Here is a 143,629-nt window from a genome sequence, read left to right on the forward strand (position 1 = left end):
TGCGATAATTAATGATATTGTGTTAATGTCCGGCCCTTTGAAGCACTCAATGAATAAATCATCTTCTTCAATTTCATCCCCTTTCTTTCCTCGTTCTCTTTGCTCTCTTTCTAAGCGTGTTTCATCCTCTTAGAAATGTCCCACTATCCACGGCCCGCACTGGCAAAATGGATTATGTGCTACAGTGGGTATGAGGCCCATCTAAGTCTGTTAAGAGACGGCAAATGCCTCTTTCTTTACAACACTCATGAGCTTACTCTCTCCCAGGGGTGGGAGAGTCGGTGAGGTCATCGTGCGAGAATCCAACCCCGCCACCACAGCCACAACAACATTATCCCATCAAGACCTTCACATCTTCCTGCCTTCCCCCTACATGCACCACTGGTTTCCTAGCCTGGGCTACTCCGGTGTTTGAAATCTGAAGTCACGTTCAGCTCCCTGGAGTCCAGTTTGAATTAGTTACAGAGCATTCAACTTGAAGACAGCATCAAATAGCAACAAATGTAGAAGCTTGCCAAATTACCTTTCTTCATGTGGGAAAGAATCTGCCCAGATGTGACAGACAGATCTAAAACCAGTTTCACCTCAGTAGTTCAATGTTTGTTTTTATCTTAACAGAACAAGATTGAAGGTTTACTACAAAATGTTGCGGGAACAAGATTCCCATTTCTGCGAGAGCTAGTCATTATCGAGACGGGACCCGATCAATATGCTCTGCTCAAGGTCTTATCTACTGGGAATGAGATCTACTCATTCAGTAAGTTGATAGAGATCTTGTTGGCACAACACATGGACTTTGATTCTTGTGGATCATTTGTTTGCACAACAGATGTGGATGCTTTTCCCATGCAATCACTATTTCAAAAAGTTAAGATGCTCAAATGACAAAACATATCGTCTCCTTCCCTCTCTCTGCCTCTCTTTTCTACGTTTGTATTTTTATCCCCTGTCATCTCTGATTGAAGCAGTAATCTCCCCTCTCTTCTCCCTCCTCTCAGCCACACATTCCCCCTTTTTCATCTGCACAACTCTGACCTGCCTAAAACCCCTACAAGCCAGTAACATATAAGACAGACATTTTTTCTTTCCGTCCTATAGCCAGCGTGACAGCCTGTATGGGAGAAAAGATTAAATCTGAGCAAGAAATAGAAAATAAAGAGAGAGAGAGAGAGAGACGGGAGACTGGGGAAGAAAAATGGAGAAAACAGAGAGGGAGCATAGATAATGAGACAGAAAGACAGGTACAATAATCATTGTTTTTTTTTCTAAATGCAAAATAAACACACGGTTGCATTAGAGCCAAAGATTTAATTGAATCGGAAAACAAGACGTCGCAGTGGAATAGTTCAGAGGATTAACAAGACTCCCTCATTATAAAGGGCTAAATATGGATAAGACATTTTCTCTGAACTTCGGGCTTCATGCAGACGCTCAATAACAGCATCAATTATAATATTTTAGAAAGGTAAATCAAAAAACAAGCTTTTGTTTCTGTTGCAGATCAGCAGCGGTACAGACATTCACCAACAAAGGCTATCTCTGAAAGTCATGAATGTCATGAGTCGAGGGACTGGAGAAGAGGCTGCACAGACGGGAAGGAATCATTATTTTTATGTAGTTTAATCTGCCTTACATCTACTGCCCTCATCTGACAGCTCAAGTGTACTGCATGTCTCCTCTAGAAATATAACTTCATAGTTTGTGGGGAAATTAGTGTCAGCATCCATTTATGGTAATAGATGGGTTTATGTCTGTGCCAAAGTAAATTATCAGTTTAATTAAGTGTAAAAACTCATTAGCACCTTCAATTATAGAATCATGTATATACTTATTAGCTGTATTAGTTAAATTTGTCCTCCTCATTACTTTCTTTTAACTTTTCAGGTGTCACTCACCTCCCATAGTGGTGGGAAGAGAAATAGTATACCTTTAAGGCAGGCATTGGTTATCAAAGTTGAATCAGTGATGATACATTAGTGAGAGAAAGAGACAAAGAAACACCAACAACAGTAAACTAGTAGTAGATTCAAGATTCAAAATTTGTATTGTCATATGCACAGAGATAACATGAAGCAGTCACTATCAATGAAATACTTGGGTCACAGGCTCTCTTTAAGCAATGCTCAGTAATTTCAACCCCCAAAAAAATATCAATAAAATAACTGAGGGTCTTATTCAGGGAGCATAAACAAGTCTGTCATGCATTGAAGAGATTTAGCAAATATCTTAAGTTTAATCTTCCATCCGCTGACATGGGGCTTGACTTCTAAATATTTACATCTGTGAATTAAGTGCTTCCATAACACAATCAGGTTATTCATGAAAAATAAATTTAAAAAAAGTTTCTATCTTCCATATGTACTCCAGCTTTAATTAGCATCAGGTTCATTGGTGGTATAGGTATAAATTTACGTTTAAAAAATATAAAAAAGAAAAGGAACCACTCACCTCTCATTTGCTTTGAAAGTGACAACTTCCGGGTTCAGGACCTCCAGCCTCATGATTGGTTAACTCCAGTTTTACGTTTAGGTGATTGGCCCAAAAAGTCCAAACTAAAGAGAGGAACCTGTCCTCGCCCCGCCTCCGTGTGATGAGCTAAAGAGGAGCCACTGAAATGGAGAACATCAACACAGTGACTCAGTGTAATTGATGGAACAGTGTTTTACATTGTGTTTAATATGAACACATGTAACTTTCCAGGAAGTCTGCACGCAACACATATGTTGACCCTCGCTGCCAATCAAACGCTGATCCGGCGTATTTGCGCATCGCCGATTGGCTGATTCGCGACGGAGGCGGGCTTATCGGTGCTGCGTCCAGGCAGCAGTGACTCCAGTGTTTCCACTGAGCAGCAGCTGATGGGACAGAGGAGGAGGAACTCACCTGGAGCAGGACCGACCCCCACAGGTAGGCTGCATGCTGCTACTGCTCATACACTACATCACATAGCAAGTTCAAAAAATGAGTGACACCTACATGTTGATTGGAGTAAATATAAAACCACCTGAGACACATTGGATAAGATGTAACTTTCAATAACATACTTATCTAATAGTTATTAGTAGTGTGTGTAATTTGTCTTATTTATTTCAGTGTATATGTGGAACCAAGTGGGGAAATACAAAAACCCACCGAGATTGATTGGATAAGCTGTTACTTCCAATAGCATACATCTATAATGACTACTTTTGTTTATTTCAGTGTTCATGTTGACACAGTGCCTATCGAGTGATTATGAAGAGTCTGAAGGCAAAGTTTAAGAAGAATGAGGTAAGAGACATCTGTTGAACATGTACTATACCTGTTTTCTTACTGTACGTCCACAGGCTGTGTAGAGAAATAACCCTTTCAAGGGGTGTTTTTACCTAAAAAGGTTATTGTAAAGATATCACTCGTGTGTGTGTGTGTGTGTGTGTGTGTGTGTGTGTGTGTGTGTGTGTGTGTGTGTGTGTTTATGGGGGGCGCTGGGATTCAGTGTCACCGAGCAACAGCAGGAGAGCAGGTCTGTCTCCAGACTGCTGCTATAACCAGAGATCTCAGGTAGCCTTTAATTATTCACACACACACACACACACACACACACACACACACACACACACACACACACACACACACACACACACACACACACACACACTAGGAATCAAGGAACTCCTACTTCCCTGCTGTTGCCGCTACATTACCTTGAAGAGCTTTACAATGTGGGGGTCAACCTAGTTCTCTAATGTGCTGCATTTTTTAAATTTGAAGATTCTTTTCCTGCTCCGTGTAGCAGACTGGCTAACTGGTGTCACAGACCTTGCTCCCCTGCAGCGCCGGTGCACAGGTCCACGCAGATAAACCTGCAGCTGCTGGCTCCACAGTGTGGTCTGAGCATTTAGATCCCGACGATGCTCTTAACACCATTATACTCTGTTACTATCAGGTCGATCTAAAGGGAAATTCTACCTCCCTGTTACCTCGGACTGCACACTAAGTGATCCGCACAACAATGGTGACAAAGCTGTTCGTCTTGGATGATGCTGATAAATAGTTTCACTTAACAGCCAGACCGATATATATATAGATAGATAGACAGACTAATTGATAGATAGAATGATTGATTGATTGATAGATAGATATATGAGATACTATAAATAACCGTCCTAACCAGCAGAACAGAGTGCAGCTTGTCCAGCCCGTTTCTCCTCTGTGCTGAGTCCTCACATCACACAGGCCCGGCTCGCTCTGTAACTGCAGAGGAACAGATCTGTGACGCTGCCAGCAGGGGAACCGTGCAGGACCCGAAAACAACTTATAGAGAGACAGAAAACAGAGGCTGCTGCTACACAGAGGAAGATAAATGATATGAGATTATAGATCGGGGAGGACAGGGATGAAAAGAAGGAGGTGGCAATGTGCATGTGTTTGTGTGTTTGTGTGTTTGTGTGTGAGGTGCAATGGTAAGTCTGTCCGTGTCCCTGCTAGCAGCAGGATCAGGAGGACAGGATGCTGTTTTGGATGCGGACAGGGAGTTGCTGCAAAGGCAGACGAGAGCACAGAGAGCAGCAGTGTTACTGTATGGATGTGTGTCTGAGTTTATGTGTGGCCAGCTTTTCTATTTCAGTGTAGAATAAATCGTCTGTTATGTATATCACCGATGTGATGCTGTGACCTCTAAGGGATTTCAATTTAATGTTCAACTGAGTTCTCTGCAGTATCTGGTGTTATACCGGACTTGTTCTGCAGCCGGGCATCAGTGTGGGTTGTCAGCCAGGACACAGGGCGCTGGGTTTGTACACTGTGGCTGTATTTAGTTGAGTGTGTGACGTCCTGTTAGCAGTATGGATCCTCAGCAGCCTGTTTTTAGCCTGATGAGGAGTTTTTTTCCTTGTCTCAGCCTGCTGCCGCTGCCCGTAGGTATCTTCTCTATCGAGCCAGTAAACAAATTAATGAATAGGCAAGAATACTGATAAGTTTTCACATTCTACTCATGAGATTTCTTTCTTAAAAGTATGTAACTCGCAAAACTACCCTCTCAATGATCTCAGGCAAAAACAACGTATTTCATCATAATGGGTTGTCGCACATTCTAATTTCCTCATATTTCTTTTAGCAGCCCCTCCCCTCTGTGGTATGTTGTGAGATATGCAGTGTGGTATCAGTTTCCTTTGGGGCAGTGCAGGGTGATGACCTTTTCTCCCCCCTCAGAGTCAGGACTGGAGTAAGAGTGATGAGAGGCTGCTGCAGGCCGTGGAGCAGAATGAACCCGACAAGGTCTCTGCTCTCATCGTCAAAAAGGGTCTCTGTCCCACCAAGCTGGACGCTGAGGGCAAGTCGGCGTAAGTTGATCATTAAAGATTTTTTATTTACTATGGAAATTTCACACTGACCTTTAATAGTAAAATAAAGGGTAAAATATAATTAACAGTAACAAACAAATCATTTCTCATGTAACATAAGTAATTTTTCATGGAAGGACCTACCAAACACTGATGACATTTTTTAGTTTTATCACCTTCTCTCTTTTGCTGTAAATGGAGCCCGACCAATATGGAATTTTGAGGCCGATACCAATGTTTGGTACTCAATACATCAGCCAATTTTGATATTTTAAAAAATGGCAACAATTCCTGAGAGATTGTTTGTAATTGAGTTTAGATGTTTTACAGTTTAACCATTAACATTGTGTAGCATTACTTGAACCATAGTTTTTGAAAAATTCCACAGAATAAGACATTTTAAATGGAGAAAACAATTCTCATTTCTCATCTCTAATCACAAGTATTGTCCTTCCTCTGTGTCACAGTTTCCACCTCAGTGCATCCCGAGGCCGACTGGACTGTCTGGAGGTTATCATCTCTCATGGAGCCGATGTGAACGTCCCTGACGGTGCTGGTACGGTATTTCATTACCCAATAAGACTTTTATCTCTAAAGCCAAGGTTGCTGAATCTCATGGCTCTTGTTTATAAATGTCTCTTTATTTCTGACTGTCTGACTCCAGGCTTCAGCGCCCTCCACCTCGCAGCCAAAAACGGCCAATCAGAGTGTTTAAAGAGACTCCTACAGGTAAAATACTTAGTTGCTTGGTAAATAGATTAAAAGCTTGGCAAACTAATTTGAAGGGATTTCTAATTTTCACGTTTTGTCTGACAGGAGAGACTGGCAGTTGATTGCATCGACAGCATTGGCAGGACACCACTTCATCATGCAGGTAACACTTACACAACCACAGCACTTTGGTTACTGTGGCCAAACAGTTACATACTCACATAGTGTGAGACACAAACACGCTCCCACCCTAATATTGATCCAACTCAAATAGCATATTGAAAGCAAATAGGTGTTTATGAACATTTAACCCCGACACTGAATCTTGTATCCATCATTTCAATATGTAAGTGTATGTTTATATCTGGATGTCAACCATAGTTCTGAATATTGTCTGCAGCGGTCAGTGGCTGCTTGTCCTGCACTGAGACCCTGTGGGACTTTAAAGCCGATCTGGATGTCCAGGACAGTGTAAGTTATTATTACAAAGATTGTGTATGGCTTTTGATTTACTATTGGTTTGATTACAACCAACGTTGCTGTTGCCGCATGATGTTTGTATAATCTTATTTGTCTGTGTTAGGACGAGGCCACCCCTCTGATCTTAGCAGCTCAGATGAGCAGAGTGGAGCTCTGTGTGTTCCTGTTGGGACGAGGTGCCAATGCTAACATTCAGGACAACCAGGGAAGGTAAGTTCTGGATGCAGCTGGATTCTCCTCTGTCCATCTCAATGCTGAAAGGTTGTCTTGAGGCAGACTGGGACACGATGCAGAAACCTCTTCCAGATTATTGTCAGCAGTAGGGTTGTCTGGGTCAGGGTGCAGGGTGGATTCCTCCAGTCATTGAGGGTGTTTGGGGGGGATTATAAGGGATGAAGGTCAGGACCTCCAGCAGGGAGTAACAGCTTTTAATTTGGGTTTAGATGACGTCTAGGCGGAGATTAATTATCCTGTAGTTAACAGTCGCAAGGTGGAAAGACAACATTTATAGGTAGAGATAAGAACAATTTACTGATCTGTTGTGTACATTTACTCATAATTGATTCTGATACAATACTAAATGCAACACCGATACTAAATCATACAAGTCTAAATTGAATATGCCATGTGATTCTACAGTACTTCACAGATGTGTTATGGTAGATTCTGTATTTTCTCGCTATGTCATGATCCTGTATGTGAATCGCAGGTCTGCGTTAATGTTGGCTTGTGAGAGTGACAGTATTGAAACTGTAGAGGCTCTGCTGAGAGGCGGGGCCAACACGCAGCTGGTTGACGCCCTTGGACACCAAGCCACCGACTACAGCGTAACCACGGGCAACCAGCGTGTCTCACAGATGTTGCAAGATGGAGTTCCTCCAGGTACAGTATGAGGCCCGCTTGAACTTTTTTTTGATTTGGAGAGATAGAAGGGATGGGATAACTTTAAAAAAGTTAGCTAAATGAAACAGCTCACAACATGTGACAGAAACAAATAGCATACCATCAGTGTATCCTGGATAGATACAGGTTGTTATACTGTAATAAGACTGTAATAAGAGGAAGGGGATCAGGACGCCAGCTGGATGTGATTGTAAAGTTGGGTTTGTAGACGAAAGGAGTTGAAAGGCTCGTTCCACTTTTCTCTCCTAACAAAGACTCGGCTGTTCTATGAGAAACAGATGTGTGACTGGTTGAGAAAGGAGATGAAAGAGAGAATTAGGTGAATGATGCATGACCACATTAGTTCTTATTCTGCATTTTGGTGGATTTACGACAAGATACATGAAAGCCACTATGATATACTTATTACTTTATTTTAAAAAGTGGATGAAAGTGAAAGTGTGTATAGTTGTGTGTGTTTGTGTCTGTGTGGATATATTCTCATGTGCCTGAACCTCAGTGCTGTCGAGGTTACATTGTTTTCTGTGTGTGTCTTTCTCCTCTGCACACGTAGCTTCTGAGGGCGCAGGCGAGGAGGTAAGGTTGCAAGGCTTTGTGTTGCATCACTCCCTCCATCAATGAGCTCATGCCCCATTCCGGCCGATCATATTGTGCATGTTTTCCAATATGAGGTCATTGTTTTTGTGTGCAGCTCTCTTTTTTTTTGAGGGGGCTTATTGCTGACCCTTTGTCTTTACCTCAGTTAACTCTGCTTTTCCATTTTAAGTTGAGCTTGACCTCTGCTTGTCTGTGACCCCCCCCTCCTAACTCCCACACAGCCCCCGCAGGTCCCCTCAGGCGCCTCCTCAGTGCAGGGGGGGACTACCCCCCGCAAACGGAAAGCTCCTCCACCCCCCCGCTCTCCTCTCCAGGTACTGAAAGAAGCGTCTCAGTGGATGGAAAACACATTATTTAACCGCACTTAAAGGCCAGCCTTACAGTATCACCAGAATCACCAGTGCATATAACATATAAGATTAAACCTGTTTGTTTTCTTCATCAGATTCTGTCATTTTCAAAGTGACACACCCAAGAAAAGCAAAGATTTATTTTAAGACTCCAAGATTTGAATGTCTTTTTCACTACATTAGGCCAAGCATGCTACTTTCCATGGGAAAATCCAAATTTTGTGGATAATTTATACTAACTGTATTTACCTTGTCATATACAGACATAAATATAAACATTTTGTTTTGTTATAGGCTGATTTGAGCCCTGAGGAAACTTTGGGCACTTGACTATATGCTTCTGCAGCGTTGTGTCATTCTTAACATAGGTCTTTGCACAGTATTTGCAAATGTACACAGCCTTTCCTTCTACATTGGCTGGGGTGAAATGTCTCCACACATGAGATAGTGCACGTGGCATTGTTCTGTAGAATAAGATGAGAAAAATTGTTTGTAAAAAAACACTAATGCAATGCCAGAGATATAAATAGTTAGCCAAACAATTGGAATCGTCTGTGAAAATATTTTACAATTGATGGATAATTAATGGAAGTGGGCTAGATGAACAGATGAACAATCCTCAAGCAGCATGCTAATATGTTTTCCCCAGTAATATCATTGAAACTTACCTGACTAGGTAAGACTACCTGCACACTAAAGCAGGCCTCAATCAGCCCTGCTGTAGAGTGAAGGATGCTGGGAATTATCTGTGCATGTGATGGAAGAATGTACAGTGGAGGGTTGAAATCCAACGTGCAGCGTGTGCTGCATTCCATACATCTTTAAAATAGAGTTTTGAATGATGTTTTTATTGCTCAGCGTTTAATTTGCGTAGTTTTTTTTTTTTTTTTAATTCCCGAGCTTAACTTCCCATGGAAAGTTTCCGGAAATTTACTGGAAACTTTCCGCCCCTTTGCAACCCTAGTAATGACTAATAAAGTTAAATTTGATTGTTTTCTTTCTCAACGGTGCAGGTTTTGCCTCCCTCTCCTCAGCCCCGGAGTCCTGCTCGCCCCGGCCAGACCCCTTCTCCACAGCCTCCAGAAACACAGCAACCAGCCCAGGTCGGCTCTCTATTCTTGAGTATTGTGTAGTCATTTGTGATGTTCTCCCTTTGTAGTACATGCAAACTTGTGAGGTTGGTCATATTTGTTGTGGTTGTCTGTGTAAGGCGGAGGACGAGGAGGTGTTTGAGGAGATTCGACGGCTCCGTCTGGAGAGAGGCCGCCTGCTTCAGAAGATCAAGGCCTTGGAGCAGCAGCAGCAGAGCGCCATCTCCGCCTTGGAAGAGGTACTGCAGACTCAACATGAAAAATATTTAAACAATTTCTTGTAAACTTTCTCAGTACATCGCTGCGTGTTTGCATCTACATCAGAGAACATATTGTCCCTGTGTGTGTGTTTTTTTGTGCACGATAGTTGTCCCAACTAAAGCAGCGATTAGAGGAGGCCGAGGCAGAGAGAGACAAGCTGCTGGAGGAGCTGAAGGGAGATCATGGTATTGAGGGCAGTGACTCTGAGGACCTGGATGAAATGTTTGACTTCCCAGGTAGGTGATCTGTGTGTGCATGTTCTCCCCAGGGCCCTGGCACAGAGCATGCATGTACCTCCAGGCATGTATCCCTGCTTTACCATGTGGGCTTTCCTGCGTGTATTAATGACTACTGACTAATTATTCCTGTTGGTGGGTTTCTTTTGAACATTCCCATTAGAGAAGCTGCTCTCCAAGCGCTCCAGAGCCTCCCCTGCTCAGGAGGAGGACAGTGACTCAGCCAGTCCCTCCCCTGGACCTACAGACCCAGGAACTGATGCCGAGCTGCGTAAACAAATAGAGGAACTAACCTCGCAGAACTCCGAGCTTGTTCTCAAAGTACAGGTAACGTCAGGGAGAACACAAATACATAAATGCACGTAGCTAATGAACATAACACACTCACACCTACTGAGACACATGAGTGTGTGTGAATACAAATGTCTGAGTCAGTTGCATTTCTTTTTTAAAAATGTCCGTGTAAGCCAATGTGAGAATACAGAAGGAAAGTTCATGGAGAGCGAGTGGGCCTGTTGATGATGTTTCTAAGCCGCAGTGGACAAATAAAGAATACAAATACCTCAGGATGAAAAAGAGGATCCATACACGTGGAAAACATAGACAAGGATGTCATCCGCAAAAGATGAGGCTCAAGAGTTTTAGAGATAAGGCGCCACGCTGGTGATGATGTGCTGCAAACGAAAAAAATGTGATTTCCACAGTGGAATTCATACATCATGTCCTGCCTCTTGCATGCTCCTCCCTGACCCCACCCACAGAGTTCATGTCTGAAAACGACTTTACAAACCCAAACAGTCTCTTTAAATCGACAGCGATATTGAAGTGATTATTAAATGTTTTCCTGGCAGAAGATGAAGATGCTGTTCGGTGGGGGGGCTGAGTGTCCCCGGCTGGAGCATGAGTCATGACCACTTAAAGTTTATGGCGCTGCACTCCGGTGCACTAATGCACTGAGCCACTTGTGTTCACGCAGGTATAAATAGAACAACACAACATTTTGTAGTCATCCCTCACTAACTGGGTCCCGCTGGATGAACGGTTAAAGTTTTCTTTTAACACTATTCTCTCGTGTTGTGGGTTGCACCGCTGTATTAGCAGCTGTGATGTAGCTCTGTCCTGCTGTGTTTAAGAAGAACCAGACAGGAAAGTGGGGAAAGATACAATTTAAGAGAGGATGTGAGTAAAGAAGGTCAGAACCACATCTCCTGCTGTGATTTACTGTAAATGATGCAGAACAGAATAAGATTTAGAATGACTCAGGTTAATTAAAGGGAGGTCTGGGGATTTTAGTCATAAAGGTCAGTTTATTATTCTCCGGGAGTTTTATTGAGCCTGTGGAAACAGTGGCACAGTCTTCTGTCGATCTGGAGGAACTCTGTCTGAAAAAAACCTAGAATGATATCACCACGGCTATATGTGCTTAGGCTTTCATGTATAAATAAGTTATGTTTATAACAGAATCTCTGTTTCAAACTGGGAGTGTGGTGTTAAAAAGATGTGGAGATTTAACAGGCTATTGTTTTAGTCTTAAGCTATTGTTTTATAAATAAAGATTATATTAAATTAGGTGTTATTATTATTATTATTATTAAATGATTTTCTCTGTGTCGTATACAGATGCTGGAGATGTTTGAGAAGGACGACACAGACATGCAGACCTCCAGCCCGGACTCCGTCCCCTTAGCTCAGTATGAGACCCTGAGGAAGGAGTTTGAATCCCTGAAGGAACGCCTCTCTCAGGCCCAGGCTTCAGACGGGTAAGACTGATTCATGTATTTTTTCCATTCGAATGAGTTTCTCCCCTGGATTAAATTTATTCTGAGATGTGCACACCTTTGCTAATATCAGCCTCAGCAGTATCTGGTTGCTGCCTTGAACAGGGCCATTTTAAAAGTGCTGAGCGCTTACATTTCTCCTGCAGCATGAAGGCTTAGATGCTAAATGTTTGTCATCTAGTCTGTGATTTGTTGGTTTCTTGGTTTATTTTTGTTGTTATTTATCTTCTTTACTGAAGACTGATGAAATATATATGTATCAAAATATATGTACATTATGAAACTTCAATAATCAAGATTGTATGATGTATGGCTGCAATGATTTGTAGAATAACTAATTAGTAGAAATAATAGAATAGAGTGACGTGAAATATCTCACCTAGAAAATGATTCAATAATAAGTAATTTTTTTAGCAAAATGTTCAATGTTTTACTTTTCTAGTAAAACATTTGGTTGTTTATTTTTTATAATTGTAAATTGAATATATGTGAGTTGTTGCACTGTTCATGAGCATGGTCTTTTCGAACATTTGGCACATCAGGATAAAAGCAACACTATGTAACTTTTACTGAGCCACAGCGCCCTCTGCAGCCACACGTGGTCATTAATTCTGCTGTATTATAACAACACATCGATGAATGGGTAGAATTTCTGTCACTCTCCATGTAGGTGTTCGCATCCTATTGGATAGTTAAGCCTAAAGAATGCATCACGTTGTGTCCTTACGTCTTCCCACAGATAAAATACGCAAAGGAATTAGTTGGAGCCCCTTTGTCTAGACTAGAGCATCTGAGCTAACTCCGAACGTCCCTCAACATAGACACAACAATGTATTGGCCCGTTATCTATAAACTGACCTATGGTTATGCTTAGAGAGAAGGGAGTATCTGTGGAATTAGACAGGCACTATACTCATGTACAGATATGATGTGTAATATACATGGTATATAGTGGCATATACAGGTATGTGTGAGGATGGTCAAAAAATCCTCAAAACTCATGATTCCCCGGCTTCATAAACCAGAAGACTGTCGCTGCAACAAGTACACCAACTCTGTTAAGATTTTTTTATATTTCAACATTCCTCACTGAATATCGAATATAAACGCTAGATTTAAATGACCTCTTAGTGTTTTTAACTGATCTACTGTTCAGCATTACTGTCACGCTTCTCACAGGAGATCTTACCTGCTCACTTTACTTTCATAGAGCAAGAACAAATGTTTAGGGTGAGGAGTGGGAATGGAAGTGGCACCATTCTCCAAGTCATTTTGAAGCTGCTTTTTCACAGTAAAAGGTTGCATAGTGTTGCTTTAAACTGATTGATCAAAACAATGTTGACTTGTATGATGCTAGAACTGTTCCTTAATTAGTCATTTTATCACTAACTTTTGCGTTACTTGAGATTAATAATACTTACTTTCTTCTGCAGTGGTAAATCTCAGGAAGGAGGTGCAACCGCAGAGAGTACAGAGGCTTTGAAGGAGAAGCTGAGTGTGTTGGAGGAGCAGTTGGCCTCCTCCCAGTCTGAGCTGGAAGAGCTGAAGGAGCAGATGCTTCTCGGGGTGCTCTCTGTGGACTGTGGTGAGGGGGATACTGCCATGGCAGGTGCTGGCACTGAAGGCGGGTCTGGGGCTGCAGGGGAGGGTCCGAGGAAAGAGGCGCAGCAGCTGAGAGCGAGGGTGACGGAGCTGGAGGAGGAGCTTGCCAAGACACGGGGCGTGGAGGCGGGTCAGATCGGCCAGGACAGCAACACAATCAAACAGCTGAGGGAGAAAGTAGAAAAACTTCAGGCTGCTCTGGCCAAGAAAGAGTCTATGAGAGAAGAAGTGGCAAAAGACGGAGAAAGGAAAGAAACGGTGAAGGGCTTTCGTGACAAAGTGGCTGAGTTGGAGGCAGCCCTGGCAGAGAGCAGCGTCTCGGGCAAAGAGGGAGGAGCAGGGAGAGATGGAGATAAGGTCCGTCGTCTGCAGGAGCGTTTGGGAGAGCTAGAGGGGGAGCTGCGGAAGTGTGTCCCACGCTCTGAGCTGGAGGAGGTGCAAGTGAATCTGGGGCTCCAGTGTGAGCAGCTGGCCAGGGAGAGGGCAGCAGTGGCCAGACGGCTCAACGATGCCCTGCTGGATCTGGAGAGACTCAGGCCTCCTCCACGTGGTGGTCATGATGAGGAGGAGGACGATGAGGAGGAACACTCGGAGAGCTCGGAGCGCTCAGTCATATTAGGTGTGTAGTGCCATTTCAAAAAAACTATATGTATAATATTTAGATGTACGTTTGGGACTTCTTTGTCTATTTTCATGACTCTCTCCAATCAGATCCCTCAAGACGAACCTTGGCAGCAGTGACAGAGGAGCTGGATGTGGCCCGGCAGGAAGCAGCCCAGGCTCTGGATTGCCTGTGCGCGGAGCGAGAGGGCAGGGCACTGGACGCCCTGCAGCAGCAAGATGCGGTGCCTCTCTCAAAGCACAAGGAGGCGCTCTCCGCAGTGTCCGAACAGCTGGCCGACACGCTGCAGGAGCTCCAGGTGGAGAAGAACCTCCGTTGCAAAGCTGAGGAGCAGGCGGCCGCACTGGAGGCCAAGCTGCAGCCCATGCAGGACGCCATACCAAGAGAGGAGCATGAGAAAATCAAGGTCAGCAAGGACAGGAGAGGACAAGAATAATTAAATGAAGCAACTCGGGCAGAATGTTTAAATGAGAGGGGCAGGGGCACAGACAGAGATTAGAGAGGCTGGATAGAGTCTTGCCTCTACTTGATTTGAGCCATTTCTCACTGGACTACGCTTCTGGATCTGGTAAGAGTGGTCCCCAGAACAGTTAAGATCAAAGATGGATTGTGATTTCTATTTTAAGTAGTTCTTCTCACAGCGGTGTATGTTCAGGTGTTTGTGTCTGTTTGTAATTTGTTTTTTGATGCAATTTAAATGGAGAGAAACATCATGATTGAAAGCTTAGACTGACTTGTAATTTGTTGAGCTTGTGTGTTGGGGCTTGACTCGAAATGTGCAAGATGGTGTGGCATTCGTATCCAGGATATTTTAGATTCACTTCTGGATCCATCGTAAAGCACACTCTTGATTCTAGAGGGGCTAAACTCCAACCCGAGTTAAAGTTTATTTATCAAACCTAAGTTTTCTACCATTTGGAAATTGCAAGATAAAAGTATACACATTACAAATATTCACGAAAGGTTCCATTTTAAATGATTGTTTTAAAATTAATTAGGGATTAGAAAACTGCAAAAATGGGGTAAAAAGTCAAAGTAAGTGATATACCCATATTGTGGTACACAGTATATACAGAAATCTGAATAGGCTTGCAAATAGCTAAATGGAAAAGCCTTTTGATCACAAACTTTCAAATTGTCACTAGACAGAAACATGTGCTTCAGTCAGTCAATCGCTTCCTCTTGCCTCACAGGCAGAGCTCCAGCGCTCCCTGCAGGCCAGCGAGAGCAGTGCAGCAGCAGCACGGGACACCCTGACTGAGAAAGAGATGGAGCTGAGAGAACTGAAGTCCCAGAAGGCCACGGAGCAGGGCCTCATCTCCAAGGAGGACCACGAGGGCCTGCGGCTCTCCCTGCAGGTTGATATCAACGCCATCACGGCTCGTTTCAACGACCTCACCCGCAAACATGAGAAGACGTGCACCGAGGTGTGTGTGTGTGTGTGTGTGTGTGTGTGTGTGTGTGTGTGTGTGTGCTTACATGCGTGTTATTGTTTCTGGCTTCTCTCAAATCCTTTCTGATGCCGTCTCAAGCCACATTAGATGTGTTTGTGTCTGCCACAAAGTGAGCCATGTTCCGTGAAGGCCTCTTTCCTGCCTCTACATTATTCATAAGTGTATTACTTTCTCTATTCAGTGCCATCGTCTGTCTCACTGATCTCTCTATATGTGCTTGGTGATGCACTGAAGTATGTGCGCTATAGGATCCTAATGACCAGGTCACATGTGAGGGGGCATTTATAAATACTCTCTCTTTGCAAACTGAGTAACTGCTTTTCCAGCTCAGGTTTGCAAACACACTGAGGCTGATCAGGGGCCACATGAGCAGGATTTCTTTTATGTAGCTCATGAGTCCTGCTAAAAATAGAGGTCACTTTATTACAAAAACAGGCTGTTTGGCAACCTACACACACACACACACAAACACACACACACACAAACACACACAAACACACACACACACACACACACACACACACACACCTTAGCATGTAAAATCAAACTTGCCTCAAACAGAAACCCATTTATGGTTGGTGTGTAGATTTACTGGTTTACTCCTTAGTGGTTGTAGGAAGATGAAAGAGACGACTGTAACTCATGGGAAATACCCCTGAGCAAAACATTTAGAAAAAGGAAGTTTGCAGGAATAGATTTGACTGAGAAAGTATAGACGTTTTTTTTCTGCAAGTGCGTATTTTTTGCCAATGTGAATGTGTCTGTCAGTCCTCAGTTCAATTCAAGAACGATCATTTGTAGTGATGCACAGACGAAAGTGATATAAATGAAAGGCCATTGGTGCTCAAACCCCCTGTGATGTCATCAAGGTTGAAAAGGGGTGTGGTTGCATAGTATAGGGAACCTCCCACTGTGAATGGAGCGTGAGCGATAATTGTGAATGAATGGGAACATTGTATATCAGCAGAAAAGCATCTGAACTGGACATTTAACCAATCAGCGTTTTTAAAGTGACGTGATGACGTTGGTGGTTTTACTGGTTTAGGTGTTCCAGGTGCAGAGAGAGGCTCTCTTCAACAAGAGTGAGCGGCAGGTGGCCGAGTCCCAGCTGGCCACGGTGCAGCAGCGGCTCGCCGAGCTACAGGCGCAGTCCAACCACATCCAGGTGCTCCACAACAACGTCCAGGAATCCCAGGGCCTGGTGAAGGAGAAGGACCGCAAGGTGAGAGGGAGGGTGGCTGTTCAAATCTCTGCTGTTGAGGAAACTATCAGCTGACTGCTGTGTCTGTCCCTGTGCAGATAACAGAGCTGTCCAAGGAGGTGTTCCGGCTAAAGGAGGCCTTGGGAGCTCTTTCACTTCCTCTGGGCATCACGTCCTCCTCTTCATCCACCCATGTCGGTAACCCCGGGCAACAAGTGGCACTGCAGAACCGAATCTCTACACTCACCCAGCAGCTCCAGGTGAGGAGAGACCTGACACGAGACTGCATAATGAATTTTTTCTACATAACCAATAATAGACCTAGAAATATGAAAAATGGCAGTAACATTTGCTGTGACCTTTTTCTGCAGGACTGGGAGAGAAAGCACAAACAGGTGGTGACTGTGTACCGCTCACATTTACTGGCAGCTGCACAGGTCAGTTGAATGCACACATACATGCCAGAGCTCAAATTCAGCCTTTTGCTGAGTTTTATGGAGGGGAGGGGGGGGGGGGTTTCTGTGTAACATTGGATCTATTACATTCTTTTATGTGCGACTGGCTGGACAACCACTTATAGTCTGGACTGTGAACAGCACTGACGGCTGAATTCACTCCAGTTTTCAATGCAAACAATAAAAAGTGGGCAGCTACAGTTCAACATCTCTGTTTACCAGACAGAGAGGATGAAATTACAGAGGAGGTGCAGGGCTCAGACAGTTTCAGCATACAGTTCCACCACAGAGGTGTACACATTCATTATTACCTCCACCGAGGAGGGTGTGTTTTCACCCGTCTGTGTGTGCGTTTGTAAGCAAGATTACACAAAATCACTGAATGGATTTCCATATAACTTGGTGGAAGGATGTTGTTTGGGTCAGGGAAGAACCCATTCAATGTTAGTGCAGATCCAGGATTTCTATTCGCAGTTTTCTCAGGGATTAATTCATGGATGAGAAAAAAATCTGCAGCATTTGAAGAACTTTAAACTATGAGTGTGTGTAATTTGGTGCAGCTTGATTGAATTTAAGATTGTGTGAGGTATGCAGTAAAATTAGAGCTATTCTAGTTTGTTGGTTTGTTTTTAAGCAAGATTTCACAAAACTAGGGGACAGATTACCACAAAACTTTGGAAGTTTTGGTATCAGTAAGGGAAGAATTCATAAAATGATTAGTGCAGATCCAGTCATTTTTTCCCACTCTCATTAACATTATGAAATAGGGCGTTGTCTTGTTTAAGGGACTGATATTTATGAGTGGGAAATTTGGTGCAGATCCAGATGGTTGGGCTTCGGCAAAGGTACAGTATCTATTAAGTGCCATTCAAATTACCTTTTATGTTCACGGTGATGAATTCACAGTTTCATTCAGACCCGTTCATGGTTTGTGCTTTAACTTTTCAAGCATATCTTGTAAAGATATGGGGCAGCGCTGTTGTTATAGGCAGCACTCTGTGTGTGATGTCTGTACCTGGTGCGTCTGGCGTTGGATCAGAGGTTTTGTTTGTGTAGGTAACAACCTGGGTGCTGCTGGCGGGTCTGTCCTATAGAGGGCACTCTGCCTGTGCATATGCAACAAGGATTAATCTGCAGCAATTTTGCATCATTCTCTACTGCCCAACAGGGTCGAATGGATGAAGAAGTGCAGGGCATGCTACGCCAAATCCTGAGGATGACGCAACAGGGAAACTGATCCTTGAACCAATGTCTCTCTACACAATCCAGTTGCTCCACAGCTCAGGATAACGGACAGCAATCTGTGGGACTATTATAATAGAGATCTCCTCTAGAAAGCCAAATACAACTGATCCGTGATCAGACAGCTGCATGCGTACAATACAGTTACCTAATCAACAGAGACCTGACTGAAAACCAAGCAGGGACAAACAGACCTGTGAAGTTTATAACATGTCAGGGGTTTGCAGCAGCAGCAGGTGACCGTGGATGCAGCAGAATGGTGATTTAGTAGAATCATGTTTACTGATTGTAAGGCAAGATGACTGATTTTATATGGCATTGTTATAATAAAACAGAAAAACAAATGGCTCGCTTGTTGATCCTGTTCTTCGTGCACACACACACACACACACACACACACACACTGTTGAAGCAGCAGCTTAGACATAGTCTCACATCTATTTCTGGGTGATGGAGATATTTGATTTGGCTGTAGTATGAGTGCACGACTGCTGAAGTCACTGTGCAGCTGTCAGCAGATGTGCAGACTCACATATGAAAGGATGCCATTGTGATTTCTTTGATTCATCTTTAATCAACTCTGATTAATTTTATCGACAAAAAGCCAATAAAATGAATCAAAGGAGGGGAAAAACAATCCATGAAATTCCTGAGAACACAAAAAGGGAAACATCTGACAAAGTTACACTGATCATTCGGACGTCACCAGAAGGCGTTGCAGCTCACCTCATCTCACTGCATACATGAGGCCGTGAGTAAGAAGAGCAGAGATACAGTATGTTGCATTAGACACAGAGAGGAATGCAAGAAAAAAAGATATATGACATGTGAAGTATTAGATTGGTAGAAAGAGATAAGGAATAAAGTGATTATTTCCCTCAGCCGGGACAAATAAAGGATTTCATTTCAAGTCCAAACCCCTCAAGTCTCTAATGTGGGTCACTTTAGAGGAGTTCTATCTGTGTCGAAGAAAATAAAAAGATTGAACCAGGCGACACAATTAAAAAACGACAAACATGAGCAGAATTAGACAACAGTATTAAACATTATTCATCCAAAAACAAGAGCAGCTTAGATTACTGTTCACACGTATAAGAGCTTAATCATCCTGATGTTTGTTCAGTCATTCACTGGCATGGCAAGAAAACTAGTCCTCTGCATTAGGAGCATACAGGAAGTGCACATTATGTTCACTCAAGACACAAATGCCTGTCTCAGTAGTTATTAAGGCACTGACGTGGGAGGGGTGAGAGGAAATACAGGCGTGGTTATACTGAGGTTTGTATGCACAGACTGTGTTTCCAGCCCAGGACGGAGAACTGAACAAGAGTTTCCACAGGACTTTACAATACATACAATATGTCTTTAACAAATTATGAGCAGCCCTTACACACACAACACAAACCACTCATATCCATGGTGAATGTGTTTTATGTCCACCTCTGTCTGCCAGATATACTATGACTGCAGGATTGACAAACTAAATTAAGGAAATGGCGTTTGGATTATGAGGAGACAAAAACAACAGGAAGACATGTGGCTCTTTCATACATCCAACAATAACAGTATTTCCATTGTGCCATCTCAGCGTCACGTCCTGCACACATAACAAAAAACTCTCTTCACAGTCCAATGAAACAGTCTTTTCTTAAATTGTCTCTTAAAATACTGAAAACACACTGGATACACAACCTGACACCCTCATAACCAGTGACAGTTTTGTTCTGGCGATTAAATCTTTGACGTGACAGTTTTGTTCTGTGGCTGAATGGTTGGACAAACCATGATGGGCTGGAAGCTCCTCACTAATTCAGGCATTGTAGGACATTTCTTCACTGTGCAGCAAATCCTATTGTGATTTCCTGAAGGTCCACTCTGAACAGCATCACATTGGTCGACAGTTATTGAGCTGCAGGTCAAGTCAAACTGTGGACTGTGATGGGTTTAATAGCTTAATAGCTGCATGCTGAGGAGTCTACAACAGGCGAGGGATTGGTTGGTTGATCCTGGTCGGCAAACATGTGCAGGAAGTACGAGGAGACGCCTCTCTCTCCTTGTTGTTCATGGAAAGACAGAAAGTGATAGCCTCCAGATGAATATCCATCAGGGATAAAAGGTTTCCATTTTAGAGTTTATTTCCTGTAATTGTTTTGCATGGGCTCACGACCATCCAACTCTGGAATAAGAATGAGAAAGAGGCACAGATTTAAAGTCAATACAATTATAGTTACGTGATGGAGATATAATCGTCACATAACATGTTTATAACATGTCAGTTACAATATATAAGGAGATTCATGCAGGATTGTATGCTCCCATTCAATAAAAAATAATTAATGAGCAAACTTTAAAATTTGTATTGATAATCATGACTACAAAACCAAAAATTTTAATTTAATACACACAGCTCTCCTTGCAATATAGAATGGCAATATAAAATCGCATGAATTTATATCAGATATTCAAATTCTTTATTAATATGTTTAAGTTGCTAAATAAATATATCTAATATTGAAAAAAGTTTACTGTTTCCTGGATCCCTGATTATATTGAAATGTACTGTGTTGTTTTGTTTTACTGTGTTAAAGGTTCATTTTCAATAACTTTAAAAGATATGATATTGCTGTGACTGAGTTGTACAGGTTGTGAATGAACATGTCAGAAGCCCATCAGTTATACATCAGCTTGATATGACAGTGACCTAAGTGAGTAGGTGATCGGCAGAGAGCCGACAGGGGGGGGTGTTGTTATACTTCCTGTCTACAGAGGGAGTTGGATGAAATACTAACTAAGAGCACATGAAAGGTGCAAACTTAGTTTGGCTTCTGTGATTTTTGTGGCCTTTAATAAAAAGCTCAACATAAGCAGCTGATGCCTCGTGGCTTCGTTACTGATGGACACTAAAAAGTGCATTTCCAGTCACAACCATCATAAATGTTCTTACCGTCCCATGAGAGGCAGGTGGCTCACTGTTTCCTCCTGACCACCTGTTTAAGGTGGAGCTCACTTTCTGCAGCAACAATAGGCACCTCGTTCTTCAGATGGTACGAGATGAGGTGACTTATGCTCTCAAATAACATGTCTTTGGTTCGGACCTGTGCAACGGAAGCGAGAGATAGCAGGGGTGTAAATAATCATGACGACCATAAACTGCATCAAACATTTTATAATGCACTTTTGTTTTAAATATATATTTTTGGGCACTTTGGCGTTTATTCATGGGACAGAGTTCCAATGTGATGGGTGAGAGAGCGGGGAAGACATGCAGCAAAGGGGCTGGGTCGGAATCGAACCTGCTTCTGCAGAGAACTAAAGAATCACTTATTATTTGGGGGGGGGGGCAAATAGCTCACCTAGTTGAAACAGCATGCCCCTACTCTGAGCACCCCTGATTATACAAGACAAAACAGAAAATGTCCCTATGATCAATGGTCAGTCATTGATTGAATAACTTGATTTTGGTCTATTATTCCCCTTGGCTCCATATGAATTATTTTTGACATAGTTTTGACAGCTGCATGACTAGCTATCAGACTCACCACTCCCTCAGGGTCCACTAGCAGTAGGTGTTTGGGCAGGCCACAGTGCATGCCTGTAAGCACATACTGTCCCGGGTTGGTCGTGCTCTCCCGGATGAGGAAATCTCCATCTCTGACCAGGATTTTCTCCGCGTCCCGTCGGCTCATCCGGCTGTGGTACCAGGTCTCCCTGCGGAGCTGATCCTCATTTGGGGCCACAGGCGCTCGGCGGCGTGGAGGGCTGGGCCACTGGTCCTCCAGGATCCGTACACCCCCTCCGACTGTGGTGGACATAGTGGAGCCAGCAGCTCCGCCGCTGGCCTCATGGAGCTTCAGGGCGTCCTCAAAGGGCCCTACAGCAACAGCAGTTCACAAATAAAAAATATTTTTAATACAAATGTATTCTTCTTATAACAAAGTGAGACTTTCCTCACTATATGTGTCGGAATATGTCACACGAAATTTCAGGACTTACTCATGTCAAAGAGATCTTTCTTGGGACTTTCGGGCACCCTCCCCCCTCTCTGTCCCTGTGCCAGTGACTCCAGGTTTTCAAGAGTCTGGGTGTTTACATACTGATGCTCCTCATAGTCTCTGCTGCCAGGTGGTTGGCCGTCAGCACACAGGTAACCATCTGATGTCAGGCCTGAAATAGACAAAGAGTTTTTTGACTCTAGTGTGTGTGTGTGTGTGTGTCTGCGTGTGTGTGTGTGTAGGCTTATGTATCTGAATGTGGGAGTGTAAAAAGGTTAAACTTCTTGTTCACATCTAATAGTTGAAATCACAATTTGAAATATTTCCACAGTCAAGCTGATGAAGATGATGAAGATGAAAGCAGCTTGATGTTTATAATGTTTTGATTATCATTATGCTACAAAAAAGTTGTTTCAGTTTCAAAATATAAAACAGATTTCCAAAAGTGGTCTAAACCATATTTATCATATTGATGTGTTGTCGGGAACTGTCTGTGTCATAACTTCCCTTCTCTGGTTACTGGACTATTGATTTGTACATTTATTATTAAGATCTTTGAACCCGCTAACCTGAGTAAAAAATACAGATCAAATTGTTCGAAATGAAATTTGTCTTCATTCAAGGTGGTTATTTGATTCTCGTTCACAGGATGTGAATGTGTGGGGGTGTCTGGTTCTACAAATGGTTTCCTTCATATGTTTTCAACAGACTATCTCTCTCAGTGTCTCTCTTAGCAAATCATCTCCTTCCTCAGACCCCAACTTATGTGGTTTACCCCAAAGTTCCATACTTGGTCCAATCCTCTTTATTTGATTTAGTTTCCTCAAGGCCTCATTATTGAGTATTTCTTTTCACTGTTATGCTGATGACACACCTCTATCTCTACCTAGAATCTAACAACTACAACGACTGTGCCGTGTTTTGTATGAGTGGTTCTTGAGAGGAAACAAACAAATATATATAAATAAATAAAAAAAGACAAATAATTCATATAAACCCTATAAAATTATCCAACTGACATACATGACATCACCATTGTGTCATGGATGGTCTCACATGCACTGAATTCCTCCACAAAGATAATATAAATGATTTCTCAGGATCAACTACTGTAATTATCCAAATGGAATTCAGAGAATCTTGAGGACGCTCTAAGCTCCTCTCCTGACAAACAACAAGAACCACAAGCTCCAGCCTTTACATTACATTACAGCCTCTAATCTGAAAGGTCGTTCTGATTAAAAATCCTAAAGATTCAATCAAGTGATTCTGTAAAGAGACCAAACACTGTTCTTCTGTCTGTACCGGAGTGTAATCAAATGTTAAAAATTATAAAATCTGCAGCATGAGAGCTGAGGGGGACGGCAACTCAATACCAATAACATCCGACAAGCCAATGGAAAAATACCCCAACTCAAAGATTAGGGGCTTAAGTGAAGATAGAGCATTGGAACCAAAATATTTAAATTCAAAACAACTTTATCTGTCCCAGAGGGCAATTCAAAATATAAAGCAGTTTACTGGCATTTTAAACAAACAATCCCTCTCTATAATAAAACAAATGATTAAGTGCTTCCCTGCTATAGCTGCTTACTGCCACAGGGGGTCTCACCTGAGCTGCTGCTGGACTCAGTGTCCCAGTGAAGCTCATAACAGAGCTGACCAGGAGGGTAAGACGTCTGCTCCCTCCTCGCTGGGGAACCCATCTGCAAACACACATCATACACCAAAGGAACACATGATAAACACATTACTGTCTCTGTAACTGAATGGACAACTCGCCTCTCTCGTCCCCAGATAATAATGTATTGAGGCACTCTGTTTGTAACATTAGCTACAGTGGGTCACCGTGTTTTGAAGGAGGGACAGAGAGAGCAGTGTTTCCTCTCACCTGGTAAACAACAGAGGAGCTGAGGCTCTTCTCCTAATCAAATCTGTCTTTAGCAATTATGTTGCAGGCACATCAGGACCCGATGGAGAATATTTTCATGCTCCCGTTGTTTGTTTAATTCCTTAACAATGAGGATTAAATACATTGGTCACCAGTTTATAAGGGAGATATGGGAGTTGAGCTTGCGTCTGGCTTCATTCTCTGTTAAAGGAGAGTTATTCAGTACGTGATAAAGTACAGATGTTGACATGTTGTGATGTTACAACCTTACATTTAAATACAGTTTACTGCAGTGGTGGAACAACTATTCAAATGCCTATGTGACCTATGTACATAAGGGGTCAAATGGGGGCTGGAGCCAATCCCTGCTGATATTAATTTAAGAGGTGGGGGGTAGACCCAGGTCGACAACTTTTTGCAGGGCTGACATACAGAGACACTCTTGCTCCTACAGACAATTTAAAAAGTCTCGACTGTGGGAGGAAGCTGGAGAATCTGGAGAAAACCCACACAAATACACATCCAGGATTCAACCCCAAGAGCCTCCTGCTGTGAGATGACTGTGCTTTTTACTTTTTGACTCTAGTCCAAGTTCAGCAATATATATGTATATATGTTTTTTTCAAATGAACATACTTTAATAAGGCTTTATTAAAATATTTAGATTTTGAAGTTAATTGATATTCACCTGATTGACATATTCCTAAACAAAAAACTTGTGATTACTACTGAGCTGCTAATGTTGGCATTTTTGTATGGTTTTTACAGAAGCACGTTTGCCAGTTTTCCAGAATCCAGAATAACATTGTTTCCAGAGGCACTCACCTGTGCGTTCTTGCTCTGGGGCTGTGTGTGGATGTGACCCAGCAGAGACCCACTGGGCCGGAGCCTGGAATCCACCACACCCCCAACAGGAGGCTCCTTCCCCGGGATGCTGTTGTAGTAATCATGCTCAGAGAAGTCCTCGTCCTCTCCCCACATTGGCTCCTCTGGCCTGACAGATCTGAGGAACAACATAGATGTAGTATGAGTGACAGAAGCTACATTTCTTGATTAAAGAAAATATGATGAATAATTCACACAACTACTCCTATGATTGAACAAAATAATTGTGCTTTATATCCAGTTATATCCATCATAAAAATAACAATCAGGAGAACTGGGTTCTCGGATGGATCGTGTCAGATCAGATGTCATCTCTGTATCAGAAAGTGATACCTATATTTCTGCCAGATATTTATATAGATCATTGGAAACCAGAACAGAGGAGAACAACGGCCTGGAGCTGTCACAAGCATGAATAAGGTCCTTTGTTCTGTCTGTATTTACAAAGGTGAGTCGCGTGTTGCTGCTGCAAGGTATTGTGGGACAGCATTACCTCTGTTCCTTTTCATAGAGAATGGACTCATGTATCATATTCTAAAGGAGATCAAAAATTTGCAGAATTCAACAAGCTATTATCGTGGCTGCAACTTCCAAGTCATTTCACTCAGTTATGCAGCCACAGTCAAGTCTCTCTGTAATGAAACAACAAGAAACCTGAGATTTGTACGGTACATCGGGTTCTTAAAGGGGGAAACTGCAACTAAGCTCTTTAGGAAACATTTCATATTGCTACCGTCAAATTATGTATGACTGATTATGTCATGAAGCAAACGTCCAGAATCTTAACTCCTCCTGTGTCGATCTTTTCTAAAATAACATGTAGCTCCACCAAGAGGTCGTGTTTAGTCTGGTTGGATTATGCAAAACAAAGTCAACTGAGTATCTATCTGAGCTTGATAGACGGGTGGGGTACGAACCAAGGAAGAATCTTTCAACCTTTGGAGCGGATTGGATTGAGGGTGTGGATTCAGGAATTTGTTATTTCACCCTTTTTAACATTAGGACAAAATACGGCACATAGAACTAACATCTACAAACATGTGAAATATGTTGTGGATGTGGACAATAATCCAGATTTTGTGAAGCATTCTTAGCCATATGATCTTTATTCAGTTACATGCCAGGTAACAAATTAAGATTTTAAAATATCTGCATTAAGCTTTTCACTGGTTCATACTGATTCTCATAATTGATTTCTAAGTTAGTTGCTAGTTGTTGAACTATAATTTCAACTTTATCAGAGAAAATTTCATTTCTAAGCCATATCAAGTGATAAAGTGGCCAATCAGGCGGTGGAAGTATGTTCTCTCTGATCCCTTCTTGTCTATAATGATATTACTCTATTGAAGTCTGTATGGCTGTTTGTAATATAAACTACTTAAAACTAGACTAGAAAAGCTCTTGTTAAATACGAACCATTTAACTTTAATGTCTCTTTCTGATTGATATTTTCTATATAATTTGTATACTATATTTGTATTCTAGCATAATTTTGATGTGTAAGGAATGCATACCCAGTGACCTCTTAGCACCTGGATTCTTGTTGTTCCTGCAGATGTACAGAATAACTTAATATTGTGACACCGCTCCAGAGATGTCACGGGTTTGTTTTTTATCTGGGCATAGACGTCATGATTTTGGCAGGAGTGTGTGTTACCTCTCTATGGACGCCATGGTTTTGGGAGGACTGTGAAGGTATTGTTTGAACTGCAGCTCGAAGGCCTGGCCGATGGTGCTGATGACACCCTGGGCTAAACCATCGGAGCACTCCAGGATATGACACGCTGAGGGAGACAGAAAAAAAAGTGGTTTTAGAGAGTATGAGCTATTATTAATCCTATTATGTACATTATTTCCCCAAACCTTTTATGCTAATGGGTGATATGAAGCAAGAAATGTAATAAGTGTCATGGTGAGGTCGACCCTTTCATCCAGCGAAACTTTGTAGGGGAATGGTTTAGTTTCCTAATGAAAAGGACGGCATACCTCTCTGATTCACTGGGTCTTTGGCCACGTACGCTACATAATCAGGCGTATCCTGCAACAGACAGGAGGAAAAATTCAATTTGACCACATAAATTAGATGTATGTAACTACATTAAGGCCGCCATTGACTCCCGGGTCATGAGATAGGAAACTAGTAAATGCTGTCAAGTCAGATGTCTGCCAAAAATGTCCATTCCAGCAGCAACAACACCAGGGAAAGAGAGAGCTGAGAGAGAAATAGTGCACTCACTGTGTCTCCCCCTGAGGCAAAGGAGATGGACTGCATGGGATGATGTGCTATCACCTGGAAGAGACAGAGGAGGAGGTTTGTATTTTCTAACAGTGATAAACAGCAACATGAAACCACAAACAGACATGAGGGGCCAAAATCTATCTAGGGTTAGGGTTTGACCAATACACAATTTGAAAACTAAAGCATAAACAAACAAAAACATCACATACACAACTGACAAACATATTCCTAATGATCCGATGATGACAGCTATTGATTAATATATAATTGATTATTATAATTGTTATTTATATAGAAAGGGCATTTAATGTAAGACTTTTTCGTCTTTCTCCTTTCATGGAGTGTGTAACAGTGTATTCTGCTTTTGGAGGACACTGTTATGAACAAACTAAGCTAAATTTAACATTTTCCATGTGAAGAAGAATTCAGTGACCTCCACTGGATTTTTTTCTTTTATACAAAGAAAATCTTAAATAAAAACTAAAATTCTGCTATTAAGCATTGCATTTACTAAAATGACACATATCCTTATTTTAATTGAAGAACTGAAGGAATCAATTAAATGTTAAAATAATATGTTCACACATTTGTAGGATTTTAATGTAATTATTGTGGCAGAGGATTTGTAATCATATGAGCTGTTGTTTTAACATTTAATAAAAGTATATTTGGATAATTGTATCCCTCTAATCCATCCATTCATCATCTCTACCAGTTCCCTTGAGGGTCGTGGGGAGGCTGGAGCCAATCCCAGCGGACAATGGGCGAAAGACGGGTTACACTCTGGATTGGTCACCTGGTATCACAGGGTCAATAGAGACAAACAACCATTCACACTCACATTCAAACCTACAGACCATTTAGAGTCTCCAATTAACCTAAACCCATATCTGCATGGCTCTGGACCACGGGAGGAAGCTGGAGTAGCTGAAGGAGATGGATGTATCATAATGTAGCGTCGTCTAACCTGTCGTGTGGTAGGGATGAGCAGACCGAGGCCGTCTGTGGAAATATTGACTGCGATGGTCATGCCAGCAAATCGCAGGTTACTCTTTCCCATAACGGACTGCAGAGCTTTGTTCACGGCCTGCATGAGAGACAAAACATATATTAAACTGTGGTCTTTTCAGAAAACGTCATCTTGTATTTATTGTTTCTATATTAGAGTAGAAAGCCTGTACAATAAAAGGTGGGTATCGTCAATCATATTCAATGATTCAGGAAGCGTCACACTAGTAGCATGTGAACCAAACCATAGTGATTATACTCTGTGTGGTAAATTCTACACATATACTTCTCTGACAAGGTTAAAGCCATTTCAGTGTGTGAGAGAATTATTTGCAAACATGCACATTAGAGTTACAAGTTTCCCATTCACCTTCCTCCTCCACTGCGTCTTTCCTCCTGGCACAGCCTCACAGAGCCTGTTGATGGCTTCCCTGATTAGGGAAATGAAAACAGGTCAAAGGTGAGAATAAAGTGGGGAGATACTGGGTGCAAAGACATATTTATGATCTCCAAATCATGTGGATTTATGGCGACTGTGCAGCCACATGACGGCCTGGCAGAGGAGATGTTGTATCGAAATTAGACCTTCCTGGTTTAATTAAGGGCAAATTAATAAAACGGTCGCTGGGTTGATTGCGAGATGAAAACTGCTTAGCTCGGGGGCTACAGACAATTCTGCTGCATCATAATGATGGACACATTTTAAGGTTAAACATGAACAGAAGCTTAGTGTTTTCAGGCCTCGGGCTAAAGTCAGAGGCCACAGACCCGTCACAGTTCACAGCTCAAGAGGTCCCAGCGCTCCAAAGCATAGACCTTACAAAACACAACATTTATTATGGGTGATTGTTTATCTATCTCGTGTTTAAATTCCAGTTAGATTAGAGACATAATTTGATAAAAAAACAATTTTCTACTGCTTCTTTAGGGCATCAATATTCACGTTTACTTTCCACAGAGCAATTATCTCTGCAGATTTGTCACAATTTTGTGTCGAAGCTGCTGTAACTCCTGGGAGCGTCTGCTTAATGGGCGTTTAAAGCTCCTCTTCCCTGTGAGGACGATAGGGGTGAGTGAGGCTTAATGTGGATTTGAGGCTGGAGAGCTAGATACTCTCTCTCTCTCTCTCTCTCTCTCTCTCTCTCTCTCTCTCTCTCTCTCTCTCTCTCTCTCTCTCTCTCTCTCTCTCTCTCTCTCTCTCTCTCTCTCTCTCTCTCTCTCTCTCTCTCTGCCAGGGGACGGCAGGGACAGCGTTTCGAAGAACCCAGCTGCCCCTATCAAGTGGCTCGTAAATATTTAAAAAGCAGCATCACGGGCCCCCATCTCGGGTAAAAGGTCTTCTCAGGGATTTTGGACAAACAGCACGATGTTCGAATGACTCATGCCGATGAGAGGGCAGAGGGAGGAGGAGGAGGAGGAGGAGGAGGAGCAGGAGGAGGAGGAGGAGGAGGAGGAGGAGGAGGAGGAGGAGGAGGAGGAGGAGGAGGAGGAGGAAGAGATGGGTTGTTGTTTTTTGTTTGTTTGCAGCCTCAATAAGTTCCCTGCAATAAACTGTTGGGCTTCATTATTACTGGTGCTGCTGTTTAACACCGTGAGTACTGATTGTAAAATGCACTCTTTTAGAATCCAGGAGCTGAGGTGCGTCCACTGAATGAATAGTTGCAGTTTTCTCGGACTCTGTTAAATTGTATAGTCATGAAACTGAAAAAAGGCCCTTTTCTATAGAAATACAGGCTCTGACTTTTGAATCAAATGCAGCCACATTTTATAAAGTACACAGAATCAACCATTTTTTGGGAATAATTCTTGAATTTGGGCCTTGTATGACAGATGAGCAGCAGCATGGTCAGAGCAGGGGCGGATCTCGGCCCCCTCTGAATAAACTGTAACACTGTTGTGGCCCCTGATTTCTGCCACTGATTCAGAAACAAATGTCTCTTTTACAACAAAATTAGCAGGTATAAGCAATTTATTTTAAGGTGGTTAAACTTGCTAAATAAAAGGCGATTGCCTCCTTCCTGTTTGCCAATAGAGGAGTTTGCCTTTCTGTTTTTCCCGGTGTGTCTCTTTCGACGTCACTAATTCACCGACAACTGAGGCGCTCTCTCACCCCGCCTGTCCTAACCAAAGTAGTGGTTTCACCTCTGTATCACAATTGAATCACTGTCGATCAAACCTGTGTATACAGCAGAATCAATTTGAGCCAGGAGTGAATGCCGATTGTGTCCATTCCCATTGCGGACAAAAGCCAGACGTTAGTGGGTTTTTGTGACTTGTGGAAATCAGGGTAAGGGCTCCATCAAAACTGATTCATCATCATTGCACAAAAACACTCCTGATTAAAATGTCATTATGCAACAACCAAACCTGATATACACATCTTAGGCTCAGTTCGATTCCTCCCTTTGCTAATGTTGTGTTTTGAACGCATCCCTCCTCTTCCTCAAGAAGCTACAGCCACAGACATTATCCAGCAGGGTGCGTTCAGGGGGACCACTGCAGCTTTCCACTGTCATTAGCGAGCATCATAAATAATGGATCTCTCTCCCCTCTCTCCCTCTTTTCATCACTCCATCTCTGCTGTTCAACCCCCTCCCTCCTCTCCTCTTGCACTTAAGCTGTGGGCTCCGGTTACTACCGATCGATCGCGGAGGAGAGAGAGAGGAGGGTAAGAGACGGAGAGGGAGAGCGGGAGTGTGCACTTCTCCCATGTGGGTGAGCATTGAGATGAACCCTGGTTTGATAACAATAACACACCAAGAACCTGAGGTGTAGGTTTGTACGTAGACATATAACCTTGGGCAACACTAAACTCACACTATGAACAATACGAACGTCTGAGATACCATGTTGCTGCCATCATGCAGAAACTAGTCACCTTAGATTTGAGAACATTTTTTTAATACTTGCATTAGCATCACATTTCTACTGCAACTAGTCGATCATGGTTTGGTGAAAGAAACTATAAAAAACTCAGATTTGTGCGGCAGTCAGTTAATAAAGGGTTAGAGGATTTACATCAAAGCTTGGGGATTAGTATTCACCTGTTACAGTATCTAGGATCTTTCCTTTAGTTATACTGACACGTCAAGGATCACAAAATGAAAATAAGTCATATATCAGCCCGGCACTGACACACCACTGAATGGCTAGCAGCAGACACAGTTACCAGCAGCTTACCTCGTCACCTGAGTTCTCGTGTTGAAATCCAGGGAGCGCATTGACTTCAACACTTCCATACAGCCCATGTACTGCAAACAGAAACAGACAACAAAACAAGTTTAAATATCGCCGACACATTTTTGTAGAAGTTAAATATCCATTTGAACAGCATGTGAAATACTGTGAGTCTACTTCAATGTTTACACAACTAAAATGAAGAGTTTTATAAAAAAATAAACGCATGACTATCTCCAAGATGGAGGTTAAATTGAAAACTGAACAACAATCCACAGCAAGAACTGTGGTGACCCTCTATGTTAAATTATATAATAATGTTTGTGAAAATCTTCTGTTGCAAACAAAGCTATTTCCAACTAAACACTATAATTGGCTCAAATCCACATGTCGGACATAAACGTGTATTATTGTAGTGAGCAGCCTCCAAATGGTCGTCAGGTGGAGGTGCTAATGGAACCTTAACTAGATTTTCAACACTAAGAGGTTCAAATCCTGGACAAACTGCAGCTTCTTTCGTCCTCTGGAGGCTGCTGAGGGTGAGTGTGTTTGTGTCCTGTGTTCAATCACTGCATGTTGCCATGTTCTGTACTTATCTGCAGGTTTAAATGAAAACATGTAGTAAATATGTGCCTCATTAAACTAATTACTTCTCCGATAGCTTAAGTAAAATTGTTTATCTATACAGCAAAATACTATCTGACATTTATGTAATTGATAAAAAATGACCTGTCAAACTACATGACAGTTACAGTGTTGTGTGCAATGTCTGAGTTAAATAAGCCAATACATGGATGAAATAGACAACTAAATCAAACCCACAGAAACCACATGTTTATTTATCCAATACATTTTATCACTATTTGTAAAACGACTTACACTGTGCTTATATCTATGTGTCAAGAGTTTTCTTTTTCTGTGCTTCTCCCCCTTAAAAAGACTTCTTATGAAAAAGAAACACCTTTTGTGATTTGTAAAGTCTTTGTCAAACTAACTTGATGCTACATAACTGACGTCCTGTCCACTACAGCACTACAGGCTCAATCAATGCCACATGCAGTGTGTAGTCCAGGGTTATTACTGTACGGAGTACAACCAACAGCAGGCAGACCACACCGCAGTCTCACACACAAACACACACACACAAGAAAGGAGAGAGAGAGAGAGAGAGAGAGAGAGAGAGAGAGAGAGAGAGAGAGAGAGAGAGAGAGAGAGAGAGAGAGAGAGAGAGAGAGAGAGAGAGAGAGACCTTTGAGCTGAGAGTCTAATGAGCTTTCTAACCAGATTTGGACATGGGAGGGGGGACGGGGGAGGCGGGGGTGTTTCCATCAGGAAAATTGTCTCTTTTTTTTTCCTTCCCTCTCTCTCAACCAATGCCTCCATTGTCACTCACTCATCTGCTGATGCAATGCATCCCTCCTTCTATCACTCCATCTGCACTTTTATCCTTTCCATCTATTCCAGAGACTACAGGGAAACAGAATTTCCAATAACCAGGACTGAATACATATAAGCAGGATTTGAATCATAGGTAAAGCTGCTTAAAAAGACAACATTGTCTTTAACATTGTCAGCCTTTCTGTTTGGGCCAACTGGTTCTGACTGACAGGATGCTGGTAGCTGTCAGGCACACAACTGTCGCATCTCATGTGAGGGTTCGGGGCAGCAAGAGTGAGATCAGTGAGCAGAGCACACTCTTAGTCATGCATAGGGCTAAGCATGGCTAGCATCATTGGCATGGCTGTGCTGGGCTGTGTATAGCCCACAGACTGTATACAAATAATGATAAGTCCTTTAATAGTATTGATGGTTTATCGGCTACACGGTGGGAAGGTGACAGGTTTGTGTGCACTGTGACTGATGATAGATGTCAAAGCTTGGAAACAGGCTGAAAATGTAATCTCTACATTAATACTGATCTGAGTTCCAACAGAAAGCTGACGGCCGCAGTTATTTCACTTGGGAAAGAAAGCCGATTGTCTCCCTTCACACTGAGGACTGAAGCCAGATGTTAGTGGGTGTAAGTGGGTTTTTTGTCCAGTGTGGAAAGGGGCTCATGAGGCATTCCTCAGAAATATAACGCTTCCTTTCTTTCTCTCATTCTCTCAGTCATTGATTCTTTCTTTCTTTCTCTCTCTGTGGCTTTCAAATAAGTCAGTTCATTTTTCTAGTTTGTCAATGAAGAAAATGTCAATTCCATTATTTTATTATCTAATATCTAATTTTCAAACCCATGCAGGTCCAGACCATAGACTGAATACAAAGAGGTCCAGACCAGGAAGCATGTCGGGTGTGTAACAATAAAGAGAAGACAGAGAGCAGACCGACAGCTCTTTTTACCTTTAGTTCATCTTTTTGCAATTCATGTTATGAGTGATAGAGCAAAAATCCAAAAATCATATTACAGATATATGTAATTTGTTGAGGGAAATATTATGCACCAGATTGGGAGTGCGCAGAATAAGATGACAGCAGTCTGGTTTTAACATGGCTCTCTAAATGATAGCGGTTTTGGCAGCCGGACATCTATGTGTGATGGTTGCTGCTGTATCAGAGATGGCAGATGCAGACCAGACACGGAGCCTGACTCGACCACGAGGACACAGAAAGTGTTCGGGAGGACGAAACTTATGCTGAGCATCATCCCAGCAGAGGTGTGGCGGTGGACGGACGTGTGTGGTGGTGTGCAGGAGGGCGTGAGAGAGGAGAAACAGAGGGAGGGAGAGAGAGAGCTGATTAAAAATGGCACAGCACAGCAGAAACCTAGTGTCACTTTGACACTAATACATGCAGCGACTACTCCTCCCTGCATGGATTTGCAGCTGAGTTGCACATATTCCTCTGCTTTAGCCGGCGTCTGTATTCACAGTGCGTCGCCAACATCAGCTCACATGGGTCATCTACATTTATTGCAGTGCACGTTCAGAGAAGAAAGAAAGAAACAGTTAAAAGTCTCATAATTAACCAGCGTATGACGGCAGTACTCGTAGGAAAGCCCTGCACGGGAATTGAGGACTCGTCTGTACTTATCACAGGACCCCTCCCATACTGATCCAACCGTCCTCTTCAACATCACATGATGCAAATGACTGTGATTAAATCTAATTGAATATAGGAATGAATGGTGCCTGTATAATGCCATTAGAAAGCAAGCTTGGGCCCCAGACTGTGCTAATAGAGAGCATGTCATTAGTTTGGGGGGCAGAGGGGAGAAGAGCAGTGCCAAGAGGGGCGGGAGATGAACGGGAGCCGGGGGAGCGCTGAGGGGAGATCATTGACATTGACGTAAAGCAGTCTGCTCAGGATGGTAACCCTTTGTAAACACAAATCACAAGCACACCCAGATAAAGACCACACAGAGTGATCTATTTGATTTCATCTAATCAACTAACTAACCTTCTATTTCTCCCTGCAGCCTAATCTTATTTACTAGAAAGAGTTAGTGTAAAAATTGAAGTGTAATATTTAAAAACATCATGAACACATGATATTAATGAATGAGATCCACGATGAAGAGGGTTGTGGATCACACTTTACTCGCATGGCCTCACTGCGAACACGATGTAAACAATCCCAGAACCGCACAAAGAGCACCACTCCCACAGCAGCGGCAGCACACTATCACACACAGGTTACATGCACTGTACACACAGTGCTGTGTATGCTGCAGACAAGCTTCAGAGAACTGCAGCAGAATAACAATCCCTCCACACGTAATTTCACACCTTATCTTTGTCCACCCTGATGCCTGTGCGCCATCCTGACGCAGTCCCCCTACCAGCCACACCAAGCCATCTATCTGGATTAAATTATGTATTCCCCAGCCCTCGCCACATGAGCTGCATAAGAAACTGTCTGGCACTGTAGTGTCCTTTTGTTTCCTAACCCAGATAGAGGGACCAGTAACTGTGGTCATCAATATTGTAGCATTTGCTGGTTGCTGTGGAAAGGCAGTTGTTCTGCAAAAGAAAAGTTTTTCTCCTTCTGTCTTCTGAAGCAAAAAGACACACACATTAGTTGGATGTTTGACTTACAATGCATATACTGCATGCATGTTATAAGATGGCCAGTGACTCACCCTGACAATGTAAGAAGCTCCTGGTCCTGCAATCTTCTTGTCAGGGTGCAACCAGCCCTGGGAAGGTTTGTGGATGAAGCCGCCCTTCTGGTGGAAGTCTTCTCCCCCAGGCCACATCCCTTCCACCCTCGTCCTGCGGTTCATTCCTGACCTGGAGTTGCCAGAAACACCCGGGCTCGCCGTGGCCTCTGTAGCCCCGAATCCTTGACCCCCTGGACTGGCAGAGCTTGCTGCCGTGACTATTCTCTGGCCCCGGATGGCCTGCAAGGAACAGGGGGTGACACACACAGGGTCACAGGAGGTCAGCACTGCCGCAAGACTTGCCACAGGACCAGTGGCCGAGGTCGCACCACTGTTCCTGTGTGATGTTGAGGAAGGGGAGCTGGAGGCCTGGGAAGGAGCTGCTGCCGCCTTGCCCGAGTCCTTGCTAGAGCTGGAGCTGGAGCTGGAGTTGGACGGACTCCGGTTGAGCAGGGAGTTGGAGAACTTCCACTGGGGCATCTTCGGGATGAGCATGCAGAAGGTTGTGGTGGCCTCCTGCTCCCCATCAAGGCAAGGGGAGTCAGCCAGGGCTGTAGCCCCAGCAGAGGAAGTCCTGGCGCTGGAATCCAGAGTAGGCAGGGGAGGCAGAGGAAGGCTCTGGGCGGAGGAGCGGACTACCGGCGTGGCCACGACTTTGCCGCTCATGGCTAGGCTCTGCATCAGGTCGTCGGAGGAGGTCACAGACTCGTTGCGAAAGCGGTCATACTTTGGCTTAAGGAGCATGCCCGGAGGAGCCGTCTGAAGCAGGAGCTGAGAGCGGGGGGGATAACTGTCAAGAGGATGAATGGGGGAGAGGGGAGAGGGGAGGTGGGGAGGAGGGGAAGGTGTGACAGAAGAGGGGGAGAAAAGGAAAAGGAAAAAAATCTGCCGGACAGAGGCCTATATTCCTGTCAAAGTCAAACAAACGTCTGGTCCTCTCCCGTTCACAGCCTGTCCCACTCTCCTCATGCCGCTCTCCTCTCTATCAGTGCTGGCCTGCTTCCTTTCACTGCCTCAGGCTCACTCGCTCTTATACTCCCAGTGTCTCCCTCTCTCTCTCTCTCTCTAGATGATGTCATTTGGTCTATTAGCCCTGCCCTGCCCAGCTGCTCTCAGACTCTATTAGCTAAAACACATCTGCCTGATCCACCCTGCTCTCTCTCTCTCTCACACACAAAAACACACACACACACACACACACACACACACACACACACGCACAATGAAGAAACCTGTTAACCAAGCAAATAAAAGAAAGTAAAAATCACAAGGTTATATTTAAGGTTGCATTAGATTTCACTGATTGGGTTAATAAAATGATAAATACATAAATGTACAAACAAGATCATTTCTCTTCAGGTGTAGCATGCACAAAAACAAACATAATATACTGTCACAGTACCCACTGATATATTGAAATACAAAATAGAAATAGAAACAGAATAATTGAGAGTGAATCAATACAGGCGCAAATGTAATCCAATTATTTTAAGTGATTCTTATGAGAGTCGTGTCGAGTCATGCGAGTGTGATTCCATTTGTCCTGGTGATACACAAAAAAACTTAACAAAGGAAACAAGGCAGCCTCATGAGCGACTACCTCTGAAAAAAACTCACCCTCCTCCATCTGTCTGAATTCTGTTCCCAACTTCTCTCCCATACTCCTTCCCCGGAGAGCAATCAGTCATCTTAGCACGATCCTCACTTGCTGCCTGCCTCATGTCTTTTTCTACCCCTCTCACACTTGTATTTCCCCATCTCATCACACAAAGGTACAGTAAGGTATGCTTCGACGGGCAAGAGTCAGAGTGTGAAGCACACATTTGGTCAAGCAAGGTTTGATTTATTTTTTTTCTATTCTTTTTGTGTTGGTCAGATCACAGCCACAGGGTAAGAGTGAGAATGAGGTGTTGAAAAATAACCCAAGTTTCAGGAATGAGCCACGATGACCACAGAGGTATTTCAGGAAAAAATTTAAAAAGAGACAAGTGATATTAAATGAGGAGGAAATATAAACATGGTTTCAAACATCGTCTAGAATGGTTGTGAAATAACTGAGGCAGAGTCATTAGTTGCACAAACGAGGGGGAATGTACTAACTTAATAATTCCACCCACACAGAAAAGGAAAGGCTCATTATGTCCCTGTCAATAGTGTAAACCCAATCAAGTAAGTTATTACAATTTGTCAAGTTGGCTCATAGGTCTTGAAAGTATCGTCTTGTTTTCTGTTGTGACTCAAGAACAACTCAGAAAATAAAATGAATTTTTCCAAACAATATGTACTGATTGTGTTCTAGAGTTCAAGAATGATTGGAGAAACAAAGCTTACCTATATGTCTGAGTCTGAAGAGGAAAGGGTGAAAATAAGATCCAACCCAGTAAATGTCCAATGGCTTTTTTCAGAGATAAACCATGTGAATAATCCGACGATCACAGTACAAAACAACTGTTGCTGTGGTTGAATATAAATACCATTTCATTTCACTAGTCAGGAAACGCACACATCGAAAAAATGAAGCATTCAAGCCAAACCACCATCAGAAGCCCTGTGACACCACCTCCACTGCCACCCCACCTTCCCCCAAACAACCAATGAGTTCTCGTTTGTTTTCCACACAGTATAAGAAGTTACTGATAAACCAGATGTGATCGATACATGTTGACAGACGCACGAGAGGCTGGCCTTCATCTGTACTTTCTGTCCTTTTTATCCTGACAAATAACTGCACTGTCAACACATGCAAAAATAAATGTGAAATGTATATAGTCAAACCTAATTAAATGGAGTATTTTAAAGAATATAATTTGGTACTAGGTTTAATTTTCAGACCATGATTTAATTGCACTTGATGATACACAGCAGTGTTTCTCTGTATGTGAAGAGTTAACATATTTACCCTCTGACTTTGGTGCTTTGCATTTACAAGTGGAACAAACCACTCTGTGAATACACTGCCACTCATTAGCAGCTGTTACAGCGATTACAACTTAGAACAACATCAGCCCAGTTAGCTGCAGGACACAAACCCCTAACTAAAGTGTCTGGTTAAAATGTAAAAGAGAGTTTGTACTTACGAATCATTGATTGAGAATCGTAGTATTAGTTAAGCTTAGAGAAAGTGTAGAAAAATATCCCTGTGTAGAACTGAGTCACAACTATAGGCTGTATATAAAGTCACAACACTAATGTTGAAATGTCAACAGAATTAAATGATTGAGTCAAATATGTGTACAATTTAAATAAGAAAGTTATTTATTTTTATCTTCAGGGATTAATTCTAGCTATCAAGAATTAGAACCAGATTTTGGCAGCACTTCTGCTCGTGGAAGCCGGGGGTCATGAGGAATTCAGCTTCAGGTCAGGGAGTTGAACTATGTGGTCCATTCCGTGACCATGTCTTATGAAGGAATGTTTTTTAATGACAGTGAAAAGAACCACATCGCTCATTGCTGGGGTTTGAACCTTCCACATCGCCCCAAGACCTCAATCTGTTTGAATAGCATTCCACCTGCTGAAGAGCTGATGGCTGAATGTATCAGAGGGAATCTAATCATCTGATGCACTATGGGACTTTCAATTTACTTTTGAACACACATTGTTATTTCTATATTGCTGTAAACATACTCAAATGAGGTAGTAAGTAAATTACTTATATACCTTATCTATTTTAGTTAAGTATGCTGAAGCACAGAGCCTGGAGAATAGAAGATAAATGGGAAATTCCCCAAATCCTGAATTATTGACAGATTATTGCAAATATGCTACTATATTATTCAAGTGAAATATTTGCAACATTTGAAGATGTTTGATGATATATCCAATTAAGTGATCATATTCTGTGTGTAATGTTAAACTATGAAGGACAAAAAAATGTATGTGTAGGCTACTTGAAGTTACACTGTGTAGAATTTTGTGACATCTAGTGGTGAAGTTGCATTTTGCAACCGAACACCCCTCACCTCAACTTCCCCTTCCAAACATGACAGAGAATCTGTGGTAACCTTCAGTTTCCATTGTTTATTTCTACATGTATTCAGTTATTTCTGTATCCATTTATTCATTCACACTTTGTACTATTTATACATATTGATGATTGAAAGCAAACATGGGTGATTAGGTCAGTTAACTGCAGAGTTCACCTGCTGTGCATGACCCATTTGTGCGTGTGACTTACACAGCACCGCTGCTGTGTTCACGGCCTCCTGTGAACCAACATGGAGGAGTTCAGTGAACTTTCGTTTGAGCTTTGAGACGAGGCAAGCGGGAAACAAGTTCAGTTCAATACACTGCGGAGAATCATGGAGGCGCACGTGTTGTGCAGAGAGGGGAGAGATGCAGAGCTCCCACTGCGCCTGTTTGTCGAAACCAGAAAAGCTCCTGCAAAAGAACCAGAAATTTACGGTGGCCGAGGGAGCTCAACTCACTGCAAATTAACACAACACATGCAAATAGAAAAAATAATTTCACCAATTTGACGACACATGCGTTGCAAAAAGTCACAACACATGCAAATACAGGAACACACTGCAAATTGCGAAAAATGGAAATGTTTCCAGGGGACCTGCAAAAGTGATGAACTTGGCTTTAGTTCCATGATGGAAGATCACAAAGCTTTGAGTTCCATCATGGAACTTCTCAAAGTATTGAACTACAGCCAGGTTCATCACTCTTTCAGGTCCCCTGGAAACATTTGCAGCGTGTTTCTGTGTCTGCATGTGTTTTATGACTTTCTGCAGCGCATCTGTCATCATATTGATTAAGTTATTTTCTCAATTTGCACGTTTCTTTTCTAATTTAGGTTCCGAGCACTGACAGGCACTGACAGACAGTGAGGCCCTATTGAAATTGTGAGGATTTTTTAAAAAAATTAGTTATAATTAGGGCCCGAGCACCAAACAGTAGGAGACAGTGGAAGGCCCTATTGAAATTGTAAGGATTCTTGTTTTTTTCAGGCAAATGAATTTGCTTTTTCAGGGCTTTAACATGCCCAAAAACTTACCAAAATTTTCCGACAATTTGAAAATGATGAAAATTTACGTATTGCAACGCTTCAAAATGCATGTGCTCGGGCCCGTTCAGTGCTGCTTTTCAGTTTGTTTAATTTAATAATTGAGTATTTCTACTTCAATGTCTTAGTACTTTTACTTGTAATGGAATATTACTTTACTGTCTTGGTACTTTTACCTCAGTGAATGATCCGAATTCTTCTTCCACCATTGGTTAAGTTTATTTTGCATCTTATACTTGTTTAACTAGTTCTTGTACCACAGTATTTCTACTGTGCAGTATTAGTACTTTCGTTTCCTCTTCGTCCTCCAGTCCAAAAGGGGTCGCTGAAGGCTCGGAGTCTCTGGTTTCCTGCTGCTCGCTCTCTTTGTCCCCTCAGAGACTCGATGTGCGCAGAGAGGAGGAACATGGCCGCCTTGCAGCTGCTGCGGGTGTCGGTACATGAGCGGATCAGCGCTGCCGCTGAAGACTTCCTGCTGCAGGTGGAGAAAGGAGGAGCTAAGGTTCAAGTCCCGGAGCTGAGAGCGATGCTCACCGAGCGGCTAATGGCGGCGGCTGAGGCGATCCTCACGGGGCTGGAGGAAACCCTGGCGGAGTACGAGGAGCGAGTGGAGCGGTCCGAGCGGGAGATCTGCCGCCAGAGGAGGCTGCTCGACGATGTGATGCAGCCCGAAGTCCGGCTGCACAGAGCAGGTCAGTCCCTAGAGGAACCGCTCACATGCTAACGTTAGCTAGCATCAGCTCGAGCAGCGGAGTTTTTACGTCACTTCCTGTCTCTGTCTGCTGGCAGCTGCACCCATAGACATATAATCTGTGGCTGCACCCGGCTGCTCCACCCATAGATATATGTATCTATGTACATATATATATATGGCTAGATGTCTCGGCCAACGGAGTCGAACGTCCGCACATGGCGGCCATCTTGCTACAGGCAGCTCGCCCACCCATAACATTGTGTTGTAGTGGTACATACTTTTTAAATAACCATAACTTGCTCAATTTTCAACCGATTTTTAAACGGTTTGGTTTGTTATAAACGTCAGAGATGTAGTTATGACACTGCGTACTTATGAATAATAATGTTATTTTCAAAAAAATTGAATAATGTATGCAGTGTCATAACTACATCTCTGAAATGTATAACGAACCAAACCGTTTAAAAATCTGTTGAAAATTTGAAAAAGGAGGATTTGATGCTGTTGTGAACAAGTCTGTTCAGAAAACCTGCTGCTCTGTTGCTCATGTCTGAAACAGAAAGTCTGAACACATTTCCCTGAGTTTTACCCACAGGTCTTGTCTAAAAAGCAGCTTAACCAATTAGCTAACTTCCTGTCGCCCTGTTCTCCTCTGTTAGTGACCTTATTGGTTTATTTGGCCTCAAAATGAAAAACTTATTTTACCAGTAACCCTATGTTTCATGTGGTTTTTTTACGAGCTGCGTCGTAACACCAACTGTAAACAACCTCAACATCTCTACTTCCTATATGTGATCGTTCTAAAATCACAACAGTCGACATTAAGCGAAACAACACAAGTTTTTCAAAACATTTCAGGAAACTCTGAATTGATAAACGTGTGTATTTGTGTTTCAGTGTATCCTGCAGACGTCCAGCAACTGATGGTGATTAAAGAAGAGGTTCCCCCTGAGCAGCAGCAGTCGAGCCCCCTTGTGGACCAGGAGAACCCAGAGCCCGCCCACATTAAAGAGGAACCGGAGGAACCGTGGACCAATCAGGATGGACAGCAGCTTCAAGGACTGGAGGAGGCTGATATCAAGTTCACATTGACTCCTGTTGCTGTGAAGAGTGAAGAAGATGAAGAGAAACCTAAATCGTCAAAGCTAAGTCCAAGTGAAACGAAGGAGAACAGAGCGGACTATGGAGGACCAGAACCAGCCAGGAACTCAGGTCCTGATGGACATTTACAACAAGGTACTGAGGACAAGACTGAAGCTTCTTCTGAGACTGACGACTCTTCTGAGACTGACGACTCTTCTGAGACTGACGGCTCTTCTGAGACTGACGGCTCTTCTGAGACTGACGGCTCTTCTGAGACTGACGGCTCTTCTGAGACTGACGGCTCTTCTGAGACTGACGGCTCTTCTGAGACTGACGACAGTGAGGATGATTGGATGGAGACCAGGGAACCTCAGACTGGTTTAAATGCAATAAATAACAAACAGCCTCTAAGTGATATGGGATGTAAGACAGAAAAAAAATTGTTTGGTTGCTGTAAGTGTGGTATAAGATTTACCCGAAAAGACGGTCTAACTAGACATATTAGGGGTCATACTGGAGAGAAACGGTTTAGTTGCTCTGAGTGTGGTAAAAGATTTAACCAAAGGAGCAGTCTAAATATACATATGAGGAGTCATACAGGAGAGAAACCCTTTAGTTGCTCTGAGTGTGGTAAAAGATTTACCCAAGGGAGCAGTCTAAATACACATATGAGGAGGCATACAGGAGAGAAACCGTTTAGTTGCTCTGAGTGTGGTAAAAGTTTTCACCGTAGGGGCAGTCTAAATATACATATTAGGAGTCATACAGGAGATAAACCATTTGGTTGCTCTGAGTGTGGTAAAAGATTTACCCAAAAGGGCCATCTAAATAACCATATGAGGATTCATACAGTAGAGAAACAGTTTAGATGCTCTGTGTGTGGTAAAAGATTTACCCAAAATAGCAGTCTAAATAATCATATGAGGCTTCATACAGTAGAGAAACAATTTAGATGCTCTGTGTGTGGTAAAAGATATCACCAGAGGAGCCATCTAAATAGACATATGAGGAGTCATAAGGAGAGAAACTGTTCAGGGGTCACTAACAGGCGGACCGCGGTCGGGGTCCGGACCCTGAAGCCGTCCCATACAGACCCGGACCTACAGCCAACACAGAAGGTTATGATTTAAAACCTGACGGGGCGCTTATTTTTTTAACCGGCGCAGCTTTTGTAGTCATTATGGTAGTGGTTTAGTGGATGAGGAAAGGCATTGACCAATCACATGCGAGTTAAGCCATCCCACGTGATACTACTCAGCCAATCAAGTCTGTGCATTCCAGGCTGTTATTGATACAGAGAGAAAAAACAGGAAGAGAAACAAGAGTGAGTCGGAGAAAAGGAGAGAAACAGCAGCGAGTCGGAGAAAGGGAGAAAAACTGAGGAGTGAGCCGGAGAAAGGGAGATAAACGGAGGAGTGAGTCGGAGAGAAACAGCAGTGAGACGGAGAAAGGGAGAGAAACGGAGGAGTGAGCCGGAGAGAAAGGAGAGAAACAGAGGAGTGAGACGAAACATAAAGGTTTTGAACAAACATACCCAGTTAAATCTGAAGTGTGATCACAGAAAATAAGTGGTCTCAGAGCCCAATATGACCAGTCCACCAGGATCTTGAGCCACTCACTCACTGCCCAACAACGTGCTCATGAGTGCTCCCTCATAGTTGCTTGGATTTTGGGTCGACACAAAAAGCCATTTACTGATGGAGGTGTTGTCAAAGAATGCATTTTATATATTATTTTGTCTAATTTTGAAATGCGGTCCTACTTTTATTAAGTTAATGAGAGAACATTATACATGTCTGCAATCATACATTTATGTTCAGTTCTATGTGATGTGACAATAAATATTGTCAAAAAGCTTTTGAATCGTACTGAATTCATTTGATTTGACAGTCAGGTATTGAGTACATGCAGTTTCTGATACAACTGTTGGCTACTTAAATATATATCACACTAAATTGTTAGTAATTATGATCTTCCGGACCTTTGCTTCAAGAAATTTTCTCAAACTGGACCTCGTTAAATTTTTGTTGAATACCCCTGGTTTAGTTGATTTGAGTGTGTTAAAGACTTAAGATTCAGTCCTATTGTACGAGACATGTGAGGATTCATAAAGGAGAGAAGTGATTCAGTTGCAACCTTTGCAACAAAAGATTTATTAGGATTTATCAGCAGATATTCATATTATACATATTCATAGTTCACTGTTTTAAATAGACTATTAACAGTTTGTATGTCCCTAGAAAATGTAACTCATTGAATAACACGAAAGATTTGTGTTTATATATCTTGTTTCTACTGATTTCTACATAATCATTTTAAGGTTAATTTGTGTTCCTTGCACAGTATGAAAGTGTGTTCTTAACTAGTTCATATGATTAAATATGTTTGTTTTAAAACAACAGTTTTTCTTGGTTTGTGAGATTCAATGACAGTGTGTGTTCTCCTTTATGTATCGAATGTGTTTCCAAGAATAAAAGTCTAATAAAAAGATAATGGCGTCGTCGCCCTCCTCTTTGTTTCTGTACGAACGGAGGCTGCACTGGCTACAGTTGAATTGTCTCATAAGACAAATTAATCAGCTTCTCACAGTCAGACATGTTTGTTAGCGTTTGACTTGAAGTTGGAACTGGGCAATATCAGGTCAGAATATCTGACATACGAGTCGTCTGGAACGCAGCGCTACACACACACGGACAGTGAAGCAGCGATGACTGAGGAGCCCTCGTTGACATGAATGACGGTAAACGTCAAACAGCAGGATTGTTAAATTCAGAGACGGCTGTGATGTCCCCAATCTATCAAATTGAGGTAATTATTTGTATATGCTGGGATGGTTTGGTTCCGTCGGTCAATCTGTGTGATACTGGACTCAGTAGAACACATCTATATAAAACAACTTAAAACAACGATCATAGGACAGTGATTCAAAACAAACATATTACATTTCATTTCGCCGATGCTTTTATCCAAAGCGACTTACAATAAGTGCATTCAACCCCGAGGGTACAGACCTAGGACAACAAGAATCAAGAAAGTACAATTTCTTCAAAATAAAGCAAAACTACAAAGTGCTATAAGTAAGTGCCATGTAAGTGCTACTAAATTGTTAGTTTAAAAAATGTTTAGTTTTTTTACTATTTTTTTTTTATTCAAGGTATAGTCGGAAGAGGTATGTTTTTAGTTTGCGGCGGAAGATGCGTAAACTTTCTGATGTCCGGATGTCGATGAGGAGCTCAATCCACCATTTAGGAGCCAGGACAGCAAACAGTCGTGATTTTGTTGAGTGTTCAGCTCGCAGTGAAGGAGCAACGAGCCGATTGGCCGAAGCAGAGCGGAGTGAAGGTGCTGGTGTGTACCTTTTGACCATGTTCTGGATATAGACTGGACCAGATCCGTTCACAGCATGGTACGCAAGTATAATGTTCTGAACCGGATGCAGGCAGCCACTGGTAGCCAGTGAAGGGAGCGGAAGAGCGAAGTAGTTTAATCTAATGAGCAATAAGCAGGCAAGGATCGACATCACGTGAATGACGCAGGAAGTGAAGCGTTTATCCTTGCAGCATTGCGCAAAACGCATGCCACTCTTCAAAAAGCATGTGCTCGGGCCCGTTCAGTGCTGCTTTGCAGTCCCAGAAAGTGTAGAAATTGTGTTTTCATCTCAATTTGAAGTTGATCTGATGTAATCCCTGGTACAAGTACCTCAAAGTAAAGTAAAGTAAAGTGGCCACTAAATGCAAAATGGCGGGCTTCCTGTTGTGTTTTTTCATAATGCATTTTGTTTTTGGTCATGATAGATAGGTCAATGTGAACGCGTTCCAGGGGTTTCTTTGTATTATATTTTTTGTTCACAAAAGTTTGAAATAAATATTTACTTGGTGCTGTCTAGTGTGTTTTGGTAGGCACAGCTTCAAGAAGAGTAAAGCTCAGCAAAGTGTTCATTTTCCAGTGCCTTTGTTGATGAAACAATTTGTTCCTTTAATTTGCAGTTGCAACTCTAGGAGAATGATAATAATGATGAAATATTCTCAAGTTTCACGTATTTTCTTAATTTGCACGTGTTTTTTTCTATTTACACATGTTCTACTTTCATGTGTTTTCATAATTTGCAGTGCAGTGATCTCTCTCCGCCACCGTAGAAACCTTTCAAAATACATCAGATATATTTCACCTAACACCTGAAACTTATTTAAACTTTATCTACTTAACCCATGTGGCATACAACCCTTTATTAATACTATAGGCGAAATGTACATGTTTTTAAATTATTTAGAGCAAATGCACGAACTGTTCGAAAATTTTCCCCTCCTCAGAAGCACATCGCTCACTAAATAGACGATCTGTGTTCGAAGGGTCGGTCTCCTGCGTGGACCAATCAGAGCGCGGAGCCGTTGAGGTTTGAATCCCGGTCAGAAAACAGCGGCAGATGACAGAAGCTCGTTTCCTGTTCTCCAGACGCACTGACGGACTTTCTTCAACACATCTGCTGACTTCACAGCCAACATGTCGAAGAAACAGATCTACTACTCTGACAAGTACACCGACGAGGAGTTCGAGTACAGGTGCGGCTAACGACGATGCTACCGTGTTCAAATGTCCGTTGTTTTGACTCCAGCGGACAGTTAGCTAACTTCGGAGAGACGAGGTTAGCTCCGTGGCTAAGCACAACATTAACGCCCGTTGGCAACTCCCCCCTCCTTGTGAGTTTAGTTTGATATAAATGTGTAAGGTTATTGTCTCGTTTAAAATATTTAAAGAACGCCACCCTATGCTCCACGTATCGCATACTTGTGTCGTAAAGTCGTTATGCTAACGTGACGCAGCTGCCGCAGGTAAAATGAGAGGAAACAAGCTACTTTGCTGATTTTGTAATTGTAGTTGTCGAGTGTTTACGTTGCATTTAATTCCCCTGCGATTGTCGTGAGGTTGTTTCCCTCTCAAAGCTCCTCTCTGAGCCCCAGCGGGTCCTTCCTCACACTGTAGCTCCTCTTCCTCACACTGTAGCTCCTCTTCCTCTCACAGGCATGTCGTGCTCCCGAAGCAGCTGTCGAAACTGGTGCCCTCCTCCCACCTGATGAGCGAGGACGAGTGGAGGGGCCTGGGGGTGCAGCAGAGCCAGGGCTGGATTCACTACATGATCCACAAGCCAGGTGAGTCCCACATGGAGCCCAGAGGACAGACCCACACTTTCATAGTACTACTCACAAGGCACCGAGAGAGACAGAGAGAGGACAGCTGGAATCCTTTCCTCAGTAGGAGACGAAGAGTGTAAGAGAAATCATAAAAGATCCAAAGTCTTAGTTACAAGCACAAATTATTTAGGAATATTTAAACAAAGTTAATAGATAGATAGATTAATTTATTCATCCCCGAAGGGAAATTAAGTCGTCATAGCAGCCGGTATATTTGAATACAATAAAATACAATACAATAGAATAAAATAAAAAATATTGAGGTAGAAAGAATAAAAAACAGAAACACAAGATAAATAGGTAGATAAGGTGCAGTGGCAAGATGATGGTAATAGTACTGATGATATGATGGTAATGTTATTGTTAGACAGTATATATAGTATATAACATAATATATATTTATATATGATAGTAATTATACCAATATAATATCAGTATATAGTAATAATGGCAGCAACAGTATATATAATAGTAATATAATAATAATAATTATAACATATACACATGTATAAATATGTGTATATAGACTTATATATACAAAGAATATACAGAGAGTATGATATGATATATAGTAGAGGTATAAATATAAGTATTTGACTATACAATAGATAATATAATATGCTATGAGTGTAAGAATATGTAGACAGAGTGTGCAAAAGACAATATTATTGTATAAAATGATATATAATATCATAATATCTAATAATGTATTAGAAAGAGGTGGCAGGAGCGCTGCTGGTGTCCTCACACCACTGGTGCTCATGGGAGGGAAACCTACGTATGTCCAAAAATAATGGCAAATAATAACTTGTCTCTGTGAGTCATTGAAACCCTGAGGAAGGCTTGAGCTGAGCTATTTGAGGACCTGGATTCTTCATGCCAGTAGTTTTAGATGCATTTCCCTTGAATTTCTTTAGGTTAGTGTGTTGCTGCAGCAGCCTGTGATAGTCAGATCAATTGTGTGTTTCCTGAGCTACATTGTTTTTATAAGATTAACGATTATAATGATTTATAATGATCAGTAAGATGAATTAGAAGATCTATGATTATAATTATCAGTAACCTTTTTTTAATAAAAGCGTGAGTATATAAAATATACAAGGGGAGCAACAGCCCCCCTTGCTGGATATCAGAGACAACTGCTGGTTTATAACGACTTGTAAGTCTTTTTAACTGATCTGCTGTTCAAAATTTAATCTTCAACTGGCTCCGCCTGATTCTGGCAGTTTAAGCTGCGACTATTAGTCAGTTACACACTTCTCACAGGAGATCGTACCCGCTCACCAAATTTAAATTTAGCAAGAACGGGCACTGTTCTTCCCATTTTAAATCATAGGGCCATTAAACTAATGTTGCTTTAATATCTGCTTGCATGTGCCATGGGACTGTGTCAAAGCTCAGACCACAGCTCATTGGCAACATACATACTTTATGGCAGGGGTATGCAACTAAAATTTAAACAGGTCCAGTTGGAGAAAACGTCTTGAAGCAAAGGTCCGGAAGATCATAATGTCAAACTATTTAGTGTGATATATATTTAAGTAGTCTAGTAGTTGTATCAACATCTGCATGTACTCACTACCTGACTGTCAAAACAAATTAATTCAGAACGATACAAAAACTTTTTGACAATATTTATCGTCACGTAGAACTGAACATATATGTATGATTGCAGATATGTATAACGTTCTCTCATTAACTAAATAAAAGTAGGGCTGCATTTCAAAATAAGGGAAAATAAATAAAATGTGAAAATTGTGCATGCTCAAACAGATGGCTTAACTTCAGAAAAATAAAATAAAGGGAGCAAAAGCTATAATGTCCATTTTTCTGTTTCACATCTTGACTTAAAAGTCTCAACCAATTTTACAGATAATAAATCTCAACACATCTTAACAATTGAACAGTTTTAGAATCATTATATCCCACTCCCCCACTTTTTTCTTCTGTTTCTCTCCCTTTGTCCGTCTCACTCCTGTTTCTCCACTTTCTCCATCTCACTCCTTTGTTTCTCCACTTTCTCCGTCTCACTCCTGTTTCTCGCCCTTTCTCCATCTCACTCCTTTGTTTCTCGCCCTTTCTCCATCTCACTCCTGTTTCTCCACTTTCTCCGTCTCACTCCTGTTTCTCCACTTTTTCCGTCTCACTCCTGTTTCTCGCCCTTTCTCCATCTCACTCCTGTTTCTCCTGTTTCTCCACTTTCTCCGTCTCACTCCTTTGTTTCTCCACTTTCTCCGGCTCAGTCGTCTTTTCGTGTGTAACTTGCCTCTAACTGTCATCTGTCTGCACTGTAGAGTCGCAATCTTACCTGGAATGCACTGACTTGATTGGCTGAGTAGTATCACGCGGAATGGCTTAACTCGCATGCAATTGGTCAATGCGTTTCCTCATCCACTAAACCACTACCGTAAAGACTACAGAAGCTGCGCCGGTTACAAATAGAAGTGCCGCGTCAGGTTTAAAATCTTAACCTTCTGTTCTGGCTGTAGGTCTGGGTCCGTATGTGACAGCTTCTGGGTACGGACCGCGGTCCGCCTGTTAGTGACCCCTGCTTTATGGTGTAACCACCTATACCACAGATGATACTAATGCACTGATCCTTTGCTTTCATCCTCCAGAGCCCCACATACTGCTTTTCAGAAGGATTCTCCCAATGGACTGAACGGGAACTAGCTGTAAAATACCTGCTATCATCTCTGCTTATTAGTATCGTCTTTGGACCGTACACCGCTCCTGCATACATCTCTACATTTGTTGTAAATGTATTGTGCAGCAAACCCGTAGTTGTATTTTTTTTTTCTTTCTCACTCCCTCAATTTTTAGAGGTAATTAGAGGCAACTATCTTGATTCCGCTGTGAATGTTGAGTAATGATATGGAGAACGTTTGTCAACTTCATTTTTTAGAGTTTTTAAATGTCTTTGGATGTCGTTTTGTTAAGATTGATTTATTTACTAAGCGGTCATAGGGTTTTATTTTTCTTAAGCCTATGGTTAACACATGGTGTTTGAATGTTTGTTCTTTATGTTTGTGTTATGTACATATTAAATTACTAGGTATTATACATTTTGACACTGAGTCAGGATTGATTCAAAATACACTTTGTTGCTGAAAGAACAAAATAAATTGTACTTTCTTTACATGTGTTGCTCAAGCATATTCTCCTTCCCTTGCATAATGATGTTACTGTCATTCCATCCAAGGGATTGATGTTCAGTCAGAAATGTGAAGAACCAGTGGGGTGACAAATTCTGAGTGTCTGATGCCCAGAGAGAAGGCTGGCGCCCGGGCCTTGTGAACCGTCACTTTCTCCGGGTTGTAAGTCCCAGGACCCGGCTTCTTGGTGGCGTCTCTGGGGAAACTGTGTCGTCCCAGCATGGAATACGCAGGCTGTCGGTGTAAATACACACCTGGGTCCGTGCTGTTGTACCTGCAAGGCCCGGGCGTCTTGGCTAAATCCACAGATGGCCCTCCTGTGCTGTAAGTACCCAACAGTGTGTAGCTTGCACTGGCTGGCTTGTTTGGGACTTGAGGGCCCATAAGTGGAGGGAGGACATACTTGTTGGGGGCAGGTACTGAGTCGACGCTGCGGTAGAGTGTGCGTGAGCCCATCGTGTAGGACGGGGGTCTGCGCTGGACGTTGCATGGCGCGGCTTTCTCAGGACTATAGGCCCCCGGTCCTGGTGTTCTCAAGAGCTCCTCTAATGAAGAGAAAACAGTTAAATGATATAAAACCGTCAAGTCAGAACCATATGGTTGAGGAGCATCAGATTTTAAGCTTCAGCAGCTGAATCTCAACAAGTGTCAGAAACAAGTGCATTTCGATAACGGTTGATTGTTTGATTATAACAGCTATGAGTAAGGTTAGGGCAAAACAATAATTTTAAAACATGTTCTAAGGAAAATGTGCACTGAAAAGAAATATATTTTTCAAAATGCAGGGGTGGAAACTTACTCTGTTCTTTGGTTCTGCCCAACATGGAGAACGAGGGCGTGCCATCTTTACCAAAGCGAGTGATTTTTGAATCAACATGGTAACGAGGGCCCGGACTGGAGTCAACACAGTACACTGCAGGGAATATGAACATTTATTATAAACTAGTAGTTTTTCCTCACTCTTGTTGAGAGTTAAGGGCAGAGGATGTCACACCTTGTTAAAGCCCTATGAGACGAATTGTCATTTGTGAATATTGGCTATACAAATAAAGATCGATTGATAAACTCAATATAATGTCTCATCCTGTGTTTGATTTGAACAAGCAATGACTTCAAATTAGACTTGCTTGCTGAATAAAGAGATATTGTCTCCCTCTACTGGATATAGCTTGATATTGCACCACCATGGAGCTAACACTCACTTAGTTTACGTGATTCCAAGTTATTATCCTGAAAATATTAGCTCTTGGCTATGAGCAGATTTGACACGAAAGTTCATTCAGACCAAGACAGTAACAAAAATGTATAATGAAGTTTCGACCACATCTAAAAGTAATAAATATGCTGTCTCACTGTTGTCGCTCATCTTGCCATGGAAAGAGTAGGCAGGGCTGGTTGCTTTGGTGAAGTCATGGCCAACAAATCCGATGGTTGGAGGAAGCCCGTAGCGACCAGGACCTGGCCCTGAACACAGAGGGGCGGGGGACACACAGGTGAACTCTAGGGTCTCTGCACACTCCTTTACTATTTCATATACACATCAGGTGCCTCAAATTACATCTGCAGTGCTCAAATGACAGATTTGCATAAAGGGATTCAGAGTGGCAACAATTAGTTTTCCATTCAAAGGGCACATGTCACATATGAAACTTCATGTGCCAGAGTAAAGTATTTCTCCACCTTCATCACTTGCCAGAAAAACAAAGGTCTGAGTCGGTGAGTAATAAATATGTCTGCAAAGTCACAAAATGATTGTATTTCACTCAACCTTAAAAACATTTAGATTTTTTACAACGTGAGAAGCAAAACTAATGTGCTTCATTATCATTCTGTTCTCGTCTCTCAGCCAATCGGCCGGCAGCTATTAGTGATTAAACTTCTGCATCTGATTTCTGTCTGTTGTGCACACGGGGTCAGACAAACAGCAGGACGGAGCTGCAGGGAAAAGAATTAGGATTACATCAGCGTACAAGTGTTCGGTGTACACGCAGAGCGAGTTGGAGCATTTTTCACAGACAGGAGCGAGTCCTGGCAGGTCTGCTCTCTGAGAAAACCCTCCACTCTGACACAGTGTTGCCCTTTGAAATGATGACATGTCGTATGACAAAAAGTGACCGGCTGTAACTCAGGTAATGATGTCCATGTCTTCACGCAGGGTGTAAAAGGAAAAGTAGCTTTTGGTAAAGCTTTATTTTGATGAGATTACCTTTTTCTCTTCCTGCAATAGCTGGATATTTCTTCTCCATCGACCCTTGTAGAAGTGATGGATCCTTCAGGAATTCCTCAATAGCAGCAAAACTATAGAACAATTCATACACGTTGACCCTTAACAGGACAAATCAACCTATAGAAAATAAAAACCTTGAAGCTAATGTTTGTACCTTACCACAGGTAAACTCCTCCTCTCAGCCGGACCTGAGGCAGGTTTCATCCTCAGAAATCCAACCAGTCATCAGGGGAGCACTGGAGGAAACTCCTCGATCCATGAACACCTCGGTGGTCTTCAATTATCACAGTGTAACTTATCCAGGATCCACTGACACTGAAACCCAGAACCCTGGATGATCCAGAATCAATCTCTAATTTCCTCTGAAACAATCAAGAAACCTGAGACCTATAAAACACAAAGTGTTAACAGCGGCACTGCCTCTGCCCTGGATTGGGTTTATCCCTCTGCCCCTTTTGCTTTTGTCAAATGCTCCATCCACAGTGGCTCCTGACAGGTGAATGGGGCCCTTCCTCCACACAGGTACATGTATAGGTGCACTCAGCTGTTGTGTAGGAACAATGTCATCACTCCGATTCACTCTCATGTAACGCTAGCTCCCCATGCAAACCATGAAACCAGGATCCCCCTCTCTCTCCCTCCTTTCTCTTTTCACTCTTCTGCTCATCGCAGTGTGGAGACGCTGTATCACTCCTCAGCCGTGCATGCAGTTGCCACGGTGACTGCTGCGGATACTTTGCTGCAGACAGGTCCCCTGCACTGTTGGCCTGTTGTCACAACCGGAGTTGGACTGGATGGGCAGATCATTGTCTGGGCTCAGGATGGAGGGAGGAAGGGAGGGTTTTGTGCAGTTTCATCACTTTTATCTCAAACAGAGAACAACAACAGAGATCATTTTCATTTCCCAGCATGCACAGTGCTACCTTGACACGGTCTTCCCCCCTGACATCATAAAGCCCCAACACAGATGCAGGGTCAGAGGCAGTGCAGCACACCTGGAGCAGTTACTACCTTCACTCAGCAGGCCCCATTGATCTGGTCATAAATTGCCGACATACAGCTGGAATACACTGCTGGAAATTGGACCAGCAACCCTCTGGTTTGTCATCTTTAACTCAAGGTCAAACTGATTACCTAGATGCAGTTCCAGTTCCCTCTTTCATCTCCTCCAATCCCAGTGATAATTTGGGGGTGAGATTTGAAAGACTGGTTTGGAGGCCTCTGAGCAGCCGGAGGCCATGGTAACCAAGAGGGTCGACAAGTGACGTGCTGAAAACAAACATTAAACTTTTACAGGCTCCAACTCTCCTGTCGCTGCTGCTTTGGTAACACAAATCTGGTGTCAGCAGCACGCTAATTCGAGTGCACGCTCAAGACTAGATGTGTGTACAGTATGTACAAACTGATAAACACACACACACATGCATGCTTTCTGTCTCTGACACAGCAGCTTGCCAGGGGTCACAGAGTCACTTATCAAAGTAAAGGGCCTTCTGAAGCAGCAGGGCTGAAACACAGCTCACTGCAGGCAGGAAATCATCTCCAGACTTAACTAGCTCCTCAGAGGAAATGGAGTCTTCATAAAAAACTGCACTGGAGCTGCTCTGCTGGAGGAACACTCGCATGTAGTGTGCTGCATCGGCAGAAATGACTCTGTAGGGCTCCTGGAGAAGCAGGATGAGTTAACCCTTTCAACTCTATGTGACAATGGTATTTTCTGCTTTGTGTGATGTCATTTCACGGAGCATCTCAAATGACCGAAAGTACGGAATTGAGTCCTCAAATTGAAAAACCAAAAGAAGTTACATGTTTTTTTCATCATATTTTGCTAAATAAATACCTAAAACATATTTGTCATTGACACAAAAACAAGTTATTTGAACGGGGTCTGTTTAAGAGGGTAAAGGTATTTCATTGCTCCACTTACAAAGGGAATCAGGACATGCAAAATAAACAGAGACTCAAACCGCAGGAGACACTCCTCAGGTCTTGTCTGCTTATTAACCACAGTGTAAATCCGACAGAATCACACACCTGGATTGTATACAAATTTTATTCTCGTTTGTTTTAAAAAGCACAAAGTTTTGATATGAATCTCGGGGGGGCTACATTTTATCAAATTTGGTACATTTACACAAATTTAAAACTTCATTCTTGATTTTTTTTTTTTGAGTTGATTGCTTCACAAATCAAAATTTAAAGAAGAAAAAAAAAACACAATAGCTTATGAACTGTACAATCAAATCTCAAGGTAGGTAAGGTGAAAGGCGACTTGAGAGTAGGTGATGGTCGTGTCTTGATACGTCTCTTGAAACTGTAAAGTCCACGGTGGGAGTCGGCCAGAGGCCTTCGCTACATGTCAGTCAGCCCCTCGTCTCTCTCTCCTCAGGTTTCCTGTCAATCTCTAATGTGCTGTTTAAAAAAAATTAAAAATCTCAAGAATGAAAAACATTTCAGCTTATGTTTCTGTAAAGCATATGGTTAACATATGTCTTTTTCCAGCACCAGATAATTATCGAACAAGTCAATTATTGGGTTAAAGCTTGCTATGAAAGGAAAAAATGCATCTGATAGCACAACAAGTATCTTTTGTTTGAACCAAAACCTACCGCAAGGGTAAAAAGTCGACTGTGTGGGCAGACACTGACAGAGAAAAAAAATACAAATGATATGACATCTAGCTACAAATAAATACCACAGATAGAAAATATAACAAAAATATTTTTGCTTAAAGTCAGGTGTAATTACAAACATAAATACTTGATTATTTCTTCTAGTGATTATAGAGGCAGTACAGTGAATAACAAAGACGCTATGGTGCCTATTGGTGACCAGGAGTCTGGAGGAAGAACAGTAGAAGTCTGGAGGACACAAGCCTAATAACAATCACGCACAGTCACACCCAATTGCACACAAACACACATATATGAAGGCATCCGCTCAAACATACACACACTCGCTCACAGAGTCTCTCTCGTTCTCCAGACTCCACCATCTCTTCCTTTCAGGAGTCTCAAGTCTTCTCTTTCCATTCACTAACATATATTCACAAATAATGTACAATTTGGAGGAAGGCATGGTTTCGCTCTCTGAAGGTTTCTGTGGACGACAGGAAAACAAAAACACACTTTCAATATCACATCATCTCAGACACAGTTACAACATCTTTCTCTGAACAAGAAACCTGTGGAGTGACAATGTTATTTAACTGTCCAACAGCAGCCAGCAGCTCTTTGTTCAACATTATAACCATGGATCAAATACGGATAAAGAAAACTGTGGAAGACTGCTAGAGTCAGGCATAAGGAGAAGATTTCTTTCCTTTTGCATTTCGAGAATAAAGTTGAAATGCTGAGCCACTGACAGCTGTATGAGATTCCATCATTCCAAACTTGTGTGGTTTCTCCTGAGCAGACAGCTTAGGCACAATCCTTTCAAAAACCTAATACTGATTACCACAAAGTATTTGTGTGCTTATATAATAAAAGCTTGTTACTGAAACTGATTCTGAAATACAATTTCATCAATTCATCTACGCAAGGCATTTTCTGGAGGCGGCCACATGTGCTAACGTTGGTAGTTTGATATCTTCTTAAAGATTTAACTTTAATCTTAAAATTCCCAATTTAGTTCAACTTTATAATAGATATGAAAAAAATTATCTGATTTAGTTTGACTTTATTCTCAATATTATGACTTTGTTATGGAAATGCAAAATGTCATAATAAAAAGTCAAATTCTAACTCGGTGATGAGAACACGTATTCCCAGTGTAATTGGCTGTTTATTTTTTCCCCTATGCCCTAAATCTCAAGTGTTATTTTTTCTATCTAAAGAACTATTTAAAAAACCCACATATCTCTGCACTTTCTTTATTATGGGGCACTGCAGTGTATTTTGACTCAATAGAGCACCAAATGTTTATCCATCCACGTAAGAAAGTAGTCCCCAATAAAGGCATTACCAACACATCTTTCCCATTGTTAGTTTTCATCAACACAGAAGAAGCGGCACATACCATCGTTCAGGGGTGTTTTTTGTGTCCAGTGTGGGAAGCTGGGTATCTGCTGTGATGAGCACCTTCTGCTCTACGTCCTCCCCCCCTTCAGGAAGGTAGAAATGCTCCCCCGCCTCCGCGTCAGCAAGGAAAGGATCAGAATCTGGGTCGTATTCATAGGAGTAGTAGGAAACCTCTGCCATGGACCCCTGCTCCTCTTCACCTGGACACATTGGTTTCAGTTAGTGACAGATACAGACACATCAGGAGATAAATTCAATTGAAATGTTGATAGCAAAATCTGATACGAGATGACGGCCACTTGATTTAAACTGTGAAGTGTTGCGTGACCTGGAGATCTTCAGCAGCAATACCCCATCAGTGACAGCAGGGGTCCTTCTACTTCTACTTTAAAATATTTTGCAACACCATCGTGTTCTACTTTAAAGTCACTATATTTGGATGAGGGCATGGTTTCATTAAATGCTTCTATTAGATTTGCACTTATTATGACTCTTCTACAACCACATTCAGCTTATTTAAACACTGTGATGACCATTCGACTTTATGGTGAGTTCCACCACGCAAACCCCAAAAAGATAATGTAAACGTTTAATTCACAAAGTGTAAACTTTACGTGAGTAGAAAACACAAGCACACGACAGGAAGCTCAACCCGAAGCCAGTGAGTCTGTGTATCCAGTTTACTGTTTCCTCTGGTACAAGCTCACTCGTACGACAAGTCGGCACAGGGAAGCTAATTCCACAGCTTCCTCCAGTGTTCCAGTGGAAACTGTCAGTTCCTTGGCACAACCCACCTTCACCTATTACACTCTCGGTGCACTTAGCGGGCATGTCGTCAACTTTCTAATGGTTTACAATGACAGTGTTTTTACAGTGCTTATTCAACCTAATCTCCCCTGTGGTTATCATGCAGGAGGTGAGCATGTCAGGCTGTGTGCGTATTTGCCTCCGCGTGCATACGTGTTCGTGCACAAGTCGTCATATTATCGTATATATAAACATAAGGAATGTGGTGTGTGTGTTTAGGTATATTTGTGTGTGTGTGTGTCTGTGCATGTGAGTACATAACAGAATTCCTGTGGTGAGTGTAAAGGGTTTTTCTACTATGGAGACCTTTCCCTGAGAGCAGCTTTGTGAGCTACTGGGAGCTGCAGGCTGGGAAACAAGTCCGTGCAGGCTGCGCCACATCACTCACACACACACACACACACACACACACACACACACACACACACACACATACATACACAGGCACATGCACACACTGAAGTGAGATATATCATTGATATCTCACACAACACCACATGCAATCCATGCACATCCGTGTGCAGCATGTATGTGCAGCATGCACACTCTTGCAGCTTGTAAATGGCTGCAGCGCCTCTTTATGTTTTCATGGCCAAATGTAACACAGCTACATCCTCCCTCCGCACGCAGCCAAACATCCTATCAGGAATTCTCTGGCCTCCTCCCTGGAAGTGACTGCAGATCTAAGCTCATGGCACAGCAACAATCGAGCCTGCAGCGTGAAACCTATCCACCTATTTATCACACCGATTGTAGACATGATGTGGCAGCAGGGGAATGTGCTGCCACACAAACCATCTCCATCTCGATTTCTCTCCTCTCATCACCTTTGGATCTGTCTGTATTTTGTCTTTTTTTACACCTCACACATCTTTTCATCTCACTATTTTTTCCCTCCTACCCTTTTGACCTCCCATTCTTTGCATGATAAAAAAAACCCACACATAAACACACAAATACCTTGTATTTAAAATATAATGTGCCCTTGACATTTATTTATTGACACAATCTAATTGCATTTATTTGCACAAGACAATGTGTCTAAAATATTGACTCTAAATTTACATTTAGCTGACACAGACTCTCAGACTGAGCCATCGTGGATGCAGAAGCAGATAGATTAAAAGCTGCAGATGTAACATGCTGCAGACAACGTGTGCATATCGACAAGAACTGTCAGGTGAAGAAATAAACGCTATCTCTGCTGCTGGACCTCAGCCGGCAGATGGAGGGAAGGTTAGAGAGCAAGACAGGGGTGATATAGAGGAGTGTGCTGTATGTAGGAGGTAGGGGTTCATCTCAAGCTATGTTTAGTATATTGGCAGATGAAGTTACCTGTGTGTACAGGCACTGAGGGCTGCTCAGTTTCCTGGTTTGCTGTTGGTTGCTTGTCCTCCACCTTGGTCTCCACTGGAAAGACAAACACACACACACGTTTGATCATTCACGTTTATGTGGTGGCCACAGCACATACGAGGAAAAAAAAGTAGTTATGAATTAAACAGAGTTTCAGTGTTGCATAATCTAAATACTGCCCAGAAGCATTATCCACCCCACTGAGCAGCACCTCTGATGTACACTCTGTCTCAACAGGAGCCTGCATTAAAAAACCCTTTCCAAAAATAGCAGGGGCCAAGCTGCGGCCGAGGGGGCCATGTGTGGAAACAAATTATCTCTTTTTCCTATTCATAAAGGGGGGGGGGGAATGGTGGCATTGAATGTCCCCCCCCCACGCAACTGTACACAAACAAACAAGGTCAGGGAACACAAAAACAAAACCACGGTTCCTTTGATGATCGACGCAACACAAACCACTTGGCACAAACGCGGCTCTTTAACCACCAAAGTTTTGTCTATGTCTTTTCCCCCAATCCGCCCCACAACATGAAGGCTCCTTTGTTGTTGGGCTGTGCGTCGGAAAGGAATGTGACAAGGATTTCAAAGGGCTGGACAAAAGCACTCTGTCATTTGGACGGAGCCCTGTAATACAGCGGGGAGCAAGAGAGGGCGGAGGGGGTGCGACGGGGAGAAACCTCTTCCAGTAATCAGCTCAACACCTGAACAGCTGTTTCCACACACAGAGGAGCGGAGGGGCGAACACACACACGGACGTGTACCAGATGCAGGCGTGGCGCGCGATGGACGGTTCCACGGAGATGCTGATGGCAAAGCAAATCCAATAAAATACGCAAGGAATGCATTTAATGTGAACATCCCATTAAAATGTGAAACTTTGTTTTTTGGAAATATATTGTTTGAAACATGGAACATAAAAGACAAAAAACTGCTCGCTATACTGTTGGCAGCTGGTAAGAAATGTGTCACGAGGAAATGGTTAAAAGTGGACCCTCCTACCATTGATGAATGGATTGAAATTGTGTATGAGATTTATGTTATGGAAAAGATCTCTTTTTCCCTCAAGGTCGAGAAAGACATTTTTTATAAGACCTGGACCAAATGGACTGAGTATGTAAAACCAGTTAGATCTGATTTTATTTGAGTATACTTGTGTTTTGTGTGATCCTCCTTTTTTTGATGTGATGTGCGCTCCCCGGTTGTGTTCTCTTTACCTCTGTTATTGTTCCTACATGGAGTAATTTAGGTCCATAAAACAAAACCCCAGAAAGGCAGTATGAACAAAATCACCCAAACTTACTACATCCATCCTTTCTTATATCCTTGACAGACTAAAGCTGTATTTAATGTAGGTGATGGAAATGTGCCTTTCTAAATAAAAAGAGAATTTCAAAAAAAAATACGCAAGGAATAAGACAAACACTTGATTATTAAAAAGAAAAGAAATGTTGTTGGAAATGGTGTCAGTGAGTTACAGCAAAATTAACCGACAAATAACCACAGGAAGAGATAATAAAACCTAAAGCTGGATGACGAGGCCAAAAGTTATATCATAAACCAAAATATATTTGATAATTATCATGATATGTGTCCCATTATTATTTCTTTCGGTAGACAGACTGATTGTTGCTCCTTTTAAACTTTTCTCTTTATGAGCAGAAAATGACAAACACTTTACAAATCTGAAGTGGATCAACTATGTGTCCAAACTTCTCACTGTGCAAGTGCATAAGAAATACATCCGATATAAAATGAACCCTTGTGTATTGCTATTGAGGAAAACTGCCATAGTTACCGATTTTGACTTATTTCCGAGCCCTGACAAACAATATTAGTGTTGAGATTGTGGCTGTTTCATAAGTCAAGCCACGTTAGCTGACTTTCATCTCCCTTCACTTATTCAGCTGATGTCCTTCATGTTAGATAAGCTGCTTCCTGACATGCACTGAACTCCATATTCTCCTGAAACTATCCGGAGGGGCTGCATGTGCAAACGCAAATGTGTGAATCCGTTGCCCCAGACAATCTCCAGAGTTTCTCCTTGTCAGGATAATGTCAGAGTGAGCTCATTCCTCTGAGGATTCACAGAATTCTAGTGGGCGTGTTGATGACGCTACAAACAGGCGACAGACAAAATAAAAAACTATTTCAGGGTGAAAAATAGGAGCCATACAAGTAGAAGATGCAGAAGAAGATGTCAACTCAGAAACACAACAAGATTTGAAAGCTTTTGGTGATCCGGGCCATTGCCGGTGTCGATGTGCTGTAAACAAAAACACGTCAGGACCAAACTGTGGGGCCATTTTCCGGAGTTCATGACTGATAATGGATTGAGAGATTTATTTCCATCTAAGTCGAGCTGTGTTAGCACGACTGTTTACTGTCCTGGCTCCTAAATGGTCGAATGAGCTCCCCATCGACATCCGGACATCAGAAAGTTTACACATCTTCCGCCACAAACTAAAAACATACCTCTTCCGACTATACCTTGAATAAAAAAAAATAAAAAGATTGTTGTTCTTGGTTTGTACCCTCGGGGTTGTGCATTCAACCCCGAGGGTACTTATTGTAAGTCGCTTTGGATAAAAGCGTCAGCTAAATGAAATGTAATGTAATGTAATGTAATGTAATGTAATGTAATGTAATGTAATGTAATGTAATGTAATGTAACACGGGAGACATTCAGATATCTAGAACCGAGGCTTTGTTAAAAAGAGCAGCATGATGAGTGAATGATGGAAAGACTGAACTCCAGGTGTTGTGCGATAAGCGAGCTCTTACTGTGAGGACACTGGGACAGTGGGACCTGCTTGATACGTGTCCCGTTTCGACAGGCAAACACCTCCATCTGACACTGGTTCTGGTAGAGCTGCCCGTCCGACCCACACACCGGCTCGCCGTCGTAACCGCAGTCCCTGTAGCAGGTGCAGCGCTCAAAGTGCTCCTCCTCCAGGCAGCCGTACACATTGTTGCACTGGTTTGCCTGCACAAAACCTGCATGAAATAATACATAGAAGTGACTGAAGGGAACACAGTGCCTGTGTATCACAAAGGGGCGTAGAATTACTCTCACCTATCCAGTGATTGGTTGAGCTCTCCACTTCATTGCAGGTCGGGCCGTCACAAAGCTCCCGAGCCAGCGGGCTGCTCTCGCTGACGTTGTAGAACCGCGTGGCCTCGAAGGCTGCACAACAAGCAGAGACCCACACCAGCACATTCACACACCCACACACACAAAACAAAGATGAAGCTCGGCTCACCATGACTAGGTCATAGACGTAGAGAAAGAAAATCCAATTTCCATAAAAAATAAGTCACTTCGTAAATCATGACCAGTGAGACGTTTTTCCTGCTCTGTAACTCTTTAAAGGGCGGCACTTAAAATATTCATCAGAGGCACACCTGGTTCGTAGTAGTCATAGATCTTGACCGGAACAGGCGCTGTCTTGCCCACGATGTATTCCCTGACAGCTTGGAAGGCCACACACGTCACACACTGGCTGGGGATCTAAGGTCAGGTGGCAAAAAGGAAAATAAACTCACAAAACATACAGAAACACATGCAAATAGAGACAAATATGGACGTTGATATAGTTTCACACACACTTAAAATAGTCTCCTATTATTGTGAAATCATTGGTGTGCTCTTCTACTTATTCATTATCAGTCCCGCATTATGTGCACACCCCTGATCAGTGCTGGGATTACTTTGTAACCCTATTTTTCATCTATCTGTACTTTGCTTAAGTAAAATTTTATTTTCACGTACTTTTCACTTTTACTCCACTACATATATCTACTTTCTGTGACACTACTTTTTCATTCTAAAATGTAAATTTCTTTGGGGAGTTTTTAAAGTAAGAGAAGGACATTTTTCAACCGATCCAATCAGCATGAGCAGATATCACTAGACCCCGCCTCCTGCAGCAGCATCACTGGAGGCTGAACATGTGAAATGTATTTGGAAGAGACTCAGCATTATGATGCATTACACATTTACATAAGGGGAACAGGGTACAGTCTGCAAGCACTTTTACTTATAATACTTTAAGTTCATTTAATAGCACTTTTACTCAAGTAGAAGGGTTAAAGTGGTACTTTCACTTTTGTCTATTTATTTGTACTTTGAGGATTCCACTCACCTCGTCGAAGTAGAACAACACTTTCCTCCCACTCAGCTCATATCTCTTCAGACCCACTCTCTTATCCATCAGCAGCTGTAGAGGGAGACACAAGTAAAGTGTGTAGGAAAACACACAAAAAGAAAACCGAAGCAAATCTGCTGTTCACTTGAGGATTTTAAATAAATATGAGTATGTGTGTGCTATCGAGTTCCTTGCTGAATCTGTTTGGCCGGAAGTATTTTAGGAATATTCATGAGATCCCTCACACAAGTCTTTAATGATACTTTTTGAAAACTGGGTGTTAGAAACCAGCTGAGCCAACCCTCCTTTATATAAATGAGGTAGACAAAATAATAGGAGCTTTTGCAAACAGCAGCAACAAAAACCGCCGCCTCGGAAATGATCAAAACATCGAAGCAACACCTTTCTTAAAACATCTGAACGTTCATAAAGGTACGACTTACTGCAGGGCTGTTGTACTATACTGCATTCGTTTCAACTGGTTGTACCTAATAAACTGCTACCTTAATGTTTGTAGAGGCCACGGACATGGACGTGAACACTAATCAGCACCACAGTGGACTGGACAGCTCCAGCTCATGCTAATCAGGGTCTACTGTTCACACAGGATTAAATATGAAGTGTTGACTGGTTAACTCAAGCTTATGGTCTCACAAACCACGTGAACACACTGGAGAGCATCTCGTTTCACACAATTCTGGATCTCAGCTGTCAGAGATCCTTTAACTGGTGGATGTGCCTTAGTCTGCCCGTATAGTTCATAACACTATGTCGTGCAGTGGCCTCACCAAACTGTCAAAGTCCATATGTTCTACATTTGATTTCGCTCCATGAGTCATAACCTGAATTCAAACCATATGCAATCTACCATGTCATGAGGGACGAGGGTGGAAAATGGACCAGAGCACAAATCATGGACTTGGTTTCTATGAGTCAAAATCAACAAGGGATCATAACTTTCCTCAGTGAGAGCCCGATCAGAGTTTCATTCTCAGTGAGTTTCTGGTATTTGGTGAACATGGTGCCCAAGTGTACAGTTGGGTTAAACGTGCATGGCTATTTCTAATAAATAGGAGCGTATCATTGAGTAATGAGGAAATGCTGAGTGTGTGCACAGAGAGCCGGCAGAGTTAATTCCCCCTACAGGGAGATTTTTCATTCTGTCAAAGGTGGCAGCCTTTAGACAGCAGGGGTTTATGAGGTGCTCAGCCTGAGCTGGCGCCACCGAGACACACACACATACAAACACACACACACACACCAACACAAGATCAACAATCTATCCACAAAAAATTGCCAATGAGCTCCCATAGCTCAGACATTATGTCCGCAACGTGCTCTAGGCCGTTAAATAAAGCTCATTATATTGGGTGATAAGAAGCCGTGGGAGTTCCCAGTCAGTCAATCGGGCTAATCATTCATGACTGCAGCATCCGTGAAGGCAACTAGACATGACTGTAGCGGCCAAGCTTGCCACCATAAATTGAGGAATGTAAGTGGCAGCCGGGCAGGCAGCAGTAAAACTCCGAGGGAGGCCAGCAGGGGTGTAAACTGAGCTTGTTAGCCACTGCAGCTCAGGTCAGCCTCAACTGACACACTCACAGCAGTGTGTGTGTGTGTGTGTGTGTGTGTGTGTGTGCAGGTTTTTGTACGCGAATGTGCGTGTTTAACATCTCCCCAGGTAGCCAGAGAGGTGGCTCTTGTAGAGGTGAACGCCTGCAGCTGTCATAACTGTCCAGTAATGAGGGATAGGATTGTGATGGGGGGCTGGGGAGCTGACCTGGATCTAGACCTAAAATGTACCCTCACTTTCTATTATCATCCATCAGTGTCGTCATATTTAAATTCACCCTCCATATCCCGTGTTACTCCTTTCATTCAGTTCCATGTTAACTACATTAAAGCCATCCATTTCTTCTCTCCTTTGCAAACTACACAAGTGTCCTCTGAGTCTGTGCCTCATGAGGCCCCAGTGAGGTGAGTGTGTTTGGAGTTGTAGGCCTAGGGAAGCCCAATGACCTCTGACCCAGAGACATTGTAACTCCACAGGGCCTGAGCTGGCTGGTCCTCTCCTCTCATCATACCTGGAAAAACCACCATAAAAAGGACCTTCATCTTCCTGACCGCTCTCATGACCGTGACGAACACATGGACACACACGGAGACACGTGACACAGCTTCACATTGACCGTGTAGAAAGCACACTTCAGAGGAACTCTCCCCTAGTTGAAGGAAGTCTTCAGGAGCTGGTCTGAACAACAACTTTAAAACAGCATTGAAAGGAATGTCAGGTTTACAGGAATAACCAAATACAAACTATGTGTGTGTTTGTGTAAGGAGGCATCCTGTTTACGTCCTACTATGTTTCTGAGACCCTGTTCAGTTCCGGTATTAACATCCGTCCCAAGTGATCCGATCACAAGTGGTCAGCTCTCGAACGACTCCTGAATGCGTCCTGAGTTCAGATCACTCAGACACATTCGGAGGTGGTCTGGGACAGATGTAGCCACAGTCTTGCTAATGTGCTCTGAGCCACATGTGAAGGGACGGCCTGCTCAGCTGACGTCCTCTGACCTGCTAAAGTTTGAATGCACCTCTGTACGCTTCTCAGTGTCCCTACGTCCATTTGTTTGTACCCACCGCCACATCATTCATTTAGCCTCTCATGACTCAGCTCGCTCTTTCTCTGTCTGAACCGATTATCAGATCAATTCCATGAAGAACAGTCTCTAATCCTTTGACAAAGTATTTTCTGGTGTGTTCATGTGATCACCTACCCTTTCTAGACTTTCGACATCTGCTCGGAAACCGGAAATCATGGGAACTTCTATGACGGCCATGTTGGATGAGCCCGAATGGAGCCACCTAAGCAGAGAGTCGGGAGGAAAGTAACAGTGTGAGACTCCGAGCTGTGCAGACCCACTCCTTATTTGTTCACAGATTGTGTGTCTTACCGAGCACAAACTTCAAGGGAGATTTGAAAGTCCATTTTGTCCTGGTGGGCTGCCGGGTCGTCATCATCGATGGGGGCCCGCCGCTTCCGGTTGAGCTCGGAGCGATTGTCCGCACGGCTCCGGGAGCGCGAGGAAGGATGGCGCGAAGAGGAGGAGGGGTGCTGCTGGTGTCGCTCCTGAGAAGGTTCTTTCAGGTCCACTTTGAGCTGGAAGGCTGGTTTGGATACTGGGTCAGGTACGTTGTAACTCACATCAATCTACAGAGAGAGAGAGCAATGGATTTGAGAACTATTCGACTCTTGCTCGTGGTATGGCTCTAGCGATGCCACAGCCAGACACTGGCACACTTGCATGAAGGTTTGTACAGAGGCACTTACGTATTGCCTATTCTCAGATTTTCTTTGTCACCACCAACATGTTGACGTTTTTTACTTTTAATGAGTTATCTCTATGTCTTTGATTTTCATGCAAAGACACTTGACTTGCACATGCTTATTTTCCCCAATAAACTAAGATAGAGGCCTAAGTCTTGGATTGTTGCTCCAAGTATTCACCTTACAATTTGATGTAGCTTTACTATGAGGATTTGACCAGAGACACAGAGCCAATCCACTTGACATCGCCCATTGGTTTGTGAACTGCCTTTTGAAGGCTCAAGTTTGGCATATTGGCTGGCGCCATCTTGCTTTTCTGAAACAGGAAGTAATCATACTTTGAGGAGCTGAGTCAGAGTCTAACTGTCAATCACACAATATCCAATCCCTACATAAACATCTATTTCACTTTAAATGGGACCATAATTTACTAAATGAACTTGTTGCAATGAAGACGACCATAAACTCTATTCAGGAAAATGTTTACTCTTGTTATAAATCAATTACGATATAGGATAATTTTTCTCATAAACTTCTATAGAAACTGGATATTTTTGAAAACTGTGGAGTCGCCCTCTGCTGGTCACTCAAGAAAAAACAGGTTTCAAGCCCTTCCGCATTGGCTTCACTTTCCAGACCCGGAGCCTATGTGCACTTTTATATACAGACTATACACCAAGCTGATGGTTTGTCACGATGTCTATGTTAAAAAAAAATTGTGTGTGTGTGTGTGTATGTGTGTGTGTGTGTGTGTGTGTGTGTGTGTGTGTGTGTGTGTGTGTGTGTGTGTGTGTGTGTGTGTGCTGCTGACAGCAATATTAAAGACACGTTTTGGCATCAAACATTGGCAACAAACTACTTAGAGTTCAAATATTTAGGACCTCCGGCCTTGAAAAGTCGAGTAAAGCAAGAAAAAAAAAAGACTTAGGCAGCACTTTGAAGCATAAACCACAAATCATATTCACTGGACACAAGACATGCATTCAGCAGACGACTATTTCAGCCTGAGGACAAGTCACTGCTTTGACGCTCTTTTTAATTCCACAGGAGATTATTATTGCCAGAACTGTTTCATATTCTGAATAAATCATCCGCCGTGATTTGAGACCTGTGCAAAGCTACTAAATAATAATCCTGAGGCACGGGACGTAGACTCATCACTTACAGTGTGTCTACAAACACATACACAGGCTGGGCTCTTTGATTGGCCCCCGCTCTTGTATTTCATTAGAGCCCAGGTGCTGCTGGCCTGAGGGGCTGTCAAGGAGGAGTGTTGACGCAGAGAGGTGTGTGTGTGTGTGAGGGGAGGGGAGAGAGATGTGAAGAAAGGAACTGTGTGTTTGTGGACGAGTTGGAAGACGTTTCAGGCACTGCACAGTGTGAACGCAACATCCACGGGGCTGTCTGCCTCTGCCTCGGTCAAACCAAGTTCTATCTCACGTGTAGGTTTCTAAAAACAGGAATGTAAACATACAACTTTTCATTTATGCCCTGTTTGGTTTTAAAGTGGATAAAGGTTTAAATATTGGTTATAATAGGAGAGAACAGAATATCATCCAGCAGCAAGGAAAACTGACTCCTGGTGTTTATGAAAAGGGTTTTTGTTTGCCTCTGGTAGAAGTAGCACAAGGTAGACGTAAACAACATCCCGTCCGGGGGCCACAGGAATCAACAGGAGTGATCAACACATTCCAGAACAACTGGCTAAACTCTACCAGATTACTCCAATTTATGGGGGGTGGGAGGGAAAATTGGGACTCATTGGGTGACGGTAACTGACCCTCCCCTGCTGGGAGACTCTGGCTGTGAGCCAGTGAAGGAAGCATAGTATTACGGTCCCACTTTTTGGGCAACATTCAAGAATACAAAAGTCGCAGCGGTACAATACCTGCATGAGACAACAGCCTTCTCCTTTAGCGCTCACGAAAAGGCCTGTGGGGATACTGGGGATCTGGAAAAAGAAGAAACAAAGCGAGTCATAGGGGGCAAGGAGAGGTGAGTGAGTCATTTATCAAGTGAATGAATGCTGGAGGCTGCTGCCCTGCCACTAGTGGGTCCCTGGCTACTAACCAGCGGGGCTTAATTGCCCCCAATTATAGCTGACACCACAGCGGAGCAACATGCCTGGCAGAGAGGACGTACTGCGCTCTCACCTGAACTGCTCCAGCTCATGGAGCCCCTTGACTGACCTAGCACCACGATGCTGTGGCCAAAGGTAGTTTGTGGTCACGCTGTTGTAAGATCGTAATGTGTGAGCACACGGGCCAGTAAAGCACAGCTATTAAATCAACAGATCAGCCAGGTGCTTTTGGGAAATCCAGCCTGGTTTGGTTTGGCAGAGTGGGAAAGGTTCTGGCTACTAAAGAGCCGGACACGGAAACATAGAGATTAAGTGGGATTCCAGACTGTGGCTCTGAAACACAGCTACTCATCAATCACTGTTAATCAGGAGGGAAAACTTTCTTAAACTTGCATTTAAATGCAGGGGTTTCTCTCAAGTAAGAATTCATCATTAGACTTGACAATGTTGATAAATTACTGTCGACCTACACAAACAACCTGAAGTGAACAACTCATCTCAATACAAAAACAACAAGGAGCCGCCCTGCCATTACACAAACATCACCAAGGATTTACTCTGTTCACTGTTTCCACGGATGTGATTACCTTGGCACTCTGGAGGAGTTTCTTGTTGTCCCTGTTGAGTTCAAAGGTTTCCTGGAAGTCGAGGTTGGTGGAGGCCAGCGAGATTGTGAGGTTGACCCCTCCCACGTAGGACAGGATGGCGTATTCTGACAGGGAATGCAGAGCCACACACGTGTCCTGGCACAGAGAGGGGCAATGAGAAACGTTGTCAACAGTTTTGACAGAATACTTTGCACAAAACAATTTAAGCTCAGGAGTAAAAAAAATCCAAGAACAGATGACAAATCCGAGCTTCACGCATGCACAGAAGCAGCTTGAGAAAAAACATAAGCTGGAGTGCAGGGAATGTGTCCAAGCAACCAATGATCTGAGAGCAAGCACACAGGTAGAGCACAAGCCGGTCAAATCTAAGCACACGCAGGGGCTTTCTGAGTGCGAGCACAGGGATAAGACCACGCTCTTGAAAAAAGATAGGACCCATAGCAACCTGTGTGGATGAGAAGCCGCCCAAGGCATTCCTTTGCTGGGAGAGCCATTTGACCACAGGCAAGGCAGAGGCCACGTCCCCCAAAAGGGTGTAGGTCAGAAGACCGTAGGCTGTCATCTCCACCTCTGCTGACACCACTGGGAAAAAAACAAGAAATGATGATGAAGATTCTTATTTGGACTGTGCCTTTTAATCAGGTATTTCCAATAGGGAGGTGATGTCGATGGATGATGAGTGTACCTGACTGAGAGAGGCCGTCGCTGAAGCCCATGAAAGTGTCCTCGTCTGTCATCGTGCTGCCGGTCAGGCTCCAGTGGGTGAGTCCATCTGCAGACACAAACAAGTGAGGGTCCAACACCCTGCAACCTATGACTCATTGTATCATTATCCTAAACTGCTAAATCTTTCAGTGACTATGCAACCAAACCCTGTGCCTTCATTGCACTTGGCAACTAAAAGGATTGCGATAAACACTTTTTTGTATTACGCTCAACTCTACAAAAATCTGCAGAAAGTTGCAGTGGAGAGGAAGAGAAGGAAACAGCCAAAGGAAACCTAGAGTGAGATAAGAAAAAGAAAGGAAAGGGGAGGAGGGGATGGAACGACTGAGGACGACAGCACAACTGTTTCACACACTGACTGCACAGAGCTGGTCACTGTCATTTTCTTTAAATGGTGCATTCATCCTGTTGTAACTTTCATTCACCATCGGGTCTTTGCTTGTTACCTGTTCAAACATCTCTTCTCCAGTACTTAGCTCTGAATGAATGACTCACAGTGATGCGTGTGGCAGGTACCTTGAGTGATGGCCATGTGGTTGAGGCGGCGCAGGGCCAGCGGGGCGTACGGGCTGCGCAGCAGAGCCAGGGCGTATGCGGACAGGGCCGTGGTGTAAGGGTCGTCGGCGGAGTAGGTGTTGCTCTCCAGGAAATCCTTGGCCTTGGCCACAGCCACCTTCTCTTCCTGGATCAGATGAACCGCATGCAAAACAAACACAGATGAACATGCGGGAGCAGCAATGATCAACAGCTTTTAGGACGTGTCGGAGACGGAAATCCAAAACAAACATGAACGGTAAACTCACATTTATTTCATGGTCATATTAGTGATATATTTACATGCATGGACACATTTGTTTTCCTCTCTTGAATTAAAACTTGTATACTACAGAAGGCTCACACGATTATTTGAGCAAGTTCTAAATTATTTGCTATACACATCAACTCTATGGCAAAATCTATGACCAATCACACACACACACACACACACACACACACACACACACACACACACACACACACACACACACACACACACACACACACACACACACACACACACACACACACACACACACACACACACACACACACACACACACACACACACACACACACACACGCCCTGACCCTATCTAAGGGAGGATACTTATTGGCATAACACATTCCTTCTCTAACCAAAACCATTACAACTGAATGCCTCACCCTAACCACGTCCTAACATTCAACAGCCCTTTGAGAAAGTGAGGACCGGCCAAAATATCCTCACTGCATAAGATCTATACTCAAAATGGTCCTCACAAAGACATAAGTACAAGTTCCCTCTCACTCACACACACACACACACACACACACGCTATAGTTATCATCATGTTTAGAAGCTGCCCTGTCCAAACTCACAACCCTCTCCTCTACTCCCATGCAGTTGTTGAATAAACATTCATTTCGGCCATTAAAAAGTCGAGGGTTCACTTTCATCTCATGCCGATGTGACCTTCCCTCTCATCCACGAGATGATAGGCCTCCACAGCCCCTCACTGTAATTGCAGCAGTCATCTTTTAATTAAGTGAAATTGGAAGGGCTGGGGGGGGGGGCTCTGCTTTGAAGTGAAGGACACCTCTTCAGTTTTTATCAGTTGTAAAAGGACACAGACTCTCTGTAGAAGTCTTTTGCGATAGATAGCAGAGGAAACACAGCGAGACAGATGGATGGAGAGGAGCCAGGGACAGGAAATGCTAAGTAAAGAGTCAACTATGTGGACAAACGCAGAGCAAAGATGTTGAGCAGCTTTTATGCTGCATGAGTCTCCAATAAAAGCTGAAGAAAATCTCAGCAGAATTTTATTGTAATTCTTCCTCTACCAATATCTTTGGATGTAGCACATACGGTGAAGTTGTTAAATTATATAGATTAAGAAAAATGAAGCTAAAAAGAGATAAAAGTGCAAAAAGCAGGATGGATATAGAGACTAAAGCAGCCTATGTGCCTTTTATGAGACTCAGTTGTCCTTACACATCAGCCTGAATGTGATTAGATATGAGATTAGCAGCACTGGGGCAGAACAAATATGAGTAGGCTGACTGCCAGCACATCCATCTTCACAACTATCAGGAATGCAGCGATACGTCCACACACGACTGGGGCTGGTAGGACGAGCTACAGGAGTGAGAGGTTTAAGTGGAACAGGTCGCGCACTATGTGCTGCTCCTAGAGTTTTAAAGACTTTCTCCTTTTTAACCACTGAAATCATAAATTGACCTTTTCCAGTGGGTTTAAGTACCAGATTTAACACTGTTTGTTCCATGGAAAAGTTCCACTCTGAGGAGTGACTGTGGAGTGAGAGGATCAGGCAGCAGTGAAGTGCTGTTTTGTGTGACTGCTCACCTCTGTAGTGATTCCTGTCTCCAAGAGAGCTGCCACCACGTAGGCTGTAAGTGAGATCTTCCCATGGATCCCTCCCTGTGGACAAAAACACACATAAGCTCTCAGTTACTTTTACATCATATATCTTAAATGATAAGATCTCTATCTTGTCAAATTCACAGAAATCTGAAGAATAACAGATGAGTCACATGTTAAAGGGTTAAAGAAAGGTAAGAGAGATTCAAGTTTAGAACTTCAATCGGGATTATTATTTAAAAAATGGGTTTAATGCTCTAATTTTCAGAGATAGAAAGATCCTTGCTAAAGCTCCTCTTTTCAGCCTCTGTCTGAAACACTTGGTATTAGCTCCTGTCTCTTTAAGGCTCCCCTCCCATAGAGCCCAGTCTGCTCTAATTGGTCAGCTGTCCCACTCTGTTGATTGGTGATTGGTCAACCACTTCGAGCACAGGTGAGAAATGCCAGCCTCGTGAATTATTCAAATCTATTACTGAGTACTGACGGGTTTCAGGAGCTAACAGTTTTTTGCGAGTTGCTCCTTTTACCACAGACTTTGGGCTTTTTTACTTTGCCAACATTCTATATACACAAAAAGCCAACTTAAGGAAAGAAAGACTGTAAAAGCACAATATGTGTCCTTTAACGCACCTAAAGTAAGCATTGAATTTGAAAATGTCCACCTCTGACTAAGTTATCTTAAAACATAAAACTGCAGATCCGCCTTCACTTGTCCCGACTGTAAATATTGGTTGAAAGATGTCTGAAAAGAAAATTAAGTTTTCACCTCACAGAAACAGAAAGAAAGATAAGGAATTCCAAACATAAAATTCCAGTCCCAATCCATACTGTCATTGTCTCAGGGAGGAAGAACCAGCACTTCCTCTTCATCAAGATTTTGTATCGCCCTATATCCAACTAGACATGGTCCTACCTGCAGGTCTTTGTTGAGTATGCGTCCCATGGCCGGGAAGGAGCCATCATCCCGCTGGTGTTTGATGAGCCAGGACATGGCTTCCCGAAGCTCTTCGGGGTCGATGAAGATGAAACCCCGGGACTGAGCGAAGGACTTCAGCACAAACGCCGTCAACCTGGAGAAGGAGAGACGGAGGCGGTGGTGGAGAGGAGATAAGAGAGGAGAGATAATTAAAGATTCTTTAAAACATGTGCCAGCACATCCCAATGAATACTTAACTATCAAAGACCTTAAACGGATTGCACTCTTTCAGTCTGTCAGCAGACAGGGAGGGGGGATTGATAATGAAGAGTGTGGATGGAGGGATGTTTTTTATCAAGAGGACGGGTACGTGTGGATGTTTCTCATGAAATAAAAGAAAGAAAGGAAGCAGGAGGGGAGGAAATGGGTGCGGCAGGGTTTGATCGCCGCTGCAGAATGCGGCAGCTGCGCTCTTAAGAATGTGAAATCTCACTCGGGCCAATCAAGTATGTCTCTGCATGTGCGTCGGAGATTCCCCCTAAAAACATTTTGAAACTTATATAAACACGGATCCCTTGGACGGAGGTTGTGAATCTGGCAGGCCCGGGAGAGCAACTGAGAGTTTATGAGCCGTGGTTTTAGTGGGCCACGTTAGAGACTGAGCAGAGGGGATTCACTGAGGAAGAACCCGTTCGGCCGCTGAGCTAAGAAACACACGCTCCTCCATAAACAACAGACCCCCTGGTAGTGGTCGAAAAAGATTCAAGCCTTTGAACAACAACTCCTCAGTGACATTCCACCAAAGCACCCCTGACCGCAACTTACTTACAAGATGAGGCAAGCTGCGGAACCGTAAGAAGAAAGAAACACTTGGTGGAAATGGAGAAATAAACACACAGGTCACGCTCTGGTTTCTCAACGCTGCTGGTAAGCGAGCGTCACAATCCAAGTAGGAAAGGAACTTTGCTCTGGTAAAGCAAAAACAATGAAATCTCCCCTGGCTCAAACCTGGATGTGTTTACTCCCTTGAGACAAAACTAGGGATGAAGCCACAAGCCTGGTGGAATTTAAAAAAAGGTAAATATCATGTCACAGGCCTTTAAATGTCGAGCCCTAGGGAAAGGTTTTAGAAAGTGTAAATATGATTTAGTTTGAGGAAGGAAGGACGCAAGGAAGCACTACAGAGGCTCCCTTTCACCGCTCAGCCCTCTCCCAGTTCTCCTCTCTCCACTGCTTCTTCCTCCCGCTCTGATCCTCTCTACGAGCCTCACTTATCCAGCTCCGCACTTCAAAAGGGATGATATGAAGAATTTTTTAAAGACAATACATTGATACGCTTCGTGATGAAGCCATGGTTGATAAGCTTAAAGGGGAATGTTATGAGTTGGACTTGGAGAAATGTTTCCTGCAGTGATGCATCACTTCAACTGACGAGGATTTCACTGGTTCAGGCCTGTCTTGGACCATATACTTTTCTATATTGTACCATTACTGGCAATAACCTTCATTTCAATTGTCATTGCTGCTCCCTCCCTTCATTGTCTCTATTAGAAAAAATAATAGTATGTCAACAGTAGGTATAAATACTTTAAACATTGACACACCTTTCCACTAGGCTAAAAACTGTTTCTTCCAATGAATGTTGTAAATATTGTACAGTTCAGTTACATGTGACATCTATTGCACTTCTGTCGGTCCTGGGAGAGGATCCCTCACATGTGACTCTCTCTGAGGTTTCTCAGTTTTTCACACTGTTAATAGGTATTTTTTCCTTACTCTTGTTGAGCGTTCAGGACAGAGGATGTTGCACTTTGTTTAGCCCTATGAGACAAAGTGTGATTTGGGCTAAACAAATCAAATTTGATCGATTGATTGATTTTATAAATGAACACATCCACAATCAATGACTCAGTCGCCATGAAGCTATTGCAAAAAAGAAAGAAAAACATTGCTGCTTTGCAACAAGACTGTAAATGGATATTAGGTTAATACAGCAGATATCAGCTCTTTCAATCTCTGGTATTCAGCCCCCGAACCCTGCTTACGCTGTCAGATCAATCCATGGGCAGATACAAAATGCCACGCCAGCCTCAACATGTAGAGCCAAGCACTGAGACCTCAGAGAAAAGGAGAGAAATATATACTGTCCCTGTCTAAGAATATAGAGGGAGGGGACTGGAATTTCAAAATAGTGTATGAAGGCATTAATATGATGAAACATAAAATCCAAAGAATGAGTCTTTACTTCACAATTTAAATTTAGGGTAATGTTGAAATTGAGGAATTGAGGTGGAAACCTTCTTTAGCCCAGATCATCTCAGACAGTACTCTCCCAAAGGCCAAATGAAATGGCTCCACAAATATCAAAGTGTGTGTCACTCTGTTTCCAAAGTAGTTTTGGTTAATTATAAAAAGAAGCAAGAATTTAAAAACCTTCACTCGAACCCCCCTTCATTCCTCTTCATTGTTTCCTCTCTCCTGAACGACATTAAGTCATTAAGCTTTTGCTCGACTCTGTGGTAACAGCCTCTGCAGCAGCGATGGCCAACATTTCACAACTAACTGTTACTGCCAACTCTTGTCATTATGTTCAAACTTTTCAACGGATCTTGTCAATTTCCCCTCAGATCCTTTTTTTACGAGCTGGAGTACATTAACACTTGTGAACCCTGGAACCAAAACAAAAGCCGGGGCCCGCCTTTGGGTGCAGACGTCGCTGTTGACGGATTCATAATGTGTCTGATGCCGGTTTACTGAGGGTTCACCATCTGTGTTGTGCCCACAAGCCCACACTTGTCGCCACGGGGCGCCAAGGGAAAGAAACCTCCAGACCGCTGCTTGTTACATCCTCATATCCTCTCGCAGGCAACCGGGGGAAGAGTTCAAGGTTTCCGTGGCAGTTACCAAATACACCCAGGTGGTGAGTCATTAAGAGGCACGCACCACCTCTATTTTTCTGGGCCATGTCGAAAAAAAACAAGACATGGTGAAGTGGCAGCAGACGACTTATAAAAGTGTCCCCAACAGGGGCATTAAGAGCTGGTCCTAGGGGGGGCCAGAGCAGCCTGGGTCTGCTCAACCCGACGGATATGAACCCCCGATTAACTGCAAATAAATCTCCACAGCTTGGGCTTCCTCTTGGATCCAATTATGTAGTTTGTTTACGATTCTCTGTGGTTTATGTAACCTGCTGTTTCACAGTGTTAGCTCTATTAAATATCATAATACCCACCTCAGCTCATTAATGAACCACAGGTATGCGCATATAGTGCTCGGGCCTCAAAATGCAAGCGGCGGCGCCCCCCTTCCAGGGAACTGATTTCATCTTTATAAGTATTATGAGCTGGTCGTGCCTGCTTGCTCAGCCCCGGGGAGTGTAAACATGAAATAGATACTCCGAGGGAAAACCCAGCAGTGATTTAAACACACCAACAGGAATAGATTCATTTGCGCACAGTTTACTGATAAAAAAAGACTTCATTACTTCGGAGGAATGAAGCTACAGCTATAGGTGTAGCTTGGCTTGAAGAGTTGAGTAAGCTTGAAGCATCTCCCCCTACGATGGCTTACCACATACTGCCAGAGGAATCCCTCTCTCCGAAGGCGCTGTAGGATCCGTCCTGCCGTTTGTAGGTCAGCTGTCTCTGGTAGCCTGGATAAGAAGAAAGAATGAGAGAGGTGATAGGAGTTCTTCGGAGTTACTGGGGAATTACCAAAGTATTTATATGCTTTTTTCAGGTTTAACAGAACCCGTCTGAAAGAAATCCAGCATTTCTATCCATCACTTCAGATACTTGAAAGTGTTCGCCTCAGGAAAAGGTATCTAAGTAAACACCCTTAACTTGTCCTGAGTGTAAATATTTGGTTGTAAGAGGTCTGCCAGTGTAAAAATTAAGTTTGCATCTGACACATAAATACACTGAAAACATAATTAATTCAAAAACATAATTGTCAAAAAAAAACGTTTGCAGACTGGAACAACTCAGGAAAATAATGGGGGTTTCATGATTTCTCAAGCTTTTATACAAACTTTAACTTTCTCCTTTAATTGAGAAAAGCAAACAAGATAAAAAGCAGTGACGCACATTACCACTATCAGTGACTGGGCCTATAAGATCAGTAAATTCCTTTATTTTTTTCAGAACATTCTTCTACTCATTCGCAAAAAATCAGTTTAATTATCTTTTTTAATTCTGATCTTATCTGCGGTCGATGGCAGTTCACAAGAACCTGCAGTGGAATGGGTGAATATAGAATCCTATGATTTCCCTTTTCACTCCTTAGTCACTTCCCCACTACCACTGGTACATACATCACACAACTGGTTATATCTCTATGGTTTGCAAAAAGACTCATGTCGAACCACATCTTTACGCCACCCAAGTTAAATCAGCAGTTTTGAGCTTGGGAATGGAATGTGAGTTGTAAAAGAATTAAACCTGGATGGTGGATTTGAGTAGATGAGTGTGGCTGCTTGTGTCTATATGTTGTCTTTTCAGATGGATCAGGGACATTATCTTTCATATTAAATTGAACATGAAGATAAAATCAATCTTGTGCGCCAACAAGGAAGAGTTCCTAAGAGTCCGGATTCCTTTTCTGATTTAATTGAAGATGTTTTTTTCTCTACGATCACAAGTGCTTCCTTGTTGTGGGCATTGTCGGGGGTTCTCCATGATCTTTAAGACCTCAAACTCACAGTGTAAAGCTGAGAGGATGTACAGTATGTTATGAATTGACTCTGTACAAATACAATTGAGCTGATGTGAATCTCAGTGAACTTCACCCTGATCTATGGTGAATACCCAGCTGCGCTGAGGTATATGAACAGAAATACCAAGTGTGCTTGGACATGCCCTTGTTGTTGTTGCGCACATGATGAAGCACATTGCACACGTCATTGTGATTATGCAAGTATAACAGAGTAACGAGTGACCGGCTACAAGCCTGAAGGGAAGATATGCAGGAGACGTACATTTCTCTGCATGACTGAGATTCAATGTGTGTTGGTGAGGCACATAAACAAACTGTGAACCAGGGATTGAAGAGTTTTGGTACTAAATCTCACAAATAATACACACAATGCTTGAAGTTAAACTACCTATTGATTCGATAATATTTATTTTAGGATTATGTCCTGCCACCCTGAACAAATTCTTATAAATGTGTGTTTGCTCCAAGCAAAGAAAGAAAAGGTAGATGTAGTTTGAGGACTCGTTACTTAACTAACCAGGAAAGATAAATACATAATAAAATGGTGAAATGCAAATGATATAGATGATATCAGCCTGATACAAGACTTTTGTCTAAATTCATAATTCATATCTCAATTAAGAAAGTGTTATTTTGTCTGTGATCATATATGTGGTGAATGATAAGACTATATATATGACGCTCGTGCCATTTCTTAATCTGAATTTCTTGTCTTAGTTTTGGCTTGGTTATATAATAAGAGTAACAATAGTTACACTTAGAAAACATCCTCTTAACAGGAAACCGCTTTGTGCACAACTAAATAAAACCAAAAAATCTGACAGACACTTGTGGCTCAAGCTGCACTACCCAGAATGCTGTTGGGTTTCAGTTTTGTTACCTTGCAGCAGGTAGTCAGTGGCTTCATTCTCGACCTCTGTGCTCAGCTGCCGGGTCTTCTGCAGGTATTTCAGAACAAAGACATTGGGGGCAAAGTGGATCATGTTCTGCTCCCCACATCCAAAGGGCAGACGCAGCAGCTTGTCCAGGTTGTTGAGAGTCGGCCCCATGACGTCCCCTGATACAGATGCAGCGATACATAACATATTCACACTGCACAGTAGGCTGTATTCCAACTTCACTAGACAAGAGTATGACTGAAATAACACATCAGCCACACAATCATACCAATCATAAACGCCGTGGCCTTCTCAGATCCAGGCACCATGTTGTGAGGGACGCCCAGAGTGAAAGCCTCGTTGTGGTTCTCATCCGAGTCTTCCTTCCTCCAGATCTTAAATTCTCCAACGGAACCCCAGCCTGTTGAGAAGCCTATGTGACGCACCTGGAGGGGAAAACAAATTACTGTTGAAATGATCTTTAAAGACATATTACTCTAACAAGTACATAAATGTCATAAAAGAGACAAACCTGTCCAGGGACCTGTCCCGCCCAGTTGAGGATCACTGATTCATTGGACGGATGTAAACCATGTCCCACCTGCAAAGAGTTAAACAGAGAGGATAAAGTAAAACACTGACAGACGATACACACATGTAATTAACAGTCCATCACATTGTTACCTCTGCCAAAGAGGTTCTGTTTTCACGTTTGTTTGTTTGTAAGCTAAATTATGCAAAACCTACAAGACAGATTCATACAGAAGTTGTTGGAAGGATGTGTTATAGGTCAGAGAAGAACCTATACATATTGGTTCAGATCTGGAGCAGATGGTGGATCCACGATATTTTAAAACGTTTTTTAACATTGTGAGACATTTTAAAAAATTTCGTTTCACAGCGAAAATTCATGGATCTTAATTCAGCCCTGTTAAGGGGAATGATAATCACGAGTGTGGATCTAGTGAATTTAAATGTGGTTTCATGAGTGGACTGATGAGCCTTGGCGGAGATAATCTAGTTTTTGTTTGCACTCTGATTGCATCACAACTCCTTCCTCTATAAGAATCATAACATGAAAATAACTGTATACAGTTCGACATCAGTAACCAAGAAAACACCAGTGAAGCCACATCAGAAAGCAGCTGGTGCTGTTTTTGGACATCCTCCCACTGAGCCCTCATAATGTCCCTCTGCCAAGTGATAGTGACGCCAGTGTGATTCACTCACCTCCCACACACAGTCCCAAACACAAACACACAAACAGACCCATGTAGAGAGCATTTCCTCTCTGGTGCTAGAGTTTAACTTTGTAATCACATTAAACCAAAGAGCCTGCGTGGCCAAGCCCCACAGCTCGCTCACCCTGAAACGCCATCGTCCCTAAGAAAATAAATGAATCCTATTGGTCTTTAAAATGCCTCGCTTGTCGGCGGGCTTTTAATTGCTGCCTTTGGTGAACGGTGCAAAGCTAATGCCAGGGCTGGGGCAGGGGGGGGGGCGAGTGTGCCAGCCGCGGAGGACCATGCGAGCACCGCACCACGGATCACAGGGTGTCCTCGGTGACATTAGCCCGTTAAGCGTGACCTTACTGAAGGCATGCCAGTAAAAGTGGCGCCAGTTCTCCTAACACACAGACCCCATGGCCTGCCGAGTCGTCCCCCCTCCTCTTTTAGAGTCAGAGTGTCCACTCGTGATGTGAACACAAATCTGTTGCACTTGATATGGCAGAAGAATATTTCCCTAAACAATCTCTTTATGTTCTCTATCTCACCTGTACCGCGCCTCCCTTCCAGCTGATCCAGAAGCTGCGGAACTCGTCCCAGGAGAGGATGCCGGGCGTGGAGGCACTGACCAGGGGCTCGCCCATCTTACCCAGTGAGATCCACGAGCGAGTGTTTTGCCTTCCCCCAAGAACGATCTCTAACATCTCTGCGGTGTCGTGGGGACTGGCAGAGAGAGCAAAGTGGGCATCGTTGTGGGTCTTCACAGCGACCTGGAACTGGTTCATCCTGGCTGGTTTTTTCACGTACTGATACTCGTACTTGTTGGGAGTGGAGATGTGGATCCTCTCTGACAATGGAAATACAAAATACTCTCAAGCCCTTAAGATATCAACAGTGTACTAGCTTAGATATTATGCATATAATGCATACAGCACAAAAAAAATGTGTAGGAGGGTGAAGGGGGGGATATTCCCTTCTTCAAACAAAGATGACCAAAACTTCATTGCCCTTGATAACCTGTACATTTTGCCATTCCCTCTCAGCCATCCCTACACATTCTGTGATCTTCTTTATCCGTGTGTCCAGATACGGAATTTGTGTGAGCAGGTGAGCATCATATATTGAGTGGTGACTACATCTGGGAATCCGCAGTATATTTCCAAAAGTTTAAACCGAATGGCCTCGAAATCCTACCTGTGTTGATTAAAACATTTATAAAGATTTTACCATGTTCGGCCAGTGGGCAGAATTCAGCATTAAAGGGACAATTCACCCAAAAATTTGAATTCACTTATTATTTAATAATGAGGGGATTTTGATTTTCAGGTGAACTATCCCTTTAGACCATCTGGCTAGAAAAATATTTAACAAATCTCCTCCTCAATATAAGCATATATATATGTTAGGGAGGAAAATGTGTGTGCACTTACCATTGGGACAGAAGAAGACACTGTAGGTGTATTCTCTGGGCAGGCCTTCTGGCTGCAGAAATGATGAGGGGAGGAAGAACAAGGTCACAGGAAAGAGAAGGAAAAGTTGGATACATTAAGAAAATAGAAAAAATCTACAAAAAAAAAAAAAAAATATTAAGCAAGTCTTCTTCTTATAAAGTGACACTGATCAATATCAGCTCTCATACCTCCACCAGGACAGTCCTGCGAACAAAGTCCAGGCCAGTTGGGGTCCTTCTGTCGTCCACGTCATTGCCTGTTTTGCCTTGTTGGAGTCCATCTGAACAGCAGCTTGATTCACTGTAGGCAATGGCACGAGCTATCGGACAGCACAAAACAGAATCAGCATTTTGTCTTTCAATTCTGTCACAGTGCAATATCACCAATTTCAGTTGTCTACAATGTCGGTCTCGCTGAAGAATCATGGTTGACACATAATGCAGCACAACGGTGAGTCAGAACCAGCTTGGCTGTCCAGACACTTCAAACTGCATTAATGTTACTGAAAGCTAAAAACTCCTAACAAAACAACCGGACATGTACTTTGCCATTAGAGAATACATTGTTTCAATGTGCACCAATTTTAATCTCGTGGCACATTCATCTGTAGTTCTAGTCATAGAACTAGTAGTATTCTGTGGTGTGTAGTAGCATAAATCACCATTTATGGTCCCACATATATATCTGTTGAACGATGATATTTGCTGATATGAGCCTTTCACAGGCACATCTGTGTCAGTGTTTGCCAATATGTGCCGATATAAAAACTGTCAATTAATTTTTTTTCAATTTACATATAAAAACATTAATTTTGTTCATCTTCTTAATTCAAGTTCCATGTGTATTTGTCTTCTCTTTTGATGCATAGCTATTTATGACAAACTTTAAGGTTAAACAGTAAAATACCAAACCTCAATTTTACTCATTGTCAGAGTTTGATAAAGACATCTTAGCAATTCTAATATTTCTAAGTATATCAGCTCATATCATTACGGACATTTTGTACTCTATAATGTACTCTCTAATCAAAACATCATAACAACCTATTCATGGTTTCTAGGAAAGCATGATCACGTGTTTGTGAGTCACTAATCGCGATTAGCTCGGTGAGGCCTTGTCCCCTCTGTCTTTCACGCATTTGTGGTCATCGCTCATAACATATATTACATAGGACAAACGTGTCTGTAAGAGGACTCCCAGTTCTCTTCCTGAGGAGCACATTGGAAATGTGGCCCTGTGCCAACAGCGTCTCTTTGTGTGTGTGTACTGAGAGGGAAACACAAGGGGCCAAGGGACTAGGAGTGGGGCCATGGGGGGCCCATTGACCGCCAGTGACCTGCAAGCTCATCAACATGCCACTGAGTGTCACAGCAAAGCTCCCCCACTGCCCGCCTGCTTTGTTCTCACATGCGCTCTGGAGGGGCCTGTGTGTAACTCTGGGTGGGGGACCAGATCACACACAGCTCCGCTCCTTGGCCGGCAGAGCTCTCCTCAGGCACAGGCTCGACTTTTTGTGAGGCATCACAGAGAGGAGCCACGGCCTGGCTAGTGACAGACCACCTACGAATTTGAATGATGTAAATTTCATTATCCAGAATGTCCTCGTCTGCTTTGTTTACATGAGCATCAAAACCCATTCTTTTACAACAAGCCCAGATCCACTTCCTTGTGTCTTTATATTGTTGCTTTCAGACAGGGTGGGCCGTAACCGGGTGAGTTGCTCCAGATATTTTCTGGAACTTTAAAGGGGGTCCTGCCAGACCCCCTTTAAAATGTCCAGATAATGTTCAACATAACCCATGTGAGAATACGGAAGGAAAACTTTCAGAAAATTCAAAATGAGCGGTTGGGCGTGTTGATGGCGTTTCTTACATGCTACAAATGTGAAACTGGACGAAAACTAATATCCTACGAAGAGTAAAAGATATCAACTTCAAAAGACATGTCTGCCTGCCTCCTGCATGCCTCGCCCAGGAGCCACACTTCGCCTGAATGTTCCATACTTTTGCTGCATTGTTGTGAACATGCCTGACCCGGACAATCTCCTGCTGCGTTATTCATATATGAAAAGGCCCCCAAGAAATTGTATGCAAATTTAAACAACTTGGCGTTCATGTCTGAAAAAGGCTCCTGTGACAAAGAACGCATACTGCACTGTACTGTGGAATAGCACTTCCTGAATTTATACTATAATCTATCTCATGGCATTGCATCAAGACAAAGTTGTTCAGTTCCAAATGTTTTACAGTATATCAACCTTACAAGAATAAACCTGCTGTGGAGAAGTGTTGGAAATCAAGAGCTTCATGATGACCTGACTCTTGTCTGACCTGCGCTCTGTGGATACCTGTGATGTTAGCAGATCCCAGTTCAGTGAAAGACAACACGATGGATGTGGGTGTAGCCTCTCCCGGCGCGACACACTTCTTCCTGGTAAGGTGGTGGCGTCCAGGATGGCCAACAAACTTGATGCCTTTTGGAACTGTTACTTTGACATGAACCTGAGAGAGGAGAGGAGAGGAGAGGAGAGGAGAGGAGAGGAGAGGAGAGGAGAGGAGAGGAGAGGAGAGGAGAGGAGAGGAGAGGAGAGGAGAGGAGAGGAGAGGAGAGGAGAGGAGAGGAGAGGAAAGGAGAGGAGAGGAGAGGAGAGGAGTCAGAGGCAATCGATCTCCTCTGACAGGCCAGTGACATAATTTCTGCCAGACATGCCCCTCCCTCACTTAGCGTGTTCCCCTCAGAGCTCGGGAAGCGAGGGAGAATTTGTAAAATCACATTGTGAATTTTCCATGCTGTCTGACTCATGCCTCTCCAGCTCCCTGAAGGATTTAGTTCCACTCATCGTCCAATTTTCACAGAGGGCTCGGTAACGCACAGGGAGCTTTTAACTGCTCCTCGTCCACACGCCACGAGTCATAAATAACGGAGCAGAAAAATATAGGAATCACATGTTGCCGGGGTGGATATCAAACGAAGGGATTTTCTGGATTACGTATTCACCTAACATGACATGAGAGGAGCGCGAGCACAGGCCATTAAACAGGCTCATCTGCAAACATCATGATGTCATCGATGTGGAGCGCACGATGGACCCATTTGAGGCCAAGGTGGAGCTGGGAAGTCAAAGAGTGTTGAGACAGACCTACTGTATGGGCTGATACCATATGTTCACATTATGAACCTTTGCCTCCTTTGGACACAACATCCATACCCGAGCCTAAACTACAACCTTTTTCTTGTTGATCACACAGTTTATGATCACCCCATTTCTACTTTATACAGAATTCAATATACTTAAAGGACCATAGCTTATACAGCACACCATTCCACTGATCTGTGGTCTACTGATCCTTTTGTCTGCTCTGTAAATGCAGCTCATCAATCCGTCCCGGAAGAGAGCTCCCTTGTTTTTTCTATGTTTTCATCCCTGTCCGTTTGTTTGTTTATTTGTTTGTTTGCCAGCAGGATTATGAAAAAACTTTCCACAACACTTGTTGGAGGGATGGGATATGAGCCACGAAACAAACCATGAAATGTTGGCACGGATCCAGACCAAGGGGTGGATTCAGGAATAGTATTTATCACTGGGAGTTTTTTGACATTTTCACAGATTTCCCATGGAATAATTCATTGAGCTTCATAAAAGAAGTAAGTCATGTTGAGGGGACTGATATCTAAGAGTGTCTGAAATTTGGTGCAACTTGATTGAATTTAAGGGGACTAATGGTCCTCGTGAAGGTATGTGCTCTACTAAGTGCTGTTCTAGTTTATCTTTTGACCACACCATTAAAATGTTTTTAAGAGAAGTTTTTGTATATTTTATAAATATGGACACACAGTAAAACAGCGTCACGTTTGAAGTTGATTGGATGAGCAGTCGTCGAGAAAACTGAAGGACAATTGGACCGAAATAAATAAAGGTCTGGGTTAATTGGTACTGGTAATGGTTGACTTGTTTGTTAAGTCTTATTACACATTCTGTCTTCCTGTCCACTTGGCCTCTCAGCCGTCATCTCACCTCAGAACACGTGGGCAGGTAGTTGTAGACAGTGAGGGGCACTTTGGTCTGCTCCCCTCTGATTAAGCTGTAGGGCAACGTGAAGTCGACGAAGAAGCGCTTGAAGGTCCGAAGCTCGGTGCTCTTCGCCAGGCCCAGCCCCTTTTCCTCGGACACGCCGATGGCCTCCGTCACCCATGCGGTGATGGAGTCCGGCACATCCAATCGCAGCTCAGCTTCACCGCTTTCAGAGCTGTCATTGACGCGTGCAGAGGTTCAAGTTAAGAGGCAGGGAAAGAAAGAAAAATGATCTCAGCATCCTTTCATGGTTGGAATTGAGCAATAAAATGGCGCAGACTACAAAGATGGGCTTGATGAAACACTGTGGATTACTTTTATGTCAGCAACACCTGTGTCAACAGCACCTGCACCGGTGCAGCTACAGCAAACACTGTAAAAAGGATCGGTAGGTGTGAGGGACGGTCAGGTGCTGCCAAACCAGTTTGTTTCTTTGATGAATGGACTGAGATCATTATTGGCAACACGTTTAATGTTGGTCTTGGCAAATGGTCACAGAGCATAATAAACTTGAAAAACTGCATGTACGCCCTTCCTTTTGATCAAAGTTGCCCAGAAATCCACTTTAATGGACTTTTAAGGGAAATCTGAGCCTCGGACTTCACAGGAAATTAGGGAAGGGCCGAAAGCCCCATCCAAAGGAATCAAGCATATGGAAATCTATGGGCGACTCATTTATATTGGCTGAAAATGAAAGGAGGGAGCTGTTGAGAAAGCGACAGTCCGTTCCAAGATTGCCCAATTTAAATGAGGCACATTCACACCCAGAGGGGGGAAATCTTGGATGTCGCTACACGATGGAAGATCCGTCTTCTTAAGAACACATTTAGTAGCGCCTTTCTTCTCCTGGCTCCTTTCTTTCTCCCAAACAACTATCTATCTTATCTTAACTCACTCCTTTCCAACATTCTTTTTGTCCTGACTTCACATGTTTTCATACCCTCTAAGAATCTATCTCCTTAGTCGCATTTTTAATTCTTTTCTTCCCTCTCTCCTCTTCCCGTCTCTTCTCTCGTTTCCTCTTGTCTCGTGCACCTGATATATTTCACCACAGGCATGTAACACACACACACACACACACACACACACACACACACACACACACACACACACACACACACACACACACACACACACACACACACACACACACACACACACACACACACACACACACGAGAGAGAGAAATGTTTATATAGAGATTTAAATACCTGATGTTGAGGCAGTGCCACACCCAAGTCTCTGGGAAAAATGTACGCCTCCGCTTCTCGGCTCTGCAACCAAAACACAAGCTGACATCAATAAAAGGCTTCAGCTGCTCACAATAAAACAACACCATAATTGGACAGTGTAGTATTCTGAATTCCACGCTGACATCTTCCGAGTCACGTCATGTGTTTAACGTTCATCACTCGAACGAGGAGGATTCTCTTTGAGGGAAGTCGACTTAAAATATGGACAAAGCAACAAATCAACTTTTTTCCCCCATTATTCCTTAAATCTAAAACCTTATTTAAACCAGGCATGACACTGAGATGTGTATAGCCAGTTTATAATTGTCGGGATCATGAAGTAATTATTGCTCTCTCTCGTGGGCTTGGTTTCACATTCTGTGTTATCAGAAAGAGTACTGACCATAGAGCTGTGTGTGGTCCAGTCAGAGATCACAGCAAACGTTCATCAATAACTTAACTAAACAGCAAATATGTGAACATCAACAACTGAATGAACCTCAACCCAGCTCACTGTTTGTTGAGATTCAGTCACACATAGTTACCTTTGTTGACTGTATTCAAAAACAAATATTTTGCCTCCTATAAATTATATATCAGTTAATATGATCTTTATTATTATGTTTATTATACATTTTCTTAAAGCTATAAGTCAGACAGTTCGAAGTAAAAGTACATAAGAAACATGAAAATAAACAAAAACACACATAAAAAGTAGAAATATAAACATGTTTTAGGCTTTGATTCAGAAGAAGCTACTGACTCAATCTGCTAAAATGCTCTGTCCTACTTTAGCCGAGAACATGACAATATTAGGATTTTAAGGCTTCTCAGCGAGGTTAGCTGATGCCCAGAGAGAAGCTATGACATCTCTATATCAGGTGCGTTACCTGGTTGTAGGGCGTGAGTGCATGGCAGCCACTAAGGTGGAGCTGTGCGGCTGAAACGCAGGGACGGCCTCGTCTGTGTACATTCCTCCGCTCTGCCGATGGTTCAAACTCACCATATCTGTCATCACAACCAGCCCTGATTCCTGCGTTGAACATACAGAGCAACAGACACTAAATTATAATTTCTTCATCTGTGCGCCATCGCTGAATGTCCTTCAACTACGTGTTTGTTCTCACTGTAAAAGCAAAGCGTGCGTCCTTGGTGATGTCCCAGTGCCACGGAAACACGGAGGACCGTCTGCGTCTCTTTGACGACAGCCCCGGCCACCAGAAGTGTCCGTCGTCTTTAGGAATTCCGAAGGCATCCGACACATCAAAATCTACCAGCTCCTTAAACACCTGCACAAAGGAAACATATTCATGTCAAGACAGACAGACAGACAGACAGACAGACAGACAGACAGACAGACAGACAGACAGACAGACAGACAGACAGACAGACAGACAGACAGACAGACAGACAGACAGACAGACAGACAGACAGACAGACAGACAGACAGACAGACAGACAGACAGACAGACAGACAGACAGACAGACAGACAGACAGACAGACAGACAGACAGACAGACAGACAGACAGACAGACAGACAGACAGACAGACAGACAGACAGACAGACAGACAGACAGACAGACAGACAGACAGACAGACAGACAGACAGACAGACAGACAGACAGACAGACAGACAGACAGACAGACAGACAGACAGACAGACAGACAGACAGACAGACAGACAGACAGACAGACAGACAGACAGACAGACAGACAGACAGACAGACAGACAGACAGACAGACAGACAGACAGACAGACAGACAGACAGACAGACAGACAGACAGACAGACAGACAGACAGACAGACAGACAGACAGACAGACAGACAGACAGACAGACAGACAGACAGACAGACAGACAGACAGACAGACAGACAGACAGACAGACAGACAGACAGACAGACAGACAGACAGACAGACAGACAGACAGACAGACAGACAGACAGACAGACAGACAGACAGACAGACAGACAGACAGACAGACAGACAGACAGACAGACAGACAGACAGACAGACAGACAGACAGACAGACAGACAGACAGACAGACAGACAGACAGACAGACAGACAGACAGACAGACAGACAGACAGACAGACAGACAGACAGACAGACAGACAGACAGACAGACAGACAGACAGACAGACAGACAGACAGACAGACAGACAGACAGACAGACAGACAGACAGACAGACAGACAGACAGACAGACAGACAGACAGACAGACAGACAGACAGACAGACAGACAGACAGACAGACAGACAGACAGACAGACAGACAGACAGACAGACAGACAGACAGACAGACAGACAGACAGACAGACAGACAGACAGACAGACAGACAGACAGACAGACAGACAGACAGACAGACAGACAGACAGACAGACAGACAGACAGACAGACAGACAGACAGACAGACAGACAGACAGACAGACAGACAGACAGACAGACAGACAGACAGACAGACAGACAGACAGACAGACAGACAGACAGACAGACAGACAGACAGACAGACAGACAGACAGACAGACAGACAGACAGACAGACAGACAGACAGACAGACAGACAGACAGACAGACAGACAGACAGACAGACAGACAGACAGACAGACAGACAGACAGACAGACAGACAGACAGACAGACAGACAGACAGACAGACAGACAGACAGACAGACAGACAGACAGACAGACAGACAGACAGACAGACAGACAGACAGACAGACAGACAGACAGACAGACAGACAGACAGACAGACAGACAGACAGACAGACAGACAGACAGACAGACAGACAGACAGACAGACAGACAGACAGACAGACAGACAGACAGACAGACAGACAGACAGACAGACAGACAGACAGACAGACAGACAGACAGACAGACAGACACACACACACACACACACACACACACACACACAGACACACACACACACACACACACACACACACACACACACACACACACACACACACACACACACACACACACACACACACACACACACACACACGGTAACGTTAACTTAGTGACGCAATATATCAGAAACCAAAAGGGCCTTTTAGCTTAAGTCAACTCCTTTAGATGAAGTGACACAAAACATACATTCATTCTTTCACAATGAGCATTTTCACAGTAAAATTTGACTATAGCTACACTGTAATTTAATCCTATTTAATTACATCTAATTGAAATTTAGCGATTATATGACCAACCTTTTCCATGCTGAGCTGGAAGTCGGGCTTCAGCAAGTAAAGACTTTTATCCACAGTGGCCACACAGACGCATGAGCCCGTCTCTCCCTTCACGTGAAGCGTCACTGGGTCGCCTGGCATGGACTCATTAGTTGACAGAGAAACAGACACCTGAAATTCATACAACACAACATATACAGCTGATGGGCATTTTATTTTTTCTCAAGAAATCACTTTCTCTAAACCACAAAATCAGGTTCAACCAATCCAGTGAGTAGGGTTGATATGAACAATTACTACAAACAATTATTGCGAACAATTATTATTTAACGATTGAATATTTGCTTGTTTCTTAGAAAGTTTATGAAAAACCCCTTTTTCTTGAAGGTAGGACTTTTTCATTTCATGGATCTTGATGAAAACATTCCCGACATGTGCAATTTGGTGCAGATCCAAATTAAATCTGGATCTAGTGTGTATAAAAGTGGGTTAATAAAGGGACTGTCCTACTCCTGTTTAATTACACAATATTTAATAATGTTGTTTTGTTATTACTTAAATTACTCATTAGCTATAAAATGTCAGCAAATAGTTAAAAAGCCTGTGCAGAATTCCATAGAGCCCAAGTTGACATATTCAATTAGTTTGATTTGTCTAAATAACTGTCCAATGATCCCCACCTTTAAAAGCTGGAACCAGTGCACTCCAGTTTCCCTGATAAATAACATAAGTGACAGATCAATTTATAAAATTGCCGTCATTAATTTCCTGCGAATCAAACGTTTAATTAATTTCCTCAATCAAGTCAGCACTTGTTGGCAGCACTTGTGTTTGCAGAGAGGCAATTTGCGTGTCGTTATGGAAACAACATCAGTTCGGTAGTGTTGAGTAAGATATGGTTGGAAAAACAACAGGACGGAGAGAGTGGAAAACTACAGCCTTTGAGAGAGGAGGGATGCGAGAGTCGGCCGTAAACTTTCACCCATCAAAGCTTTCTTCAACAGCCCTGTGGCCACAAATTAGCCCCGTTAATCGGTTCCACTGCCCTCCTTTCACCACTCAGTCACTTGTCATCCTCTGCTGTCACGACCCCACTCATCTGGCTGCGGCCCGCATGGCCTCCGTCTCATCATGCCCTCGCAACCCCACCCTCCCCTCCTCCGACACACACACACACACACAGACACACACACACACACTGAGTGTTGTAATGGCATACCAGGGAGCTGTAAATACTTCAGGGAGTTAACTCCACCGAATGCAGGCAGGAACTGGGGGATCTCTCCCAGGCCGACACAGCTGTTTGTTTACAGACATTACACTGTGCACAGAGCTGGTGCACGGATACTCGGGCTCAGCTCCCAAATGTATACAGAGAGCACACCATTTCCCCAGGTTTTAATAAATAATATATGAGGCAGTTAGTCTTACAATAACAGAAAAAGGCCTTAATTAACATCAATGTTTGGGAAGTTTAAGATCTCAGCTTGTGTTAAAATACCAATAAATATACAGATTTAATACTTTCTGGGTGAATAAAAACAGAATATGTGTCACTCTGTTTCCAAACCTTGTTCTCAAACTCGGGCTGGATAGGGATCTGCAGGCTGTCTGTGACCCCCTCGCCGTTTTCCCTGACGTAGTAGACCAGCAGGCGGCTGAGGGGCGCCATGCTGTGACTGACAGGGAAACGGAGGTAAGTCACACAGCTGTCCACCTCGGCCTGGGAGGAGGAGCCCGAGACACCTGGCAGAGAGATGCGAGGTTAAAGGAAGGTGACCAAAATCCAGAGAATAAAATCCAGCAAATAAAGATACTGTTAAATTTGTCATAATGGGATATGATCCATGTGCTTACTGGAGGCAGAAGGTGGAAGGTCGGTGGTGTGAATGTTTTTATCAAAGGTGACGGTGGCTCTTTTCCCTCGGTGAGAGGCGGTCAGGTTGGCCGGCTGTTGGCCCGACACGATGATGTTCCCCCTGGACGCCACCTCGTAGTGCAGGGTGAAGTTACAGGGACAGGTGGACTTGAGAGCCACTTCTGCCACTTGACCGATCTACACACACAGAAATATACAACCGTGCTGTAACGACACTGAGGGCACTGTGATGCAACAACGATGCAAAACACACTACACTCAGAGGGCAACACTTACCTTGAGGGAGGTGCTGGGGCTCTGGATCTGGATGTGACACCTGCTGGGAGAGTACCAGCTGCTGATGGACAGGTAGCTGGGCAGGTACTGGTCTCCTACTGTCTTTCCATCAATAGATGTTACCTTGGTCTACAGCAAGAAAATAAAAAAAAGTTGTTACTCTTCATAATATTTACTTAAAACGACCGCCTCACTTCACTCTGTGGAAATGACATAAATCTAAAGACCACTGACCTCTAGCCAGACATACTGGGCGGCAGTGGGGATGGACGGGATCTCGAAGGTGGCCTGGCCATCCTTGGAGATCAGTTCACTGGTGTAGATGTTGTCCTTGGGGGTCAGCTCCGCCTTAACACGCACCCTCACCCCATCAGCTGGGCTTCCATCAGGGAAAGTAACTTCGATCTATAAGCAGCGGACACGACAAATAGACAATCAATAATGACGAGATTGATCGTTATCTGTCAGGTGATAAAAAAAAGTGAGTTAAATCAGTTCTGGCTGTCTCACCTTCCCTTTGTAAGGCAGACCGGGCTTGAACTGTTTACGTGTGTCCTTCGAGTACTTGATGTCGATGAGCTGCTTGTGGACGGGCGTGGAATCGTCGAACGTGGTTTGCCTGCTGCCGTCGACGCTGGTCACCGACGCCCAGATGCTCACCGTGCCCCTGAAGTGATCGGCTACATCCAGGGGCATCATGTCCTTAACACACAGGCTGAAGTTTGCAGAGCCGTTCATCTGAGAAAAGCACAGGATGCACATATTTAGAATTTATAGAATAGAGTTATAGTACCAATCATCGATAAATACCTAAAGTCAAAAACTTGTTTCAATACCAGATCTGAAATAAATCGGAGCATTAAGATATCATCGATTCAATAAATAAACAGACCTCCATATTTTTGATCACAGGATGGCCCATCTCATGACGGTAGTAGCCCACTCCATTCACCGTCATATTCACCGTCATCTTCCCCGTCACTGGCTTCCCAAAGGTGTACCTGAACAACATCAACATGTCAGACTGCTACATCTACAGGACAGCCAAGGTCAGGGAACCAAGAAACGTGTGTAGAAAAAAAGCACGATGAATATAAAAAACAGAGCTGCAGGTAACATCATTTTACGGGTTGGTCAGCAAAACAAAAGTCCCCCCTTGTGAAATGCTGTTCGAGAACATCTGTGCGATATGTTCTCTGATGAATGTTAAGTGACTTACCTTGCCCTGACAGTCGCCTGCTCGCATGAGTTCAGGTCCCGGACGTAACGTGGCGGATCGATCATCAACTCAAACTTGGGCATCACTGTGAACAAGGCAGCAGAAGATAACTTTCCAGTTACATCACCCACTTTCATGCTACCTGCATTTTTAAATGTATCGAATTGTATTAAATCCAACCATTTTATACAATAGTAACATAGTAAAACATTCTCTAAACATAGATAATTAGGTGTTCAAAACACAACTGAGGATGACTGAAAGCACCCACAGGGCTAAAAACAACACGTGCAGGCTCTCACCATATTTCTGCACTTCAAACGACTTGTTATAGGTGTGGCCCTGCACCTCCACAAAGATCAACCACTCTCCAAACACAGGCTGGTCAGACAGAGGGAAACTGGTGTTCACAACCCCTATAGCAGAGAGAAAATAGGAGAGAAACATGTTATTAACAGTATACACTCCTGTTATGAAAATTAAAGTGCTGTTGAATTATGAAAGATGCACATGTTACTGTGTGGTTACAGTCCAAAATATCACAAAGAGAAATCTACGATGAAATATGGACATAGGACCTAAACTATGATGGTGTCAACACACTTCAGAAGATGTGTCTTACCACAACAGACAGAATTCAGACTCTTCCACTGAACCATCCTGGATCCTCTTGGATCCTGAAAGATCGAATTGGGAGACAAAAACATTGTTCAGGTTTTACATTAAGGTGCTGAACAATGGTAGGCCTAACAATCATTGACCTGAACTTGACCCGGAGACTTAGCTCCTGTCTCCGACCAGTGTTAAAATGCTATCAGATCTTTTCCTCGGGTGAGAAATACGCTGACGGTAAGAAGGTAGTAAACAAAATCGTCTATGTGAACAACAACCTGTTATTCAACCCTCCAGACGTCTCAGAATGTGAGCAGAGAGACGATAAATTAGCAAGGTCAGCAAGTACACAAGAGGGAGAGAGAGAAGAGGAGTATCTGTTGGTGTTGTTTATCCTTGCACTGTTCCATAGAGCACCCTGTTATCTAGGTGAGCTGCCTGGACTTATGCTCTATAATCTCCAACTAGTCTGGGAACTCAAATTGCCACTGTCCCCTCCCGGACACGGCTCAGCCAACCCTGGGTGGTCCCTGCCAGCCTCCACTCACCAAAACATACGCCTCAATCTGCAAAAACAGGAGAGAGAGAGAGACAAGCACAAGATGTTATGAATTCGATTTGAAAAATAAAAAAATCTTGAAAGTCCAGAGAGGATCCTCTGCTTCACCTCCCCTCTCATTCCTTATCCAACAATCATCCATCTGTGAAAGTGAGCGCTGCCCTTTACCAGCAGCAGACCTTTATAGCTGCAAACATCAATAAACCATCTGTCCGCACAGTTGCACAGTATATTTGGAGCCATTGCTAACATTCCAGGAGAAAGGACTCTCCCTGAGCTTCTGTAAATAGGTGACTGTACATTTCTCGCTCGCGCTCAGAGTGCGAAGCTTCTCCTCATAATTTCGCCGATTAGAGACTGAGAAGTTAGTCTGTGTTGTTAAACGATATCAGATTCAGAATCTGTAGTTTCTGCACTAAAGAGCTCCAGAATTATAGATTTTGCGTTAAAATCCAAATCATTTTTTGTGGAATTTTTTAATAAATTCTTCTCACATTCATCCAGATTGATGAGTTATGTTTGGAGTGTTTTTTTAGGCATGTTCTACTTTTATTTACACGGCATAATCTTCCATTTACCTTGTCATTTACTGGCCTCAGGTCGGGGGTGACTGTGTAGATGTTGATCAGCACTAAAGGCAGAAAAAGAAAACAATGTTTACATCAGCTCAACACGAAAACCTTGATGCATTTGAACCAGATCAACAAAATTGGTGCAAAGTTATGTCCCAATCAAGACACTGCATAATATTTACAGTAACACAAAATCACAGTGCTTATTATATAAACACAAACTATTGAACTGATTTCCACAAAACTTGTTGGTCGAAAGTGATATGGGTCTGAGAAGAAGATCAGGGGGCAGATCCAGGTTTTTTCTTTAACGTTGTAAGAAAGGTAGTTTTAGACATTGTCATTGATTTCTTAAAGATTGATTCATGGGTCTTTATTTAGAATATCTGTGTGTTTAGGGGACTGATATTTATCTTAATGTACAAGTTGGATGCTGTAACTGTCTCATTGACACTTTTATTGTATCATTTTAAGTAGAATATATTGTAAATATGACACATTTCCTTGAGTTGAAACAGCTTTTGGACCAAATACAATGTGACCAAGTGATTTCAAATGTAGTAAATAAGCTGGTAAATTGGATGTAAATGTTGTAAAATGTATGTCCTTAAACTGCTGTTTGGTTTAATTTCCTGTGCTTTTTCTGTGGGATTATATTTAGACACAAATGTAACTGGGCTACATGACCAGATTTGGAAAAAGACTGATGGACTGTGGCATTGTGGGTGAGAATCGGCATGGAAGTGGAGAATGGATGTGCAGTCTTAAAGTAAGCGTTCGTAGCTGGACTTTTATGACAATGTTTGTCAGAGTGTCACAGTGTCAGCCCAAGGAAAGACAGAAAGACTAAAGAAATCTTCAAAGAAATCTGTCAAAAAGAGTGGCCACTATTTCATCTGACCTAATCCTCAATTCAAGTTTCTACTGACTATCTAGCAGATGCACTATGTGGGAACCTTTATGTTTGGGTTTGTAGACGGGCTTGTCGGTCTGGATGAAGACAGTCGTGCCCTTGCTCTCCACGGTGACGGTGGTGTAGTTGTGGAAGATGTAGCCGCCCTCGGTGAGGTGACGGTTTCCCCATACCTTGAGGTGGGCCTGGCCTCTGAGCCCGTAGGGAACCTGGTGGCACATTCACACACATGAGTGCAAACAGAGGAAGGATCGAGACTGGATTTACCAGAACCGAATTAGGTCAGTGGGGGAAAGGATTGAAGTGTTTACTCTCGATGGCTGCATTCTATCAGGAATTATTCCACCTGACTTAAGATTTAAGATTTTGTTCAAGGGGAACACAAGCTACAGAACAACAAGAGAACTACATTTAAACACCAGAGGAAGATGCCAAGCGATAACACTGCTCACTCTACATGACTTTATTTCACGAGAATGAGGGTGGAGGTTACAGGGAGGGGAGTACAGGCGGGGGGTGGGGAGAGCAAGGGGGAGAGGAGGAGGGAGGCAGAGGGGAAGAATCGAGTCGTGCATACTAGATTATCTATTCCAGCCTTTGGGAGCGGCGGACCATACATGCACGTCAACAGCTGTTGCATATTATACTGAGGCTGTTACCTTACTCCCAATGAATGAGCTGAGACAGATGTTGCATTACAAATAATGTTAGTGTTGATTTGCATGTTGCCTGAGCAATGTGCACACAGCGCTCGAGAGGCTCTCACTACTGTGCAGCTGTCACCGCTAAACATCCCTGAGAGCAGCAACGTGCACGCAGTGTAGGACACTGTGCTCGGGAAGCAAATGTTAACCAAGTGGCAGGAGCTGACTCACCTTGAGTTTGACGGTGCCTTTGTCTAAAAGAGAAACAATGAGATTATTTAAAGAGGGATATTTTGCCACATGAATATACATCTCTGTTCTCCCCTATCAGGGTAATCACCAGTACGATGGTATAAATATTTGCCCGGAGGTTCTCGTCCTGGCTGAGCACGACATCCAGCTGCAGCCCATCTCCATGCCACTCTAAGGCAGAGCTAGCACCATATATTAATGGTGCCGTCAAACAAATCCCACTCTGTATACACTAAGCGGTTGGTGGGACGAGCTATAACTGAAGCCTCCAATCATAGATGATGTGAATGAGAACTCAGGCTGGTCAGGAGCACACGGTAGTGGAAGACATTGTGTGTGTTCCTCATATGTTTGTGCCTGCGTCCCTGCCTGTGTGATCTCAACATCCTTCTGAATAAATCACACAAAGCACGCATCTCACAGCTCGACCTGTCAGTGCTAGTTTTCTCTTTCAAAAGTATAACGCGCCGTAGCTTCAGAATTTGTTCTCACCGAGCACTGAGCCGTGGCCGTGAGCCACCGTCTGGCCCTTCACCGACAGCTGCACCTGGACCCGGGTCTCTGCCTTTGCATTGAAGATGGTTACGCTCACACTCTCCTCCACGCCGGCTCGAAACACAGAGGGTGCAGCAACCAAATAACCCCTGGAACAAGAAGGCAAGGTGGAGAGAGAAGGATGGAGAAAGCAAAAAAAAGAGGGAAGGAGAGATGAGGATATGAGGGTGGGCAGAGTAGGAGAAACAAAAGGAGAGGTCAGAGAAGGACATTTGACAGGAAGAGGGTAAACATATGATGGATGTGGATATTTTTTTCCGATAGCATATGGATGTGGGACAGTTCGGGCCTTCTTGTGGCAAAATTGACAAATAGCAAATATTGTAAAAAATGTAAATGTGGCCCAAATATCCCAAAACAAAATTGGAATTTTTTTTGGGCAAACGTGTTACTCCAGGCGAGGTGTAATCTGGGTGTGAACCCACATTGGCTCATGTGATAAATGGTGAATATGGCCAGAATAGCAAAAAACTAATACAGCCACCTTCGGGACCTTTGATTGACACGCAGTGTTGTTCACTTGCACAAACAAGATGCACGCACACGGCAACAGCACATACAAACAGGGACATACCACATGGATCTGTGTGGGGAGATCAAGTTTAATTGCAACAGTTACCAGGGACACGTTACCTGTCGGCCAAGGAGCTTTCTGCCCCGAGTGTTTTCTTTGGGTGGTCTGGCACCTCTGACAGAACCCTCGGTGTCTGTTTTTGAAAACTAACGACTGAGATTCCACACAGTCGCTCTGCCATTTAATTGAGGGAAGGAGCCTGTCCCTGAGGTCACGGTGCAAAGGTCATTCTTTGATGATTATAAAAAAAAAAAGTCTAGGGGGGGGGAAAAGGCCCACTTTAAGTTTTATTTGGGGGAAAGAAGAAGATGACATCTGGCACAGAGCAGCATGTAGCTCAGGTAACAGAGGTAGAAAAACAGGAGCTCTTGTTAGGGATGGTGCTGCAGAACCAGCTTGATGGAGTGATGATAAAAGTGATCATCATTCAGCTACTTCTATTATTTGTGAGCATGAATTGATTTGACTAAAGTAAAAAAACAATCTGTTATGCCACCCAGATGTTGCAGGCGTACCTGAACCAATCTAACTCTAAGTACCTTTGTGTTTGATCAAACCACTTCTCTCACACTAAGACTCCACTTCTTAAAGGCAAACAGGCCCGCTCACCCGCTGAAGAACTTAACCGAAGATCACACAAATTAGGAGTGAGCAAAAGCCTCGAGCACAAACCCAATTGCATGCCTGAAAGATCAGGTGGTTGGCATTACAGCAGGGCTGCATTACAGCCAGAGGCAACTGCAGTTCCTGAGAGGGAGAGAAAGAGAGTAAGGAGAAAATCCCCCTGGAAAATAAGGCTTCGGGAAAAAAAGAGAGAAGATAATACGAGGAAATTGACTCTGTGCGTTTGATCTACAGTGAGTTTAACCAGCTCTCGGATGGGTCCGGATCAGGTGGTGGAGACCATGTTTATTTCAGTCACATGGTCCTGATGTGCTCAAGTTCTCATTGTTTTTGCCCAACTTTTGTCCTCAGCTGAGAGCCGCTGCTCGCTGCCTGAGAAGGATTTATGTTCTCCTTTGTAGGTGAAGTCCTAAACAGTCAGCTCTTTGCTCGTCACATGGTTTCATGTTCTGAGCCCTTTTGCCCAAAATTCACCCTTAAGCTGAGAGTTGGTTAATACATGTCAACAATGTGAGCTCTCTTTTGTAGATCAAGCATTTGTGAGTAAATTGGTATTTTGGGGGTTTATTTCCTACATTGAGCTGCATTCTTTACCTCCTTTACCCCCTTGGGCAACATGGAAGAATTCTTTTCAACTCTTCACTATTAGCAACACAACTCTCAAGGTCAGAATTAAAACAACAGCCGCACAGATGGCATGGGAGAAACTAAAGTAAATCTTTTTAAAATCTGGTTTGCTGGAATAATCCTAATATAACTGGCCACTGACGCAACCCGTTCATTTTGAGATATAAGAATATCTATATAGTACTTATTTTACATTAATTAAATAACATATGTAGGGTTTAATAACACATTAAATGCTGATAAAGAAGCCATATTGAATTGGTTAGGTTTAGGGTTACCACTACTACCACTGCAGCAGTCATTCATGTATGACTACTACAGTGGAAGCATTAGCTCAATAACATGCATGATTGCTCAGCTGTCCAATAACGTGTATGACTGCTCGATTGTCCAATAACTGTGTGGCAACTTCAATAACTTGTATGACAACTCACTAGTCTGCTCACCAGTCCAATAATATGTATGGCTGATCAGTAGTCCAATAACATACAGGGCTACTTACTTGCCCAATAACATGTATGACTGCTCACTAGCCCGAAAACATGTATGACTGCTCACTAGTTCAATAACATGTATGACTGCTTACTGATCTGCTCAGTAGTTCAATAACATGTAACTGGAATGAGAGGTCTAAAAAAACATGCCTGACAATGTGTTGTGACATTAGGTGCAATGGCATTAAACTCCTCACATGACAACGTGACAGACAGGGGCATGTGTTGTTATACAGTAAATATCACAGATCCGCTACAAAGAAGCTCCCTGCACATAGCTTCATGAGATATTCGAGTTTCTATGGCTACAGGTCAGATAATGAGAGAAATCAAACTGTATTTCCCTGCAGGTTTGGACGAGTGCAGCTGCAGTGAACAGGAGAGACATGGAGTAGTTACAGTATTGTAGCAAAGCAACTGCAGGACATGCAACACACTGGCTCATACTTACTGTCTGTCTTGTGCACAACTGGGGCTCACGTTGCACAGGAACAAGGTCCAGCAGAGACTCCAGGCTGTCAGAGACGAGCGCAACATGTCGTGGCCTCAGTGGGAGCGAGATCCTGCGGGAACGAGGGCTCCCAGTCCTCCGCTCCCCTGGAGGAGGCTGGATCTGGGAGCTCGAGGGAGAAAGTTAAATGGGAGTTTGAACAGCACCGTGTGCGTCCGCAACTCTCTCGCGTCTACGTATCCATTGAGGTTTTGGTTGTAGGTGTGCAGAGAGAGAGAGAGAGAGTGAGAGAGAGAGTTTCAGAGTCCCGGAACCAAAGATCTGCTTTTTGCAATCATCGCCAAAAAAACAAAATCAATCTTCCAAGTAAAAAAACCCTTTAGTGTGTGCGAGTGTTTTTTCTTCTTCTTCTAGAGCCCAGAGTACACAGGCAGTCCTCTCCCATGTGCCTTCTTCACCCGCCCCGGTTCCGTTCTCTCATATTTCAGCATTACAAATAGAGTAAAAGCGTCCTCCCACTGCAGCGCGCCAAAGAAAAGACTGGATCACAGTAAAGAAAAGTTGGACATGTCCGATCCTTCCTGCGGATCTCTCTCGATCCTCTGCTTCCTGCAGCAGCGAGTCAGCAGACGATCAGCTGCAGGCTGCGATTCATTCTCTTCAATGCCTCCTCTCTGTGCACAGGGAGCATGACTAACCCCAGTGTGAGAGGTACAGGACCCCGCAGCTCCTCACAAGTTTACCTGCACATGGCACATACTCTCTGGTGTCATACTCTCTGGTTTCCCGCTGCCATCTGTGAAACAATGAGCCCCCAGCTGCAGCCGGCTCCTCCTGCACTGGAAAACAACCTCCACGTCCGCTGCTAGAATCGCAACACCACACAAACCCTGTTTCGAGCAGGATTATATCTGATTTAGCCTCCTGTCCCTCCACAAGTTAAATTACGCCCGTAATGCGTACAAACATCTGCTGCCCCCAAGTGGTGAATAAGCTGTGGTGCAGAGAAACGAGTTCAAATTACAGTGGAAAAAGGCGTTTTTTCTTTTCATAACAAAATTTATTGACATAACTCTGAGGTACAGCGTATTAAGAGTGAATAAAGGCCGATGCACAGTAGTTTCCAGCAGGTTAACTGAAATACTGAATGAACACAGTAACATGATAAAAAACAATTCACATCTTCCAGGGCCCCAAGTGCTTACAAGGATACAAAAAATAAAAAACATTTAGAACCAAGATGATAACTTATTTTTCTGACTGATGCCACTCTGTAGGTATATGGCAAATCCATGGCTGAATCAGAATCATGTCCTGGTAAAACATGTCAACATTAAGTGTCCTCGATGGGAGCACCAAGACTGAAATTCAACCAAAGGAAAAGAGAAAAATATGGAGCACCAAATTGTGCTGTTTTTTTTTTATCTGTTGCACACAATTGACAAATTTATTTGCATTTCTAACTACGTCAGTTTCCCACAAGCAGCCACCGTGATTGAAAGAACTCGGTTAATCTAGCTTTCAACTTTGAGTATCTGCTAAGAACAAACTTTTAAAGGCTATAAAAGGCAACATACTCCTTTGTTTTTGTAAATATAATCCAATTAGAACTTTACTTTGCAGACAAATTTGATCTTGTGTGCACAAGATCAAAAAAAAAATCACCTATCAGGACTTTAGGGGCTCCATAGTAAAATACAAAATGTTTAAGCATTGGCCTAGCATTGCGTTTCTTGAAATTTTAAATATTTAACAAGGAAAAACACATGATGAAAACTCTACACATCTGAGAGTGTCTGAAATTTGGTTCAGCTTGATTTAATTTAAGGGGACTGTTGGACCTTAGTGGAGGTATGCACCATTCTAGTTGACCCCCCCTTTGTCTCTTTGTCTCAAGCACAACCATCAATGATACTCCTGACAGTGAGGTCTCTCTGTTTCTCAGCTACTATGTTGTGATATTGTTTACAGTGCAGTTTCCCTTGTTCCGGCTCAGTGAAAGCAGTCTTGGAGAAAACCACTTGGTCGTCCTGGGTAACCTCCACTCCGTAAGACAGGCAGAGCTGGACTGTGAGCGACTGGTCTAAGAACAAGAGCTGAGCTAGTCTGTGGAGAGGAAAGCGACAGTTGCGGCTGCTGAATCCGTAGCTGAATATGTGCAGCAGATCTCTACGACTTGTCGCCAGGTGCCGGTGGAGCGCACAGCTCTGCAGGAAGTTCAACCGCTGAGCCAATCGGAGCAGGCGCACCGGATTTCGCTCCAGATAAGCCCGGTTGATGGACAGAGCGAGGCTGATGGCGGGGGTGCTGTGGAGCGGTTCAGGGAGCTCCATAATGTGACGCACGGCACGAGATGAACCTGGCAGGGACGAAGAAAATGGAAAATGATCAGCAAATACAGCAAACATGGCTTCTAAACACACCTTTTATGTAACTTCCACAAAGGACAAAGGAGTAAAGAATCTGCAGTGCACAAGAGGAGCAATTAATAATTAATCGGCACTTTCAATTTGTATTAAATGCCTCAACAAACATTTAAATATGCCGCTGCAAAAAACCCTGTTAAGCATTTAACTTTGCAATTAATAACTAACCCAAGTTGTAGAGAAGACCAAGAGCTTGAAACTCCTCCTGGTTCGGATGCTGTTCTGTTCCTGCTTTGTAGCAATCCAGCAGCCAGCTCAGATTCTCCTGTAAGTGTGTGTCGTTGATCCGTGGGTCGTAGAGACGCAGCGGCTCGCCACAGAGACGGTAAGAGGCATAGATGAGGAAACGCACCGTTCGCTCTAATATTAACACACAGTCCGAACCAGACACCCGCTGGATAATCATGTCCTGCTTCACACCACGCAGCCGATCAAAAACAAAGCCGTAGACCTAAAAGATGAAAATGATTTAAAGATAAGATATGCATCTATGATTGTCATTTCAATATTGCAATGAAAAATGAACAAAATCAGTTGTACAGATTTTTGTTTTCAGGACATTTTATGACCACCACACATTCAGAGTTTGACCATTTTTCCTCCAACATATTATGCCGATTACAACACAGGGAAAGATTGGATGACACACAACCCATTGGGAGTTTTATGTGTTACAGCTGAACATCTCCACTAGGTTCATGATGTTTTGGCAGAAGCTTACATCAGGCTGTTTTAGAAAACTGCTTGTAAACTTAATCTTCAGTGAAGTTCCAACTGTTAGAAAAGGTTTGTAAATGATGCCAAACTTTTGGACACTATGTAAACAATTTCATTAATATAGCTGACGATACTAAACTGAAGGGCCGGCAAAAAAGATGTGTAAATACTACTCGCCTCAGTCCATGGATGCAGATTGGTGGAGGCAGCGATGTCATCGATCAGGTAACAAACAGTTTTCAGCAGCACAGCAGGTGGACGGAGGTCAGTGGGGGTTGTTGCATCTTTCCCAGCTGCTGGTCTGGAATACTCCTTGACAGCGCGTAAGGGGTCTCCACGGGGCGGACGGTGGGTTTCTGTACCTGCTAATATCTCGAAGCGGTGCAGGCAGTTCTGTGCCTGACGAACCTGCAGCTCATGAGCAGGACACATGGTCTGGCAGGTCCCCCTGGGCACCGTCTCTCTCCCCTGCGGCTCATGTCTCTCGCCCTCCTCCTCCCGTCTCACCCAGGCTTTGTCCGGGCCTCGCCATTGCTCCTGGTTCCTCGGCCTCCACTCTCCTCCTGCCAGTGCATCCCTCCTCTGCGAGTGAGAGCTGTTTGAGGAGGTTAAGAAGTAGATGAACGTGTGATTAAACATCTCACAGATCTACTTTATGAAAGGGAGGACCACCAGCTTATCTTATGATGGTCCTCATCAAACCTGGGGTTTTTCCGTGGTAAATCATCACACTTTTGAGCAGCACCATCACAGATCTCACTGAAAGTTGTCATGGTCGTTTGGTCAATTTCATGTGTCTCTGATCTAAATTAAGGGAGAAGTGCTAAGAAAGTTTGAATTTGTTTGGGGCGCAGGACTCACTGTCACACAGAGAAATAGTCCTCATATCGTTTAAAGCTCCCTTCCAGCTCCACATTTGTCTTACCAGTATGTTATCATAGACTTAAAAATAACTGCATTATGAGTGATTACTACTGACTGTTGAATTCGAACATAGCTATTTATTAAAATAGGTCCAATGTTAGCTTATAATGTCATCAAGATCTTTGGATTTTGAGTTGCTCCTGAGATTTCATCACTCATCTGAAGTGTCACCACATCACTAGTTGTGAACAATGTCGTGAACAACAGATAGTGATCAGTGTGTAGTCAGACACATGCACACAACCATTGCAGCCCTTTGTTATGGTTTCCAGGATTGTGGGATATTCCAACATTTAAGCTAAACAGTGACGAGTCTGTGTACAGGACAGTTTATGACTCTAAAACCTTTATAGGACATGAATGAAGTGTACAAAACAAATCCCCTTTCAACACTAACGATGGTTTAGTTGTTATTTTTAATCACTTTTAAAAACACGAAACACTAAGTTATCGTAATCCCTGTTGAATTGAGCTAAACAGCTACTTATTTGGTCAAGTCTGTCGTGCTTGGTTAGTAGCTTCCTCATTAGCATTCCGTTAGCATTAAATGCATTGTATAGTGTAGTGTGTGGAGGTGTATAGTGAGGCTAACCACCTAGCTACCCTTCATGTCTAACCATTAGCCAGAACCGACAGTTAGCTAGCTAGCTAACAAAGACAGATAACGCGTGAATGCCGCTTCCTCCACATCACACCACGCAGGTGTGATGTGGAGGAACAACTACTGACACAGACAAGTATTTTCTACGAAAAGTCCAGATAACACGAAGTAAAACTCCGGTTTGTACTCACATGCGACGAGGCGCTCTCCTGCGGTTCATTGGACCTTCAGGCAGGTCGTCACTTTCCAGCGTCGTCCAATAAGAAGGAGCCAGTGTTGTTTTGATGGAACGTCATATCCGGAATTGTGGGCTGCCTGTTTGTCCCGCTCGTGTGCTGTCTGCAAATCACCGAGCACTTTATTAGGAACACCAAACTTCTGTTGGGTTGTTCTTCTCTTTGCTCTGCACCTGAAGACACGGGGTGACTGTGGAGGCCTTGCAAATCACTGAGCTTAGTCAAACCGGTGTGAGACGTCTTTTTTACAATTGTGGCCATAAAGGGATGCACATGATCAGCAACAATATTAAGACAGGCAGTGACATTTAAACCATGATTGATTAGTAATAAGGGGCCTAGATTACAACCCCAGCAGCAGCCTGGTTGAACCATGGTCCTTCCCCGAGCTGAAACCAGTCCTCCTCTGACTTGATGATTTTTCTTCACTTAGTGCTTGAGTGCTGTACATGAAAATCCAGCTCTCAATTACCAGGCTCTCTGGCCCTATTAATAATATCAAAGTAATTTCCCCTCATTGTGATTTTTAATGTGAACATTAACTTTAGCTGCTGACCTCTAGCTGCATTACTTTTTGTGTTGCACTGTCCTATGATAGAATAATCAGGTGTAGCCTACTGGAGTGTTCCTAGTTAAAGTTTAGGTGAGTAAATAATGTTAATAGATGAGGCAACAAAGAAATACATAAAATTGGAATTAATCTTTCTTCAAAAGGAAAATTGATTTGTATCCTTATTCCTATCAGTTATCTAGTGAATACACAGTATTGTCCAACAGGTTTAGGTATGTTTTGATGCCATTCTTTTCCTACACATAATACAAAAAGTGAGGCATCTGATCAGTATCAAATTCATTCCACGGGGTGACAACGACCCCAAGCACTCTAGTGAAGAAGAACGAGCAACAGATGGTGTGGCCCCTACCGAGTCCTGATCTCCACATCAGATGAACAGATGAACAGATGATCAAGATGCTGGAACAAAGTACCCATCCACCCAACAAGTACCAGTACCATGTGCAGAGAAGTGGTGCTGTTACAAATGGAAAAGGGTGGCCACACAAACTATTTGGTTAAGGTTTTTCTGTTCACAAAACTATATTTATTTTTTTATCATTAGAGATATAAGATTCAATATATGTCTATGTAGTGCTTATGCGTTGTGCAAATACAGCGACGGAGTATAACACATAATTGATCTACTGCAGATTTGTATAATGTTTTGCCGTTCCATTAAGTGTTTGTCATTCTCTTCCCCAATAAGTCAAAAACCACAACCTACACTAAGGAATAAAAATCCATCTTTCAACTTGAAGAAACGACTGTGACATTTATCTTGATGTAGGTTTTGGCCATATCACCCAACCCACTGCCGAACCATTTAGAAACACATTTAGCTTCCTTACTTTGTAAATGGATTTTTTTTTTGTCTTACCTTGTGTCTATATTGTATCTTTACTTAAAGTTTCATCTCTATTTTTACTCTGCCCTTTTGCTAATGATGATTGAAAAATAATAATCCGAATTTAGCATCAAACGTGTTACGCAGAGGTATTATTCTGAAAAGCCCTAATCGGAGCTCAGGGGCCGTGACAAATTTTGAGAGCGGCGCCATCCTCCCTGCAGCTCAGCCAGAGGTTCGACCCCCCCCCCCCCCCCCACCCACACACACACGGTCCATCCTCTGGAGGGTGAGGGGTTGTGTTGATGACCACAAAGCGCATCTCCCCCCGAAGCGCGGCAGAGGACGCATGTGGATACATGGAATAAGCTCATGTAAGGGGTCGCACTCATCCGTTGTGTGATCGATATCGGTGGGACAGTTTGTTGAGATGTGTAGTGGAGCTGATCATCCGCAGTGTTGATTTGTTTATTTCTGGTTTATATTGTTTTCTATTTATGTTATATTTATTAATATTGTATCTATACACAGTCATTGTTTTTGCACTTCATATTTACATTTACAAATTCATAATACAGCACACAAAAACATTTGACAGTACACAATGTCACAAATGGCACAAAGGCAATTGGGGTTATCAAAGTGCATTTGCTTTGTATCCCATGCTGTGTGGACTTTGTCACTGTTTGGGGCAGTAGAGCTCGTGGGTTCTTGCAGGACCGAGCTGCTCTTCCTCCGCGGCCTGCTTGACGAGGATGGTATGTCGACAGGCTGATGAAGACAGCTCCAGCAGCTCTGAAAATGCACTAGATAAAAAAGGATGCAACAGCAATGTGTGAGTACAGGTGTAATCCAACTTTAGGTTCTACTGAGTAATTGGCTGTGTTCAATTCCTTACAAATAAATGTACTTATTTTCCAGCCACAGAAATACAATATTTTGCTATCAAATGAAAACTTTTTTAACAGTCAAAACAAAGCACTTCTAGCATACATGTATGTAACTGAGTGTTTATATTGTAATACCCATATATCTGTGTGTGTTATTGGCTCAAGGGCGCCCTCCCTCAGAGGTAGTAGCTAAATGCCCCTGCCAGGTTATGAGACGGCCTCAAGGTTAATTTCACAGTGCAGCCCTGTGTACAGATTGTATTTAATAATGTGTGTGTGTCCACTATATGAACATATACTCTAAGTCACAGAAATGTTTACCACATATCATAAGAAGTGTTACGAGTGGTTCGCTGATATGTTCAAATAAAGGCATGTTAAACTTTCTCAGTAAGCTTATGAGAGACGAGCCAGGAGGTGCTCGGTGGCAGTTGCCTATTACAAAACAACTGCATAATAACCAGTACATTTTCTATTCCTGATAAGATAATAAATGGCTGCAGAATGTTCTTCATTACCAAAGCAGAGCAAAGAATTGTTAGAACCAGCCAGTTAAAGCAAAGTGTTGCTGAGTTACACAAACAGTGAAATCCTTTGTGACCTAACAAAAGACCAAAACACTAACAAGGGAGGCCATGTTTATACAGCGTCCTCTATATGTGCCTACCCTGAAAGCTGCTGGCTGATGTCTTTTGATGTCATTTTGATGTTCCTGAGGCACTCAAGAGAGGTGCTGTTGTCCTTATAATCTCCCTCTGTACAGCCCAGCAATAGCTGCTCACTCTCCTTCAGGCAAACCTCAGCTTTATCTATAACGGGTAGATACAGGACAAAAGGATTATCATAACATTTAGAATAAATTCATAACACATCACATATTTCTTGTTACTCACGCTGGATAGGTCACATGGAAGAATACTAATAAATAAGATCAATTTTAAATCCACACATGAAACAAATTGTCAGAATACAGAAGCGCATTGTTTAAAAGTGAAAAAACAATATCTAAACATCAGAGGGACGGATAGGACACCGGTATCTGTGGTGACCAGTGACAATAGCACAGGGTATTTAACACAAGATTTTTGTAGTGTATTTTTGGGTTTATGCTCCTGTCAACTGTTTGAAGAGAACATGACTAGGTTGAAACAATTTGCTACATTAGCATACACCAATTAATTTACCAATATTAAAATAATCTGACTCCAATTTGTGAGTAATTTTTTTGTGCTATTAACAATGTTGTTTTTTGTAACTACAGCTTTTCATTTTTTAATCTTTCAAACAACGTAACTACAACCTAGAAATTCCCTTCGGTCTCCATCAATGTAGAAGTTCTTGACAGGCAGCTCATGTCTGGTGGTGTCAACAGCGGTTGCAAACGAGTTGTAGTGCTCTGTGAACTGCTGAGCAGCTTCTGCCACAGGAGTCAGTGCAGCAATCTGTGATGGAAAGTGATGAGATTAGAAGGATGAGAATCCTACATTCATAGAGTTTATACACAAACACTGAGCTTTACATTAAAACTATACACACTATAACACCAATTCACCAGCTTTTTATTATCAATTAGCAAAGTTGTGACCCAAGAAGCCTCAATATGTATGACAATGTAGCGAAATGTCTCCAGCAATAAATACAGTTATAGTATTAAGACACTCTGCCGTACAGATGGACTCATTTATATTACAAGCAAAATCATGATGATGATTTATAGCAACAAGACATTTCTGAAGTAGGTTCCAAATTCAGCTATGATGAGTATAATGATTGTTGCTGGTTGACAAAAATGTGACATTTTCTTTATGTCTTTCATTCCAATCACTCACAATATAGTTTAATGTATCACATTGAAAAAATCAGTGTACGGAGGAAACGTTTTCCTGACCTGCAAGTCCAGCAACTCATTCATCAGCCTGTTCTTCTCTGCGAGCAGGTACTGGCGCTTCTTCTCATGGACGTCTTTATGCAGCGCCTCATCTTCCTCCATTATCTGCAGGATCTTTGCCTCTGCCTCAGCTTTGAGTTTTGCAGTATTGCTCTCCATCTTTAAGTCAAACATCATAGAGACAGAAGCCAATCAGTCACAGCATGGGACACTTGGCAAGATCTTGATTCCCCATGGAACAGTGGTCTTACTTAAAATGTCATTGTACACTGACTTAACAAAGCAGATAGGTTGAAAACAGTTTATACATGACTGATTTACCTTAGCTGTGAGGTATGCCAGCCGTAACGTTTGCAACTCAATGTCCCTCTTCTCCTCTTCTGGGTGTCTCTCGGGTTCTGCTGCTTTTTCCACCACTGTTTTCTCTTCGATAAGAGAGACATTTGAAAGAAAACTTATTGGGTCATCCCATGTTCAATTGAAATTTAAAGGGTCTAAATCTGTTTACCTTTAATGACTGAAATATCAAACTCTGGTCGAAAGCAGGGTCCAGCTGAGAAAGTAGACTGTAGAATACTATCCCCGAGCAGTGACGGTTCTGTTTCCCGTGACATGATGGCTATAAGACAGATGAATATGCAAATGTTATCTATATCACAAAGATAATCTCATAGTCCCAAAACTAAGAGGAAACATGTTGTCAGAAAAGAACTATGCACTTCTTAACAAATCCTATCATACAGCTTTACACATAAAAAAGACATTCTTTAAAGCAGTTAATGTGCTTTAAAATGAAAATTCTCAGGATCTGTTATAAAATGCGTGTATACAGATTCCTAATTATTACCACTTACATGTTGCAAGAGCCTGTGGGGCCATGGAGCGTCTTGGTGATACGCCCAGCTTTGGTCTGACACCACTGGGTTTAGGTGAGATAGGCCTCAGTGGCCCGGCACTAGACTCGTTGGTCAGCGAGTTACTCTGTCAATGGTTAAGAGATTATTTAATAATGCACAGATGTGTATCATTGAAGGTACGACAGCGACAAACTGAGAGGGACTGCTTCACTTGAACTGCACATGAACAGGTCATACAGACGGAGAAATAACCATCGCAAACATATGAAAACTGTAAAAAACATAAATAAGGAGAAGCAATACCTTCGAAAGTGATGACTTCTCAGCAGACTGCATATATCGAGACTTGACTATGGTTCCACTTGCTAAAGTTTGATGAAGAAATTTGGACAATTATAGACAAAAAGAAACAGTATTAAAATTGATAAAGCTCTGTTATGATTCATCGAGTAAATATGTCATGTCTCATGTGAGCTAAAACGCCCCTTGAAGGGAAATAAAAATATGCAACATGTGTACATTTTCCCGAGTTAAATAATTTTCCAAATCCACTGTTGTTTTTTTTAGGTTGGAGGGCGACAGTAACCAAAATGTTCCCGGACCACAGTTCTGTCATCCTACAGTATATCACAATACCAGATCGCTCATGGTTTTGAGCACAGTTCCTTTGTATCCCAAGCACATCTACAACAAATCTGAGGCAAGGTTACAACATAGAGCAAATGAAACATCATAATTAACACAGTTCAAGCTGAGTTTAATGTGTGAGTGCCACTATGAAGTTGTTTTTGAAGAGGAATCGTGGAGAGATTTAAGAAATCCTGGGGTGTATGTCATATCTGAAAGGTGGCACCATTATCAAAACTTATTCAAGTAATCAACTCAGAAAACCAATGAAGTTAAAACAAATACTTACTCTTGACACTTCTCTTAGCGGTCCCGCTGCTGCTGGTTTTATTCGCATTGCTCCCACTTTTCGAGCTGCAACAGAAACGGAACGGTCGCACTGTTAAAAAACGAGCCGACCCAACGCTAAGCTAACATATAGCATCGCTTCCTGTAAGTTGCACTTCACAAACACGAACTGTTGCTTTGACAGGCTACGTGTTCACCATTTATAAAAGGGCACTTTACTGCTAATTAAAAACAGTACAACCTATCGTTTTAAGTAAAAAGACACAGCCTTTGCTGACGTTGCTTTAGTATATGAACTTCTCATAAAGTGAAACTGACCACAAATCTACAAGGCACTCGCTTTAAAGAAAAATAAATCAAAATTACTACCTTAAAGCGTCGGTGATTTTTAAAGCACTTGGTGCTATTGTTGTTCTTCTCGACGCCATAATGTTTAGAAGCAGAGTTCGGTGGAGAGAAGAAAACTTGTCCTGAAGCTACATCTTCATGAGAAGGGCTTCTTTCTGTTGCTGAGAGACAAACACAGGACGGAGTGGTTTGAGAAAGACCCGCCTGTACGCCAGTTTAGTCAGCCCCCAGAAACAAACAGTGATGCATTGGTTCCGCGATTCTTCTTCCTCTTCTCTACGCTTGTGTGGCCGCCTGCAAATGTTGAAAGTGAATGCTGACATCTAGTGTAGTGGAGTGTGTACTGTCACATTCATACATAAACAAACAAATTAATAAATTAATGAATACTATTATTTCCAACACAACTTTAAATCAATTTCCAGTCTGCTGAACCGATTATTTATTAATTAAAAGCAGCACTTTAAGTACAGCTTTACAGTACAGTTTGCTATTCACCCATTCACAAACACACATTCATACAGTGCATTTATGAGGGGTTCAGCATCTTGCCCAAGGACACTTAGTCATGCAGATGGAGAAAACTGAGATCGAACTGCCAACCTTCCCCTTAGCCAGAGCCGTCCCTAATCCATGAAATGTGGATAGATGGATGAATGGTTGGATAAACGGTCGATAGATAGATAGATAGATAGATAGATAGATAGATAGATAGATAGATAGATAGATAGATAGATAGATAGATAGATAGATAGATAGATAGATAGATAGATAGATAGATAGATAGATAGATAGATAGATAGATAGATAGATAGATAGATAGATAGATAGATAGATAGATAGATAGATAGATAGATAGATAGATAGATAGATAGATAGATAGATAGATAGATAGATAGATAGATAGACAATTCAATTTTAGCTTCCCATGTCATCTTTTCTCCTGCAGTAATGTATTTTTAATCCTCCAAGTTGTAAATAAAGTAAACAAATGCATGTGGGGGCTACATAATATACGCACAGCTTTTGGATTCTGTTGTACAGTTCATGTACTGCATGATTGAAAAATAAATGTTAGAGAAAGAATGCAACATTTGCTCTGCGTTGACTTCAGGTGACGTGGAAATCCACAGTTGTTCTAGTAACCACTAGATGGGTGTAAGAGTCTGCAGGATCAGACCAGTCCTCACCACCGAGTCGTTGGAAAGCTGTGTAAACACTGACCAGGTAACTACACCATCACAGTATTTACAGGGATGAATCACTGATATGTAGTACATGCAGGCAATACTCTGCCCTGTCCATCTAACTTACATGTGTGCAATTTGGGCACCCTGAGGGTACCCACACAGACACAGAGGAGAAGTGGAAATTCAAGCCTTGATTCTGATCACTGTCATCCATTGGAGATGATCACCTCTCATGTACATGTACCTGCATGTGTGCATCTTCATCCCGTTTGTGTGCACATCAGCTCAGCAAATTCTCTTACCTGTAAGTTTACTGGGTGACTGTGTGTACAAGTCTTAAAGGACATAATGGGTGCTGATCCCACCGGTCTGAGCTGGTCTTGGACAACAGGGAGGACAATAGGCGGAGAGTGGGTGTGGGACTGGGTGGTAAACACTGGTCAGGTGCTTCTGTCCCAGGTCCCGTCCACGGACATGGATGGTTAAACCTCCAGGGCTAGAGTAGGAAAACATTGGTTGCTGAAAATGTAAAGTAATAATTTAACAGGAATTTAACTCTGTATCCTTCACTATCTTGTAATATGTTTTACTTATAATATTATTTTTAATTAGATGAATTCTATTTTCTATTCTCTGGATAACATGACCTTTCAGCTTTAATGAATCTTGATGATGAAGGTTGAACATTTACATTTGGCACAATAATTGTAATTATGTGTGTGTGTGTGTGTGTCCGTCTCACTTTATCAGCCTGTGTAAAGGCCGGGTGCTATCGTCGCTCTGCTCTCGCTCAGTGTAATAAAGCCTTGAGGCAGGCTGCTGTGTGTCTGCATGCTGGCTGTCCATCTCTCACCACCATGCAATGCCACGACCAGTAGCTGCTCTGAGGTGAACAACTGCTGCTGTTGATGATGAGCCCGACAGAAGCAGCGTTCACTCCTTTATTTAGATATTGATGTTTTGTAGCTTTTACAGTATAAACCTTTTTATTGGCGTCGCGGTTTCCTTTTACTTTTCTCTGGAGTAAAAAGATGAGATTGAGTCCAAGACTGAGGAGCTGAAATGAAAGAGTGAGAAGTGCACGCTGAAAGACAGAAGTATAGAGACACGGAGAGGCTGAATGAGGACCCTTGTCTCCTCTCTGAGCCCACCTCTCGTGCCTCTCTCTCTGCTCCGAAACTCTGACGTCCGATGAAGGATCCGTCTATGTCACTGTGACCTCACTGATACTCGCTTTTGCCACATTTCAGGGCGATAAAAATGTGAGATGAAACAACTTAACTCGGTGTTTTGAGGGAAGTGAAAGAAAATTTGTGTTGCGATCTCCTAACACATGTATGAACACATGAATGCACACACACATGCAAACTCACACAAACCAGCCGTGCAGCCCACACACCAGACCCTCTTCCCTTTGCGGTAAGCTGTTACTCATCACTACCCAGTCGGCCAGTCTGGTCCACATAGGCAACCAGGAATGCCTCGGATACACATCACCTTATACAGTAAAACCAACAAACAGTATTTGCAGCATTTAGTTGGATATCTGAACAAAATCCCATCATCCTAAATCCGACTATCATGCATTGGCTTGTTGGTACATGTAAGTAATCTCATAAAGTCCTCTGACCACTAACTGGACCAAATAGTTTACGCTTTTAATGTATTTAAAATCAATTTTTTACAGCCCATATCCACAATTTGACTCAACAATCTAAGAAAACATTTTAACAAGGAAAAATGCTACAACCTCCGGAAGAGTCACAGGTGAGTGATTCCTCTCCCAAGACGGACAGAAGTGAAAAAGACGTCACATGTACAAAATGACAATATTTACAACAATCATGAGTTGCAGCCCAATCCAATACAATTGGAGGAACTGGGGGACCACACAAATAAAACTAAAATGCCTCCCTACTGCTCCTGAGGTGTTGTCCAAGTGTCTGTGACCCGAAAGGATAAATTTACATCATTATCATTAGCCTAAATGTCTGCTGATCTTCTCCTGCCTGGAGCCATGTTCACGTATGCACCTATGCACGCACACAAGCTCTGGCCCAAGGGTGCGCGGTAGCATTGCGAGCTCCAGTAGCAGCGCTGCATAGCTGCAGTTACTGCTGAGTATCACTGATTTCGTCAAGTGCTCCTTCTTTCTCTGAGTTATTTTGTCATGCTTATTGCAAGCAAATCGGTACAAATTATTTTATTATTTCGGATTGAGTGTTGTAGTTGACCTCCTGTATTAATTTCCTGTTCTCTCCATAGAAACCACACATAACTATAATTTATAATGGAACAAGAAGAAGACTGTAGACTTGCCTTGTTTCATTGAACCTCTCTGATAGTGCACACTGTCTAATCGTGTTCCTACTGGACATCTTGTAGTGGTTGACAGTCAGAATCTGGGCAATTCAGTCTCTAGAAGTCATACTTCAAAATAGCTGCATAACTGCTCCAAACCCAACCTGAGCCAGCTCCATATAAGCTTTATCAAGATGGAACATTTTGATCAGGATCCTAAAATACAGAGGCTCTGTTTTTTCTTACTCTGCAGCAAAAACATTTCAGTCCTTTCCTGGGGTAGAAGTGCCCTTTTATTTCTGGCCACCTCACCTCTGAAGAGCAGACAGGTGTATGATTTCATGTTTTTGATCTTAATTGTACCAGTGGCCCTCGCTACATGAAAGCGACCGAAGAGAAATCTAGGCACCCAGCCTGAAGCTTCCAGTGTTAAGTCAGTAAGCTTCTCTGTGTTAGCTCACTGTGGTGAGCAGCGGAGAATAAGGACAGTGTTTACTTCTTACCTTCATTAAATCTTGGCGGCTCTACTGATCATTTAATTTCACACAAATTTCCAAATCTGAGCACTTTGGTCGTATTCCTGACAACAGCAGCAGCTTTATAAGAATGGAGAAACGACAATACCCAATAGTAACTATGAAAATGACTGATGTAAGAGTACATGTGTAAAGAAGAGTTGGATTATTCTCTGTATTTCTTAGAAGATGAAAAATGCCTGCAGATCAGTTGATGCTCTATCAAACTTTTTATTTTACCTCCCAGGACCGCACTTATTCAGCTATAAGAACAAAGGAGAGACACCATACTTATCTGTTATTTTGTATAATATTAAAATTGTATCATTATAATGTGTATTTAAGCAGTATAGTTAGGAATGTAAACCCTTATAAAACGTTTTAATTGTTTAAATTAAATCTATTTTATCTTACTTTATTTATCTTTATTCTAATTTTAGTAGTCTTTTGGTAGATTGGTCAGGAAGGGCCTGTGCCCGAAACGTTACCACCTGGTAGGTCAAATAAAATATTTCAACTTGCGGGTGAACGTTCCCGACATCTGGTTTTTCTTTGCCTCTGTCCAGCACCTCAAGTTTGGATGTGCGTGCTGTTGTATCCTTTCTGAACTTAATTTCTTTCCTATACCTCATGTCCTCATAGATGGCTGAAAGCAGTCTCAAAGAAACACCACAGCCATCAAATGTCCCGAAGGCTCGTTTTCCACCTCATGCGTGTGCCGCTCACCCTGCTAATTGCTTAAAGACAGTGCTTATCTTCTCAGGATGTGACCTCAGCTCGGTGTTCACTATTGAGGATGAACCCTGCAGCATGCCTGCTTGAGGTGCTGGATGCTGGGGGATTTCCTTACATCAGTGCAGGTCAAAGGTTCATGTTCCTCAGCGAACAGAGGATTGAAGAACTGTGGCAGCTTTCGATACCAAGTAGAAAAAGATTCTCAATGATTCATGTTAAATGTGGCATGTGTCATTAAAACAAGGCAGAAAATAACAATAAAGTTAAAGATACTTGCACATGTTGCTTCGTGATATATGAGTCTGTGTCTTTTGTACTCGTATCTCTGGGCCAAGCACCCATGTGAATTTTTGCGAATGAAGGATGAGCACCCTATAAGCAAGCATGACTGGCTGCGTGTATGTGTGTGTTTGTGTGTGTGTGTGTGTGTGTGTGTGTGTGTGTGTGTGTGTGTGTGTGTGTGTGTGTGTGTGTGTGTGTGTGTGTGTGTGTGTGTGTGTGTGTGAGAACCATGTGCGGTGCTTTAGCAGGGCAGTGTAGCGTGCAGTGCAGGAGTGAGCAGAGGCGGCCCTGTCCAGCGCAGCCCCAGCACCCTGGTAATCCCTACGTTTTCAGGAGCCCTGGCCCGTACTTGATGAGCTTGAGTAAGAAAAAGGTTGCACTCTCTCGTGTGTTTCTCTCTCTCTCTCTCTTTCCCTTTCTGTCTGTCACTCTTTTATTCCCCCTGTTTTTCTCATGCCCCCCCAGCCGTCCCCTGGAGCCACTTTGCGAATGAATGGAGCCCAAGTGTTTGCTCAGCAACTCCATTTGTCGCTCTGTCCCTTTATATTTCTCAGGATTTCAAGGGGAAGAGAAGCTGCAGACCAACTACCACCAGAGAAAACCGTACAGAAAACTGGAGAATATGTTAGGGAATGCACCGCACATCCCTGCAAGCGTGACTTCAAATGCACAGACGTAGAATGCATTCTGCAATTTTGAAAGACAACTCAATATTTAGGATCACCAATGAAAAAGTTGGTTTAAGAGAAGCACAAACATCTAATGCCACAACGTCTTACTGGGATTCTGTCTGTTATAGAAGGTGCAAGCTCATGGTTGAGATAAAACTTTGGTTTTTGCTTCGTACTTTTAGTTTTCTGTATAGGAGCAAGCAAATATATAAAGAATTTATCCAAATAGAAACTGTCTCTTTTTTAAGTCATTTATCAAATGTATCCTTGGAGAAGTCCTTTGCTGTAGATGAGGACTTACTAAATGTAATTTATTTTATCTACAAAATTCATCAGAACATGAGCTGGATTTTAAAATATATATGTTGGTCTATAAATCATAATTTATTCAGGTGATAATTTTGTTATTAATACCAATATACCAAAACCGCATATTCAGACTAATATGTTTTTGGCATTGCCTTTCATTTTCTATTCTTTGATCAGGTTTATACATTAAAATAGGGTTAAGGCAACAGTTAGAAATGCTTAATATACCAGTTTAGACAATAATGTATGTTTTTTTGCAATAAAGGAATATTACAAGATAACAGCTGTATTATATAATAGCAATACCACCCAATTGTGACTATTTATCATGATTCTCACAGGATGAAATTTTTTTTATAAATTTGAGGATATAAAGACTTTTCATTCCATCATTGTAATTGGCTCGTGGCTCTTACAGGATAGAAACAGGCCTATAATTTGGTAGTAAAATAGCAGATATCAGACATATTTATTTTATAGTAACACTCTGTGAAACTGGAGACAATCATTCACTAATATATGCACGTGCATGTTGGTTCATGGTTGTGAAGAACGCTGTGGGTAAAAATGGTAAACACACTGAGCACAGTACAGGACGAGGGTACAGGGAGCGTTGAGGTGTGTATAGGGGAGACTCTGGGCGGGTGGTGGGGCGGTTCGGGAGGGGAGGGGATTAACAAGAGGCCGCAGGCCCCGAGGCAGAGGGCCTGTTTCCTGGCCTGAGCCCCTGTTTGTCCTGCCTGACCTGACAGCTCTGGGGGCAGATCCTGCTTGGATACAGTCCCGCTCCCACGCCTGTCTGAAGCTGTTAGCCATGAGTAGCTAGCCGGGCTTAGTGTCGTCTGAGCTGCGGCCGGGTCGGGTCGGGGGGGGGGGGTCCAGTCATCTGTGAGTGTGGAGGTGGAAGGGGGGGGTCGGGGGGCTACCAGGCACTTTGTGTTGGTGGACCGAGGGTGTCGGGGAAACAGTGAGCAGTTATGACTAATGACTTTGGTTGGATCATTTTTGCATCATCCCTGCCAGAGGGACGAATAACAATAGTGTCTCAAATATCAATCATGAATCAATGAACCTGTATGAATGCAGAGGCTCAAATTGAGGATAAATTAAAGGAAACGTAAGCATGGAATTAAATCAGGTGTTTGGTCAGTATACGTATGCTTTATTGTCAAGAAATAAGGGACTTTGACATAGATTCTCCATCATTCTTCCTCAGGATATTCACTTTTTTGGTGTTTTGATAATGGTAGATGAAAAAACTAAATTTATAACTTGATCTAAAATCTATTAAAAGTAATGAAGTAGATCTGGTGACTACAAAGGTTGTGGTATATGATGCACATCATTTTAAGACCCATTAAGCTACAATGTCCCTTTCGTCTTAGTGTATGGAAACTACCTAATTCATTGTTTTTCAGGTTATCCTAATTTGACATTAGGCTCATAAGCATCCATGCAACTTGAGGCTATCCTGCTGCCTGCTGGACTCAACCCAGACATCGTGGTATCGCATACGACAATCCTCAGCACCTCTCCCTGTGTTGTGTTGTTGAAAGTGATGGCAGCAGGTCACCTCAGTGTGTATCTTACCCTTTGTAATTAACTTCAACCCTCCATTTGCCTAAATAATCAATTAGAAGCACCATGCTCATGCTTGTGTTTGGAGGCTGTTGTCTGCATACCAATTGTCAGGGAGCTATGTTTTCACTTCGAAAATCCATAAGATAACACCTCTCCTCTCCGGGCCAGGGCGCTGTTTGATTATCACTCTCCAAAAACGAAAATGAAATGGAGGGATATTTACTTTTCTTCCCCAAAAGCTTTGATAGCTCAATTGCTTGTTTTCAGTGGCTTGTTATTATTTTTCAATTGGTGGATTGGCAGTTGGGTTGTAGTAGCACAGAGCAGCTCTGCGGGTGTTGTTTCTGCCCTGGATAGACACCGAGCTGCAGCTGAGAGCCCGGAGAGGACAGCAGCGCGGCAGAGTCGGAGACAGAAGAGGTCGTCGATGGATCTCTGTTAAACGTTAAAGGCTCCAAATAGCAACCGCTGTGGTTTTCCACATCACTGAGGCCGGTTCTATCAGGAGCCATATAGGCCAGTGGATCACTCCTGTAGAAGGCCTGTGAAAAGCTTCCAGATTCAACCATTAAATTGATTATGATATTTCAACATTTTATTGTGACATGGTGAGAAAAGCTTTATAAAACACACATGTCTAATATCTTTCTTAAACATGTATCTTATGTTGTAAATAGGCTATGTCAAATTGAGGGACATAAATGAGGGGCGTTCCTGGAATATTTCCAATCTTCGAGGCCAGACGTTCCCAAACCTTTCTGCCCCGAACCCCAAAGTAACTGTGCCAGAGACTTGCGACCCCCATTATCTCAAAGGATCTTCATTTAAACGAGTTCATAAAAAAATAATTTACGTGCACATGTTTCAATGTTTCCTGTGGTGCTGTCAATTTAACCTGCGGCAACTGATGCTGTCGCCAATCTGTCATAATCACCTCAGGGGCCACGTGGAGATGAAGGAACTCTAAGATGTTATTGATTATTTGTGTGTTAAGTAGTTTAAATAAGATATTTTGTATTGTTTTAAAATTGTTTTTGATTTTAGGAAATCATCTCCTAATCCTCACCACCCTCCTTCTGTGTCTCACACTACTCAAGGGGGTTCTTAGCTGAGAGAACCCCGGGATATAATGCTTTATCTGCACTGTTGAGATGACAAAAGGCTGTTTTGTAAAATAAAGTTTTTTTTTTAACTAAATCCTAAAATCCAATTAACCTCAAGACACCAAGGGACAGAAAACGAACTACAATAAGACAATAATAAAGAATACCTCAAACATTTTACTCCACAACTGCAAAATCATGTACTTTAGTGTTTAACATGAAATCACCGTATATAACTGATGGGTTCCTGTGAGTCAGAGGGAATATTAAACTTTTCTTCTGGGCTCTGTCCTCCTGCCTCCATCGTCACCAGATAGCCAGTGGCGTCATTCCTGCCCTGCCTTATAAAGCTGTCAACGCCTTTCTCTCACCTGGACTGACACACACAAGCACCAGGGCAGCACAGTCTGGGCTATCACTGGACAGAAGAGGACCAGCCAGTGCCTGACTTTTCTTTTTATTCGGGTATTCCCCCCCCCCTCAGCTGAAGATTTGGAGCCTTCACATTATTTCTTTTATGAATCTGGCAAATTACTCTTACTTCTCTGGCATGTGCAACATGACCGCAGAGACGCAGCACTCGCCCGCCGAGGCCAGTCCTGTCGTCCTGTCTCCAAACGTCAGCCTGGACTCTCCGTTGGCTCCTGCACCCCCCCTGATGCTGCAGGCCCGGTCCAGCAAGGACAACGTTCTGATCAAGTCCGAGCCCAGAGGAACCAGCCCCGGCGCGGAGGACGGAGCCGCCCTGGGCCAGACCGAGGAGCACCTGCCCACCGGGAGCCGCCGGAGGAAGAGGCCCGTCCAGAGGGGGAAGCCCCCCTACAGCTACATCGCCCTCATCGCCATGTCCATCGCCAACTCCCCCGAGAGGAAGCTCACTCTGGGGGGCATCTACAAGTTCATCATGGAGCGGTTCCCCTTCTACAGGGAGAACTCCAAGAAGTGGCAGAACTCCATCCGCCACAACCTCACCCTCAACGACTGCTTCGTCAAGATCCCCCGGGAGCCCGGCCGACCAGGGAAGGGCAACTACTGGACCTTGGACCCGGCCGCCGAGGACATGTTTGACAACGGGAGCTTCCTGAGGAGGAGGAAGAGGTTCAAGCGCACAGATGTGAGCACCTACCCCGGGTACATGCAGAGCTCCAGCGCCTTCACCCCCACCCCAATGGGCAGACCCTCGTACCCCAACACCCTGTACGCCGGGATCGGGTCCGGTTATGGCTCCCAGCTGACGGCCACATCCCCGCATCACCCCGCCATGCTGCATCACTACCAGAGCTCCGCAGGGGTCGGCCAGGGACAGCCGCGCATGTTCAGCATCGACAACATCATCAGCCAGCAGACGGTGGTCCAGAGCGGCCCGGGGGGGGACCTCAGCTCCCAGGGCCTGGGGCTGGGTGGAGGTGACCTGGGCAACATGACCTCCAGCTGCTCGGTCACCGGCACCGACCCGTCCGCCTGCTTCCAGAGCCAGGCGATGAACCCCTCGGGGAACATGCTGGGCAGGAACAGCGGGAACATCGGGAACATCGGCTCCAATCTGGTCGCCGGGTACCCCTACTCATCCTCGGCCTCTCCTCCGAACCTGCCCGCCATGACCCAGTCCGGGTTCTCCCCGGGGAGCTCCCAGGTTTACTGCTCCGGCAACCGGCTCTCCCTGCCGGCCCTGCGCCCGGGCTCCTGCGCCGAGCACACGGAGCAGCTGCTGGGCCTCTCCAACCCCATGAACTCCTACAACAACACCTACATGAGACAAGCCAACTTCGCTTCAGGGTTAGACCGGTACATGTGAGACTTTAGCTGCGAGAAAGGGTCCAAACTATTCACAGAAATATGGGTTAAATAGTGCCATATTGAAAAAGATGCCCATTGAGTCCATGCGTAATAAAACACAATGAGGCCTGAATCCAAACATAAATGGCCCCTGTCAGCATGTTAATGTGATATAATATATATTCCAAAATGTCTTACATCGCTGAATGGTGCTCCTCAATATACGTATCTGTAAGAATTCATTTGACTTTTTTAAAAGTAGAAACGAAATGACTCACAATGACCGAGCCTCAAGCAAATACATTCCTATTTTAAAGGTGTAAAGCCATTTAAATCCGTTTGACACATTCCATGACTGTATGTCGACTTTAATGTTTTTTATTGTGACACATTTCGTTCATATTTCCTGGGTTTTAAAGTTCGTTATATTATTCGTCAGTTGTTCATTTTCATGTAAATAGTTTGTATAAAAACTTTAGTAAAAGACAAATGTTTTTATTGTTGAAGACAGGTGTTCTGAAAATAAATGCATTTTTCAATAATTGTTGTCTTTATTTTTTGACTATTCAAATGTAATTGTAAGTTATTCCGTTCCAGAGGGCTGATTCAAATCGTTTTTCTTATATATATATTGCTCCTCTGATCAGTAACAACTATCATTTGTGTAAAGTTTATTCAGATTTTGGCTACAGGACTACAGATCTGAACTGACAATAAGAAATCACATTTAGACAAATAAAGTCTTATTATAATTAAGTGTTGCATCCAGCTTCAGATCTATAAATACAGGCCTATGGTTAGACAAATTAGATGTTTGATGTTAGGCTTGTTCACTTTGACGAAGTTAACACAAGGCATGTGTGTCACATATATTATGGTATTAAAAAACATATTAAACAATTAAAGCAAATAGACTATTCTGAGCAGAAAATGTGTGAAGGTTAGAGTCAATAATTATAAACGAATAACAACATTATCTGTATCATCATCTCACTCCTCAAACTGTAAAACACAAAAACATTTATTCAGCTTTAACTTGGTTCAAAACCTGAATTTAAGGCCTGTGATTAAACACTGTGAGAAATTGTCTTGCATGTACAAACAACAAAAGTAGCCTGTATATTCTCTGCTACACTTTTAATATAACTTCAGAGATACTAATATTCATAATAATCTTTATCACAGTTTAACTTGCAGGTTGAACAGTAACAGCTAAGAGTTTTGCCTTATAATTAGTTTTTGTTTTCCACTTAAAAATGTCTTATTTAATTAAACTTGTTTTGTTGCTTTTTTCAGGATCCCTTCAGCAATAATCATTGTATTAGAAATTCTCATTTCTAAGCTTTTTTAGTTTTTTCTTTCATGTTCCTTATCTTATACGACAAATGGTTTTCTGATACAGTATTTTTTATGATATTTGTATGACACACTGGTGTAATGAACCAGCACTTCAGTGCACCTCTACGGACAGTACAAGGTAAGATCAAATTAAGTTCTTGCCAGAAACAGCATATGTTTTACATAACTTTTAGTTCTTCTCTCTAAATTTTAATTCCTCGTAATATTTTCAGGTTGATGGTTATGGAAACACACGTAAATATTTTGAGGAGCCAAAATAACAACAAAAAAACAATGAAAAATCATGGGTTATCAATCTATTTATCAACAACTACTCAGATTAGAATTTTTTTTATTAGTTTCCTGTTGAAAATGAAAAAATCAACTGAACATTCATCATTCAAGTGAATTGGATGATGTGCAACATGAAGTAATATTCCAGATTGGTGTAGTTGTCTGAATTGTAAAGCAAAACCAGAAAAAACACACAACTGTTAAAAACAAGTCAATAAAGAAATGGAAATATAAAAGGATATTGTGACCAATCGTTAACAAGAAAATAACTCCTCTGATATAATTTGTCACATGCAGGTGATCAGCATTTTCATCGATCCATGATGTGACTTTTCAAAACCATGTGTAAGTTGCATCACGTTTACAGGTTGATGAAAGTTGCTGGTCTGAGGACTGTTATGAATCAGATCAAATCCTTGAGGCCACATCACATACAGTCGATGGGCTCCATGCTGCCTTATGTGCACAGAGAACCTGGAGGAAACAGCTGTTCCAGGTCAGAAGTTTCCACCACTAGATGGAAGCAAAAGCAAGAAGATGTTGAATTTTTGTCACTCATAAAATATTGGCTGGTTTTGCAGTTTGTAAATTTGTTGCAAATAAGTTTTTCAATCAACTAACCAGATGTCAATGTTCCAAATGTTCATTTTGTAGCAATAATGTGGCTGTCTGGCTCTATAAATGTCAACAAATCTAACACAGTCTTAACCTGCAATTATATTGCTATTAAATCTTTGACTCTAGTTTTATTTTTGGTGTAGCCTTCTTATCTTCTGCTTCCTATTCATCGTTAAATTAATGATTTCATCATGTTGTTGTGTTGTGTGAGTTCAATAAACGTTTGTTCCGTATATGAAGAGTTAAAGGTTATAGACACACGGGCAAGAGAGAGAAACATTTTATTTGGGGGAAAAACGTTTTGAGAACTGGTAGAGATTATGAAAAGTTTTCAATAGATTTAAGAACCTGGTGAAAGGTTCTGTATGTAAGATTTAGGTGAAAGTAATTCAAGTGATGTTTTTCACTTGTGTGATTCATCTAAATTGTACAAATTGTTATTTTCTCTACCCATGAATTGGGCCTTCATATTTAAATACTTCATTTTTTTATGTCGGGAGCAGGTCCTCTCTACGGAGGCCAACATGTTTTTTTACAGTAGCCCAGACTGGACAAACTAAAAACATTTTGAAGGCTGCCACAGGTTCTCGTTCATGTTTGGAAGGAGAGGGTGAGGTGAGGGGTGTTCAAATGCAACATGCAACTCCACCACTAGATATCACTGAACCTTTAAAGGTTTGTCTCTGTAACCTTTTTCTTATTTACTCACTTTGATTGTGAATCACTTTATAACTAGCCCCTCTGAACAGTGCTATACACTTTGCTTAATTTCTGATTCTTGTGCATTTCATTAAATTAAGAATTGCTATACTTTACATTTGACCTTGATAGACAATATAATATTAAACAAAGACAATATTTTCCACATTTCCTTCTGGATCACATTAATATGGAGGGACCCCATAACTGCCATTTGACTTAAATTTGATTTGCCCATTTCTTGTTATCTTAGCATATCTCCGCAGCTGTTAGTTATGCCACCTCATTCAAAACAGTTTGACTATTTTTCTAGTTTTTCATGGGAAGTGACTCTTGCGTCCAATGCCATTAAATTCGAGAATTACTACTTTGCAAACGCCAGGGGGCGCGTCAACCCCACAAACTGCTGTGACAGGAAACCTTACTCAAAGGCAAATGACGGCTCATTAATTGTCAGCCTTTGAAAACTTGCAGAACCTGAAAAACTATATTCAGCTGATTGCGTTCTTAAATTTGAATAATAAAGGGATTTTGATTTACTGGAAATTATAAATTTAAATCTGAGAAACTACACAGTCTTCCTGAATAAATATAAACGATTTTTTTTTAATAATCTAGTTTAAAGACTGAACGAAAAATAGGCCTGTGTATTTTTGAATGGATGACGTAGCCCGTGTTTTACTGTCAGATACAATATTGGTTTCCAAACAGCAAAAACATCAACAAGTCTAGACATAAATAATTACAGCTTTGATATCCAAGATAGACATCCCATTATTATGTGATCCACATAACAGGAGACACTGTGGGAGGCAAAGTAAACAATATAATACATCAACAAATAAACAAATAAACAAGCAAACAAATAAAATACAGACCCTGTGCCACATAAAGGCATCACAATAAAAATATGCAATTATATGAGGCTGTAGTGAGACGTGGAGAGAGTGTAGTCCCTGCGGGGCAGTTGACAGGAAAGTGTCAGGATCTATTTCAGATTTTAAAAGGCTTGTGACAGGCAGGTCAGAGAGGAGGACACACGGCTCAGTCGGAGCTTCTGCTGGGTATTAACGGGGCTGCGTGCTTCACTTCGACTGGATTCCTCAGTGCAGCAGTCGTCTTCTTCAATAAATAAAAAAAAAAAGCAAAGCAAATACAATGAGGATTGTAGTTATAGTATAAAAAGGTATTTTAATGACAAGCAGCAAGATAGATAAGGCGCTGATGTAATGCCAGTACATTAACTCTACGGTGCAATGAACTGGAATGTCCCCCCTGCTCCAAATGAGCCCGCACACATTACGCACACGTTACACCTTGTCATCTGGCCCTTCTCTTCTGACGAAGACGAATTGGAGCAGGTTGCAGAGGACTGTGCCCTCGTGCACCCTGCAGAACCATGCAAAAAATGCACATGGATAATGTTGTGACTTTTTGACAAGGAAAATACAAAACCCGTGAGAAGTGATCAGGGAACAGACGACGGGCCAAAATATTTTATACGGAGAAATTTAAAACGAGCTAAATCAACCATTTTGTTAGGGACCAGAGGAGACGCAGACATGACCCACAAACGGGTGCAAATAAAAGTAAAAACATATAAATTAAACGTCAAACAAAGCAAATATGGCAATATCGTTTTATATGCATATACTCCGAGAAAATATACATTTCAGAATTTACCAAATGCATCATGTTTGAAAAGGACCTGATAATAATAATAATAATAATAATAATAATAATAATAATAATAATAATAATAATAATAATAATAATAATAATAATAATAATAATAATAATAATAATAATAATAATAATAATAATAATAATATACTTTATAGGGAATAGGGATTATATCCCTATAAACAAAGCAACGTTAACGAGATTTGAATACTAAGTATTGTGTTTGCTGGCTGTTTAATAAAATCATCATCGGTGAATGTGCACCTTATTCTCCCACACTGAAAATAAAAAAAATTATGAGTGACATAATTTGGTCTGTGAGACATCATTTGTTTTAAATGCATTTTTACACATATTCCTATTTTTGAACAGTGTCGGTCGATAATATATTGATCAATAGAGTAAATGTGATTTCCACAATACCAGATAAATGACAACTCGAAATTATTATATACATCCGATCAACCGACGAGAACCACAGATTTGTTGTTGTTTATTTTTAACTTCACTTATTTCAAACCAAACATGATTTCAAGAACCATGATCTGATATTACTTGCTGCAGAGCAATCGCATCCAGTTCCTGGTAACGGTGACTCAAAGACCACGTGACCAGCGTGGCCCTATAAATACCTTTTGAGAGCTAAGGAGGATAGTGTGACAAGTCTGGCTGGATACCTACCCAATCCCGTGCGTAAAAGACATTTTGGAAAGATACTTGGATTCACAGAAGTAGCTTTATAATCTGACCCACAGCACAAACCGATCGCGGGCGGAATCAATTGCAGACTGAAGACAACTGAAGTGTGTGTCGGTGCAAGATCGATGATCTCCGATTGTCATTTTTACGCGTGAAAACCAAGAAGTTGTTCGCTGGATGAGGACCTCGCACGGCCCCGCTTGACCAGCCACGGACGCCCAGGAATCGCCCAAGCCACAGGTCAAAGAGTTATTTCTATTTTTGAATAGATTCTAGCCATGTGTGCATTCGATAGTTGGAGATAAAGCTGCAGCACAAGTCTGGTGTGGTTGTACGGGGGAGTGTGTGTGTGCGCTCGCTCTGAAGCCTCACCGGACCACAGGAGGAGGAAGTCTGGGAGAGTGGAGGAAGAGAAGCGGCGTCTCCAAGGATGACTTTAGGGACGGATATGTCCGATAGCTCAGCACTGTCCGAAGAGGTGGACATCGACGTGGTCGGGGGAGACATATCCGTGGGAAAAGACGGAAAGTACATTCACCACGAGTTCAACTTGGACAATGACTCCGACGATAATTACTCCCAGAACGCGGCAGAGAGGGTTTCCTCTCCCGGGCTCAGCAGCTCCGACTGCCCGTCAGAGCAGATGGGCTCCGGCGCAGAGGCTGGCACCGTGGTCGGGGACAAAGCCAGAAAAAGTGCACTTGTGAAACCCCCGTACTCTTACATCGCCCTCATCACCATGTCCATCCTGCAGAGCCCCAAGAAACGCCTCACTCTCAGCGAGATCTGCGAGTTCATCAGCAGCAGATTCCCCTACTACCGGGAGAAGTTCCCTGCGTGGCAGAACTCCATCCGACACAACCTTTCCTTGAACGACTGCTTCGTGAAGATCCCGCGGGAGCCTGGCAATCCCGGTAAGGGCAACTACTGGACCCTCGACCCGGATTCCGCAGACATGTTCGACAACGGGAGCTTCTTGCGCAGGAGGAAGCGCTTCAAGAGGCATCAAACTAACGAGATCCTCAGGGACGCCGGTGGTTTCCTACCCGGGTTTGGATACGGCCCGTATGGATACAACTATGGACTTCAGCTGCAGAGCTTCCACGCAGCTCACAACCCGTATCACCCACACCACCACACAGGTGGCTCCTTCCCGTTCCCCAACGCGCCCTGCACCTTGCCCTCCTCAGCCGCACTGTTCCCTGCGCCGCATCCCCTGCCCTCGCTTTTAGGCGCTGATTTAAGAAAAACCTTTTACCCCCAACTAAGCCCTTCTCTGGCTCCTCTCAAGACGGACTCCAGCACCCCGAGCCGGCCTTCGTTCTCCATTGACAATATCATCGGCGCAGCCAACTCCTCCGCTTCTTCCTACGGCGCGCAGCCGGGCAGCCAGGCGCAGATCCTGGCCATGCTGACCCCAGCTCTGGCCTCTGCTTCCAGTCACTTGACCCTACAGGACAGCATATTACAGCCTGGGCCACTGAGTGAGACTTTTACCAGCAAACCACCGAACATGAACACTTGTCCTTTCTAAAAGGAAAAAAAAAAACAGACACAAAAACAACAAAATGCCCGTTGAAAAACATTTTATTAAAAAGCCACCTGTGGCACAGTCCCACGTGAAGGTAGGCGGAACATTCTCACTGACATACGAGTGTTTTTTCCAAATTTGCTATCAATGTTAAGAGAGGATAGATAGTTTTATTTATGGCTTGTAAATATGTGTATAATATGGAGAGACAAAGGGAGGAGAAGGATCTTTTTTCAACAATGCTGGGCCTGCAATCTGCCATGTGGCCTTCATTTGTCAGTGGGAGGAAAAAACAAAAAAACAACGATCCTGTTATTTTATAAGTTAAAGGTGTCACCCGTGGTTATATGGGGATGATTCACGATTTAAAAAATAATTATAATTGAGAATTCTATCATGATTTAGGCTTTTTTTTCTTTTCTTTTTGTGCATCGTGAGAAAAAAATGGCACTGTTGTTGTTGACATATTTAGGCTGACAAGAGACGGCAAACTCAGGATTTCTTAGAAAGCACATGGAGATGAAAGAGGGGAGGGGGGGGTTCTGACACAATGACCATTTCCCTCCCACCCCTCTGAATATCTCCTACAAGGTGAATTTGTGACAATGTCATTTCATGTTGTTGGACACTTAGGCTGTGTGTTTTTTTGTTGGTATAAAAAAGAGCGCTTTACCTCTCTCAAACCGTATAACTGTTCTTCGTTCTTATCTATTTCACGATTCAATCTGTGAAACATAACGTATGTCATGTGTTGCCAATAGAGAGAGAAAGAGAGAGAGAGACTCCTAAATGTCCATAGGTCATTTCTGTTGTAATGACAAGAATAATAAATGTTTGTGAATTTGAAAAAAGAGAGAAAATCGTTATTGATTTATTTTATTTCATGAAAAGTTGGTTCTAAAGAGATGTCGTTCCTCTAAAAGGGTAAACAAACAATGGAGTAAACAGAAGAGCATGAGTTAAATTCACTTAAATCAAATTATTGGTGTTTTTTTTTTTATGTGTTAAACTTCAAAATGAATTCTTTTGAAATATATTTCAGGGTTTGCAGGATTTCAATTGAGCACATTTTCTATTTGGATAAATGCGCACAAAGAGGAAGGCTACTCTTCCCGGATTAAGGCCAAACCTTAATATTAATTCTTGTTCCAATCAGCTCCCCATTATAATAAATTCAGACGTGACCACTTGCAACAAAAGGATCAGACAAACTCGATTAGACTTGCAGTGAGGTAGGCATCAAAGATCACCACGAAATTCAGTTTGAATATTTCAAACACGACTCGACGTAAATAGCATGATGAATATCACGCAACAGTGCGCAAGTATCCCTCTTGTCTCGCTCGCTTTGTAAAGCACAGTTTCCTTGCAGCTTCACAAACCCCCCCCCCCCCCCCTCCTAAATGAATGGGGCATGTTAGCGAGCCTCGGCGGTGCGTAATTGAAAGTGAACAAGGATATACCCACGGTCCTTTTGGGACTTTCGTTGCTAATTTGTAGCAGCATTTTTCACCGGCCTCCCTAATCCACCATAATGCGGCTTTCTGGGCCGTTTGTTGATGTTGTCAGCGCGGACCCCTGGCCCAGGGGAGAGAATGTGCGCGCAGCGAGCGGTCCCCCCCTGTGAGCCCAGCCACACACACACACGTTTTCAGACCCCTGAAAAGCAATCTTCTCAAAAGGCCCTCGGTTTTTGCCTCGCTTTCATGTCATCGTGTGTTGTCTCGGGACACGTATAAAAGAAGCAGTGGGACTCGTCCGGCCACAGAAAACAGGCCCATTGGTCTTTTTTCCAGAGTTGTTGGAGCACATGTTTCCAGACAGAAGGAGGGTGTAAAGCCTCTTTTATTCACCAGACCTGTGCGTAAATGGTTAAATTAGTTTGTGGGTGTTTTGACAGATGATTATTACGGATGAAGGGTGGGAGGGCTGACTCCTCTGTTTTCCCTCTGCACAGCTCACTGAAAGTCTTTAAAACGAAAACTAACACATGACTACTTTCTTTATGCGCAACCGGCCTTTCTTTCTTTCTCTCCCTCCTTTCTCTCTCCTTGTTAGCGCAAATTGGGCCAATTGATAAATTTGAGAAACAATCAAAGCCCGTCCTCCCCCTGTTCAATCGGCCATGTTAATTGATACCCTGCATATATAATTTGCAAAGTAAATGAGGTAGAACAAACATTAGCAGACTTTTGAAGTTTTCTCAGCGCAGCCGCTCGGACAGGGAGTCATTACGCACCGCATCAGTCCATTAAAATCCACATGGAGCGTTTGCAGGGGTGGTTAAAGAAGCATTTAAGTAACGACAGGAACGAGAAGAAAGCCAATAAAAATCGCTAGACACAAAGCATAACGTACACACACACACACACACACACACACACACACACACACACACACACACACACACACACACACACACACACACACACACACACACACACACACACCACACTGGATCTGCCATGGAGTAAAGGTCCAGCCAAAGATACACACTTTGAAAATGGACGATTTGAGACTGAGCACATTTGTATAGATCTTCAGTACTGTCTCCTGTCTGCAGTGAGATTACAGACCTGGAACTTGCTCTTCCTCAAACCACCACAAACACTGTGCACACATTAGACGTTAGTTGTAGGAGACACAGACATTTGTCATGATTCAAAACGAAATTGGGACTGAGCGATATGTGGAGTGACAGCCAAATGACGCGAGAGTCACCAAAAACACATTTATAAATTCCTCGTCTCTTTCTAAAAGCTTCCATATGCTGCCGGGGCGTAAACACATGTAAGCAGCCTTAATGCCGTATTTGGTGCCGATATTTTATTTAGAGACCAAGATGTCAACATACATTTCGATCGTGTTTGCACACTAGATGCTTTCTCCTTTTAGGATTCGCTTACAAACGACAGGAAGTTATTATTATTATTATTATTATTATTATTATTATTATTATTATTATTATTATTATTATTATTATTATTATTATTATTAGTAGTAGTAGTAGTAGTAGTAGTAGTAGTAGTAGTAGTAGTATTAGTATTATTCGTTAATCTGTTTCATTTAAGGGGAATTAAGTTAAATGAAATCACTTCGATCTTTCATTGCCAATAACGTTAGGTCGTTGATCGATACACCGCTGGGTCTTGAAGGACACGGAGACAGAAGGTGTGCTGACACTACGAGGAAAGATTGTTTGTACATGCGTACGTGTGTGTGAATAAATGTGTGTATGTGCGTGTATGTGTGTGTGCGCACGATGTCAGGGTGGTCTTCAAGGTCGCTGGTCAAATGTAACAGTAAGTCATTATTCACTAACGGTATATAATATAATATAATATAATAAATTATAATATAATATAATATAATATTATGCACATTGTGGGACATCCATTATTATTATTATTATTATTATTGTAATCATTTTATTCCACTGGACTTTTACGTGGCCCCTTCAAACTGTTTTATTCTACATTTTAAATAAATAAGTGGACAATTTAGACAAAGGAAGTGGCAGGTGCTAAAGCAAGTCGCCCAATTTAACATAAGGCCCAATAACACAGCATTAATATAGTAGATTTAAATTATGACTTTGATGATTAGGCCTTTACTTGAAGAGACAGGTTTTTGGACTTGGTTTTCCCACTCCTGAAAACAGAACCTTATTTTACTTGGTGGGGACATAAACCCATCTCTCTCTCTCTCTCTCTCTCTCTCTCTCTCTCTCTCTCTCTCTCTCTCTCTCTCTCTCTCTCTCTCTCTCTCTCTCTCTCTCTCTCTCTCTCTCTCTCTCACACACACACACACACACACACACACACACACACACACACACACACACACACACACACACACACACACAGCCTGGCGAGTCCCACTGATCATTTTCCCTCATAAACCTGCAACTTGTTGAGCTTGTAAAACTGTTGCAACGCTTGTGCACTTCTTTACCTTTATGGCACGGGGAATACATCTTAACATTTTCTGTGTGTGTGTGTGTGTGTGTGTATGTGTGTGTGTTTCTCTATGTGTCTGTGCACACGGCAGACGAGCCTCCGCGCCCCCGCAGAGGAATGTTGGCCCGTCCCGCGGCTCCCCGGCCGGGAGGAGAGGAGAGGCGAGCCGCGGCCCTGGCTGCACCGCCGCTATCAATCACAGCCTCCCCTCGCCACTCGCTGTCTCCCTGCAGCCTCCGTGTTTTTGCAACAGACAGAGGAATCTTTCGCTTAATTAATTTAGAATGTGTAAATAAACCGCGGACAGTGAACTCCCCATCATCTCTGGAAACACAATATTAACTTTGGAAGATCTTCGCCTCGCCGACTCTGACGCACTAAACGAACACCTGCTGCAGAGAGAGAGAGAGAGAGAGAGAGAGAGAGAAAGAGAGATAGAGAAACGACGAGGGCATGCGCGTACACACACACACACACACACACACACACACACACACACACACACACACAATGTATCAATGCAGGGGTATTAATGACTGCTGGTGTTATATCCTGCAAAGTTCACTAGAACATGATAGCAGGTGATGCTACACCCGTCAGTTAGAGGTGTGATGTGTGTTTACCGTAAAGTCTGGATCGTGTATAGGCCTTTTAAGAAAGAGAAAAAAACTACACATCTACTATATGACATTTTAATTCAACAGTTATAGAATCTGTCTTTGGTACTGTCTCGTGCAGGTGCGTGATTTGTGCACAACTTTGGAACAACTTGCCCCTTTGACAACAATTCCTTTTTCCATCAGACAGACAGACAGCAGCAGCAGTGTGTGTGTGCAGTAGTGTCCGCCTGAGCTTTTATCTGACAAAGAAACAGGCAGAAATTCACATGCGAACGATCTTACCCGGACTTTCCACACAAGTTGCAAGGGAATGATTACGCATGAGTCAGATCAGCCACCTGATCCAAATTACGCACAGGGTTTTACAGTAGACCTATCAGACTACAACAACAGCATAATAACAGATAAAGGCTATAGCACACATGAGGCATGTCTTGATCCATTATAAGTGTCAGCAGGTCACACACAGAGTTGCAGCGCACACATCCAGATTAGAAAACAATAAAAGCTTCTCAACATGAGGGGCTATAACCCTAAAACGCGCAGAAACACTTACTGAGAATATATTGGACACAATCGCAGATGTCTTCCATACCGTTGCGAGGGGAATGACAGTGGTTGATATTAGTTGTGTGACCCCTCACCCTTGAACTATATTACACTGATGGAAGCTCAGGTGGTTTTATTTAGGGAATTTGAGACGCCCTCTGGCTCACGTTATAACTTATAACTCACAGGGGTATGAGTGAAAATCAACGTATCGTGTTTGACTACTGAGAACATATAATCATTTACTCACTTTCTCTGCTACCACCTATTGAAATGAAATCTAATTTTACGAATCCACAGAATACTTTTCAGCGTCCCCTGGTGGTCCTTGGACCCCAGAGTGGGCACCATGCCTCTCGCTTATCAACCAGTGTCGTCGGTTTGGTTTTACGCACGAAGGAAGATCAGTGGCTTCCCTCCGTGGCTCTGATCGAGAGGCGCAGCTGCTGCTCTCTCTCTTGTGCCATGCGGGCGCTTTCACTGCAGGCTTCTTCCATTTGACCTTTTGTTGCCAGCGCGTTACACCTACAGCCAGGAACCACTGCGAATCCCTGGCAGCTTCCTAACCCATTTAGTATACTCCACAATTATTGATAATTATCGAATATATTTAAATGGTATCCCATGTTAATTCCTTTTTTCAATGTTGAGAGAAATTATACGAATTTCTTCCCATATTGGCAAAATAAAATGATCATGCTTATATAAGACATCAATCTCTGAGTCTCAGAAGTGAAAAAAGAAGTTGTTTGAATTGAATATCCACAATAAACCTTTGAACTTGCTCTCACTGGATCATTGACACAATTTACGTTTTGTCTGCAAATTATAAAAATATCACAATCATTTTTTTCTCTAAAGTTAGACGTTAAATCCTTATTCTAGCCTTATTTGAACAATCACACATATTTCTTTTTAATTATTTTTTCCCTCAAATCTTGCACAAGATGCATTTTTCATAGATATTATGCATAACTCAATTTGTCTGCTGTTTTAACTATCATAAGAACTAGTGTTGATGTGGTTTTTAAGGGTGTAATGATTATATGCTATAGTGAAGTTGAACAAAAAGCCAGCTCCGGGTGTGATATATATATTATAAATACCAGGGACACTCCTCCGCCTCCTGTGTCCCCTAAGAAAGATGAAAATGAAACTTTGTTTAAGTTGACATCCAATCTTTTTCAACGTGAAAGTGTGTTTTCAGAAAAAGTAAGGGGGAAAACCTTGCTATAAAATTGAAGTTTACTATCCAGAGTGAAATGCGATCATGCTGGGGTCGTGGGGCCAAACTTTTTAAGACTAATGTTTATTTAGAGAAGTGAGCGCTGTCTATGGGACTCCCCGTTCTCCCAGAATGCTGCACTAATGTCTTTACCAGGCCAGAGCAGACCACCAGTAAGACTCTTTGCAGCTCTGCAGTCATGCTGTGGCCTTTCTGAAACACCACCCAGTGCATATCATGTAGATATAAGATAAGCTTACTGTGTCCTACTAGTCTCACTAAACCATAAGACTGCAGGCTGGATGTCAATAGATGGATAGTTTAACATCTCCACGGATGAGCTGCTTTACAAATAAATCATCTAATGCAATGGAAAGCCAGCATAAAAAAAGTATACAGAATATTAAATATCAAATATATCTTCCTAAAAATAGCTCTATTCAGTTTCTAGAAACTCTGCTTGATCTGTGCTCCTTCACATTTTGAAGCTGACAGATAAAACCTTTTAACTTCTCTGGTGGTACTTTTGTTAACATTTTCAGAAATAAGCCTAATCATTTAGAAAAAATCTGCTATTTATTTTACCCTAAAAAAACAAATATTACTATTACATTTTTGAGCTAACCAGGGCAACAATCTTCTTAATTTCCCTTATAAGAAAGTTATTCCTCTTCACATCCACAGTTTTAAAGCATTTAAATATGAAAATAGTTTGATTATAAAGTATAAAAAGGGGCATATTTGCGGTGCATTTCCTCGGTGCTTGGAGAGCAGCAGCGTGTTTTCTTACAGTTTGTAAAATTGAATTAGATACGGCGGGGAATCTGACCTCTCGCCAGAGCCGCATATTTTTCACCCCTCAGGTTTTAGTGTTCCTCGGGTATTTTTGTTTTCTCAGCTGGAGCTGCCATTAGACATTGTGTCCATGCATGCCGTCCAATTCTATCTCTACCATCTCTCCTCTCTAACAGCCCCCCCTCCACCACCAACAGAACCAACCTTCCACCTCCACCCCAGGCCCCCCCCCCCCCTCCAACAACACCTCACTTTCTCTCCGCCTCTGGGCAGATCACACTCCGCCACCAACGATGATCTGACACACACTGACTGGACAGGAGTGCACCAGGCCCGTGGATCATGGGCATGCGCACTGTGCACACAGTGTACCCTGTGTATACACAGGAAATCTCGTGTAGGCCCAGGGACGTGTGTCAAGTGACAGTGTTAATCACAGAGGGCACTTTGTTTCTTTCTGGAAATTTTCTCAGAGATTTGTCCGAAAGTGGTTAAGTTTGTTTTCCACATAGAGTAAATGTGTGGGTCAGCATTCCATACATTTAATCAAACCAGTACATCAAATAATTCCAAAGCATATTTGTGTGGATCTAACAGGGTTAAAATAGAAATGTATGCAAATTCCACTCGTAATTTTAAAGTTCAAAATGAAAGGTCAAAATGTCCTTCTTAAAAAAAAAACTGTTATTTGGTTTATATTGTGTAATAACAGCCTCTTGCTCCAACTTGGTTAGCACTGAAGCATCCAGTTTTCAAAGATGGACACCTTCCTCTATGTGAGTGATCAGCTCAAAGTGCCCGTGCAATTGCGCACAATATAGGCCCATATGATTCTCCAGCACATAAGAGCCCTGAGGATCCACAATAGCAGTTATAGAGTCGGCAGCATCACAGCCTGCGAGCAGCCACTTCACATGGAGAGGCAGAGTGTACAGGAAGAGTCAAGGCACGGAGGGAGGTGGATGGAGATGAAGAGAGATTAAGAGAAAGTTAAGATAAGATATACATGTTATTTATAGTGTGTTATTTTAGTGTAAAGTGGTATTTTTTATAGCGCAGAACAGTTTCTTTATAAGCACAAATATTATGTTCATATTACACACAGACACTCTTATTCTGTAAATATACACGCAGACACACACACACACACACACACACACACACACACACACACACACACACACACACACACACACACACACACACACACACACACACACACACACACACACACACACACACACTGCTATTTTTCTAACTAAACATGGATTAGCTGATAAATTCAACGTGTGTCAGGAGGTTTAGATTAATAAAAGCTTTTCATATCAGCTCATATTCGACTTGCTCAGCGCATGTAGACAAAACACGATTTAAGTCTTATGAATAGCAGCCGCTACAAAGAGCTGCTCTTCCAATACCTCACACATGTGAACTCACACACAGACTCATTAAACTGGCGGGAGGGAATAAAACGTGCAAGGTTTTCCTTTACATTTCTGTTTTATTTTCTCTTTTTACATTTCACTTTATTAATATACAAAAAAAATGGAAAGAGACCGATGCCTTACTGTGTTTCACTGTGTGACTGTGTGTTCATGGCCCCTAGGACTGAGCGTCGAAATCCAATTAGAACTGATGCATCATAATGGAGTGAATTTTTACATCTTGGAGTGTCTGTATGTGAGTGTGATTGTGTGTGTGTGTGTGTGTGAGAACAAGGGAGTTCACAGAAGACCCTGGTTGAAAGAGGAGCCGAATGAAAAGGCCAAAGATGATAAGGCCAATCTCAGGCTCATTATAGAGGAGAAATGTCAAACATAAAGAAAGGAAAGCAGAGAAGAGAAACATCCTCCGGAGTGAGAGGCTGCATGTTACACGGGTGAAATAGCCTGAGATTGTACTCTGAGTAGAGCTAAAGGGGCATCTGCTCTTGTGTGTGTGTGTGTGTGTGTGTGTGTGTGTGTGTGTGTGTGTGTGTGTGTGTGTGTGTGTGTGTGTGTGTGTGTGTGTGTGCATTTGGATGGGGAGTAGGTTAATGCTGCTTGTGACTAGTAGAGTCATTTCACAGGCTAGAGGCACGGCTGGATGATGGATTGGAAGCTGAAGGGGTGAGCAGATGGGTAAGTACAGAAAGTGAGGTTAAGTGGAAGTTAGATGTTGCAGATCTAAGTAGATCAAGAGTGGGGGAGAGCATGTGTGTATGTATGTGTGTGTGAGATAGAGAGCGAGAGTGACAGAGAGCATGTGATGAAGGGAGGAAGAGCAGAATGAGATATCTATAAATACAGAGAGCTAGACAAAATAAGCGTCAATATTGTATTTGTGACAAATTTCACGCCAGTATATTTAAGATTAGTGTTAAATTGGTGGCACCAACGTGTTCTCAAAGTGTGCACCGTAACTTTTTATTACAAGCCTATTCAAGTGAAAAAGTGAAGGGAGAAAGGGTGACAATGAAACTGTCAGCCATGTGAAAATTCCTCCTGCTCAGTGGCAGCCATAAAAATCAAACCTGCAATCTCCACTTCAGATATTGGTCTGTTTCATGAGCCATAACTGCATCTGTCAATAATACAGTTGGGAGAGAAGGTTCATGGTTAAGTCTTAAGTCACCATATTAACTTTTATTCCGTTGATTTGATATCTGAATCTAACCGTAACATCTAAGTCCTACAAGAAAAGGCCCACAGATGAAGTTCCCATGTTAATTGGAGAACATAATGTTAAACACACATTGGATTTTGTACCAACACTGCTACTACAGTGTAATTACATTGTTTTCTGATTTGAAAACGTAACTAAGTAAGAATCCATAAACCCAGATGAAAGGTTAGAATAATGTTTTAGAAGTGCCACTTTATGATGACTTTATGTGTTTATGGTTTGGCATAATAGTTTAAAACCTTCACTGAAAATTAAAAGTTAACCAACAGTAGAACACTTGATGTTGTAAACCGTAAAACAGAGGTGAATCATTTAACACAACAAGAGAAGAGAAACCAGCTATACAGTTGTCATCTTGCTACTATAGCTTGTTGAAACAATGTAAAATTGGGAAACATACATTGGACTTTTGTCAAAAACCTGCAGATAAAAGGGACAGCTCAACACAAAAACTAAAAGTCTCCACTTCCTCTCAGTATTGAAAATGAAGAAAAAATATTCCAAATATGGACGCTGCTACCTTGCATATTTGGAACATGCAAATCAGTGATTGGTTGTTGGCGCTGCAGTGAGTTCACACTGACACACGCACTAAACAAATCGTGACTTAGTCTCAGCTGTCAGTCATGACATTTCACCCTTTTCTTTATAGCAACAAATATTTGATTGAAACAAAACATACTGAAATACTCTACTGGACGTACATCTATGTGGCAAAAACTGCCTTAAATGAGAGATCCTAAATTTTTAGAATTTTTGTGACGTACTTTGACTTCTTTGTCTGCTTCATGTCCCGATCACTATCATGGAGGAGGCAGGATTTATGACCTGTCCTGCAGCTAGCCACCAGGAGGCGATCCAGACGATTTGGCTTCACTTTCGGGGAGCCGCCCCGTTGTCAATCATGATAAACAGTCTATGCACCACACCCAGTGGTAGTTAGAGCTACATGCTAACATCATGTCCAGAATGCCAGCCATATTTGGTAGCTTCATTTATCACGTTAGCACAATAATATTTCTTCTTCGTGCAATCTAACTGACAAACATCGCCATCTTTTGAGCCAGGCTAAACTCATGCTAAGATTATATACAGTGCGATCAGGGAAAACATGATCCTGGCCAGCAGGCAGGTAGGCAGGTAGTGGCTGCTCCTCAATGAAAGGGGCTTCTCGGGTGGAGAGACACACTGCCAGGCGCCAACATGTTTCTGGGAGGGAGGGAAGTGAGTTGTGCACGTTCATGTCTGTTAGTCTTCCCCCGTATTGTGAGCTGGCTGGTTGGGACAGGCTGCCCGGGTGGCAGGCCTGTCACGGGCCTGTCAGAGCTCTGCCGCAAACCATTGTGGCAGCGGGCGATTGATGAGGAGCAGCGGCAGCAAGACTGAGGGGCTGAAGGGAAACAGCAACAGGAAGAGGAGGAGGCGAGAGGAGGAAGACGAGGAGGAAGAGGAAACCATTTGCATGTAATGAAGTGAGGCAAAATGATAGATGTGATGCTTTGCAGAAACTAATCAAGCTATGACTGTTTGAACATGAGGGGTAAGTGTCTCGTCTGTAGACTGCAAACTGCTTTGGGACATATTGTCCACTGGACATTGATCAAATGACAAATTTGATGTGCTCTTGGTGTGAAGCTCTTGTCCTGCTTTTTACTTTGTGTTATTAAAAATGTGTTTCCTTAAATTAAGATGTGTGGTTGATGACGAATGGCGAGACAAATCCCTTTATAAATCAAACACGCGTATAACTCAGACTGTTTTAAAAACATCCCAAATTAGATGAAGTTTTGTGAATTATTGACATAAATGTAATCCATAGGACTGTATAAACTCTACTGATTGTTAGACAAATGCTACGGCCATCGTAAGAAACTCTAGTCATTATTCCCGGAGTTTAGTAGTTCTGACCGATATCATCCCTGACATGTTTCAGAAACTCTGTCCAGCTCTGGTTCTTCTAAAATCACTCCAAGACCCTTCAACCTCCAGCAGCAGTCCCAACCCCTCCCACATGCTACTTCAGGAAGGTTAAAACAAACATTATTTCCAAATAAAGTCTGGTCTTAACCCGGTCTCCTCTGAATCTGCTCTCCCTTTCTTACCCCTCTCCAATTATCCTAATCCTTCCATCCACTACGCTGTTTCCTCTGTTTTTTCCCCCTCCGACAGCCGCCAAGGGATGTAACGGGTGATGTACGAAGGGTAATGGCCCTCCTCTTCCTCCTTGCACCCCTGCTTCCCTCTCCTCCCCGGTTTGCTCGGTGACGGCTCCCCCTCCCCTAATTCAATTCAACATGCTTTTCTTGGCTTGACCGGCTCCTGTCCTCATTCAATAATCTTTCTTTCCTGCGTTTCTTCTTCGACTCGACTTGCTTGCTCCATTAAATCCAGTTTCACTCTTTTTTTCCCTCAAACCTATTCTTTTGCCTCTTCTCCCACTCTTCTTCCACTCCCAGCTGTCTCTGTCTCTTTTCTCCCCCCCCCCTTTTCGTCTCCCTTGCTCCCAGTTGCTATGTTCTTAGTGCTGCATCTGATTTGCAACCTCTGGATGGTCCCTGTGTTGCTCCCTTTCCCCGGGCCGTCTGCCTCCCTCAGAGGGAGCAGCTCGCTTGGGCTGAGAGGGGTCATGCCTGGGTGAGGGATATCACTTCCCCCCTATCTCTTTCTCTCCTTTTCTTATTCACCTTTTAACTGATTTTCTCTCTTCTTCTATCTAGGGCCGGGTCTAGGCAGGGGCAAGAGGGGGCCTGGCCCCCTCAAATAAATGTTGTGCCCCCTCAAACTAAATCCCAATTTATAATAATAATAATATAATAAAGCACAATGCCCCCTCAAGATTTGTGGCTGCCCCCTCATACATGCCTGTCTAGACCCGGCCCTGCTTCTATCTCTTTCTCTCCCTTCTTTTCTCCTGCTTGTCCTCTCTTGACATCTTTCCTCCCTCTTATTCCTATTTTCTCCTAATGACATAATTGATTGGCTGAAAACCCCCAGAAGCACATCAAGCCAGAATGCTGTTCCAGTTCTATGTTTAAAAATGTAATTTAGCTATGAGAGGCATGTATATGGCAATAAAATGATATTTATGCTTTCAGCATCTCCAGTGTACTGCAGACTACACATATGGGATATATAAGAATGCATATACATGTGTATTTATGCCTTTTGTGACAACAATGATTTAGGTCAGAAGGAGTGTGTGAGAGGGCTGATGAGTTACTGCAAATGACTGGAGGAGATGCTGCTGAAGAGCTTTGAGTAACACAGATGCAGAAAGAGAAAGAACCGCAAAGAAAGAGGGATGTGAAGGAAAATGGGAGACAAAAGGGGGGAAGATAAGATGGAGATAGAGGGAGAAAAAAAGAGAGATTGTCCAACAGTGTGCGTTCGTGTGGGGGGCAACTGAGGGGATCGTCTTCCCCCCTCTGCCCCTCCCTGGCCCCAGCCAAAAGACTCTGGGGGTCCCCGGGTTCCTGAGGAAAAACATCTCGGCCCCCATCACCCCTGAACCCGTTGCTGGGCTGTTTACCTTGGCCTGGCTGCCTGACAGCTTTACTGATGTTACATACAGGCACACAGGGACCCGGAGAGGGAGAGGGAGCAGGAGCACGGGGAGCGAGGAGGAGGAGGAGGAGGAGGAGGAGGAGGAGGAGGAGGAGGAGGAGGAGGAGGAGGAGGAGGAGGAGGAGGAGGAGGAGGAGGAGGAGGAGAGAGGGATGGATGGGGAGTGGAGGAGTGAGGAGGATGGAGGATGGGGTGACAGGGATAGAGGACGAAGGGGGGAGGAAGAACGGGCAAGAGGAGGCGGGAGAGTGAAAGGTGTGAGGTGGCGAGAGTGTTCGCTTACTCTGATCCTAATCACCACCATCAGATCCATTTGGGGAGATCTCAAGTGGAGAGAGCTGTTCAGAGGGCGACAAGGTGCACGCTGAATACACACCGAGAAGAGTTATTACCCGCAGAAAGTACGCACTAAAAACACAGGCATTAATTTTCCTCAGCTTCTCTGAGTCAATCATTGTGTGTGTATAAGGCAATATTTTGTTTTTAGTATCATTGCTCAGTGTAGTATGTGAGATTTGAAAAGCAAATGTGGAACAGAGCCTCAATATTTTGACAAGAGGTAACATTACTCATTACTGCGTGCTGTAGAAATGTATAGGCACTTTCCATACGGGTCACGGGGGGGGAGAATGAGGCAGGGAAGGGGCTACTGGCCCTCACTATACAAATGTTGACACAAGTATACCATATCTATTTTAAATAAATGAACATTATCAATTTGGAAACAAAGCTTTGCATCATGGAAACTCCCGTATTCATTCGACTAGAAGAAATATTGAGAAAAGGAAGCTGAGTGTGAAATAAAGAGCAGGAATTGGTGGAAGTTCAGGAGAAAACGTCCCAGATGGATGATTTTTTTCCCAGTGAGTGAAAGAACAAAAAACAAGGAAAACACACTCTCTTTGAATTTGCACCCATCCTTCATCCATTTCGGTCCAAACTTCCCCTCATGTCTGGCAGTTTGTCTAGTTGGAGGCGTTTGTTTGTCCATTTCTGGGCCACAGTGCTGGGCTGGGCTGGGCCGCATGGGGGATTCTGCGTTAGGGTGGGAGGTCTGTGTTTTGCTGCTCGGAGCTCTGAGTCTTGTTTGTCTGTCCTGAGCAGCTGGACAAGCTGTAATAATACAAACAGGCCTTTGAACAGGCTGCTGTGTTGTGCCGCTCCGGCTTGGGTTACATCCCACACACACACACACGCTTGCTCACTCAGAAACACACGCATGTGACGAGGAGTGCAGAAGTGGCAACCGCATACACACACACACCCACAAATTGATACCCCCCTCCACAAAAACACATGTTCACATGTTCGTGAACGCAGATGGACATGCAGACCCTTATACACGCACAGAGACAGACACACACACAGAATTGC

At 42.8% G+C, this 143,629-nt stretch overlaps 10 protein-coding genes across 13 annotated transcripts; 5 read left to right on the forward strand and 5 right to left on the reverse strand.

Annotated features, from left to right (window-relative positions):
- Positions 1-4,823: 4,823 nt before the first annotated feature.
- Positions 4,824-18,299, forward strand: ankrd24 (ankyrin repeat domain 24). Its single transcript, XM_061078772.1, has 21 exons — positions 4,824-4,895; positions 5,191-5,321; positions 5,789-5,877; positions 5,986-6,050; positions 6,138-6,195; positions 6,433-6,503; positions 6,616-6,722; positions 7,222-7,394; positions 7,969-7,991; positions 9,376-9,465; positions 9,573-9,692; positions 9,821-9,950; positions 10,114-10,277; positions 11,571-11,710; positions 13,162-13,949; positions 14,042-14,358; positions 15,146-15,379; positions 16,452-16,628; positions 16,706-16,867; positions 16,979-17,044; positions 18,231-18,299. The coding sequence occupies exons 1-21, from the start codon at positions 4,824-4,826 to the stop codon at positions 18,297-18,299; spliced, it is 3,246 nt and encodes a 1,081-aa protein (XP_060934755.1).
- Positions 18,300-18,852: 553 nt separating this feature from the next.
- shc2 (SHC (Src homology 2 domain containing) transforming protein 2) lies at positions 18,853-38,172 on the reverse strand. Of its 4 annotated transcripts, none has more exons than XM_061078776.1 (14): positions 38,070-38,172; positions 35,575-36,366; positions 31,500-31,570; positions 28,690-28,750; positions 28,279-28,398; positions 27,309-27,362; positions 27,059-27,110; positions 26,730-26,856; positions 25,013-25,190; positions 23,909-24,002; positions 22,298-22,468; positions 21,844-22,175; positions 21,249-21,399; positions 18,853-20,480 (listed from the first exon to the last, which is right to left on the reverse strand). In XM_061078776.1, the coding sequence occupies exons 1-13, from the start codon at positions 38,070-38,072 to the stop codon at positions 21,271-21,273; spliced, it is 2,184 nt and encodes a 727-aa protein (XP_060934759.1). In that variant the 5' UTR covers positions 38,073-38,172; the 3' UTR covers positions 18,853-20,480; positions 21,249-21,270. The 4 variants fall into 4 exon arrangements, with proteins under 4 accessions (XP_060934759.1, XP_060934762.1, XP_060934760.1 ...); XM_061078779.1 differs by having other exon boundaries at positions 35,575-35,835; positions 37,927-38,172; XM_061078777.1 differs by having other exon boundaries at positions 37,927-38,172.
- A 2,832-nt stretch (positions 38,173-41,004) lies between these two features.
- LOC133010585 (zinc finger protein 2-like) lies at positions 41,005-44,742 on the forward strand. Its single transcript, XM_061078178.1, has 2 exons — positions 41,005-41,298; positions 42,198-44,742. The coding sequence occupies exons 1-2, from the start codon at positions 41,013-41,015 to the stop codon at positions 43,511-43,513; spliced, it is 1,602 nt and encodes a 533-aa protein (XP_060934161.1). The 5' UTR covers positions 41,005-41,012; the 3' UTR covers positions 43,514-44,742.
- Positions 44,743-46,790: 2,048 nt separating this feature from the next.
- cks2 (CDC28 protein kinase regulatory subunit 2) lies at positions 46,791-50,637 on the forward strand. Its single transcript, XM_061078362.1, has 3 exons — positions 46,791-46,942; positions 47,403-47,530; positions 50,191-50,637. Exons 1-3 carry the CDS (start codon positions 46,884-46,886, stop codon positions 50,232-50,234), a joined length of 231 nt encoding a protein of 76 aa, XP_060934345.1. The 5' UTR covers positions 46,791-46,883; the 3' UTR covers positions 50,235-50,637.
- A 147-nt stretch (positions 50,638-50,784) lies between these two features.
- cimap1d (CIMAP1 family member D) lies at positions 50,785-53,158 on the reverse strand. The gene is made up of 5 exons (XM_061078887.1): positions 53,109-53,158; positions 52,934-53,025; positions 52,081-52,251; positions 51,462-51,640; positions 50,785-51,270 (listed from the first exon to the last, which is right to left on the reverse strand). Exons 1-5 carry the CDS (start codon positions 53,156-53,158, stop codon positions 50,785-50,787), a joined length of 978 nt encoding a protein of 325 aa, XP_060934870.1.
- Positions 53,159-55,048: 1,890 nt separating this feature from the next.
- On the reverse strand, positions 55,049-100,438 carry cpamd8 (C3 and PZP like alpha-2-macroglobulin domain containing 8). The gene is made up of 44 exons (XM_061078151.1): positions 100,353-100,438; positions 97,520-97,671; positions 97,007-97,029; positions 96,175-96,340; positions 95,225-95,277; positions 94,636-94,653; positions 94,098-94,152; positions 93,778-93,891; positions 93,476-93,560; positions 93,149-93,257; positions 92,767-92,994; positions 92,491-92,661; positions 92,257-92,385; positions 91,959-92,157; positions 91,672-91,847; positions 90,123-90,272; positions 88,038-88,199; positions 87,801-87,943; positions 86,890-86,952; positions 85,621-85,852; positions 83,953-84,106; positions 81,794-81,924; positions 81,585-81,636; positions 80,703-81,001; positions 79,461-79,529; positions 79,218-79,374; positions 78,931-79,107; positions 76,908-76,989; positions 73,335-73,491; positions 72,407-72,481; positions 70,540-70,705; positions 69,983-70,069; positions 69,743-69,879; positions 69,277-69,432; positions 68,498-68,560; positions 66,236-66,492; positions 66,059-66,146; positions 63,279-63,353; positions 62,539-62,644; positions 62,210-62,320; positions 61,918-62,130; positions 59,116-59,190; positions 56,972-57,173; positions 55,049-56,053 (listed from the first exon to the last, which is right to left on the reverse strand). Coding segments are annotated over exons 1-44 (5,604 nt in total). The 3' UTR covers positions 55,049-56,052.
- Positions 100,439-101,402: 964 nt separating this feature from the next.
- sac3d1 (SAC3 domain containing 1) lies at positions 101,403-105,267 on the reverse strand. The gene is made up of 4 exons (XM_061078258.1): positions 105,212-105,267; positions 103,673-104,090; positions 102,947-103,229; positions 101,403-102,711 (listed from the first exon to the last, which is right to left on the reverse strand). The coding sequence occupies exons 1-4, from the start codon at positions 105,238-105,240 to the stop codon at positions 102,245-102,247; spliced, it is 1,197 nt and encodes a 398-aa protein (XP_060934241.1). The 5' UTR covers positions 105,241-105,267; the 3' UTR covers positions 101,403-102,244.
- Positions 105,268-107,185: 1,918 nt separating this feature from the next.
- On the reverse strand, positions 107,186-111,769 carry haus8 (HAUS augmin like complex subunit 8). Its single transcript, XM_061078519.1, has 10 exons — positions 111,576-111,769; positions 111,208-111,272; positions 110,595-110,656; positions 110,289-110,415; positions 109,943-110,053; positions 109,756-109,859; positions 109,435-109,593; positions 108,847-108,988; positions 108,214-108,355; positions 107,186-107,462 (listed from the first exon to the last, which is right to left on the reverse strand). Exons 1-10 carry the CDS (start codon positions 111,632-111,634, stop codon positions 107,336-107,338), a joined length of 1,098 nt encoding a protein of 365 aa, XP_060934502.1. The 5' UTR covers positions 111,635-111,769; the 3' UTR covers positions 107,186-107,335.
- Positions 111,770-120,758: 8,989 nt separating this feature from the next.
- On the forward strand, positions 120,759-122,036 carry foxe3 (forkhead box E3). The gene has a single exon (XM_061078743.1). The coding sequence runs from the start codon at positions 120,759-120,761 to the stop codon at positions 122,034-122,036; it is 1,278 nt and encodes a 425-aa protein (XP_060934726.1).
- Positions 122,037-127,778: 5,742 nt separating this feature from the next.
- foxd2 (forkhead box D2) lies at positions 127,779-128,882 on the forward strand. Its single transcript, XM_061078678.1, has one exon. It carries the CDS (start codon positions 127,779-127,781, stop codon positions 128,880-128,882), a length of 1,104 nt encoding a protein of 367 aa, XP_060934661.1.
- Positions 128,883-143,629: the final 14,747 nt, after the last annotated feature.

This window comes from Limanda limanda, chromosome 9, assembly GCF_963576545.1.
Source record: "Limanda limanda chromosome 9, fLimLim1.1, whole genome shotgun sequence".
In the NCBI taxonomy this organism is placed as follows: domain Eukaryota; kingdom Metazoa; phylum Chordata; class Actinopteri; order Pleuronectiformes; family Pleuronectidae; genus Limanda; species Limanda limanda.

Coding starts and splice junctions, on each gene's coding strand:
- ankrd24 (XM_061078772.1), top strand. CDS start 4,824: ATGGATCCTCAGCAGCCTGTTTTTAGCCTGATGAGGAGTTTTTTTCCT. Junction 9,951..10,113: donor TGAAATGTTTGACTTCCCAG/GTAGGTGATCTG, acceptor CATTCCCATTAG/AGAAGCTGCTCTCCAAGCGC. Junction 14,359..15,145: donor AGGAGCATGAGAAAATCAAG/GTCAGCAAGGAC, acceptor CTTGCCTCACAG/GCAGAGCTCCAGCGCTCCCT.
- shc2 (XM_061078776.1), bottom strand. Junction 27,363..28,278: donor TCATCCCTACCACACGACAG/GTTAGACGACGC, acceptor TGTCTCTTCCAG/GTGATAGCACATCATCCCAT. Junction 22,469..23,908: donor TGAGTCCAGCAGCAGCTCAG/GTGAGACCCCCT, acceptor TGTCTATTTCAG/GCCTGACATCAGATGGTTAC.
- LOC133010585 (XM_061078178.1), top strand. CDS start 41,013: ATGGCCGCCTTGCAGCTGCTGCGGGTGTCGGTACATGAGCGGATCAGC. Junction 41,299..42,197: donor AGTCCGGCTGCACAGAGCAG/GTCAGTCCCTAG, acceptor TTTGTGTTTCAG/TGTATCCTGCAGACGTCCAG.
- cks2 (XM_061078362.1), top strand. CDS start 46,884: ATGTCGAAGAAACAGATCTACTACTCTGACAAGTACACCGACGAGGAG. Junction 46,943..47,402: donor GACGAGGAGTTCGAGTACAG/GTGCGGCTAACG, acceptor TTCCTCTCACAG/GCATGTCGTGCTCCCGAAGC. Junction 47,531..50,190: donor CTACATGATCCACAAGCCAG/GTGAGTCCCACA, acceptor TTCATCCTCCAG/AGCCCCACATACTGCTTTTC.
- cimap1d (XM_061078887.1), bottom strand. CDS start 53,158: ATGAAACCTGCCTCAGGTCCGGCTGAGAGGAGGAGTTTACCTGTGGTA. Junction 51,641..52,080: donor TGGCAAGATGAGCGACAACA/GTGAGACAGCAT, acceptor TATTCCCTGCAG/TGTACTGTGTTGACTCCAGT. Junction 51,271..51,461: donor GCACATTTTCCTTAGAACAT/GTTTTAAAATTA, acceptor TCTTCATTAGAG/GAGCTCTTGAGAACACCAGG.
- cpamd8 (XM_061078151.1), bottom strand. CDS start 100,438: ATGTTGCGCTCGTCTCTGACAGCCTGGAGTCTCTGCTGGACCTTGTTC. Junction 92,995..93,148: donor CTGTGATCAAAAATATGGAG/GTCTGTTTATTT, acceptor TGCTTTTCTCAG/ATGAACGGCTCTGCAAACTT. Junction 69,433..69,742: donor GCGGCTTCTCATCCACACAG/GTTGCTATGGGT, acceptor TCTCTGTGCCAG/GACACGTGTGTGGCTCTGCA.
- sac3d1 (XM_061078258.1), bottom strand. CDS start 105,240: ATGAACCGCAGGAGAGCGCCTCGTCGCAT. Junction 104,091..105,211: donor AGGAGAGCGCCTCGTCGCAT/GTGAGTACAAAC, acceptor CTCCTCAAACAG/CTCTCACTCGCAGAGGAGGG. Junction 103,230..103,672: donor ATCTGCATCCATGGACTGAG/GCGAGTAGTATT, acceptor TTCATCTTTTAG/GTCTACGGCTTTGTTTTTGA.
- haus8 (XM_061078519.1), bottom strand. CDS start 111,634: ATGGCGTCGAGAAGAACAACAATAGCACCAAGTGCTTTAAAAATCACC. Junction 110,416..110,594: donor AGAAGTCATCACTTTCGAAG/GTATTGCTTCTC, acceptor AACCATTGACAG/AGTAACTCGCTGACCAACGA. Junction 109,594..109,755: donor TGGCATACCTCACAGCTAAG/GTAAATCAGTCA, acceptor TTTGACTTAAAG/ATGGAGAGCAATACTGCAAA.
- foxe3 (XM_061078743.1), top strand. CDS start 120,759: ATGAATCTGGCAAATTACTCTTACTTCTCTGGCATGTGCAACATGACC.
- foxd2 (XM_061078678.1), top strand. CDS start 127,779: ATGACTTTAGGGACGGATATGTCCGATAGCTCAGCACTGTCCGAAGAG.